The sequence below is a fragment of the Glycine soja genome, chromosome 16, assembly GCF_004193775.1.
Source record: "Glycine soja cultivar W05 chromosome 16, ASM419377v2, whole genome shotgun sequence".
Taxonomy (NCBI): Eukaryota; Viridiplantae; Streptophyta; class Magnoliopsida; order Fabales; family Fabaceae; genus Glycine; species Glycine soja.
The window spans coordinates 9,106,262-9,250,440 of record NC_041017.1 but is presented as its reverse complement, the minus strand read 5'-3'; the positions used below and the strand labels follow the sequence as shown (position 1 = coordinate 9,250,440).

The 144,179-nt window shown below is 37.8% G+C and overlaps 3 protein-coding genes and 1 pseudogene across 3 annotated transcripts; 2 read left to right on the top strand and 2 right to left on the bottom strand.

Annotated features, from left to right (window-relative positions):
- Window positions 1-3,028: 3,028 nt before the first annotated feature.
- LOC114389750 lies at window positions 3,029-4,200 on the bottom strand (annotated as a pseudogene).
- Window positions 4,201-18,552: 14,352 nt separating this feature from the next.
- Window positions 18,553-19,989, top strand: LOC114389749. Its single transcript, XM_028350493.1, has one exon. The coding sequence runs from the start codon at window positions 18,553-18,555 to the stop codon at window positions 19,987-19,989; it is 1,437 nt and encodes a 478-aa protein (XP_028206294.1).
- A 39,780-nt stretch (window positions 19,990-59,769) lies between these two features.
- On the top strand, window positions 59,770-70,032 carry LOC114390359 (probable linoleate 9S-lipoxygenase 5). Its single transcript, XM_028351078.1, has 9 exons — window positions 59,770-60,058; window positions 60,785-61,065; window positions 61,586-61,826; window positions 62,261-62,602; window positions 62,862-62,947; window positions 63,601-63,690; window positions 67,040-67,338; window positions 67,974-68,237; window positions 68,956-70,032. The coding sequence occupies exons 1-9, from the start codon at window positions 59,836-59,838 to the stop codon at window positions 69,728-69,730; spliced, it is 2,601 nt and encodes an 866-aa protein (XP_028206879.1). The 5' UTR covers window positions 59,770-59,835; the 3' UTR covers window positions 69,731-70,032.
- A 3,954-nt stretch (window positions 70,033-73,986) lies between these two features.
- Window positions 73,987-98,935, bottom strand: LOC114390888 (protein transport protein SEC23-like). The gene is made up of 12 exons (XM_028351805.1): window positions 98,036-98,935; window positions 97,085-97,258; window positions 95,246-95,407; window positions 93,780-93,922; window positions 92,695-92,770; window positions 92,441-92,616; window positions 92,262-92,343; window positions 79,876-79,953; window positions 76,375-76,536; window positions 76,009-76,272; window positions 75,301-75,405; window positions 73,987-74,377 (listed from the first exon to the last, which is right to left on the bottom strand). Exons 1-12 carry the CDS (start codon window positions 98,768-98,770, stop codon window positions 74,237-74,239), a joined length of 2,298 nt encoding a protein of 765 aa, XP_028207606.1. The 5' UTR covers window positions 98,771-98,935; the 3' UTR covers window positions 73,987-74,236.
- Between the last annotated feature and the right edge of the window lie 45,244 nt (window positions 98,936-144,179).

Sequence of the window (144,179 nt, the reverse complement as noted above, 5' to 3'; positions counted from 1 at the left end):
AAACTTGTCTCTGGCCAGGAGCTGAGTTAGAGGTGCTGCAATTGAAGCATACCCCTTAATGAATCTCCGATAGAAACCTGATAAACCGAGAAAGCCCCTTAAGGCTCTGGTCGAGGAAGGTACTGGCCATTGTTGGATTGCTTCCACCTTCGTCGAGACTGGTTGAACACCAAACTACGAGACCAAATGGCCTAGATACTCCACTTGCTTCTGCGCGAAGGTACACTTGGATAATTTGAGAAAGAATTTTCCGGCAAGTAGAATCTAAAAGGCTTGTTCCAAGTGACTCAAGTGCTCCTGAAAGGTTCTACTATATATTAAAATATCATCAAAGAATACGATGATAAATTTGCGTAGATATGGCCCAAAGATATTGTTCATAGTCGCCTGAAATGATGAGGGCGCGTTGCAGAGCCCAAATGGCATAACGCGAAACTCAAAGTAGCCGTTGTGAGTCCTGAAGGCGGTCTTTCCCACATCTTCCTCCTTCATTAGTATCTGATGATACCCATGCAATAAGTCTAACTTCGATAATCAACATGCGCCGCCTAATTCATCCAGCAATTCATCGATAGTTGGAATCGGAAACCGTTCCTTGACGGTGATAGCATTCAGAGCCCTATAATCAACACAAAAACGCCATGAACCATTGCGTTTCTTGACAAGCAGAACAGGGGAGGAGAAAGGGCTCGTGCTGAGTCTAATGATTCCCTATTGTAGCATGGTTTCGACTTGGGCCTCAATCTCGCATTTCTGGAAATATGGATATCTATAGGGTCGTACATTCACGGGTTCCGACTGAGGAAGCAAATGGATTGAATGATTGGTGGAATGTGAGGGGGTAAGGTGGTTGGTGTTTAAAAAATAGTGGAGAAGGTACCAAGCAAGGTATCAATTTCGGGGTAGGATGTTTGGGTTAAAGGAAGCTCAGGTGGAATTAAGCTAATATGGAAATAAACATTGGCACTAGCAGTTCGAATCATATAGTGGAGCTGTGGGGGTGTTATTGATTGCAGGGTATCATATGTATCGCCTTTTAGTTCCACCATGTGCCTATTCGAGACGGACTTCATGGTGAGATCATTATAGTCTGTCAAGATCGGACCTAGTGACTTGAGCCATTGAACGCCGAGGACAATGTCGGCACCGCATAATGGCAATGCGTGAAGGTCCATGGTGAAGTCCTGTTTCTTAATTGTAATCGTGACTCCTGCGCAAAGTTGCTGGCAGAGCACCTCGTTGCCATTTCCGACCACCACACGAAGTGGCTGAGTGGGCTGTGCCATGAGACCCAATGGATGGACAAGACGGGTTTGCACGAAATTGTGTGTGCTCCGACTGTCGATTAGCACGACCACAGGTTGATTGGCGACCTGGCCCACCATTCGCAGGGTCTCTAGGGCCAGATGACCCGATAAAGCATAAAAGCTTATTTGGGCCTGGAGCGGGTCAGGGTCAGTATTAGTAGCTTCGTCTTCAATAGGGTTCAAGCTTATGGCTACGTCGTCAGCTTCAGCGATGAAAAGGAAGAACTTGGAGGAGCATCTATGCCCTTGAGAGAACTTCTCTTCGCAATTGAAGCACAACCCCTTTTCCCGGCGTATTGCCATTTCTTCCGGGGAGAGGCGTTTGAGTGGAGGAGGTGGAGGTTTTGCTGAGGGTGGCAGAAGAGCAGGGACCATTGGTGGCGCGACAAACGTGGATGGCACGAGTGTCGACCGAGGTGGGGCTGGGGCATTGAACCTTCCGCGGTTAGAGTTGTGTTGGTCCGCCAATTTTTCCTCATAAAGATGAGCCAGGGCCGCGACATGCGTTAGGGTGAGGGGTTGTGAAACCTGCACCTCACGGCGTATCTCCGGTATCAATCCCGAGATAAAGCAGCTGAGCAGAAAGGAATTCGGAAGCCCTATGGTTCTGTTCGCCAGAGTCTCAAATTGAGATAAGTAGGCTGTGACCGTACCGGTTTGGGTGAGCTTGGAGAGGATCCCTGTGGGATCTTCATATTGTGAAGTAGCAAATCGTCCTTCGAGGGCTTGCAAGAACCCCAACCAAGAGGAAATTTGCCCGCTCCGCGACATCCATTGGAACCATGCGAGGGCGGGACCCTCCATGGCAAAGGCAACAATGGTGAGACGATCGGGCTCAGGGGTTGAATGGTAAGCGAAGAACTGGTTTATTTTGAACATCCATCCCGAGGGGTCAGACCCATTGAAGCGAGGGACATCCAATTTCATGCGTGGTAAGGGATTTGTGGTGTGAGAAGGGGTCGGGTTAGCTGAAGAAGATGAATGAGAAGGGGTGTTGTGTTGGTTGGCTTCAATGGCGGAAACCCGGTTAAGGAAATCGTCAAGCTTATTGGGATCGTGAAGGTGGTTGGAGGCTAATTTAGCAATGGCTTTCTCGATTCGTTCCATATTGGACTTGGATCGTGTGGATTCGGCCATGGACAACACTCTCAATGAAGGCACCAAAGTTGTTATGGCCGAAATCCCTAATCTGCAATTTCCTAGAATTCGAGAGCTAGGACTCTCCAGAAGCAAGATAGAGAAGATGAGTTTTATTCATTCTGCCCTCTTTCATTACATGGTAATTGCTTTATATAGTATTCTTGTGAATTGATACTAACTGAATTGAAAAATTCTGGTGCTAGGGCTTAACAGAAAAAAAGCTTTAAAAGATTCCATCCTAACAGAATTGTAAAGCTCGTGGGTAATTCCATAATGGGCCACTCTAAGCCATGTCAGCTTCATTTTCCCTTTACACAATAAAGTCCTTCAGGTACTGTGATTTGGTCACCCTTCTCCTCTGCCTCTGGTTCTCTGTTAATAGATGCTCTGTTGCCTGCTCTGTTTGTGTTTCTGTTAATGGTGATTGTAGAACTTCATTCGTAACAATAAGTATACTAAGGAATCAAATGACGCGAACCTAGAAAGAGAGATGACGTTCTCAAATTCTCAGCCACAAATAACCATCTCTCTTTGGAAAAGGATAGTAAACTAAATGTAACTGAGGAAAGAAAAAACAAACCTCAAACCACTCCATAAGCCTCCCTCTTGTATTCCTCCTGTTCATTGGCGTAAAAAATAGAAGCGTTGGAATTGATTACAGTTGGCCACCATTTGGGCAATTTCCTTTGGAACGGAACCACCTTATTCTTCACGGAGTGCTTCACGGAGTCCCGAACCAGCGCTGATAACGGATTCGTGTCACTTCTCTGACCCCACGCAACAACCACCTCTTTTCCGCCGAGACTTCGGTCCCTCCGCACCACAACAAGCTTATGGCTAGACGCGTTATGATGCCAAAACGAAAACCTAGAAATCAATTAAGCCAAAACCGTGAAAACAGAAAAGGCGAGGAAGGTCAAAGTCGCCGAAGTTCCAAGGAAATGCAAGGTGGAAGGGCGCATGAAACGACAAACCTCCGATTATGGTCGAGAGTGACCAAGGTTTGCAAATCTCGGTAAGTGTCTTTGTCGGAAGATAGGAACTGTCGAAGTTCATATTGGAAAGCGGTTAGGGGAGTGAGGTCGATAACGACTTCGAGCTTTGGTTCAAATGAGGAGGTGGAGGTGGTGGTGGGAAGAGATAATTTGTTGTGACGTCTGCAGCTTCGACTGCGGCGGTGGAAGGAGGAGCACACAATGGTGAGACAGCAATGGCGACAACATGGGGATGGTGGAGGGAACTGGGAGGGAAAGGTGTTGACAGAGAACCCCACAATCTTGTTCCTTAGCCTCTTGACGGTCACACACACTTATAGCTCTGCGAGGGAAGAGTGAACAACAATGAGAATCTCACAATCTTTTTTTTTATTGATCTAGGGTTGTCCAAGCTCTCGCCCAATTAAACGTGCCATGTCAGCAACAGAAAGTGGAAACACAATGTTTTCAAAGACGGTTTTGAAAAAATGATGTTGTAAAGCATATTTAAAGTCGTTTGTGAGGAAACTGCCTTTAAAAAGTTAGAATTATTTACAAAAATGTCACCGCTTTACTTACTACATCGGTCTTTGTATAACCGTTGTAAAACTAGTGTCGTAAAATGCCTTTTTTCTAGTAGTGCAACTTCCATTCCTCCATAAGTCCCTTACCCTAACTCCTACAATGGGGATGTCAATCCATGGGACATGCATCACCAAAGGTTTCTTTGTGAACCAAGAATCATACCAAAAGTCAGAATCACCATTGCCCAACTTCATTTTGAACCCATATTGGAGATGTTCATAGCTTTCATGATCGCATTCCACGTCTTGCCCTTAACATCAAGAACAAATTCCCATCAGGAAAGTATTTTGCCCTTAACATCAAGAACAAATTCCCATAATGAAACTATGTTGCATTGTTTGTTTTTGTGTGTGCATGCACAAGTTATTTAGAGAATGATGAAGGTACCTTTTTATGGGGTTTTCATGGTAAGCCGGGAAGAAATGGCATTTTATATGTGGAGATGATGGCCTTGTTCCGAGGGATGGAGCTTTGCTGGGAGAAAGGCCTAGGTGGATTTCGTGTCATTCGAACTCACTCCATCTAGTGCAGCTGGTGAATCATGAGGTTCAACTGTATCGTGCCTATAGCAATGAACTCATGATGATTAAGGCCCTGATGAAGAGAGATGGGGTGTGTTAGGTGAAGCATTTTCTTCACGAAGGGAATGCCTATGCTGATGTTTTAGCTAAGCTGGGAGCTACTTCTTCAAGCGATTGGGATCTTCTGCAGGTGCCTCCTTTGGAGTTAACAATGCACCTCCTAGCTAATATGGGAGGGGTGATGTTTAGTAGGATTTAGTTTTGTTTAGTCTTTTGGCCTTTATCTCTTTGTATTAAAAAAAATAATAATAATCACACTATGAAGAAAACAAAGTTATTGAGAGGGTTTGTGCCAACCTAATTTAGTCCAACCTAATTTCTTTATTTTATTAAAAATAATTAAGGTAAACATAAGATTTTTTATTTTTATTATAAGATTGAGAGTTTTCATTTTTCAATGTTATATTCATATTTTAAATAAAATTTATTTTAATTAAATGTAATTTATGGAATCAAATAACAAATTTACTTTTCTTAATAATTTAGATGCTTTAATTCCCAAAGCTTAGAATGATGTAAATAAAAGAGTATAGTTGATATTTTTTTTTTAGTTTTTTTTTAGGTCTAAAATTGATTTTGATCTCTCAAATTTGGGCCATTTTTTTTTGGTTATGCAAATTGAAAATATATGGTCTTTCCCACCATTCTGGGGTTCAGTTCATGACTTTTCCGGCCACTGAAGCCAACCAATTCCTTTTTACTAACTACCCTAATAAATGACAGGCGAGAAAAGGCAAAAGGAGGGGATGGTGTTGAAAGCCTTAACATGTTCAAGCAACTTTGTGCTTGCAGCTTCACCTAGGATTCAGTCTCTTTGGTAGTATACAATGGCTTTGCTTGATCCATGTAGCATTGTAGGAGAAATGATTTTGTTGTTGATTTTTTCTAAAATAAAAGTAAAGTATATATGAAAAGATTTATAGAATTTGACATGAATTTGAATCTAGGACTTGTATATAATTACTATACTACATCTAAATTACGAGAGCTGAAATCTAAATGATCTTAGAATGACTAAGAAAGTTAAACTGGTAGTCATGTTTGTGAGAGTAATAATTTCTGGGATATAATAAATAAATACTATATAGAAGCTGTTGTTATTCTCATTTTTTTGGGTTTAATTCTTGGTGCTATGTACTCATTTTGGTACAGAGGCATTTTGTCAACCATAAATGTCGTGGGTGACCATGTAGTGATTGGAGTAAGTATGCTTGTCCTAAACTATTTATTAATCCCACATGCTATTTAATTGTCATTTGTCACACGATCCATGTGACCATTTTAAGAAAAACCTTGTCCAATGAAATTTCTCTGCTTCCAAGGACACATCTTGTGCTTACCTTGGACTCTTTGATGAAATATTTGGCTTATAAAAAAAAGGAGTGATGTGGTTTGGCACAAAAATTGTGGTGGTGGACTGTCCATTTTAGAAGGAGGAGGTGACATATAATTGGATGGCTATCTATGAGCCTCACTAACATATAATCTATCTATAAATATGTTCGAGCTGAAAAATAATGAATAAGTATTTTATCTGTAGGAAAGACGCCGAAATTAATATTTGGGATTTGGACAACTTCACTAAGATTTGGAATTCCAAATCCGTGAGTCTTTATTTCAAAACCTCTTACATTTATTTCTTAGAGTTTGAAAACTATCATTTAAATTTATTTCTAGATTAATATTATGAGATTATAAGTAATGTGATATTGTAATGAAAATAATATTTTAAAATATTATAATTTAAAATTATATTTTTATAAATTGATTTTGGTTGATTTATTGTAAAAACAGACAAAATATTAAAACAAGTTATAAAAAACAACATTGGTTGGTCTAGAACTGATGTAGAAAATGCCCTTAGAACATCGGTTTTGTCAAAACCAATGTTGTAAAAATAATTTCTACATCGTTTTTTTCATAATCAATCTAGAAAGTGATTCAGAATACACAATTCAACATCAGTTTTTTAGAATCGATGTTGTTATTCACCTTACAACATCGGTTTTGATCAAAATCGATATTATTTTTGTAATTTTGTTTTTTTTTTTTATATTTCTTACTATAGGACATCGGTTATCTTAAAAACTGATGTTGTGTAGTATATGTTAACATCGATTTTTGAAAAATCGCTGATGTTAACATCGATAATGTTAACGTTAGCGGTCTCAACCTTAGTTAAAAACCAATGTTGAAACCATATTAAAAGTCTATTTTCCAATGCTTACCATTATTTCATAAGTAAGGGTGCATCTTTATTCCCTTCAAGATTCTCATAGCCACATCTATAGCTTAAGCGGTTGCACCCATTATAAACATCATGGGGTGGAATGTTAAGCCCATCACATGGGATGTTGGATGCATGTTAAGCCAACATGTTAGTTTTCACTCATTTTGTTCTTCTGGTACACACAAAGCTCTTATATAGAAAGAAAACCATGTTGATGACTCCCTCCCCCTGTTGAGAGGAAGAATGATCCAAAGATTTGAATTTGAATTTCAAATTTATATTTAAATTTACATTTCATATTTGAACTAGAATTTAAATTTTTGAGTTGAATTTAAATTTGATTAAATGGCATCTAGTGGTGGGAGAGCATTAGTTGGATGTCTAATAAAAGCTTCAGATACCTGGTTAATTTTTTATATTAGATTTAAAAGATTTGATTAGATTTTCTAAGATCTCATCTTTGGGTTTATTTCAAATTTGATTTAAAGGGTTGTATATATTGTAATTCAAATTTGAGAAGATAATTGACTTGATTATATATTTTAGGTTTTTATCTTTGATTTATTTCAATTTTGATTTAGAAATTCTATAATTGTAATTCCTTCTATATGAATAAAAAGTTTATGCTTTATTGATAAAATTGAGATTGGTTCTCTTTTATTCTTCGTGAATAATTCAACAGCGCCGAAGCGCGTTAGACAATTAAAGAAAAGGCCTAGTTCCTCATGCTCTATCTTCCAATTCGAAAGTAGAAAAGGCCTAGGAAATTGAAAAGATCCTAGTACAATACTTTGGTAGGAAGTAGTTTTATGAACTTTTATTGAGCAGGTATATAAACGAAGAACTCAATTATCTTTCATATGCCTAAACACTCTTATTAAATTCACTCTTTTTCACCATTTTCCCCTAATGTTGTGAGTATGTGGTGGTGTCTGTTTTTGAGAAGTGATCAAATACATAAGGAAATGGGGGATACTAAAGGAGCACATTGAAGAAATACGAACGAACAAGTTCTCCATTGCCAAGGATCCTAACCCTTTTGATTGAAGACTTGCATCAAGCTGTTAAGAATCTTAATTTCTATTGAACTTTATACCAAAGATGTCCATTTTCTTATGGAACTCATTCCGGTGCCCACTTTCCTTTTTCCATCATTTCATGTTTTCTCTTTCGGAAAGAGACTCACCGAATTAATGAGAGGTAAGATTAAATAGTATGGTTAGTAAAATTTACGAGAATTTTTCATCAAATAAAAAAGAGTAACAAAAAAAAATTGTTGCTGTTGTTATCATTTCTAGTTTTGTATTATTTATTTTCTTGGATACAATGTGTTGATTTTGTTTTATATTTTTTTATCATTATACCAATTTTTCGATCATATACAATGTGTTGATAGTTCATCCGTAGTGGATTTGATAGTGAAATTTGTTAAATAATTTGATTATAATAATATACTTTTTCAAATGCCCCATATGTGTAGTTTGGTGACGTGAAGTAGTCGGGATGTCGATGCTTCGTTTGGAAATAATTTTTTTTCATAACATTGACTTTGACTATTTTTCCCATTAAAGTGTATTTTTTTTTTCATTTGAAAGAGGGAACAGAAAAAAAAGGAAAACATATAGTGCCAGAAGCATCAGCTGTAAGAAGATGCCTCATGGACCCAACCCAAGGGGTTTTTAAACAAATTTTGAATACAATTTTTGGAGTTTTAGACTGTCACAACTTGTATTTTGACCACCACAAATGATGATGGTAGAAATGGAACTAACCCCGTTAGTACGCATGAAATAAATCCACTTATTTTTAAAGTATGGGGATAAAACATGGCGAATTCTAGGGTGCGTAAGTGAAACTCCTTATGCACCATGGGTAAGTTTCGGTGAAAAAAAAGAATGTGTCGTGTTCGTCCGATTTTAAAATTAGAAAATCAAACGGTTAAGATCGATTAAGATACGATGGAAATATTACACCGGATAAAATAAAAAAATATGAGATTTTTTTTCTCTCCTCCGAGCATGTTACCCCACTGGCAATGATGACGCCGGTGACGAGGGTGAGATAGGTGAGCCAGGCCTCGCGCTTGAATGTCATGATGTAAGCGAAGACAACGGTGAAGAAGGGGGTGCTGGCGTCAACGGCCTGGTTGAAAGACACCAGAAGTTAGCGGAGGGAGACATTGCCGAAAACGACGGAGACACAGAAGACGAGACTGAGGGCAGTGATCTTGAGGAACTGGAGGCGGTAGCAAATGGTCTGCATGGGGACCATCTTGAGCTAGGCGATGACAACATAGCTAAAGAGGGAGCAGGCGGTCATGTGGCACATGGAGGAAGATAGGATACTTGAAGCCATAGTTGCTGAGAAGGTACTTGTTGAGGAGTAGTACCTCAATGTTGGAGGAGTACCACGCCGATACCAATCCGATCGTGAAGGGACGACTTGAGGACTTCATTTTCGTCACGCTGCCACCGCGGACCTGAGAGGCTTTGGCTTAATAATATGAGCCTGCTCCATGGATTTGAGAATCCGCTCCATAGAAGAACAACATCATCGCTCCATGGATTTTTTCTTCTTTTTTCTCTCTCCTCTGAGCATGTTACCTCGTTGGCAATGACGATGCCGGTCACTTTGACGACCATGAAGGCGCTGGTGGAGTCGAGGCCGGAGGTTGGTTCATCGAGGAAGCGCATGATGGGGTAGTGGATGATGTCGGTGCCGATGGAGATGCGGCGGCGTTCGCCGCCGGAGATGCCGTGGTGGCCCTCGTAGCTGATGACCAAAGGAGGGAGAAGCTCGGAGGAGAGAGAAGGGTGGTTGGAGACCAAAGGAGGGAGAAGCTTGGAGGAGAGAGAAAAAAGATCTAGTGTAAACAATTTCATCATATCTTAATCGATCTTAACCGTTTAATTTTTTAATTTTAAAATTGGACGGACGTCATACATTTTTTTTTACCAAAACTTGCGCACGGTGCGTAAGGAGTTTCCCTTACACACCCTAGTCACCATCACACAATGGGTCATAAACATTTACCTTAAAGAGATCAAATAGAAAAACCAAGGAAATACGTAGTGTTTTCCTTTTTTTTTTTCGAGAAGCAAGTATACATCAGAATATATATATCTTTGGTGAGCTTTGAAATTTATATTGAGATTTTAATAATATATATAAGGATGAATGTTGAACTATTTGTTTAATTTAATTTATGGTGAGTTCATGAATTATATTGCCGTTTGCTACAACGAAGAGATAATGTAGCCTATGAGTTGAATTCTCATAGTAAAATTATATTACCGTTTACGAAGAGATAATGTAGCCTATGAGTCAATTACTCATAGTATATTTATATGTTCCGTTTGCTGCAACGAAGAGATAAATTTACCTTAACGAGCTAAATGCCGTAGTTATATAATTACCGTTCACCAAAACGGAGAAATAATGTGGTCTATGTGCACATAGTAGAATGATTGTTTGATTTTAAAGTAATTACTTTGGATACCAGGTTATGAGAAGTTTTGAAATTTATATTCTTTGCGTACATTGAATTCTAAAAGCAAGTGTATTTTTGTTCATTATTTATTTAATGTCATTATAACATTTCTTGGGATGGAAAGACTCGGGCTAAATGGTGCTCTCTTTCATGTCCGCTTTGTATATTATGCTTTCACTAAGTCCTTGTGACTTACACCCCATTTTATTTCTTTTTCTTAGATATACAATAGTGGAGTAACTAATTTCCTGGGATTTGCTGGCACACCCAGGAATTTGATTATCTTTTTGGTAGGTCCCCATTGCGTCTGGTGGATATTTATTTGTAACTCTAGTATAATGCAGCTATAGGGGCCAAGGTAGTAATAGTTAGAGAGAATTCCTTTATTTTGAAATTTAAATGATTCTCTCTTATAGACTCGATGAAGATGTACTGATGATATTTTGAGACACTTGATGATTAGTATTTATAATCAACTTTGTTATTAAATGGATGAGATGAGATATAGGCATATGGATTTGTCTAGATACATATATATATTGTGTTCTTTTACAGGTTATGTTGTATAGGGTAGGCTGGCCAGACTAGGGAAGTCATAGTCAGTGCGCCGGTCATGTCCCAAGAGTGGATCGTGACACTTACTATGCAACATGAAGGTATCTATTTGAAAGTCTGTGGACTAAGACCACGCTTGATCGAAAGTATAATGACCCCAAAATTATTTTTTCAAACAAATATTAAAAGTTTTGATTATGTCAATTGTACCTTTTATGAGTATATTTTTAATTGGTTAATAGTGTAAGATTAAGCATTATTAAAATTAAACTCTTTGTTTTTATTTTAATAAATTATTTTCCCTAAATTAACATACTAATATACGTTGAATCGTATGCTTGTTTATTATTTATCTATTTTAGCTGATGTTATCGTAATCATATTCGATGAGGGTAACAAATTACTTGTTTAGGGATCACGAGTTGCTAATTGATTTGATGACCCAATCTATATTAAAAATATAAATAATTAAGATTTAGAGTTTAATAAACTTCTAACATATTTAGAAGCATAGATATTAATTTGTCTAAAATTTTAAATATATAACATATTTTTCATAATTCAGTATAAACAATCTTAAGATATAATTTAAAATATATATCATTATTATACAATGACAGACATAATCTAATACACATAAATTCCAAGATGTGGTTATGTTTGGTAAAAAAAAGAAGCAAATCTATAAACAAAACAAGTGTAAGGTATAAATTGAATTTTCTAATATGAGTAATGTTGTTCAACTGTAAAATTAAAACATACCCCATGGCCTCTCGCCAATCTTTCACATTCATCCATGGTTAGTACTTGATCTGACCTCAGATGTGAGACCCCCCTCACAAACTTCCATCCTTGTCTAGCAGCTATGACAGACATAGACACAAACACTCTATAACAACTCCAAAACTGCATCGCGGAGATGGAGCGATGCCACAACGAAGAGTTGACAAAGCTAAAGGCTGACCATGAACAGCTAGAATAGGGGAATCACACCCCCGACGATGAGCAATTCGCCTACATCTTGCCTGAACGCACGCAAGGGGAATCACACCCCCGGCGCACAGACAACATTGCCGATGATTTGAGTCTCTCCCACATGCACCGCCCAACATGGATTATCCGTCGGCATCCTTTTGTTGACCGCATTATGGAGGCAGACATACCCTTGGGGTTCCACCACTTAACCTCGAGCCACGATGGGACAACAGATCCAGACAAGCATTTGGATGCCTTCCTGACACAGGCTGTCATACCCTAATTTCGTCCAGGGACACTGGCAGCCGGCTTGCGAACTTTGTGTGGTCTCTCCGAAAGTCGAAATAAGATTTGTTGCGTAATCCTTAAACTTCCACAACATTCTGGAAGTCAAAGCGAGCTTTGTTGCATAATCCGTAAAGTTTTGCAACACTCCAGAAGTCAAAGCAAGCATTGTTGCGTAATCTGTAAAGTTTCGCAACATTCTAGAAGTCCAAACAAGCTTTGTTGCATAATTCGTAAAGTTTCACAACATTCTGGAAAGGGAAGGAAAGCATTGTTGAGTAATCCATGAATTTTTGCAACATTTCGGAAGGAAAGAAAGTATCGTTGCATAATTCGTAAAGTTTTGCAACATTTCAGAAAGAATTCAGCCCAAAAACACGAAAATAGGGCATATTTAGTAAACTAGGGGGTGTAAATAGCAATCTGGTCCACTTGGGATTGCTTTAGGTGGAAGCAACCCAGCTTGCCTACCTGCGAGGTTCAAATCAAAAGAATGTTTAATGGTCCAACGCCTTAAACGACTTTTGTTGGGCTAAAATATATCTTTCAAAAAAAAATAAAAATAACTTAACCAACGTTTAGTTCTTAAAGAATTACGTAGGTCTGATTTCCTCATCGCAATTGAGGAATACGTAGGAGCAAGGGAAACACCCTTGTCGACCACAAAAAGATAAAAAATACAAAAAAGGCCCATAGAAAACCATAAAAACATAAAAAGGGAAAATAAAACAAATTCAAGACATGATATTGCACATTGATTAAAGGCTGTCGTCCCTTGTGACGGATGCGTGGGGTGCTAATATCTTCCCCGTGTGGAAAAGCAACTGCTAAACCTTTCACACTTAAAGTTCGTAGACCACACATTTGGTTTTTTCGATGTTTTCCTCGAATAAACGTTAGTGGCGACTCCGCGCGCCTTCCTCCGTTGGAAGACGCACCCGTGAGCCCTGCGTTGCCCTCCCGCCGAAGGGTAGGTTGCGACAGTTGGCGACTCCACTGGGGACTGTTTTAGAGAGTTAGACCTATTAATCTTTTGTGCAAAATTTTTGTTTTCCCTTTCATGGGTTTCCTTTTTTCCTTTATGTTCTTGTATAAACTTCTTCGATGCTGTAAGCGTGTTTTAATGTATGCATGAGATAAATATGTATTCATTTGATGCACATAACACCAACACCTTTTTGCACACACAGTGAGTTGAAAAGGGGCCCTATACCCAGGTCCATGGGAACATAAGGAGTGGAGATGAATCTGTGGTCATCCTGGGTCTCTGACTTGCTTGATAACAGTGAACCCTCATCTAGAGTTTTTCTCTTTGATGACATATTGTTGTTGGTAGTTCCTACTGTCGCAATATGTTTTTCGAAGGGGATGATACCTCTAGAAAACATCAAGAGAGATATGGCCACCTTGGGAATTATCACTAAAAGCCTTTTAGTTCCTCTAGTTTAGGTCCCTAAAATAGGGGCACGAAGCGAACACGTTGTGTGCCTTCTAGACACTGCCATGCATATAACCTAAATGTCATGTACGCCTTTTGCTGTATGATTATTTGTGGATATTGCCATACTGTGTACATCCCCTTGTTGTGCTTTCGCGCGTCTGCGTCGCGTCATCGCACTTGCATTGTATTTTGGTCCGTTCATTTATCACGAGAAGCCGGAAGGTTCGTGTCACCTTTTTAAGTACATGCGTGGGGCACTGTGCTGCCAAATGTTGTAATTAAGAAGAGATAATCTTCCAGGCTCTCATGTCTGTAAAATGCGTCTGTATCATGCATCGCATAAGCATTTCTTCATGCATTCATCCATTTCACCCATGGTAGATGTCGAAGTATTGATTCAAACAAGACTTTTTTTCCCACTCTAGTAAAACATGGGATCAAGTTAGATGCCTTTGCTTAAAAAGAGGTTCTATCAAGTCAAGATCAAGAGCCTATGAGTCGCCAGTCTGAGAGAATTAGGACAGTTGATGGGTCAACTCCAACGGCAAGCTTTCCGCAAAGCCTATGGTAAGATCTAGGACCTAACTACGGCGGAGGTCTTCATGGAGGTCATTGCCTCCCTCGCCCATTATTATGACCAGCCCTTGAGGTGCTTCACCTTTGGGGACTTCCTGTTAGTGCCCATAATAAAAGAATTTGAAGAGATCTTGGGATGCCCATTGGGAGGAAGGAAACCATATCTCTTCTCGGGGTTCTATCCCTTCTTGGATAGAATTGCCAAAATAGTCAAAATCTCGGCGCAGGAATTAGGGAACCAAATCGAAAATGGAGTGGTTGGAGTACCAAGGAAGTGTTTGGAAGAAAAGGCAAGAGCCTTGGCGAGTCAAGACGAATGGGCTCCTTTCATTGATGTCCTGGCACTCTTGATCTTCGGAGTTGTCCTCTTTCCAAACGTGGATGGATTAGTGGACCTAGCGGCGATTGACGCTTTCCTTGCCTTTTACAATAGCAGGGAAAGCCCGATCGTCACTATCTTAGCCGACTTATACAACACATTCGATCATAGATGTGAGAAGAGTAGCGCAAGGATTGCTTGCTACACACCGACCCTCTACGTGTGGTTGGTCTCACACCTTTTCCGCCAAGAGGGGAGACACGTTTGCCCTCTAAAAGGTCACCGCTCGTGCGTCGAGAAGAGAGAGGCAAGCTGGGACTGACTCTTAGCAAGCAAAGAAGGAGCGTCCGTCAATTGGTTCCCTCGATGGAAGGAAGGAAGAACCGAGATTCTTTTCTCATGCGGAGGATTTCCAAACGTTCCCTTGATGGGGATGAGAGGTTGCATTAATTATAATCCCGTCCTCGCCATAAGACAACTTGGCTACCCCATGAGGGGAGCATCGTTAGAGGAAGGCCTCACACCTTTTATTGCACGAGGTTTCAATAGCCCCAACGTGGAGGTGGTTAAAGGAGTTCACAGGGCATAGGAGATGGTGCAAAAGAAGGACAAAGAACTTAGGGTAAGTAGCAACGGGGCCATCAGCGACTACCATAGGTGGTTGAAAGCCTACGCACAAGGTCTGGATTGGCTCCCAAAGCTTAGAGCCGCTAAGGAAGAGGAGCCTGAAGCCCCGTAAGAAAGCGAAGAGGTGCAAGCCTTCAAAATGGAGCTTGAGAAAGCCCAAGCGGTCAAGGAAAAGTTCAAGTCAACAGCCGTTAGGATCCAAAAAGAGAACGTCGAGCTGAGAGACGTCAATATAGCCACCGCCAAGGCCTTGGAGCAAGAGACCAAAAGGACTCGCAAGGAAGAACACGACCGGAACAAGTTCCGAGGGGATCTGTGGGGCAGTAACAGCGAACTTAAACTCTAAAGAGAGGAAAGGGACCAGTCATGAATAGAAGACATGATTCTGAAGGATGAACTGAAGACTTGTCTGAGGTCCAAAATGAGCTTGTCTCAACGGCTGAGCAAGATCGAAGCAAACATGTTGGCCATCATCAGTAAGTACAAAGAAGAATTGGATTTGGCCACGACCCACGAGCACAAGGTGGCGGATGAGTACGCCCAAGTGTACACAAAAAATGAGGCAAGGGGAAGGGTGATTGACTCATTACACCGAGAAGCGATGATGTGGATGGACCGATTCGCCCTTACTTTGAACGGGAGTCAAGATCTTCCCCGATTATTGGCAAAGGCCAAAGCAATGATGGACGTATACTCTGCCCCCGAGGAAATCCATGGGCTCCTCATCTATTGTCAGCATATGATAGACTTGATGACCCATATAATTAGGAACCGTTAGGGAGTTTCTATTGTCACTTAGATCTTGACTAGTTATAACTTTTTGAATAAAATGAGTTTATCCCATGAGTTTGCTCCAAAAGGCCAGTGTGAATCAAATGCTTCGACATTTTATCTCTGGCATGCATTCATGTTTAAATTCCTTGTTACATACTCCTCACATTTTGTCTCTTTAGGGAAGGCATCATAATTAAGCGGGCCCCAAGGCATCCCTATCGCACCCGATCCAAGTCTAGAACGATGGGTGACTTAGAGGAGGTACAGGAAAAGATGAAAGCCGACATGTCGGCTTTAAAAGATCAAATGGCTTCTATTATGGAAGCCATGCTGGAAATGAAATGGCTAATGGAGAGTAACATGGCCACAGCTACCGCCGTCAGCACAGCCGCCGAAGCAGACCCAGTTCTCTCGACCGCGACACATCATCCCATTCTAGACATTTTGGGACAAGGGAGAAACACATTGGGGCATGCCAACAGCCCCCATTTGGGGTACAACCGAGGTGCTTACCCCTACGGTTTACCGCCCAACTACACACCACTGACCATGCACGATGACATGGGTCATGTTACTCCTCTCACCCTCGAAGGGCAGCCTCCTCGACATCCTGATGGTGCCCACGAGGATCCTCGAGAGCGCACTCATGGGGATGTCGACTCCTACCCCCCTTTTCCCACCGAGGGGCCAACGCCCAACGCTCTACCTCAACCCAACATCACGGGAGTACTTCAGCCTCACCCAATGCAGCCAATACTTCTATCCATGGGAGGGCCGCCTCCGGCAGCGGAGGGAAAGGAAAAACTCGATCTCATCGAAGAGAGATTGAGGGCCGTCGAAGGATTCTTCGATTATCCTTTTGCGGACATGACCGATTTGTGCCTGGTGCCGGACATCATCATTCCCCCGAAGTCCAAAGTACCTAATTTCGATAGGTACAAAGGGACGACTTGTCCTAAAAATCACTTAAAAATGTACTGTCGGAAGATTGGTGCATATTCCAGGGACGAGAAGTTATTAATGCACTTCTTTCAAGATAGTTTGGCTGGGGCAGCAGTCATCTGGTACACTAACCTAGAAGCTTCCCGCATCCACACTTGGAAGGATCTGATTACTGCCTTCATTAGGTAATATCAGTACAACACCGATATGGCTCCCAACCGAACCCAGCTGCATAACATGAGTAAGCGAGAGCATGAGTCTTTCAAAGAGTATGCTCAACGTTGGAGAGATCTAGCAGCACAAGTGGCCCCTCCCATGGTCGAGAGGGAAATGATTACAATGATAGTGGATACCCTACCGTGTTCTACTATGAGAAGTTAGTGGGTTACATGCCCTCCAGCTTCGCGGACTTGGTATTCGCTGGAGAAAAGGATCAAAGTGGGTTTGAAGAGGGGGAAATTTGATTACGTCTCCCCCGCCGGTACGAGCAATAGGAGGACTAGAGTAGCTGGAGCAAAGAAGAAGGAGGGAGATGCCCACGCCGCCACTTCAATGCCCACGTGGCCCAAGCCACAGCAAACCTCCCACAGTACCTACCAATATGCATAACATCACCCGAGCTTTTCGGCCTACGTCGGAGGTGATGTAAGCTCCATTGGAGCTTGTAGGCCTAGGATCTTCTTCATCAATGGATTCCTTTGCTTCTTGGAAGATGAATGGCAGCGGAATGGAGAAGGAAGAGAGAGAGGAGATGCCACTTCAAGGAGAAGATGAGTCTAGAAGAAGCTCACCACCATAGGAGGCCATGGATAAGAGCTTGGAGGAAGAAGGAGATGAATGAAGGGAGAGGAAGAGAAGAGCACGAAATTTTGTGCTCTAAATGAGCTTTGAAATATGAAGTTTAATATTCAAATGATCAATGTTGAAAAAAATGCAAATTCAAATTGGAGGGAAATTCAAATTTCACTTGAATTTGAAATTGAATTTGTGGAGCCAAACTTTGGAGCCAAGATTTCACTAATTATGATTAGTGAATTTTAGTTATGGTTCAGCCCACTAATCCAAGATCAATTCCAAGATTCTCCACTAAGTGTGCTTAGGTGTCATGAGGCATGAAAAGCATGAAGGACATGCACAAAGTGTGACTATATGATGTGGCAATGGGGTGTAGTAAGCAAATGCTCACCTCCCCCTCTAAAATTTAATTGGATTGGGATTCTACCAATTCAATTAAATTTATTTCCAACCACACACATCAAATATCCACTTAGTGCATGTGAAATTACAAAACTACCCCTAATACAAAAACTAGTCTAGGTGCCCTAAAATACAAGGGCTGAAAAATCCTATATTTCTAAGGTACCCTACCTACATTATGGAGTCCTAAATACAAGGCCCAAAAATAATGAAACCTTAATCTAATATTTACAAAGATAAGTGGGCTCGTACTTAGCCCATGGGCCCGAAATCTACCCTAAGGCTCATAAGAACCCTAGGGCCTTCTCTTGCATCTCTGGCCCAATATACTTGGAGTTTTCTATCCAATGTCCTTGCGGGGTAGGATTGCATCAGGAGGCTCTTCCAACACAGCGCCCGCCCAACCAAGGGCGCCCGCATCAACATAGAGGGGGCCTCCACAGGCTTCGGCTCCAGCTCAGCCTCGCCAGGCCGGAAATGCCCACCTTGGGATAGGCTCCGACACAGCAAGGAATCCTCCATCGAGGAAGGCTCTAGAATTCACCTCGATCCTAATGACGTATGGGGACCTCTTGCCGTCTCTCATTGCCAACCAATTGGTAGTAGTGACTCCAGTGAAGATCTACCAGTCCCCTTTCCCAAAATGGTATAACCCCAGTGCGACCTGTGCATACCATGGGGGAACCCCGGGGCACTCAGTCGAACAGTGCATGGCTTTGAAACACAAGGTCCAAAGTTTAATAAAGGCTAGATGGTTAACATTCCAAGAGGACGGACCCAATATAAAAACAAACCCACTCGCCAATCAAGGAAAGGCGGCAGTTAATGCCATTGAGATGTGTAGGTCACATAGGCCCAAACATTTGAATGATGTGATGACCCCTAGAAGGTTTATCTATGAAGCCTTACAAGATGCGGGCGTAATCCCTCGCGGTGGGCTTAAGAAGGATTCCTTTTTAATGCATCCATGCATGCCGCATGATATGGAAACATGTTCAGCGGTAGGGGATTTATTACAACAAATGATAGATCAAGGCCGGCTTGAAGTCAGCAACGAGGAGGAAAGGGAACAACATATCTGCATGCAGTCAGCAGATAAGGAAAGTCATAGGAAACCTAAACCCTTGGTGATACACTTTACCAGGGGCACTGCTCCCCAAAGGCCCCAAGGCCCCTCGGCGGTATCGGGCATTAGACCTTTTCCTTTCCCTTACAAAAATAGCCGCACAGTCCTATGGAGGTACGCCCCTCCAGGTGACAGGAAGGAGGAAACTACCGGCATCGGCTCACTATCGGCCAAAGTAACCAACATCACCGGCTTAAGCGGCATAACCCGCAGCGGTTGCGTGTTCGCACCCCCCGACCTGCCAGTGCAACCCATGAACTGTATAGGGAAAGCGAAGGTGATCAAAGGACAAAACATCAAAGTGATCCCCACACCGGACAGGGATGTTCCGACAGGGAGGTTCGTTGAGGGAAAAGAGGGCCTCAACAAGAAAGAGGTATTGTTGGAGGAGGCCAGCGAGTTCCTTCGCATTATCCAACAAAGCAAATTCAAGATCATTGAACAACTCAACAAGACCCTGGCTAGGGTCTCCCTTCTGGAGTTGCTTATGAGCTCTGAGCCTCATCGAGCATTATTGGTGAAGGTTTTGAATGAAGCTTACGTAGCCCAAGACATCTCCATGGAAGGCTTTGAGGGGATCATCAATAACATCACGACCAACAACTACCTCACCTTCACCAAGGAGGAAATTCCCACCGAGAGGAAAGGGCATAATAGGGCTCTGCATATGTCGGTCAAATGCATGGAACACATTATGGCTAAGGTACTCATCGAAAACTGCTCAAGCATGAATGTGATGCCCAAGAGCACGTTGGAGAAGTTTCCGTTCAACGCCACCCACATGAGGCCGAGTTCCATGGTGGTCTGGGCCTTCGATGGTAGCCGCCGAGAGGTAAGGGGTGAGACGACCTCCCAGTACAAATAGGGCCTCATACTTGTCGAGTTACTTTCCAAGTGATGGACATCAACCCGACCTATAGCTGCTTGCTGGGGCGTCCATGGATCCACTCAGGGGGAGTCATCCCCTCCACATTCCACCAAAAGTTGAAATTTATGGTGGAAGGGCATTTGGTCATTGTATCGGGCGAAGAGGATGTTCTGGTGAGTTGTTCTTCCTCTACGCCGTATGTGGAAGCTGCAAAAGAGTCTTTGGAAATGACTTTCCAATCCTTTGAGGTGGTAAGCAACGCCTCCATAGAATCCCTCCATGGCAGCCCCGCATGTCTAACGCGGCAATGATGGTGGCCCGAGTGATGTTGGGGCACGGCTATGAGCCCAGAATGGGTTTGGGCAAGAATAATGACGGTATGGCCGGCCTAGTAGACGTAAAAGGAAATCACGGGAAATTTGGGTTAGGCTATAAGCCTACACAGGCTGACGTAAGGAAAAACATCTCAGAAATGAGGAACAAAGGCCAAGGCCTGTGGCCAAGACCATAAGCCAAAGAGGTCCTATCATGCCACATCAGTAAAAGCTTCGTGAGTGTGGGTTTAAGGCACGAAGGGTAAGTCGCCGCGATAGGCGGCGAAGACTCCCCGAGGCGGTCAAACTTGGTGCAACCATGCCCTCCCGGTTTCTAGCTAGGGAACTGGCGGGTGGAGGAACGACCTGAAGTTTATATGGCAAGCACATTTAAATTTTTAGCTTTAAACCCTATGGTTGGGCCTAGGCTTTAGGGTTTCCTTTTGTTAATGCATTATGTCTTTTGTTCTTGAAGATTATAATATAAAGACTTTTCTTCATCTGTTCTTATGCCTCCAACCATTCTCATTCATTTGCATGTTTATTTGTTGTGTTTGAACGATGAAGATTCGACGACGAGTCCCATGAAGGTACTAATACCGGGGACCCGGCCATTGATTTTGAGCAAGAAACGAGCCAAATGGAGGATGAAGAAGACGAAGATATAGAGCTTCCCCTAGAGCTAGAGAGGATAATTGCTCAGGAAAACCGAGAGATGAAACCGCACCAAGAAGAGACATAGCTCGTAGACTTGGATGCTGACAATGAAAGGAAGGAAGTAAAGGTGGGAACGGGTATGACTACACCTATCCGTGAAGAATTAGTGGCTCTACTACGGGACTACTAAGACGTCTTCGCTTGGTCATACCAAGACATTCCTGGTTTAAGCCACGACATTGTGCAGCATAGGTTGCCTTTGAACTCTGGTTGTTCCCCGGTGAAACAAAAGCTAAGGAGAACGAGACCCGAAATGTCGTTGAAGATCAAAGAGGAAGTAAAAAAGCAGTTCGATGTCGGCTTCTTGGCAGTGGCTCGATACCCTGAGTGGGTGGCCAACATTGTGCCAGTCCCTAAGAAAGATGGGAAGGTACGAATGTGTGTCGACTATCGGGACCTAAACCGAGCTAGTCCCAAGGACAATTTCCCTCTGCCACACATCGATGTCCTTGTGGACAACACAATTAATTTCGCTTTGTTTTCCTTCATGGATGGGTTCTTGGGTTACAATCAAATAAAGATGGCACAAGAGAACATGGATAAGATCATGTTCATCACCCTGTGGGGGACGTTTTGCTATAAGGTGATGTCCTTTGGGCTCAAGAACGTCGGGGCAACCTATCAACGGGCTATGGTGGCTTTGTTCCATGACATGATGCACAGAGAAATCGAAGTCTATGTGAATGACATGATCGCCAAGTCTAAAACTGAGGAAGAACACCTTGTCAACTTGCAGAGGTTGTTCGAGAGTCTCAGGAAGTATCAATTGAGGATAAACCTCGCTAAGTGCACCTTCGGGGTCAAGTCGGGGAAACTGTTGGGCTTCGTCGTAAGTCAGAAAGGAATAGAGGTTGACACCGAAAAGGTAAAAGCCATCCTCGAGATGCCAGAGCCCCGTACCGAGAAGCAAGTCTGAGGTTTCCTGGGGCGTTTGAACTACATTGCAAGGTTCATATCGCAGCTCACAGCTACCTGTGAGTCGCTCTTCAAGCTCTTACGCAAAAACCGCTCTTCATATCACTGGAACTATGACTGCCAAGAGGCATTTGGAAGGATCAAACAGCGCCTTATGAACCCTCCAGTACTTATGCCCCCGGTGCCCGGGAGACCTCTCATCCTGTACATGACAGTTTTGGATGAGTCGATGGGGTGCATGCTGGGGCAGCATGACGAGTCTGAAAAAAGAGAGCGGGTCGTCTACTACTTAAGTAAGAAGTTCACGGCCTGTGAGATGAACTACTCCTTGCTGGAAAGGACATGCTGCGCCTTGGTGTGGGCGTCCCACTATTTAAGATAGTACATGCTGAGCCATATCACCTAGTTGGTATCCAAGATGGACCCAGTCAAGTACATCTTCGAGAAGCCCGCTCTCACAGGGCAGATCGCTCGGTGGTAGGTTTTACTATCCGAATTCTACATAGTCTACGTCACCCAAAAGGCGATAAAGGGAAGTGCCTTGACGAACTATTTGGCTGAGCAACCTCTCAATGATTATCAGCCCATGCATCCCGAGTTCCCAGATGAAGACATCATGACCTTATTTGAAGAAAAGCTAGACAAGGACAAGGACAAATGGCGTTGGGGCGGTGTTGGTCTCTCCGAACAATCAATGCATACCTTTCACGGCCAGAATTGGTTTCGACTGTACCAACAACATGGCTGGATACGAAGCGTGCGCCCTTGGTATCCAGGCAACAATTGACTTCAACGTCAAGTTGCTCAAGGTGTACGGAGACTCGACACTGGTTATTCACTAGTTGAGAGGAGAGTGGGAAACTAGGGACCATAAGTTGGTACCCTACCAGGCTTATATCAAGAAGTTGGTTGAGTTCTTTGATGAGGTCTCTTTCCACCATGTCCCCCGAGAGGAAAATCAAATGGCCGATGCACTTTCCACTTTAGCATACATGTTCCAGCTGACATCGCACAGAGACTTGCCGTACATTAAGTTTAGATGTCGCGGCAAGCCTGCACATTACTGTTTGATAGAAGAGGAGCAGGACGACAAGCCTTGGTATTTCGACATCAAGCGATACGTCGAATGCAAGGAATACCCACCGGAGGTTTCCAACAATGACGAGAACGTTAAGGAGATTGGCGGCCGGTTTCTTCTTAAGCGGAAGTATACTATACAAGAGAAACCATGACATGGTTTTACTCCGATGCGTGGATGCTAAGGAAGATGAAGGCATGCTGGTGGAGGTCCACGAGGGTTCCTTCGGGATGCATGCTAGCAGGCATGCCATGGCTAGGAAGATCCTGAGGGCGGGCTATTATTGGCTCACCATGGAGAACAATTGTTGCCTCCATGTAAGGAAGTGTCACAAATGTCAGACATTTGCAGACAATGTCAATGCTTCGCCCCTGCCATTGAACGTATTGGCAGCGCCATGGTCCTTCTCCATGTGGGGGATAAATGTGATCAGGGCCATTGAGCCCAAAGCTGCAAATGGACATCACTTCATCTTGGTTGTGATCGACTTCTTTACCAAGTGGGTCAAAGTTGCCTCATATGCTAGTGTCACGAGGAGTGTAGTGGTCAGGTTCATCAAAAGGGAGCTAATCTGCCGATATGGGTTCCTAAGGAAGATTATCACAGACAACGACACCAATTTGAATAACAAAATGATGGAGGAAATGCGCGAGGAATTCAAGATCTAACACCACAATTCCACGCCTTACAGACCCAAGATGAATGGAGCGGTAGAGGCAGCCAACAAAAATATCAAGAAGGTCATTTAGAAAATGACCGTGTCATACAAAGATTGGCATGAAGTGCTCCATTTTGCGCTGCATGGCTACCGAACCTCGGTGCGAACGTCAACTGGGGCAACACTGTTTTTGTTGGTTTATGGAATGGAGGTCGTGCTACCATTTGAGGTGGAAGTCCCTTCATTGAGAATCTTGGCGGAGTCTAGATTAAAAAAATCGGAGTGGGCCCAAGCGCGTTTCGATCAGCTCAATCTCATAGAAGACAAGCGTCTGGCCGCTATGAGCCAACAAGAAGGTATACCCGCGCAAATTCAGCGAAGTGGACCTGGTGCTGAAGAAAGTCTCCCAAGCCCTAAGAGACAATAGGGGAAAGTGGGCCCCAAACTATGAAGGGCCTTTCATCATAAAGAAAGCCTTCTCCGGAGGAGCCCTTGTGCTCACCAACATGGATGACGAGGAATTGCCTTCACCCGTAAACCCCAATGTCGTCAAGCGATACTATGCCTAAACACTTGGGGTATTTAGGAGAATTGCTACATATTTGTTTTCTTTTCCCCAGAGCTCACCAACCCATAGGGAACACAATTTTTTTTGCAAGGAATCTTGCAAAAAAAACAGGGGGGGGGGGGGTGGGTTAGCTCGCCTGGGCGAGCACCCCCTGCTCGAGAAAGGTTAAAAAAAGAGGGAAGGGGTGAGTTTTTCACCCAAAACTTCCTCCCCTCATTCAAAAAACGTAGGCTCACGGGATTCCTTGGATTTCCAGCCTTAGGTCACCATTTCTCCTCATTTTTTATTACATTTTGCATTATTATTCATCCCCAACAAGTAAGTACCCCATTCTTGGGCTCTCTAGCTTTCCATTGATGCTTTTTTGGTGCTCCAAGTTACATGTATTTGGTAAAAAATATGAGCAAGTTATCTTTGAATATTTGTTTGTTTTTGTTGAGTTGAAGGGTTATAGGCAATGGCCTTAGGCCTAAGATGTATTCTGAAATGATCGGGCATGCCACATTGCCCTTACCCCCCTGCTATTTGTGCCTAAACATGCGACCACCAAGTGCTCGGTGAAATGCCTCAATGGCATTTGCGCATGATTTGGTGAGAAATGGCCTATGAAACCACTTGGTACGTGAATGAGGGCCATGTTGGAGCATGTAGGTAGTTCCCATAACGACTAGAGTGATACACTTAGGCCTAAGGACCAAAGCTTGTTTTTGGACTCAAGAGAACGCAAAGTGGGTGCTCATTAGGAGAGGCTTAACGTTAGGCCAAAACAATTAGCCTTAGGCAGCACCATGGTGTTGGGCTTGCACCCAGAAGTTGGAAAATTTTGTCCGCCATGCACTCGTAGATGCAGGTTTAGGTAGCAAAAATGCCTCAAGGTACCTTAGGTAGCAAAAATGCCTCAAAGTACGTTAGGTAGCAAAGTGCCTCACTTAACTTAGGCAGCAAAAATGCCTTTGTTAATTCCCTAATTAATTTAGGTAGCAAATGCCTTTGTTAATTTACTAATTTATGTGGGTAGCCAAAAATACCTTCTTTGAAAATAATTGAATGTATATATATTGCTTGATAAGTAGGCAAAATGCCTCGTTGATTCAGTTAATGTAGGTGACAAAAATGCCTTTGTTAATCATGTGGATAGTAAAATATTTTCTTATAATTGAATGTGTATATATTGCTTGTTAGGTAGCGAGAAGGCCTCATGAGATGTATATATTGCATGTTAGGTAGCGAAAATACTTAAATAAGCAAAATACTTGAATAAGCACGTACGCATTTTTTAGGTAGCCAAGATGCTTAAATATGCAGGTGTGAGTTTGCCCAAATTTACATTGACGTTTGCATGTTCAGAGAAGTTGTATGCCATTCGTGCTTGGTCTTGCTTATAAGAGGGCAATTCTTTGTAAGCTAACTTCCCGAATGTTTGTTTTCTGCAGGAGATGGCTTCGAAGAAGCTTTCCCCGAAGAGGTCTAGGAGGGACGCCCCTGGAGAAGGCTCTAGCGCCATCATAGAGTTTGACAGTCGTCGATTCTGGAGTGTTGAGCACCAGCAGCGCTTTGAGGCCATCAAGGGATGGTCGTTCCATAGGGAGAGGCATTTCCAACTCAGGGAGGATGAGTACCCTGATTTCCAGGAAGAGATAGCTCGCAGGCGTTGGGCACCACTAGTGACCCATATGGCTAAATTCGACCCGAAGATAGTCATAGAATTCTATGCCAATGCCTGGCCCAATGAGGAGGGAGTTCGGGACATGCGTTCGTGGGTGAGTGGTCACTGGATTCCCTTTGATGCAGATGCCCTCAGCCAATTCTTGGGCAACCCACTGATTTTGGAGAAAGACCAGCAGTGTGAGTTCAGCCAGAGGAGGAACCAGGCAGATGACTTCGATGAGGAGGCCATCGCCTAGCTGCTGTGGATACCAGGGTAGGATTTCACCCGGACCGCTGCTGGGAGGCAGGTGAGGATCATGCGCACCAGCATGACTACCTTGACCCATATATGGATGATGCTGCTGCTCAACAACGTCTTGCCTAGCGACCACAACTCCGATATCCCTCTGCCTAAGTGCTAGTTGGTGTATGCCATCCTAAGACGGATGAGTGTTCACGTGGCCCAGGTAATTGCTGACGCCATTTATTTGTTTGCAGGGATGGCGCCTACTAGGCACCCTTTGGACCCGGAGAAGTTCAATAGGGCCCTGGGGTTTCAGGCTTTGATCACGGGCCTCTACCAGCTCTACGGAGTGCATGTCACCCCCAGCAAGGTAATCCAGCTGCCGATCACCTGAGCCTTCATCAAGAAGTACTGCACACCTAGGCAGGTGCAGGGTGACGCACAGCAGGCCACGGGCGCACCGCCACCACCTCGGCAGGCCGATTCGGCTGGACCACTGAGTATGGAGCAGTATCTACAACATGTGGTTCGCCAGCAGGCAGCCAACCACCATGGACAGGTGCAGTTACATGAGTGTCTCTACCGGTTCAGCCTCAGCCAACAAGGGCAGGGTTCCACCCCTTTTGTATGCCCTACCCCGGAGCAGTTCGGGACTGAGGTCGCATGGCCCGGAGATTGGCCCGATGCCCAGACAGGGGAGGGGCCTACAGGATCCTCGATGATGCAGATGAACCCCATATGGACGAGGATATGATCGACCTGCTCGATTTCCTAGGAGGGAGGAGAGCCACACGATTGAGGTCGCCAGATTTGTGATTTTTACTCATCTAACATTACTGCTTTCAGTTATTGTGTTTATTTCCATTGTGATCTGATATTGCTGTTGTCATTTGTTTTGTCATTTTTTCATTGTGACTTATCATTGCGGTTTTGTTTTTTTAGTTACTTTAACATTGTGATTTGACGTAGGTAGGCCTTGCGTACCCTTGTTCGCACGACTTTTCAAAAAAATGTGATTGCGAATATCAACTATGTCTGGGGTGCATGTTGTTTTTACTCTTTTGTTAAAAAAAATGGATAAAAAGAAAAATAAAATTGGTTAACTAAAAAGCCAACACGCTTTTAAAAGGAAGTAAACTTGCCATTTAGAACATGAGCAGATTTTGATGAAAAAAATGTGTACACCCGAAGGGTGGATACTGTGTGTTTTTCCTCAAAACCCAAAACGGACTTGGGTAAATGCATGAATTCATAATGGAGCATATTTTGGAGACAATGGGTTGAAGTGAATAGGAAATATGAATCATGAGCCCTAGTGTCACATGACCACAAAATTTGATGCTTGAGTGTCCACATGGGTGCATGCATGACCAGTTTTGCATGAAATTCTAAATCGTCATTGTTGCGTGCGTGTCATGGAGATGATATGGGACATCCCCTTATCCCTAAACCGCTGGCCAAGCCCATACCCTGACATACGTCATGTTCGGCTATTCCATAAAGCCAAAGTCCCAGAACCCGTCGACCAGCTTTGACCCGAGATGGGAACTTTTGCCCTGGCCCCCGGGGAGGAGGAATGAAAGGATGTCCCCAAGAGAGAAGATCCGTTCAATGTTAAGCTACCAGTGTGCTGCAAAAAAAAAGTTCTCGGTCAAAGATCAGAAGAAAAACAAAAGAAAATGTTCCCGATCAAAGATCGGAAGAAAAACAAAAGAAAAAAGGAAATCTCCGATCAAAGATCGAAATAAGAAAAAAGAGATATACATAAAGGTTTTCAAACCAGGCAATATTCGAACAATATGGAATTGTTACGAACAAATGACAAAAGAAAGGAAACCACGACTTAAAGTGGCCCTCTCCTTTTGATTGCCAACCCAAAATACTATGCACTGGCGACTTTCTCGCCCTGCGCTAAACAGAAACAGAAAAAAGAAAAGGCCAAAATGCTCAAAGCTAAGTTTCCCACTAAACACAGTTTCCCAACAAAGGTCCTATTATTCCATGATCACGCATGTAATCTTTGATTTGATAGGAAATGATTTGCAAAATCAATTCATGACATATCCATGGTTCGGAATTAGGATGAAACACTTGCCTGTGTGAGGTTTATGCACTTTGAGTGATTTTCTTCTATTTTTTGTTAGACCTAGTGTTTCCTCCAAATGATCACTTATGAGTGAAACACAAACACCCTAAATCTCATTTGCGGTTATGAGAAAATTCTATCAGTGTGCTTCCTTCCCCAATAGACACATTGTTTTTCTTCGAAATGTATGTTGCTCTGATCGGTTGGAAGTTTGTTCTCTTTGCTAAAGCATGTCCGCATTTTAGTGAAGGGACACCGAGACTAATTTAGTTTCACCTTTGTCATCCAGAGACGTCAAGTCTGTTGACATGCGGAGATACCTTATGGTTACCCGCACCTTTCGTCAGCTAAGGCCAAGAGAGCCAGATGGCACGCGGAGACCAATATGGTCATCTGCTTTCCTTCGTTGAAGGCTCAATGTCTATCGACCGAGACCGCCAAAAGGTCTTGCCTTAGCTATCCGAGGGCATTCAAGTTCGGTAGCACGCGGAGGCAACATACGGTTGTCCGTATTCGTCAACTAGAGGCAAGTGAGCCCGTTGACACGTAGAGAACAATGTGGTCATCTGCACCCTTCCCGAAAATGTCAGCGTCTTCTGGTCGAGACTGCAAAAAAGGTCTCACTTCTGCTATCACGACTCGAGGGTCCGATAGCATGCGGAGATACCTTATGGTTATTCACACCTTTCGTCAACTAGAGGCCAACGAGCCCGTTGACACGCAGAGACTAGTGTGGTCATTTGCACCCTTCCCGAAGATGTCAGCGTATTCCGGCCGAGACGGTGAAAAAGTCTCACTTCTGCTGTTGTGGCTTGAGGGTCTGATAGCATATGGAGATACCTCATGGTTATCTGCACCTTTGTCATCCAGAGACAACAAGTTCGATGGCACACGGAGGCAACATATGGTTGCTGTAACACCCTGATATATATATCTATATATTATTTGTAATTATGTTTGATGTTTGATTATTTGTTGCGTTATTTTTATCCGTAATTATTTTCAAGGAGGTTAATTTAGTTAATAGAGGGGTGTGGGTAGATAAGGATCTAGCTTCTCAAAGAAGCCTCTTGAGAAAGCTTCTCAAAGAAGCCACGAGGAAGCTTCTTGAGGAAGCCTCTTAATGAAGCTTCTTGAGGAAGCCTCTTATTGAAGCTTCTTGAGGAAGCTACATGAGCTTCCTCAGTAAAAACGTTGTACAGCCTTCTTTAACCGTTAGATCTTCTCGAAATTTGGTCTGCAGCTTCACAAGATACTTGTCCATGATCTGACCGTTGGGATCTTCGAGAAGATGTCTGGAGTGTGCGCGAAGCTTCCGTTCCCGAGAACATTTCTCATTTAAGCATTTCAGCCTTTGCTTTCGTGTAGTTTAGGAAAAATGCCATTTCTTCTCCTTTCTTTCTTCCAAAGTCATTTCTAACGTCCCAAGCACTTTCTCCATCACCCATAGCCACCATTAGCCACCACAAACCGCCATTGTTATCTGTTGAGACCCACACCGAGAGGAACCCTTCAACTGAAGCGAAATCTTCCAACTTGGTTTGCGGTTTCGGTAGAGAACGAAACCCTAATCTGACCTTTCATTTTCTTTCGAGGTAACCATGGTTCTACGCTTGTTTCTTGTTAGTTTCAGCTTGTCTTTGCATCTTTTCTGACTTTGGAACCACCATTGCATGTTTTACGTTTCCTCTAAAAAACCCTAGAGAAAGAGACTTTGTAAACGTTATTTTTTCATGAAATTCATGTTATTTTCGTAACCTACACTGAACCCTGGTCACATTGGCGTGGTCGGAATTTCCAAATGATGTTCCTTTGTAAAACTCGAAATGCTCTCAGCTCTTTCATGTAGTGATGTGGGTGTTTGACCCAGAGCACTGTTATTAGCTTTGTTTTCTAAAATCCATATTAAGTCTCCTTCGTTTTGGTATGGTAGAGGATTGCGTGGAATCGACGAGCGGAAAAGAAAAAGACATCTCCAAGTGATGTGACAAGGAAACTGCGGGTAGCTGACAATAGGTGAGGGGAGTTTATTATAAAATTTACCATTTTAACACCATAGTTAGGGTCAAGGAACCTAGCTATGAGGATAACTGCCTATCCCTGTGGCATGCTGATTTTTCTTTCAAGAAAATTATGTTTTTAACTAATGGGATGCGATAAAATTGTTATTGATATGCATGCTGGTTTGTTTGAATTGAGTTGTTTGAAGACCGTGAGTGTGAATCTTAGGCATGAAAGATATATATATATATATATATGTGTGTGTGTGTGTGTGTGTGTGTGTGTGTGTGTGTGTGTGTGTGTGTGTGTGTGCGAAATGTGATTTGTTGTTGATGTTGCTATTGAGGATTTTAATTGATATTTGATGATAATCATAATTATGATGATATTGATTTGAGATGACGTTGTTAATAAAGACCATGTCAACATGAATTGTTATTATTGATGAATATGTGAATATGAAATGAGGTTGTTGTTGTTGTTGTTGAGAACGTCGTTGAGACGAGATGATATTTATGTTGTGAATGACATGGAAATGGAATGTTGATTGATGTTGGAAATGCATTGGCATGTGCATGTTGTGTATGTTCGTGGGGGGCACTGTGCATTGACCTTCCAGGGTCTTTGGCCACGCTCATACATTGGATGTTGTGTATGTTCATGGGGGGCACTGTGCACTGACCTTCCAAGGTCTTTGGCACTAGCTTTTGGCCACGATCATACGTCGTATGGAGTGTATGTCATGGGGGGTAGAGTGCACTAACCTTTTCGGATGGCCCAGACGTGGGTAACTAGCGTGGTTAGAGAATCTAAGCATTTCATAGGGGATGCTTAGGTGCTTTAATTGGTCCATGGTCTTTGGCACTTACTTTTGGCTGTGATCATAGCTCATACGACACAGGAAATAGAGTAACTGTGGCCAAGTGTACTTTGTACTAGGGGGCTGTCACCTGGTAGGGAACACCTTTGGGCTCCCAGGCTGATCACCTATGGAAGGGGGGTTGCTACGTGCACAATCGGGTAGTCTCGACAAACTCAGCACAATTCCCTAAGTGAGAGTGCCATTTGGACTCGCTTAGGCTATTTCCTGAGATTTGGTTGTTGTTGGTACGTACTACATTGCATCTGAGTGTTGAGTCAGGTGCATGCATCATTCTGTGTAGTCTTGATTGGGTCCATGGATGGATGATGAGTAATTGTTGGATGTGGATGATGGATACTTGTTAGATATGAGTGTTGAATAATGATTGTTGTGTATGCTCATCATGTTTGCCTATGTTCCTTGCTAATTTTGGTTATTTGGAATTGGTATTGGTTCTTTTTATAATGAACTCACCCTTGCAATTTTGTATCGTGTGGTTGATACCTGTGATGATCACGAACCTTGTTCGTGGGAGCAGAATGACAGTGGCAGGGTGCAGGGAGTAAGATTCTGGTGAGGAGCCGCCGAGCCAACGTGATGACGTTGGCGTTATTTTGGGAGAGAGTTGTGTTTTGTAATCAACTCCTCCGTAGTTGGTTTTTAAGTTTTATTTTGTTGAGTTAAAGATGTAAAACTAGGGTTTTAATTATATCTATGAACCGATTTAAGTTTCGTTATGTGTATGACATGTACCGAATTATTGTTTCTATGTAATTATGCATATTCACTTAAGTAATGGCGTGTTGTTGGATGAATTTATGTTGTGACAAAATCACTTTTATTTTCATAAGCAAAAATTAAGGGAGTTCTTTTTATAAAAATTGAAATTATCGAATATTAGAGTGTGGATACCGTAGCGACGAGGTGGGTTGTTACAGTCGCTCGCACCCTTCCTGTCTAAAGACTGTCGAAGTCCCTTTTATCATCCGGAGACGAACAAGTCCGATGATATCTAGGATGATGATGGTTGCTCATTTCTAATCATTTTGAAGATTTTTGCAGATTTACCTTGGTCATCCAGAGACGTTCAGGTCCGATGACGTGCGAGGCTCTTCTCTGTTAACCAGAGATGATCAAGTTCGATAGCATGCGGGGACGTCTTGGCCATCCGATTTTACTGCTTCCACGACACTGAGGTTTGTACTAATGTTCCTGCTACCTTTTTGCTCTTTCTGATTGACAGGTTTCGCGGGTTGGGCTAGTGGTTGGTCAGGTGAGGTTCGGCTCGAACGAAATTAGTGTCTTATCTTTACTTCCCTTTTATCTCCAATAAAAGATAAGTAAAGAGGAACAACTGTCATACCCTAATTTCGTCCAGGGACACTGGCGGTCGGCTTGCGAACTTTGTGTGGTCTCTCTTGAAGTCGAAAGTAGATTTGTTGCGTAATCCATAAAGTTTCACAACACTCCGGAAGTCAAAGTGAGCTTTGTTTCATAATCCATAAAGTTTCGCAACACTCCGGAAGACAAAGCAAACATTGTTGCGTAATCCGTAAAGTTTCGCAACATTCTGGAAGTCCAAACAAGCTTTGTTGCGTAATCCATAAAGTTTTGCAACATTCCGGAAGGGGAAGGCAAGCATCGTTGAGTAATTCGTGAAGTTTCACAATGTTTCAAAAGGAAAGCAAGTATCATTGCGTAACCCAAAAACATGAAAATGGGGTGTATTTAGTAAATTGGGGGTGTAAATAGAAATATGGCCCACTTGGGCCCTTCTTGATTGTTCTGGAGAAAAGGGGATTGCTTCAGGTGGAAGCAACCCTGCTCGCCTGGGCGAGCTGGGCTTGCCTGGGCAAGTTGGGCGGCAACCACCTCCCTTTTTTCTCCAATAAATAGGGGAAGAGGGGTTGAGGAATTTCGTTCAGCATTTTTATGCATTGTAATTCACTTAAAATTAGTGAGAGAAGAGAGAGAAGGAGAAAAATCCAAGCCGAGGTGCTTCCGTAACGCTTTCGAGACGTTTCTGCGAGCCAATCCGTGAAGATTTTTCACCGTTCTTCATCCATTCTTCGTGTGTTCTTCGGTCTTCAACCGGTAAGTTTTCGAATCCAGAACTTTCAATTCATTTCTTGTTTTATTGGCTTTCATCTTCATTTCGTTCACTTTCGGTTTTCTTTTCTTCCATTTTTAACGAGCTTTAACCGATCGTTTAAGTCGTTATCTCGCCTAATAAATGATAAAATGAATTTCAACCGATCATTTGTGTTGTAATGTCATTTAATCATTGTTAAAGCAAAAACTAACTGATTGTTCACACTGTAACCTTGGTTAAATAAAAAAAGGAAAAATAATAATAAAATAATCAAAATATCTTGAAAAATAATAATAATAAAATAATCAAAAAAATCAATCAGACGTTTTTCTTAGATAGTTTCCTTGAATGAATTGATTAATAATCAAAGTGAAACTAAGACTAAAATCAACTCACAAACCAAGCTTTGTCCGCAAAAGTCACTCAAAAACGTTTTAAGGTCCAACACCTTAAAACGGACCTCTTTGCTTTTATTGGTTAAAATGGACCATTCAAAGCATAAAATTAACTTTACCGCTTTTGCAAGAGCTACGTAGGTTTGAGTTTCTCATCACAATTGAGGATACGTAGGAGCAAAAGCCCCGCTTTTGTCGACCACCCCGAGAGATCCTTAATAATCCAACGTCTTAACGTTTCTCTCCTTTCAAAAACCAAGAGATCGTTAATGGTTCAACGCCTTATATTTTTCTCCTTTCAAAAACCAAGAGATCGTTAATGGTCCAACGTCTTAACGTTTCTATCCTTTCCAAAAATCAAAAGATCATTTAATGGTCCAACGCCTTAAACGAATTTTGTTTGGTTAAAATATAAAAAGATCCATAGATCATTTTATGTAGGAGCAAGGGAAATACCCTTGTCGACCACAAAAAGATAAAAAATACAAAAAAGATCCATAGAAAACCATAAAAACATAAAAAGGGAAAATAAAACAAATTCAAGACATGATATTGCACATTGATTAAAGGTTGTCGTCCCTTGTGACGGACGCGTGGGGTACTGATACCTTCCCCGTGCATAAAAACAACTCACGAACCTTTCATACTTAAAGTTTGTAGACCACACATTTGGTTTTTTCCAACGTTTTCCTCAAATAAACGTTGGTGGCGACTCCGTGGGCCTTCCTCCCTTGGAAGACGCACCCGTGAGCCCCGCGTCGTCCTCCCGCCGAAGGGTAGGTTGCGACATAGGGGAACCTCTACACCAATAATGATGCGATCTTATGTCATGTCTTCCCTACATCCCTTAAGCGGGAAGCATTGACCTGGCATGATGGACTTTCACTTAGGTTCATAGACAGCTTTGACACCCTCGTCAAACAATTCAGTGCGCAGTACACCACTAGCAGGTCTCATCGCATGACCTCAGTTGCCTTAGCTAGTCTACGACAAGTAGACGACGAGACCCTTAGAAAATTCATGGATAGATTTGGGTGCACCATCATCCAGATCCAAAAACCACCCAATAGCATGGACGAGCTACGCGAGCAAGTTAAGGGCTATATCCAGATGGAAGAATGTCCCGATTCTGGAATGAAGTTTGTCAAGCTAGACAGAAGCGAGAAGCACACACCAAGGCCAACTTACGCATCTCGGATAAGAGGCACAAGCCTGATAATCGCCAACCTTGTTAAAGATAATGGAAGCACCAACTTGGAACAACCTAAGGCTAAAACTTGAAGCTCAAAGAAAAATTTGAAGAAGTTTTAGAAGAAGTTTTGGCTTTTACATGCCCAACTCCTTTGAGTGGCATTTGTATTGGTTGTTAACTTGATTGTTGCATTTTAGTACATTTGATATCTGTGTTGCATTGTGCATCCTCATAGTCTGAGTGAAGAAAATTTTCTATCTGAGAAAAATTTCTTTAGAGACAAAAATTCTCTGTTTTAATCGATTACAATGAGTTATTTGAAGCTTAAAGAGTTAAGTCTCATATCAGTTTAATCGATTATAGTGGTATTTTAATTGATTACATTTTTGTTTGAGACAATGACTAATTTTTCAGGAGTCTGTGCTTTAATCGATTACCAAGTAGATTAATTGATTACTTCTTTCTCGTTCAAGTGTTTAAAGGTGAATAAGAACACTTTAATCAATTACATTATTCTTGAGTATTTTTCTAGATGTTGGATGGACACTTTAATCGATTACTTGGATAATTTAATCGATTACCTTCTAGATTTAATTGATTGCAAGCGATTATAACTATTTTCTCTATAAATAACCAACTTGTGTTCGCATCTACAAATCAAGAGATCATTAGAGAATACTCAATACATCTTGAAAATTACTTAGCCTCAGAATGAGAAAGATTTCATGCTAGCATTAGTGAATAAGAGAAGAGACAAAAAAAGCTTTATAGTAAATCACAAATTCTTAATCTTTTGATTTGGAAGATCTTTTCTTGAAAGTGAGTTGTGCCTTTTGAGTAGAAGAAGATTAACTTCTTAATCCAACAAGGTTTTTGTGGAAAGATTGGTCAAGTTGTATCTCTCATACTTGATTTTTTCATGTGTATGGTTTTTACACGGTCTCGTGTTTATGCATGAATTGCTTACATTATGCTAGAATATGGTTTTGTAGTTTAGGCTAAGAGTAGGGTTCTCTTAGACTTATATTCACAGGTCCTAGTCTTGGATGCCTTAGTCTCTTTTTCTGGGGTGGGAATTGTAGATTGATTGTGATTGCTTGTAAGAATTCTTGATGCATAGTAGAAATCTAATTCAGGTTGTGGATTAGATAACTGGATTAACTTATCTAGAAATAGAGAGTGAATCAATATAAAAGATTGTGTCTTTTTCTCTTGCTCATATCTTTGTCTCTTTCAAGGTTTAATCAACTCATTCAAGTTTTAATCAAGGTTTAAAGATTCAAGTTTTATGATTGTGAAAGAAAAGAAGTTAATGAAGGATCATGTGTAAGATGGATTGATTAAGTATTGATTACGTTTGATTCATATTTGTTTTGTGATACGATCCACATAGAAAGGTTTTTTTTTTTTTGCTGCAACTCTATTTTTAAAAGTACATTGTGTTTTCGAAAACCAATTCACCCCCCTCTTGGTTTATTGAGTTCCATCATCTTTTTTCAAGCCTCTCTCCATAGAGTCTAGATATGAGCGTTACACACCTGTAACGACTAGTCGCACTATGATTCTCGAAGAAGCATTCAACCTAGAGGTATCCATCCGGCTACCCTAGACAAAACCTCCCAGGCCGGGGTCAGATGCAACCAAATATTGTACATATCACCGCGGTATTGGTCACAACATCGAAGACTGTTGGGTCCTAAAGGACAAGATAGAAGAACTTATACAGTTTGGGTACTTAGCCTAGTTTGTTAAGAGACTAGACAACCACCAAGCAGGACCAAGACCCAGAGGACATCAAGAGGAGCAACATAGGAACCAGTAAGCAGACAAAAGAAGAGCAGAAGACTGAGGCAGACAAAGACACCAACAACAATGGCATGAGCAACAACCTCCACCAGATCTGGAACCTGTCGAGCATATTAGAGGTGTAATAAACACCATCGTTGGCGGCTTTTCCTATGGAGGATAGTCCAGCTAGTCCCAAAAATGGCACCTACACGCCATCCGAGACATCAACATTAATTTTGTCGATGCACCCCAATAACGAAGTCTACCTCCTATCACCTTTACGGACAGGGACTTCAAGGGCATCAACCTCGTCAACCAAGATGACCTCGTGGTTTTCTCCATCAGCATAACGAACTTTAGGGTGTCCAAGGTCCTCATCTACCGGGGCAGTTCCACTGATGTCCTATACTGGAAAACCTTCCAGAGATTTAAGGTCTCACCCAATACAGTCCACCTCCATGCTGGTTCACTTCTCGACTTTGCAAGTGAGAGAGTAGAGACCAAAGGATATGTGGACTTGATGACCACCTTCGGTCAGGGCAAGCTCTCCAGGAGATTCACCATCAGATATCTATTGGTTAACGCAAACACATTATACTTTTCCTTAATCAGTAGGAAGATACTCAACGAGCTTGGAGCCATAGTCTCCACGTCCCATATAACAATGAAATTCCTTATACTGACAGGGGAGATTGTAACCGTTAAGGTTAACCAAAAGCAAGCACAATAGTGCTATGTGGAAAGTCTAAAGGTTGCACCACATTCTCCTATCCGGGAGCCTGCCATGCCTCACCCCACAACAGTTGAAGGCACTCAAGTCATGACAGAGGAAGAAGGGTCTCAAATCCAAACCCTGACCATCTATGAATCCAACCTGGGTAGTGAATTTGACATAGTTTCGTAAGATGATACCTCTGAAAGAGGCTCGAAACCTATCGAAGAGCTTGTCTAGATGCAACTCATACCTAAATCGGGGCAGTGCATGCGGCTTAGTAGGGACCTTACTAGTCATGAGCATCGGTGCATCGCCGACGTGCTACGCAGAAACACAGATTTATTTGCTTGGCAGCCATCTGACATGCCGGGGATCCTTCTTGGCATAATATGCATCTTCCTCCAGGCCAAACCTATATCACAGAAGAAAATGAAGATAGGAGAAGAGCGACGTAAAGCCGTCAAAGAAGAAGTTGACAAGCTTCTCCATGCAAACTTCATTAGAGAGGTCAGGTTTTGTACTTGGCTTGCCAATGCCGTCATGGTCAAAAAGGCCAACGGCAAATGGCGAATGTGCACCGACTACACTAATCTGAACAGGGCATACCCCAAAGACGTGTACCCTCTCCCCAGCATCAATAGGTTGGTCGATGAAGCGTCCGAATTCCAGGTGCTAACCTTCTTGGATGCCTACTTCGGATACAACTAGATTAGAATGCATCCTCTAGATGAGGAGAAAATGAAATTCATAACTAAAAATGTCAACTTTTGTTACAAGGTCATACCATTCGACCTAAAAAATGCAAGCGCGACATTCCAATGACCAATGGACCGAGTCTTCAAACAACAGATCGGACGAAATGTCAAGGTATATATGGATGACATAGTTGTTAAGTCTCAAAGCATACCCCAATTTGTGACAAACCTGAAAGAAGTATTCGGGGAACTACGCAAATACAACATGCGCCTCAACCCTAAAAATTGTACTTTAAGGGTAGGCGGCGACAAGTTCCTTGACTTCATGATCACACACCAGGGGATTGAAGCCAACCTCAACAAATGCACTGCTATACTGGAGATGCACAACCCCATCAACATTCGAGAAGTCTAGAAGCTCAATGGTAGGCTAGCATCCCTATCCAGGTTCTTTCTAAAGCTCGCCGAAAAAGCAAAGCCATTTCACAAACTGCTCAAGAAAATTGAGCCCTTTTCATGGGACGAGACTTATGAACAAGGCTTCTTGGCTTTCAAGAAAACCATAGTCACACCGCCAATTTTGAGTCGACCCAGGCCAGTAGCACCCCTGCTCCTATATCTCTTAGTAGCCGACGAAGCTATCAGCTTAGCCCTCGTACAAGAGGAAGGGAAGCACTAGCTTTATATCTACTTTACCAGTCACATGCTCCAGACACTGAGAAGCGCTAGCACTCATCACCTCGGCACGACGACTTAGGCCCTACTTCCAGAATCATCAAGTGGTAGTCAAGACGAACTACCCTATCAAGCAGGTCTTGAGAAAGCCTGAACTTGCAAGAAGGATGGTAGCCTGATCTGTCGAATTATCAGAGTTCGACATTCATTATGAACCACATGGCCTTACGAAGACCCAATTCATGGTTGACTTTCTGGAAGAATTTGCTGGAAATGATACAATCACCCTAGACTGGTGGACCCTTTACGTTGATGGTGTTTCTAATGTAAAAGGAAGCAAGGCAAGGATCATCCTCAAAGGCCCTAACAATATCACTATGGAGCAAGCCTTCAAGCTCAACTTCAGAGCCTCAAACAATCAGGCAAAGTACGAGGCGCTCATTGTAGGTCTGAAGCTAGCAAGGGAAGTTGGAGCCAAGAGACTACGATGCTACACAGACTCACAGCTTGTCCAAGGACAAGTTGCCAACACATACCAAACTAAGGAAACAGTGCTGCTCAAGTACTATCACATAGCAAAGTCTCTCATTGATAGTTTCAAATGTTTCAAAATGTACTATATCCCAAGGGAAAGCAATACCCAAGAAGACTTGCTCTCCAAGCTGGCTAGCACCAAGAAGGTCAGGCACCTCAAGACAATCATCCAGGAGATGCTCCAAACTCCCACCATAGATGCTGATGAAATTATGGCCGGAGAAGAGGAGGAACCAAACTAGATGACCCCCTACAAGAACTTCCTAATTCGGGGGGTCCTGCCACCAAACATATTAATATCACTTCATGTTGAATGCCAAATCCTTTGCAATAATCTTCAAACTCTTTAAAGGTATACTCAACTCAACTCCACCATCAGTCCTAAGTATCTTAATATGTTTTTTCAGATTGCTTTTCAACAAGTAACCTAAAATTCTTAAAGACTGAATTTTTTTTTGACTTGGACTTGATAAGAAAGATCCACAACATTCTGCTAAATTCATCTACAAAGGAAACAAAATATTGTTCCCACCAAGAGAAGGAACCATAAATGGTCCACACACATCTGAATGCACTACTCCAAACAAACCAGTAGCTCTCCTCGAAATATATGAACTAAATGAATTCTTAGGTTGTTTGTTAATTAAATAGTTGCTATATACCTTCTATGGAGTTTGAATCACAAAATGTCTAGTCACCATCTATTTAGACTTCAACAAGCTTAGGCTCTTAAAATTCAAGTGACCAAATCTCAAGTGCCATAGCCATGATTCATTAACCACTTTTGTAGATAAACACTGATTTTCAAAAACATTAATTTGAATAAGAAAGGTCTTATTTTTTGCCAAGGAAACCCTTAAGATCTTCCTTTGATTGGAGTCAAGTGCCTCCAAGAGATCATCCTGCATATGCATAGTAAAGCCTTTTTCTAGTAGCTGTCCCATGTTAAGCTGATTACTCTTCATATTTGGCACATATAGAACATTAGAAATCACTACAAATTTCTGATCTTCACTCCTTCAGCAGGTAATGTTCTGTTGTCTATGAATCTAACCTTGCTCTTCTTATTACCATCAAAGCCAGTTAACCATTCTCTATGACTAATCATATGGTTAGAGCAACTTGAGTCAAGGTACCAAGTTTCAGAATTCTCCCAAATCAGAATTTGTTGTCACCATAAGCACAACTGGATTTGAACCCAAATCATCATCCTATGCCAAGTGAGCCTCATTATCAAATTTTTTGTTGGTTATTTTTGCTATGACTCTGTCGCAACCTACCCTTTTGCGGGCGAGCGACGCGTGACTCGCGGGTGCGTGTTCCAAGAAAGGAATACGCGCGGAGTCGCCACCAACGTTTATTTAAGGAAAACGTCGGAAAAACCGGAAAAGACGTGATCTACGAACTTTAAGTGAAAGGTTCAGGAGTTGTATTTACACACGGGGAAGGTATTAGCACCCCACACGTCCGTCACAAGAGACGACAACCTTTAATCAAATGTGCAAATATGACTTCAATTTATGTTATTTTCCCTTTTTACGTACTTATGTCTTTTTTATGCCTTTTTATATTTTTATCTTTTTGTGGTCGACAAGGGTGTTTCCCTTTGCTCCTACGTATTCCTCAATTGTGATGAGGAAATCAGACCTACGTAGTTCTTTTGTGAACAAAGCATTTTGGTTATTTTTTATCCTTTTTTGCAAGATATGTTTTTTTTTTTAATGAAAGGTCATTTAAGGCGTTGGACCATTAGACAATCATTCGATTCTAAAAAGTGAGAAAACATTAAGGCATTGGATCATTAATGATTTCTTTTTTTTTTTTGAAAGAGGTAACAAAGTTACATATTGATTTTAGGCTTTTTAGAAATCTACACTTAACCAATAAAAGCGGAAAAGACCATATCAAGGCGTTGGACCTGTGAAAATGGCTTTTTTAGGCGATGACAAAAGTTTGGTTTATGAATTGATTTTAGCCTTAGTTTCACTTTGGTTATTAGTCGATTCGATAAAGAAAGAGAAATCCCAAAGAAAAACGTCCGATTGATTTTTTTGATTTATTTTACTAAAAGATACTTTTGATTATTATATTATTATTTTACCTCTTTTTGGTTTCCAACGTGGTTACGGCATGATCGAACGGTCGGATTTCATTTTAACAGAAATTAACGGATGTTACAATTCAAATGATCGGTGGAAATTTATTTTATTTTTGATTAGGGGAGAAAATGGCTTAAGTAAATGACTAAAGCACGTCAAAGGGGGTACGGAAAGTAAATGAAATGAAAATAAAAGCACGTGAAACAAATGAGGACCACTAAGGGCACATGGAATGAATTGAAAAGTTTGATTTCGGGAACCTACCGGTTGAAGACCGAAGAACGACGAAGAATGTCGAAGAACGGTTGAAAATCTTCACGAAATCACCCACGGAAACGTTACGGAAGCACCTCGGCTTGGATTTTCTTCACGGAAACAATTTTTCTCACTAATTTTAAGTGAATCTCAGATACCATGAGGGTTGAACATTTTTGTTCTTCCCTCCTTCCCCTATTTATAGGAAACGGAAGGAGATGCTTGCCACCCAACTCACCTAGGCGAGCTAGGTTGCTTCCTCTAGAAGCAACCGCCTTCTGGAGGAACATCCTGGATGGCCCAAGTGGGCCTGGTTGCTATTTGAACCCCCATTTTTACTAAATACACCCCCTGCCTTTTTTTTGGTGATTCTTTTTCCGTAAAGTTACGAAAAATTACGAATTTCGTAACGATACTTGTTTTCTTTCCGTAATGTTGCGGAACCTTACAGATTATGTAATCATCCCTTTTTGCCTTCCGGAATGTTACGGAACTTTACGGATTGCGCACTAACACTTCCTTTTAATTTTCGGCATGTCACGGAACTTCACGGATTGTGCTACAACACTTTTCTTTTGGCTTCCGGCATGTCTCGAAACTTCACAAATTGCCTAATGATGGGTGCCAAATATCTCGAAGTGGTCAAACGAGGGTCGCATCCCAAAAACGGATGGTCCCCAGACGAAATTAGGGTATGACAGTTGCCCATCTTTACTTGTCTTTTATTGGAGATAAAAGGGAAGTAAAGATAAGACACTAATTTCGTTCGAGCGAAACACCATTCGGCCAGTGAACCTCCCTGCAAGCAGAACCTGCAAAAATTTGAAAATGATCAGTACCGACACATCATCCTGATACTGTCGAATTTGTTCCTCTTGGTTGATAGAAGACGCAGAATGACCATAATTTGTCTCTGCATTTTGTTGGACACGATCGAGCCTGGGCGGCGAGACACAGAATGACCATAATTTGTCTCTGTGTGCCACTGGACACGATCGCCTCTGAATGGCAAAGGGCGCAGAATTCGTCTATGCGTGTTTGCCACTCGACTCGCTGCTCCTGAATGATAAAGGGCGCAGAATCTGTCTCTGCGTGTTTACCACCCAACTTGTTGTTCCTGAATGATAAAGGGCATAGAATTCGTCTATGCGCGTTTATCACCCAATTTGCAAAATCTGAATGGCAAAGGGCGCAGAATTCGTCTATGCGCGTTTACCACCCAATTTGTTGTTCCTGAATGATAAAGGGCGTAGAATTCGTCTATGCGTGTTTACCACTCGACTCGCTGCTCCTAAATGATAAAGGGTGCAAAATTTGTCCCTGCGCGTTTATCAGTCATCGAGCGTGCGGATAATCGCATGTCATCGGGCCCGCCGCCTCTGGATGAAAAAAGGCGCAGAAGATGACGTTAGTCTCTGCGTGCTATCATGCTTTGAGTCTTATAGATAGCAAAAGTATTTTTAAAAGTGCGGGACCAAATAGTTCCCGCATGTCATTGGGCCCGCCGCCTCTGGATGACAAAAGGCGCAGAAGACGATGTTAGTCTCTGCGTGCTATCATGCTTTGAGTCTTATAGATAGCAAAAGAAAGTGCGGGACCAAATGGTTCCCGCATGTCATCGGGCCCGCCGCCTCTGGATGACAAAAGGCGCAGAAGACAACGTTAGTCTCTGCGTGCTATCATGCTTTGAGTCTTATAGACAGCAAAAGAAGTGCGGGACCAAATGGTTCCCGCATGTCATCGAGCCCGTCGCCTCTGGATGACAAAAGGCGCAGAAGACGACGTTAGTCTCTGCGTGCTATCATGCTTTGAGTCTTATAGATAGCAAAAAGTTTATACGGATAACTGCTAGGGTATTTCTGCTTGTCGCATGACTCCAAGGTCAGTATGACAGAGATTGTGGGGCGGCCGACAAAAGCGAGGCTCTTGCTCCTACGTATCCTCAATGAGGAACTCAGACCTACGTAGTTGTGGATAACTTGTGAGACTAAAAATAGTCTCGGTGTTTTCTTCACTAAAATGTGAACATGCTTTAGTAAAGTGAGAAAACTTCCAACTAATCAAAGCAACATATGCTTTTCGGATGAAAAACAATGTGTCTACCGGGGAAGGGGAGTATGCTGATGAAATCTTCTCATAACCACAAATGAGATTTTGGATGTTAGCATTTCGTTTCTAAATGACCATTTAGAGGAAACACTGGGTTCAACAAAAATAGAAGAAAATCACTCAAAGTGTATTAATCTCACACAGGTAAGTGTTTCGTCCTAATTCCGAACCATAGATATGCCATGACTTGATCTTGCAAATCATTTCCTATCAAATGAAAGATTACACGCGTGATCATGGATCAATAGGACTTTTTCTTGGGAATGGTGTTTATTCGGTGGGAACTTTGGCTTTGAGTGTTTTTGACTTTTTCCTTTTTTGTTTTTGTTTAGTGTGAGGTGAACAAGTCACCGACGCACAGGATTTAGGTTGGCAATCAAAGGGAGAGGACCACTTTAGGTCATTGTTTCCTTTCTTTTACTTGGTGACAATTTTGTATTGTTCAGATATTGTCTGGTCCAAAGACCTTTCTGTATATTTCTTCTATTTTCTTCCGATCTTTGATCAGGAATTTTCTTTCCTTTTTTTTGTTTTCTCCCACTCTTTGATTGGGAATTTTCTCTTTTTGTTTTCTCCCGCTCTTCGATTGAGAATTTTCTCTTTTTGTTTTCTCCTGCTCTTTTGATTGGGAAGTTCCTTTCTTTTTTGTTTTCTTCTGAGGGCAAGGTTTATGGTAAATTGGGATTTTGGCTCAAGGCTTGTAGCACAGCTGGACATGATATATGTTAGGGTTTGGTTCGGTTCAAGGATAAAAGGGGATGTCCCACATTATCTCCATGACACAAATGCAACAATGATGATTTGGAAATCTTATGCAAAACTAGTCATGCATGCACCTATGTGGACACTCAAGTGTCGAAAAAATTTTGGTCATGTGATGCTAGGGCTCATAATTCATTTTCTCTATTTTAGTCAACTCAGTGTTTCCAAAATATGTTCTTTTATCAATTTGTGCATTCATCTGAGTCTTATTTTGGGTGTTCGAAAAAACTTTCACAGCATTTACCCTTCAAATGTGTACACACATTTTTTTTCAAAAACTGGTTATGATCAGCGAATTTTTCCTTCAAATAAAAGTTGGAAATTATCTCTTTTCACAAGCATGTTGTTTTTTAGCTAGACAACTTTTTATTCTTATTATTTTCTTTTTTTCCTTCCTTCTTTTTCTTTCCTTACTTGCTCTCTTTTCCTTTTCCTCTTTTTTCCTTTTTTAAGTTATTTGTTCATTTTTTTTCTTTTCCCTGAGGTATTTTGCTACCTAAACATGTGTATATTTTTGTGAGGTATTTTTGCTATATACATGCATGTCCAAGGTATATTGCTACCTAAACATATATATATATATATATATATATATATATATATATTGGTGAGGTATCTTTTTGCTACATACATGCATATCTAAGGTATCTTGCTACCTAAACATACATATATATCTTTTGTGAGGTGTTTTTTGCTACATACATGCATATCCAAGGTATCTTTCTACCTAAACATACATATATATATTTTGTGAAGTATTTTTTTGTTTACATACATGCATATCTAAGGTATCTTTCTACCTAAACATACATATATATGTTTTGTGAGATATTTTTGCTATATACATGCATATCCAAGGTATCTTGCTACCTAAACATACATATATATGTTTTGTGAGATATTTTTGCTATATACATGCATATCCAAGGTATCTTGCTACCTAAACATACATATATATGTTTTGTGAGGTATGTTTGTTATATACATGCATATCCAAGGTATCTTGCTACCTAAACATACATACACACACACACACACACACACACACACACACACACACACACACACACACACACACACACACACACATATATATATATATATATATATTGTGAGATATTTTTTTTGCTACATGCATGCATATCTAAGGTATCTTGCTACCTAAACACACATACATATATTTTGTGAGGTATGACTACCTTCTGAGCTTGTGCTTGTTTTATTTAAATTCCTAGGATCATGAGCAACTAGGTGTGTCCTACTATGACTTGCGAAACAAAAGGTGATCAAATAACAAGCAGAAATTTAAAAGTTACTAGGTTGCCTCCTAGTAGCGCTTCTTTAACGTCTTGAGCTGGACGCCTGATGACTTGTCGGTCACAGACCTAGTACTTTTGCTTACCTTTGACTTTGGACTTTGGTCGCCTATTGGTCGGCCATGTGTCATAGGCAACGCTCTAACCTTTTTGTGGATGAGCTGAGGTGAACTCTAGAGGTGGTGGCGGTGCGTCTATTGCCCACTACCGGCCATCCCAATGCTGCTGTGGTGTCTCGCCCTACGCCTGCCTGGGGGTGCAGTACTTCTTGATGAAACCCGGTTAATGCGGGGCCTAATGACCTTGTTGGGGGTGATGGGCACTCCGTAAAACTGACAGAGGCTCGTAATCAGAGCTGGAAACCCCAGGACCCTGTTGGACTTCTCCGGGTCCACTGGGTTTCTTGTGGGCGTGATCCCTGCAAACAATAGATGACATCAAATATCAATTGAGCGATGTGCATACTTACCTATGTCATGATGGCGTGACCTTGCTGGGGGGAACGTGCACCCTGTAGGACTGATAGAGGCCCGTAACTAGAGCTAGAAACCCCAGAGCCCTGTTGGACTTCTTTGGGTCCACTAGGTGTCTTGTGGGCGCGACCCTTGCAAATAGTAGATGGCATTAGAAATTAGTTGGAAATAATGCATACCTACCTATGTCGGGATGGCACAGACCAACTGATACTTCCGTAGGGGGAGATCGGTATTATGGTCGCTGGGCAGAATGTTGCTAAGTAGCAATGTCATTCATATCTGTGTAATAGTGGTCATGTTGGTGCGCATGATCCGCACTCGTTTCTTTGCAGCGGCACGGGTGAAATCTTGCCCCGGTATGCATAGGAGCTGCACGATAGCCTCCTCCTCTGGTTGTACTTGCATAGGTGGCCCTCCTCCAGGATCAGGGGGTGGTCCAAGAACTGATAAAAGGAAACTATTGGCCCCTTAACCAGGAATGCAAGTCTCGGTTAAGCATTTAAGGGTAGAGGACCTTAAATTCTCTTCAGGTGCGGATGTGGAGTCCTCTGAAGGCGAGAGTGTGTAGCCCTCTGAAGGCGAGGACGTGTAGTCCTCTCAAGTTGAGGATGTGTAGTCCTCTGAAGGTGAGGACGTATAGTCCTCTGATGGCGAGGACGTGTAGTCCTCTGAAGGCGAGGGCGTGCAGCCCTCTTAAGGCGAGGACGTGAAGCCCTCTGAAGGCGAGGGCATATTGCCCTTTAAAGGCGAGGACGTGAAGTCCACTGATGGGGAGGACGTGCAGTCCTCTGAATTTGAGGACGCCTAGTCCTTCGAAGGCGAAGGCATGCAGCCCTCTGAAAGTGAGGACGTGAAGTCCTCTGAAGGCGAGGACGTGTAGTCCTCCAACGGTGAGGGCGTGTACCCCTCTGAAGGCGAGGGCGTGCAACCCTCTTAAGGTGAGGACGTGTAGTCCTCTGAAGGCAAGGGCATATAGCCCTTTAAAGGCGAGGACGTGCAGTCCTCTGATAGCGAGAACGTGCATTCCTCTTATAGCGAGAACGTGCAGTCCTCTGAATTTTGAGGACGCCAAGTCCTACGAAGAAGAAGGCGTGTAACCCTCTGAAGGTGAGGATGTGAAGTCCTCTGAAGGCGAGGACGTGTAGCCCTCTTAAGGCGAGGGCGTGTAGCCCTCTGAAGGCAAGGACATATAGCCCTTTAAAGGCAAGGACGTGCAGTCCTCTGAATTTGAGGATGCCTAGTCCTACGAAGGCGAAGGCGTGTAGCCCTCTGAAGGTGAGGACATGAAGTCCTCTGAAGGCGAGGACGTGTAGTCCTCTGACGGTGAGGGCGTGTAGCCCTCTAAAGGCTAGGGCGTGCAACCCTCTTAAGGTGGGGACGTGTAGTCCTATGAAGGCGAGGGCATATAGTCCTTTAAAGGTGAGGACGTGCAGTCCTCTGATGGCGAGGACGTGCAGTCCTCTGAATTTGAGGACGCCTAGTCCTACAAAGGCGAAGGCGTGTAGCCCTCTGAAGGTGAGGATGTGAAGTCCTCTGAAGGCGAGGACGTGTAGTCCTCTGAGGGCGTGTAGCCCTCTGAAGGCGAGGGTGTGCACCCCTCTTAAGGTGAGGACGTGTAGTCCTCTGAAGGTTAGGACGTATAGTACTCTGACGGCGAGGACATGTAGTCCTCTGAAGGCAAGGGCGTGCAGCCCTCTTAAGGCAAGGGCGTGTAGCCCTATGAAGGTGAGGACGTGTAGTCCTCTAAAGATGAGGATGTTTGGTCCTCTGAAGGTGAGGGCGTGCTGCCCTCTGAAGGTGAGGACGTGTAGTCCTCAGAAGGTGAGGGCGTGCAGCCCTCTGAAGGCGAGGACGTGTAGTCCTCTGAAGGTGAGGGCGTGCAGCCCTCTGAAGGCGAGGACGTGTAGTCCTCTGAAGGTGATAGGAACTAGTACCCAAGGGTACCCTTATGAGAAAGCAAGAGATCGACTCATGGAGAGGGCCGGTCATCCCAAATTCAAAATTTTGGACATTAGATGTAGGAAATCTATGCAGTTAACATGATTTTTAGGGATGAGATGCATGCAACCTTTGTCATGTGATTTGGTACATGCGGACTTCATATGAAACAATGAAATGCAATGTAAAGTTGTACAATGTTCATGTCATTCTTTCCTTGTTTTGTGAAAAAAAAAATTTGGAAAACACAGATTGACTGTCCTTTTGAAAGAGGTGATAATTCATGCAACCTTATCCTATCTTTTGCAAATCTCTCCGGGAACTTTCTCAGAGTGTATGTTCTGTTTGATTTAGTCACTTGACCATTTTGGAGTGACGGTCATGGAGTCGTTTGATGTTTAATCAATCCATTGAAATTCCAGGGTTTGTCCCCCTTTTTTTTGTTTAAAAACATCGACGGGTGAGAACTTTTGATTTGCCCTTATGTTTACTTGAGGCTCATGCACGGTGTCCCTCATTGCCCCAGTGTAAGGCTTTGAGGTACCAATCATTATCTTTCGTCATGACCTTGTAGCTGGGAACCTATTGGGTGAGAACTTCTAATCTGCCCCTAGGTTTACTTGAGGTTGATGCACGGTGCCCCTCATTGTCCCAGTGTAAGGCTTTGAGGTACCAATCGTTGTCTTTCGTCATGACCTTGTAGCAAGGAACCTATTGGGTGAGAACTTCTAATCTGCCCCTAGGTTCGCTTGAGGTTTATGCATGGTGCCTTTCATTGCCCCAGTGTAGGGCTATGAGGTAACCATCGTTGTCTTGTCATGACCTTGTAGCAGGGAACCTATTGGGTGGAAACTTCTAATCTGCCCGTAGGTTTACTTGAGGCTCATGCACGGTGTCCCTCATTGCCCCAGTGTAAGGCTTTGAGGTACCAATCGTTATCTTTCGTCATGACCTTGTAGTTGGGAACCTATTAGGTGAGAACTTCTAATCTGCCCCTAGGTTTACTTAAGGCTCATGCATGGTGCCCCTCATTGCCCCAGTGTAAGGCTTTGAGGTACCAAACGTTGTCTTTTGTCATGACCTTGTAGCAGGGAACCTATTGGGTGGGAACTTCTAATCTGCCCCTAGGTTCACTTGAGGTTCATGCACGATGCCCCTCATTGCCCCAGTGTAGGGCTTTGAGGTATCAATCATTGTCGTGTTTTCACAACCTTGTAGCAAGGAAGAACGAAAGAAGCGATTGATTCTCGAGAAATAATTGAAGGATTTTTTTCAGTTGATGGATTAAGTCAAATGACTCCTATTCTTGATAACTCACTTCTCTCTAAAAAGACAAACTTTCCAGAATGATAAAATGAGGTCTCATGAACGTCTATATTTTTACTTGAAAACACAGTGAATCAAATGCCTTTTTTATTTTTATTTTGAAACTTATTTTTGCTTTACTTGTTGTTTTACGGCACCCTCACCAAATGTGTAGCACGAGTAATTTTTTATTGAACGGTCTTGGAAGTCCAAACTCAGGAGCGCAGGTCGCTTGAGCAAACAAACCAATGGCTTGCACCCACATTCCGGTGAAAGTTGAATAAGCAAAGATGCATTTGTGAGAGGATGAGGGAGACAAGGATGTCCAATTCATCCATTTTAGCATTGTAACTGTGGTTTACAATAATGGCATAAACTTGGAAATCCTGATGAGTCATTAGAGACACCTAACAACAGCTTTCAAAATTTCCCCATGTGTGGTGTCGCTTGTCAATGTCGGGACTTATACGCGATTCTCCTCAAATTTCTGCCAGCCCGCATCAATTAGACTTTGCACCTTACGCTTCAGGGTCATACAACGCTCAATGGAATGCCCCGGGGCTCCTCCATGATAAGCACACGTTGTGTTCGTGTCGTATCCTTAGAAAAATGGAGGTTGAGGAAACCTAGCAGGGGTTATGGCTACCATTGCATTATTAAGTAGATATGGGAGCAAGTCAGCATAGGACACCGGAATTGGGGTGAATTCTACAGGTTTTTTCGCTACAAAATTCATTTCTTGGTTGGTGTTTTGGTTTGTGCTAAAAGTGGTGTTCGTCATTGGAAGTGCGGTAGACAGGCTTTGTGGTTGATTTAGGGATGGCCTTTGTGGATAACTGGGTGGTGGGTAAAGAGAGGGTTTGTTATTGGCTGAGTAATGACATTGTTGGGTTGGTGGGAAACTTGGCCGTATAGGAATGACAGTCACAGCATGGGTTTCTCCTTCACTCTCACCCTCTTCATTCGCCCCAGTTTTCTCATTCGTCCAAGCAGGATGATTAAATTTGCCTCTTTTCAGACCCACTTCGATCCTTTCGTAAGTGAAAACTAAATCAACAAAGCTTGAAGGTGTGTAACCCACCATTTTTCATAGTAGACCACTGTTAATATGTCTACTACCATTGTGATAATCTCTTTCTCTGTTATTGGGAGCGCTACTTGAGCTGCCAGATCCCTCCACCTTTGGGCATATTCCTTGAAGGATTCATGCTCTTTTTTGCACATGTTCTATAGTTGCATCCTATCCGAAGCCATATCAGAATTGTACTGACACTGCCTAACGAAGGCAACCATTAGGTCCTTCCAAGAATGGACTCGGGAAGGTTCCAAGTTAGTGTACCAAGTAAAAGCTACCCCAGTAAGACTTTCTTGGAAGAAATGTATTAGCAGTTCCTCATCTTTTGTGTATGCCCCCATCTTCCGACAATACATCTTTAGATGGTTCTTGGGGCAAGTAGTCCCCTTGTACTTGTCAAAGTCTGGCACCTTGAACTTGGGAGGGATGACGATATTGGGTACTAGGAACAACTCTTCTAGGTTAGCAAAGGCATAATCTTCACCTTCTTCAATGGCCCCGAGCCTTTCCTCTAGATGATCCAACTTTCCCATTTCTGCCATAGCATGAGGGTTTTTACTTGTTGTGGAATGCAAGAGGTGTGGTTGTGGGTGATACTGAGGGCCCTCCAAAGTGTTTTGCAGGAGTATACCACCAACTGCTCACCCTTCAGTGGCATATCCGAGGCAAGGCTCGAAGTCGGCTAGATTATGGTGGGGCATTCCATGTGTCTCCTCCATGGGTTGAGAGACATGTGCATGATCAGCTTGAGGTTGTTGGCTTTCAATGAGTATGGGAGCGAAGTTATTGACATCCTCCTTGGGAGGCGAGCCATATGGCGGGAAGGCGTGCTTGTTTTGAATTTGCACATCATGGGGCCGTCCCTACTTCCTAAATCTTTGCCCACCATATCTGAGGTTGGATGATTCATTTGGTTGAGATCAGATGGGGGCATCGGGTTTACCTTAGCAACAGCGCTGGTAGCGGCAACTGCAACCGTATTGGCTTCCATTATCTTCTTCATGCTCATCATGGCCTCCATCATTGTGGTCATTTGCTCTTTTATGGCCTCCATGTCGGCCTTCCTCTACTCTTGCAACTCCTCTACTTCACTCATTACTCTAGCTCTAGCACAAGTTCGGTAAGGGCGTCGTAAAGTGTGTTCTTTTCTTTTTGATAACAATGATTAAGTTCGTTTTTTTTTTTCAAGGAAAGAATGCAATGAGCAATGCAACCAATGAAAAAGGATGGATGTATGCGAATGATGCATAGTTTGAAGTATTGCGAATTTTTACGCAGGACATAGGGTTGAATCAATTTAGATTTTCAACATGGTCCATGACATCTTTGTCAGGGTGAAACTGGAAGTAACAAGGACATGAACAGTCCTAAATGTGTTTGGCAGTAGATGAAGCAGCGATGTAACTCGATCCATCTTTTGCCCCAATTTTTGAAAGATGGTTACTTCCATGCTTCAACTTGACTTGATGAACATTTTCATAAAAGCATGAGCTTGGTTCAATCCCGTAATCCAAGGAATGGCAATTCCGATCGCCAATACTTCAACAATATTTCATAGAGATGAAAGACTTGGGAATACGTGTGCTATGCATGGAAAATGTAATTATGAAATTGAGATGCCCGAAGAAACATCTTTCCTTAGTTAGCCATGCATTAGGTACCATGTTCAATCATTTTGTTTTTAAGTGAAATGGGTTTATGATCCCAACATGGTTGGCTCATGGTACCGAATATATGCAACTAAGAATGCAGCGTGAATTTTCATGCTTTTTTTTTGTTTTAGTTTTGCAGAGGAAAATGCAAGGATCATGCATGAGCGAACATGAAAACAAAAGGTATGCAGTTTGTAGAACAAAAAGAATGTTGAACGCATATGCATGATGATGCAATGACTCATGCAAAATGTGATGTTGGAACATGATAACGGACAAACGCAGGAACGATATGTTCATTATGATGCCATGAAGAGATGCTTATGCGATGAATGCATGCTAGAGATAAAATGCAGGAGTGATTTGATTCGCACTGATCTTTGGAGTAAAAACACGGGATAAACTCATTTTATTCAGAAAGTTATAACTAGTCAAGATCTGAGTGACAATACAAACTTCCTAGCGGTTTCATATGGGCCATTAAGTCTATCATATGTTGACAATAGCTGAGAAGTCTGTGGATCTCCTCGGGGGCGGAGTAGGTGTCCGTCATTGCTTTGGCCTTGGCTAGCAATCGGGAAAGTTCTTGACTCCCGTTCAAGGTAAGAGCAAATCGGTCCATCCACATTGTTGCCTCTTGATGTAACAAGTCGATCACCCTTCCTTAGTGTGTCTATGAGATAAAAGATGTGAACTGTAGTATTTTGTGGAGGACCTTTAAAGTTACTTTTGAGTTCTGTTGCTTGAAGTAACTATGTTTAGTGAATTTAATCTATAATCTTTTTCTTTTAATGTATGACTATTTGGATAATAGTCTTGTGGTCGTGGAATTTCAGTGTGAAATTTCATTTGCATTATTCTACATGGACAAAGTACGTAGGTTAAAAAAAATATGAATATTTCACTTTTCTTTTTTTTACAAATTCGTTGCTTTCAATGAAAAATCCTTCTTTATAGAAATTAATCCTATATACAGTACAGTATATTTTTTTTAAAAAAATTGATGCCACTTGAACAATGAATATGTTTAAATATGTTTATAGCTCTTCAAAATATTTTAGTCGTTAAGAAAATCTTATTCATGTTAAATATGATTTTAATTTCCCATTACATAGTTTTCAGCTTCTTAGGCAGACTAAATCACATCATTTTGTTAATTATAGAGATTAAAAATGAATAAAATTTTAATAAGGAGAAAAATTTAAAATCTTGATATTTTGAGTTATAAAAGGTACAATTTGTTTTAGGATAAAAATTGTTTATGATAGTGTGGCACACATAAAAGAAAGTTAAATTGTAATTTTGATCCTATAATTTTGAATTTGTGATTTTATTCAATCTATTTCTAAATCAAGACATTTAATTTTTATATTTTTTAAAATAAATAATTTTTATCTTTTTGTCAATTGATCATTTAAAGTCAAATGTTAACTCAACTTTTTATTTAAGGACAAAGCAATAAATCAGTAAAACACTTGGTTTGTTTAATTATTTTTTATAAACTCTATTTTACACGTACCATAAGTTAAGAGTTATTAAGTTTTTGAATGATTAAAATTTACAAATTAAAAATAATATTTAATATTTAAATATATTTTATATTTAATTTTAGATGCATATATTTTTATTGCAAAATTTTATATTTAATATAAATTAATAAATTATTATACATAAAAAATTGTTCATAATTTATTAAAATTTTTTAAAAATTACATAAGCTAATAAATAGATTATTTAAAAAAATTATTTTATGTAATTTATACAAATTATGTAAATTTAAAATAATATTTAAATTATCTAAAAAATTAAAACTTTGTTACTTATTATAGTTAAAATAAATGTTTTTTAAAAATTTATTGTAATTTATTGTTCATTCAAGTAATAATGGTGGTGCAATATATATCTTTTGAAAAATAAATGTACATAAATAAAATTATTCAGTTTAAAGATTTTTAGTAGTGAAACAAATATATAAATATTATATTTTTCATGAGTACCATGTTCTCTTTAAACTTATTAAGTATGTTGAATTTTATTATAATTTATTTTTTCTCTAAGTAATAATATTAATGCAATACCAATATGAAACATAAAAGTTAAGGAATATATATATATATATATATATATATATATATATATATATATATATATATATATATATATATATATATATATATATATATATATAATATACAATATTTATTTAAATTTGAGTGTACATTTATGATAAAAAAAATTAAATATTTTTTAAAGTTGTACAATATAATAGAATTTCTTGATGTCTTGGTGAACAAATATAATGTTAAAGTAAAATTTCTAATACAATAGTTATAGAAGAAATATGAAATATATATAAAAAACTTAAACAATAATAATAATTAAAACTTATAATAACATAACACTAAAATGAAGAGGAAGAAAAAAAATAGAAGCGATTCTTGCAAAGAAAAAAGAAAAAATAATGAAAGACAAAGAGAAATATTATTCATATAAAAAATTTCTAATAAAAGCATCATATTGATTCAAATGTTTATTTAATTTCATAAAAATTATTTAAAGAAACAATTAGACCTAAAATCAAAATATAAATATTAAAAGCACTAAAAATAAAAATTCAAATAATTTTTTTTATCAATGATGAATATAGATCCATATTATACCTTATTAATTTAAAAGAGTTAAATTTTGATTTTTGACGATAATCGATGACACGTTCAAAGTTTCCTTTCATACATAAAAAATGAAGAATTAAAGAAATGACATTATATCAAAACATATAATAACATAACATTAAAACAGAGAAAAGAAAAATAATGAGAGTTATAATTGCAAAAAAAAATAATGATAGAAGATAAAGAGTAAGATGATATACCTGGTTAAATATGATCTCCAATTTCCATTTTTCATCCCTCACAAAATGTATTCAATAAATAATTCATATAAATAACTTTATAATAAAAATATGATATTGATTCAAATGTTTATTCAATCTCACAAAAGTCATTCAAAGAAACATTTAGACCTAAAGTCAAAATATAAATATAAATGATTGAAAATAAAAATTTAAACATGTGAATTTTTATCAATTATGAATATAGATCCACCTTATACCTTGCAAATCTAAAAGAGCTAAATTATCAATTTTGATGATAATCAATAACACATTCAAGTATCCTTTTATATGCATAAAAATAAAAATAAAAATAAAGAATGAAAGAAATGATATTATAATAATGAAAGAAGAAGAAGAAGAGGATATGAAGCACACAGGAAAGAAATTGGGTGGATATTTACAACCCTTTGAAGTAGAGTTTGTATAGAAAATAAAACCATCAATTTGATAATGAATGTTGAAAATGGAAATTCAATTTTAATTATAATCAATGACTATAAATATTATTAATTTTAAAAATAATTTCATTATTAAAAGATTTAAATAATAGTAAATTTTTTATAAAGAACCATGTGAAAAAAAGTAAGAAACAAATAATATATTATACTATTTTAATATATAATAATAATAATAATATCTACTATTTTATTATATATAATAATAATAATGTCTTAGACAATTTTAATATATATTATTTTACAGTATATAATATTATAAATATTTTTAGTTATTTTGTGAAATATATACTATAATGTACCTTATTTTTAAAAAAATAAAATTAAGCACAGTCAAATATTATTTAATTTACTATTAATTTGAAAATTATAATTTGAAAATTTACTATTATATTTCACAAATAAGTTAGCATAGAATTTAGATTTATTTATTTATTTATTTTACATAAAATTCAATCTTAAAACTCATTCATGTATATATAATTGTTTCCTATTAATCTTGTTTAATATGATTCAATAGTATTTTAATAAATGTAACCATTAAATTTTATTGGTATTCATTGTGTAACTTCAATATGATATTAAAATAATCTAAAATATAATTAACTTTTTTATTATTGAACAAAAATTTATTTTAGAAAACAGTATTTAAAATTGAAAAATATTGTTAACTTTATCGTATGATAAATTTTGCAACATATTTTTTTACATATAGCTATTTTTATATAAAAGTGAAGCCAATAATATTTATTATTTAATTATTACATTTATACCTTTTTAAAGAATTAGATTATAAAATAAAATTTACAATAAAAATAATGTAAAAAATCTTATATTTATATTAACTATTAGTCTTCTATCATTAACTTACATTTATCTAACTAGTTGTAATTTAAAGAATTAAAATTGAATATAACTATTAATAAATTTTTTTAATTATATATATATATATATATATATAATTATTTTTTTCATATTATATCATATTATTTTATACCTTTAAAGTCATAAATTTAATTTATTATTTTTCCAGAAATATATTTTACATTTAAATTAATATTAAAGAATAATATTAAATTTGTGCATTATAGTATATTAAATTTATGCATAAATAATAATATTAAATTAGTGTAAATTTTTGCATTTATTTTATTTAAGAATTTTCTCTTCATAATAATTCAATATATAAAATTAAATATTATAAATAATATAAATTATTATTAATGTGAAAAGTTATTGATTTTATTAAAAATATATCAATGTCTATTTATAATATATAAAAGCCGAACTCCATACTAATACGGTGTCATGTCAGCACAATTGATGACTTGGAGGAAAAAGAACATTTTTCTTGTGTTTATCACTTCTCTTTACCTTCACCCTTCTTTAATGTTACTCACAACTTCAATTTTACTCACAACATAACAAAATCCTATACCAAACTAGTAAATATATTATCCTTACTATATCATTAACTATAAATTTTGTTTAAATAATAAATTTTTATAATTCATTAATATATATTTCTTTACACAATAAAATGTAATATAAAATAATATATTTTGACATCTCCCTTTTTAATAGGTTATTTTCAGAAATGAAGTTGTTAAAGTTAATTTGCGGACAAACATAGCCTAAAAAAATGTATCTTTTCTTTTCTTACTATTCTTTTCTTTTCTTTATATAGATAGATAATTCAGCCAAAAAAATATGAATATTCTTTTCTTACTACTTTTTTCTTTTCTTTATATATACATATAATTCAGCGAAAAAATATGAATAACTAGATAAATGGATGGTTAAATTATACTTAATATTTATATTATACGGTTATCATATGTCATTTTACTTTAGAAATTGAAATTATTTTTCTAAATTTAATTTTTATATTAAGTTTTAAATATATATAATCTTTAAATAAAATTTAAATAAAAATTGATCCATAATTTCCTATCTCTTTATTTCTATATTAGCATGTTTATTTAATTTGATATTTATTTATTTATTTGAGATATTTTTTTACTATCATAAATATTGTTTTCAATTCAACTTATTTAATAAATAAATAATTTTAATTCAATTAAGTCTATATCAAATGAGTATTCAATCAACTTAACTTCAAGTACTAAGATCTATATCAACCTAAACAATCCTGATTTTGCAAAGTTCAAGATAGGGTATAATGAACTTCATTCTTTTATTTTATCTTATTTTACACATTTTGTAACATCCAACAAACAAAATCGTTAGTTTATTCTAATTCTTTGATTGATGTAGTTAAAAAATTATAAATTTTATTCTAAATAACTACTTTACAGAAAAAAAAAATGAAGCAACATCAAATAAAAGAACTATCTTCTTCAAGTTTTGCCAACATTGGTCTTGGCAAGAGAATGTCGAAGAATAAAAGATCTTTGCAATATATAATGTGTATGAAATGGGTATCAGAATCATCACATGTATGCTAACCCACCATAACCTTCATATTCATAATATTCAATAATACTTGATTTTTTCTTAGTTTTAACATATATAAGATAATAGGATAATGTATTCACAATTCATGTAAAAATCAATGAGATCGACGACACATTTGATTGAAATTATGTTGCATGTGAGAGATGCCAAAAGAAAGTTACAAAAGAGGAAAATCAATATACTGATAGAGAATGCAACCAGTCATCCAAGTATCCAACAACAAGGTTTAATATTTGTATATAATGAATTATTTTTTATAACATAATTAAATAAATATTACAATTTTTAAATTTTTTTTTTTAGGTTCAAGATACAATTGAAAGTCTCTGATGACACCGGTGTAACAACATTCACAATGTTCAATTGAGATGCATATCAAATTCTAAACACAACAGGATCTGAAACTCTTTCACACCCAAAATGCAAATAAGGCTGACATACCCCTAATATTGTATACCCTTTGCAAACACACTTTTAATTTTGAAATCAAGCTTACAATTGGAAGGAAGGATTTCAAACCTATACCATCACAAGGACTTTTATCACAAAAAATATCATTTAGCATGATTCTCTTCTCAAAGAAATTAAACAAGTAACCATATTTATAATTTATTTACATTTTTACTTGTACAAAATATTAATAGTTTTTTCCACTAATTAATATTTTTATTAAAAAAAGAGTCCACTTCACCACAACAAATATCATCAAATGAGTGAGATGAAGAACTAATCATAAGTCAAAGCACAAAGCTACAAGCATCCAATAAGTCAAAAGGTGCATCTTCATAATCTAATGAAGAAGTTTATCAAATCTCACAAAGTTCATTAAGAAAAAAGGCGAATAAAAAAACTGCCACAAGTCAAAATCAAAAGCTAAAATTATCCAAGAAATGCATCTTTATCATCAAAAGAAGAAGAAAGTCCATTAAAGAAAATTCTGAAATAACAATCTGTCATAAGTAAAAGCTTAAAGCTACTAGCATCCAAGAAGTCAAAAGATGCATCTTCATCATCAAATGAAGTTTATTCAATTTCAGGAAGTCAATTAAGGAGAAAGACGAATAAACAAATTTTTCTGACATCAAAATTTAAAAAGGAGCACACCAAAGAAAACAAAATTCAACATGTCACCAGCAAAAGAAAATAAATATAAAAATTCTATTTAAATGAATAATTTTTTGTGTTTATTCACATCATTTTTATATGTTTTACCATTATGATTGACTATTTTTCTTTCATTAAATATATTTTTTTATTGTTTTATTATGTCAATTTCACTTTATTCTTATATTGTTCTTATAAAATTTATACACAATGCTTACTTTTATCTTCACGTTAATCAATTTTAGTTGAGTGGTCAGACTATAATTTTGAAATATTTCCATATAAATATATTGATAAATAAAAGATATCTTAATTTATACATATTTTTTATCTCCTTTAACAGAAAATGACATAAAATATCATTGACAATTATATTTTTAAATTTGATTTATCAAATAAATAATTTATTTAAATATTTTTTTAATTATTTATAAACCCGCACATCGTGCGTGTAATGTTCTATTTTCTTCAAATCACTAATTTTAATGACGTGACAACATGATATTGAGAAACTCACTTTTATATATGATAAATAGATACATAGATTGGTTGGTGGCATTTTCTTGGACAAGAAAACCACATGGTCAAGACAAGCAACGTATCAGATGCTATTACTAACAAGAAGCTAAGTATTAGAACACAGCTAAACTAAGGGGCAAAATTTGATCACTATGGCTTATACAAATGCTTTCATTGCAGATTTTTGTTAGAGACAAAGAGAAACAAACACCAACAAAGTAAGGAAGAAATATGAATATCAATGGAATGCCAAAAAAGGCTTCAAGTAGTGTGCCCAAATGGCAGTACTCTTCTTCCGTCACAACCAAAATGTTGAATAACTTGAATCCTATATGCCAAGCTACCCAACAATTAACTCTCAAGGGGAAGTTTGTGATCACGCACAATCATAGCAAATCAATACCTGGAAAATTAATTTCTGTTCAGATTTATAGTGAGACAGAGGTGGATCCTGGTTAGTGCCCCTTTTACATTAGTTTAGGAATCTCTTTCATGAGAAATAATCACTTATTTTTGTTAACTTTAGGAAAGAGTTTTTTGAAAATAAGCCGTATTAATTTATCCAAAAAAGCTGAACCAGAGGTTTTATATTTTTTAATGTTATTGAAAAAATTTAATCTATCATTTTTATAAATTTGTAATTTAGTCTAGGTAATTTTTTCTTTTCATGTAATCTCTTTATTAATCCTTTGTTCTGTGTGATATATCCGGAAAACACACCAGCAATTAAAAAGGGAATGAACTTTGACATATATAATTATGTAAGTAAATTACAAAATTATAATTTTTTTTGTATAAAAAGTCAGTGTCTGTGCATAATTTAATTAAAAGAAAAATTGAGGAGGGGCTATGAAACACTGGTTCTTGAAAGTTAAACACTGAATGAGAAATTTTGTGACAATTAGAGGGAAGATATATGAAACTCATGCTATTTTTAGATAGCAAAAAAAGTAAGCACACTTCATAGATACACAAACGAAAGATGATGAGAGTGGCTATACGAAAAATATGAAGACTAGATACAACTTTATATTAAGAAATTAAATAAAAATGCACAATACTTAGAAGGACAAAAATATATTTAAACTGTTTTGCTTTTGAAGGACTAGTTTTAATTGCATGATTTACTATACTTTTATATGCTTATTATTATGTTCTCAACTTTGTGTTGCATTGACAGAGACTGGTAAAGGGAAGTTGAGTGAAAAAGCATGTTTCAAACAGTGTGAGAGCATGAAACATAGCCATGATGCACAAACCATGATATATAAAATCAAGATTCATATTGACTCACATTTTGGAACTCCAAGAGCTTTTCTGATTCAAAACAAGCACAAGAAGAAATTCTTCCTTCAATCTGCATCTATTGAGACTAATGACCACATCATTCACTTTGATTGCAATTCCTGGATATATCCAATCAAGAAGACCAAATCTGATAGACTCTTCTTCTCAAATAGAGTATGTTCCATATTCTTTTCCTATTAAACTAATCAGTTGATTCATATAGGTGACACTTATGTAGGAATTAGTCCCTATATGATAAAAAATTGAAGCTTTTGTCCATTGACGTGCTTTATTAGTACACATCAGTCCTACTATTACTATGGGTGTGTTTGATTTATATTTTCAAAAACTGTTTTTGGTTTTCAAAATGCAACTAAATGAGCTTGGTTTTTAAAACACTTGTGTTGGTAATTGATTGCCAAGTAGTGTACAATTGTTTTAGAAAAGTCTTTGAAACCAAAAAGTGAGAACAGAATCAAATAGGCGCTAAGTTTCTTAAGTTTTATCCTCCAAAAAAACTCAAGTTTTAGTCCTTATATGCCCTTATAGGAGCTAAAACTCAAGTTTCTTCATACAGGATTGATTCCGAAATGAGTTTCATCTATAGAGACCAAATGATTAGTTTAACCTTCTTTTCCTGTTTTACTGCCAATTTTATGTTACATTAAAGTGCATAACTGTGTGATCATGACAGTGCTGTCTTCCAAGTCACACACCAAGAGCACTAGTGGAACTAAGAAAGGAAGAGCTTGATAGATTGAGGGGAAATGGAATGGGAGAAAGAAAGGAATGGGATAGAATTTATGACTATGACTGCTATAATGACCTTGGTGATCCTGACAAAGGTCCAGAGCACCTTAGACCTGTCCTTGGTGGCTCAAGGTTATTTCCATATCCTCGTAGAGGAAGAACAGGTCGAAAACATAGTACAGCAGGTACTTAGTTTACTTTCTCCTTAAATTCAGTTCAAGGTAGAAATCTAAATTGACATGAACCATTGGAATTGTAGCCTATTAACACGCTTTAAAACACTTGGTTTAAGGTTGGTTGAGTTTACAAGGTATTTTTGAATGAAGGGTGGAGACACCCTTAGTTTCTTACCATATACAATCTTACTTTAAAGGAGTGAAATCCTTATAAAATATGTCTGTGTTACAGACTAAGCTTAACAATTCCAGTTTCATTATCTGCTTTGGTACTTTTTTCCTTGCATTTGTGATTGGAGAACCCCAGTGGAAAATGAACCTAAGTAAGAATATAGTCCTTAGAATTTAAGGGTATGTGTTACATCAAGTTTGCATTAATAGTCTAGCAGCTTTTTGAGTTGATTTTCATTCCTTTGCTCATGTATATCCATTGAAAATTTTAGGTCCATCGTGTGAGAGCCGACCACAACCAATGAACTTTGACATATATGTTCCATCAGATGAGAGATTTGGCCCCAATAAATTGAAGGAGTTGAAATCAAATTGTGTCCATGCTATGGTACATTTTTTATCACCAAAGGCAGAATTCTTACCACGACGAATTTCTGCTGACTTTCATTCATTCGAAGAGTTGCTTGACATGTTTTCTAGCAATAGGAACCAAACAATAGAGGGATGGATGAGAGACAACTTGAAGAAACTGATACCTGTTGAGCACTTAAAGGAAATCAATCATGCAATGAAAGAAAACCATGGGCAATTACCTATCCCTCAAATCATATCTGGTAAAAAAATCTTGATTCCATTTGTTTGTATATAAATATTTTAGTTAGTTGGTTACAATTTTAGTTCAGGAGATCAGTTGCATAGTAAATAACTCTTGGATGAAAAAGGTAACTCATAAGGAAATTGTACATTTGGTAAACTTAAATTTCCAGTTTACTCTCCTTAAATTAAAGAGAAGAGAATTTGTGTTCTATCAGAGCTACTAATTATGCTCAATTATTTTAATGACATTTTTTTCTGGGATCTATTGCTTTTCAGAAAATGAATGGGCTTGGAAAGATGATATGGAGTTTGGACGACAAATGATTGCAGGAACTCACCCCACCAGAATCCAGTGCTTAACGGTACTTCATACACTTATGACCTAGGTGTTAGAAATAATCTGTTATATATGTATAAAAGAGCCATTATGTTGCCTTTATGTCCCTGGGAGGAAAAAACGGTCGTGTATCGGAGTAGAAGCCATAGGGTAAACATCCACTATAGAAATAAAGAAAAGTAAAAGTAAAATTTCTTACACTGGAAACATGTAATATCTTGAATTCATTAGAATGCAGTGTCAATGTAAAAGTTTTTTACACTATTTTCCAATTTTGAATGATAAGATTATTGACTTCTATAATAATTACTTTAAAAGTTATATCTAGAATATTTTTTAATTGAGTGACAATGTAAATATTGTTACACTGTCAATGTATCAAAATCTCTAATATCATTTGAAATAGTTGTAAGCATTGCCCAACTTGCTTGAATCTCATGCAATGAATGTAAGTAATATGTCATTAGTTTTCTCACTGTCCTAAATTTTCTTTTGAATAAGTACATGGCTAGATAGTTTCAGTTCAGCTTTCACATGTTGGTCAATCCTGTTGGTCATACTTCATCACTTTAGCAACATATCCAGTCTAATAATTGTTAGTTCTATAGTTGTGTAATGAAAATGGTATTTAAACTCACATTTTGACCTAACTATTGTTGATTTCAATTTTCCTTTCAGACATTCCCGCCTCAAAACAAATTCGGAATACAGAGTTCGATAAAACAATCAATCATAGAACAGAGGCTAGAAGGATGGACACTTTCTCAAGTAAGTAACAAATCTCAGGAAACTGTGATATTTGGGAAGATCATTTTTTTTCATTTCTCTTAGGAGATAGTAAATAATTTTGAAGTTGTAACAACTCTCGTTTTAGTCACAATCGTTGTTTATTTAATTTTTTTTTACCTTTCACGAAACCTAAAATTAGAAAACTAAAATGCAAGTTGTAAAACATGAGCCCTTTTGGAACAGTAAGTATCATGGTTCAGAAATGCGCCTCAGGAATTTGAAGAGTAATTTATGAGATCGATGATTAGTTATATGTGACACCCTCTACCCCTCACATATATATTAATAAAGGAATAAAAATTCAAATATTAATTAAAAGTATTTTTAAAACATTTTTAAATACAAGCTTTTCAAATGGGTTAAAGGCTCACACTCACTTTTTTCTACATCATATTCAAACTTGTCCAAATAAATAATAAAGTCATCTCGACTCAAAGAAGGTCATCTAAGTCTCATACAATTAATATAGAACCTATATCTTAATGTCACATCCTATCAGAGTGTGGTGTTCTCGTGTCCTCTAGCATGAGGTTCTTCATAGTCATCCACCTATTCATCTGCTCCCCCGAACACAAAGTTCAAGATCATCACAGGATCCAAACACAAACAGCAAACCAGGAGTGAGTTATCACATTTCTAACTACTAGAGAGAAACAACACAACATATAGTAGCCAAATATAATTTACTTAGCATATTTCACATTATTTCATCACTTTGTCATTCATCAATCACACTTTTCATCCATCAATCACACCTTTCAATCATCAATCACTATACACAGGAATCACACACTCCGATCAAGACATAATAACACATCAATTTCATAATAAACAATTAGCAAGCGTATGCGACAGTTATGCTAAGACTCAAGCCTATATGCAATGTGGTACCATGTCACTGAAAAACCTCGTCGGGCGCTTAGGAGTACATGACAAGACAAACCACACAATAATAAGTCAAGTCACTCTCATTAGGTAATATCATAGGGAGACCAGTCAGGGTCACAGTGTTTTACGAGAATGCTCCAACCATATGGGATCAACATAGGCTTAAAGGAGCACTCAAACCGTGTGACCCCCAAGGCCTACACTCCGAAGAGTCCGTCAGGGCTTTTCCCTCCTGATTTAGGTCCAACCCAGAAAACATTTTAGCACACAGACTCTATCTATGAACTGTACAAAACACACGACTCCTCAATTGTTTTCAAAATAATTTTAACTCGTCGCCCTTTAAGGGTCTTATCATTAACTCGTCGCCCTTAAAGGGACTTAACATCAACTCGTCGCCCTAAAAGGGACTTAGCATCAACTCGTCGCCCTAAAAGGGACTTAGCATTAACTTGTCGCCCTTGAAGGGACTTATGATTGTGTGATTGTACAATTCATAGTTCACAACTCAATGCACACAACACTTCAATGCACATATATATCTCAATCATATACATACTCAATTTATCACATACACTTAATCCCAATCACAATGGTATAATCTCAATTTAACATGTTATCACACCTCATGAATCATATACACTTTATCTATGAACTATGCAATATACACATTTACTCAATTGTTTTCAAAATCATTTTAACTCGTCGGGTTCCCACAGTGATCCCATCACAATACTCGTCGCCCTTAAAGGGTTTTACAATTGTGTGATTGCACAGTTCATAGTTCACAACTCAATACACACATCTCATCTCAATACACATGTATTTCATTATCCGTCACATGTTCAATTTATCACATACTCACAGTTTGAATCATCATTTCATAACCTCAACATAACAATTTATACAAAAGATTTTATCACAACATGGGATGTCAAGCCTCTAAAATAGTTTCTCACAATTGTATCAAAATCAATTAATCAAAATTATGGGTTAAACACAAAGACATCAAGAGCACTCAAGTTTATCAATCAATTCTCATCAGGACATCAATTGGTACATAGAACACAATAATATTGCATTCATAATCATAAAGAAAAATTATAATTCAATAAATATCCTAAAATAAATCCAAATTTAATTCTCTAAGGATCCCTACACATGTTCTCACTAATCCCCAATTGTAAATAACTCATCCCTTACCTCTGAGCGGACTCACGTGTCTTCAGCCAGTGATAGTAACATCTTTAGCGGTTTCCTGAGATTCCTTTAGTTATTCCTTCGACTGCTCCGATAGAATTCCCAAACGTCGGAGAGACTGAGAAGAGATTGAAACCTCCACTTGTACTGTCTTCATGCGATTCCTTTTTATCCCTCCACAAATATTATCTCGAACATCCCAACGATTTAAGTGTGCGCAATTGAATTTAGAACAACATATCCAAATTTCATGAAAATCCAACGGTTAACGAAACCGAGATCGTAGTTTTACGGAGACAGTTCTGGGTTTCTGCGGGAAATTAAAATGCTACAATGCGAAGGTTTTTCCTCTAAGCTCAGATAAGATTTTGAAATTCCCAACGGTGAGAAAGTTCGAAATTTGGTTGCGAACGTGGTACTCAAATTTCACGACGATCCAACGGTGAAAGAGTCCGAGATCGTCATTTTTCTGAGACAGATTTGGTGGGTTGCGGGAAAAAGAAAGGGTTTTGAGAGAAGGGGAAAAACGAAAATGAGGCCAAAAGGAGACACTTGACTTAACATAACAATTTATACCTAAGATATTCAGCCTATTATTTGCTCTATATTTATTTATTTTTTTATTTTATAAAAACAAACTCTATTTTATTTTCTATCAAACAAATAAATGAAATACCTTTTTTATTTTATCTCAAATCATTATTTTAATTAATAATTATATCTCCTTATTTATTTATTTATAAAATCTCACCATTTTTCTAAAATTCTATTTATTTATAAATAACAATCTTTTTTAATCTAGATTAAAAAATTGGGATGTTACATTATATCTCATGTTCTGCATGTCCAACCTCAGCTTTAGGAGCAGGTGAACCTTAGAAGCTTTCGAATTTGTTTTTCTTCTTTTCATTAAGTTTGTCCTGTTGGGTCGAATTCCACCATGGAATAAGCCCAATGGTGTCCTTTTGAGCTTAGAGTTTATTTGTGATGTTATGTTTCAAGGGTATGCTATAAGGGAATAAAGTATGTGGTGAGTTCTTTATGCTATGTATTATTCCATTCCATCCCTTTTTATCTATCCAAAGAAAGCTTAAGACTTTCTGCGTGCATGCTATTATAATAGTTAATATAGCAAAATTTAATAAAGCACCTTTGCTTAATTGATGGGTAGTTTATGGCGGTTTTTGTTCAATGGTGGTGTTGTTTATATATTGTTCTCTTTCCTTTCAAAATTGTGTAGGCAATGGAACATGGAAGAATATTCATGCTGGACCACCATGACTATCTCATTCCATATTTGAACAGAATAAATGCAAATGGGGTATGTGCTTATGCATCCAGGACTCTTCTATTCTTAAGGAGTGATGGCATGCTTAAACCATTGACAATAGAACTTAGCTTGCCAGGCCAATATCCTCACCTTGAAATCCATAGAGTTTTTCTTCCAGCCAAGCAGGGAACACAAGCAGCACTTTGGCAGCTAGCTAAAGCTCATGTTTTAGCTAATGATGCTGTTTACCATCAACTAATTAGCCATTGGTGAGTTATAAATCCTTCCACAATCACAGTTAGTAACTCATTTTAACTCTACAAAGATTCTTGAACATAATTTGCTCCACATTATGTTTTATACACTTTCTTTTACACCACCGGCACCTCATGTAAAATGTCAAATCATGTGAGATAGAGAGAAAAGAGGAAAAAGACTTTCTTTTGATAGATGTAAAGCCAAGTATGTAAAAAAGTGAAGTGAATAATCATGTTTAATACTCTAGAATTCCTCAAAATTTGTTTTCTTTGTAGGAGGCAATAATTATCCTTTTACATATTATTAAAATTGTAAAAACGGTTATCCTTTTCCAATATTCATTTCTAACATTCTTGTTGGTTGCTAGTGGCCAATGAATCTTTCCTGACTTTGTCAATGAAAAATGAATTCTTGATTAAACAAAGGATCGTTTGTATGTGAAACATTGAGCCTTCAAAAGCTAAAGAAATATTGCTTTATTACCGAAAACAATTAATTAATTCACAAGCAAAAGTAAAGGTATAAGGTAATGGGGTAACGAGGGAAAAAGGGAGATAATTAGCGACTCTTTAGCAACTAACACTTTATCGATTACCACCACATTACTTACGGCTTTTTAAGTGTTCTGTAATGAAAACTTTTGTAGGTTATACACCCATGCAGTTATTGAACCATTTATCATTGCCACCAAAAGAAGGCTAAGTGTTATGCATCCAATCCATCGGTTGTTGAATCCACATTTCAAAGACACCATGCACATAAATGCATTGGCAAGACTGATACTTATAAACTCAGGAGGAATTTTCGAGAGAATATTATTTCCTGGTGAGATCTGTATGCAGATATCATGTGACCTCTATAAAGAGTGGAGATTTAAGGAACAAGGACTTCCTGCCGATCTACTCAAAAGGTATCAGAAACCACCACCTTCGTTTACAAGGTTTAAACTTTCAAAAAATATGTGATACATAAAAGAAAGGTTAAATTACTTATCTAATCTCTATAAGTGACACTCATTCAAGAATTGAACCCTAAACGAATGAGAAAACATAAATTTAACCCCTATGCACTCTTATTAGTATACATTGGTCTTTGTTGTTACTATGTTTTCTAAGTTTTAGTTCTTATAGTATACGTCCTTATAGGGACTAAAATTATTTTTTGTAGAGGGACTGATGCATAAATGTGTGACACACATAAGAACCATATTATTATTTAACCTAAAATAAAAATGCCAATGTGTAAAAGAGGTGTAGTAAAAGGTAGCAATAAGATTAATGTATTCACTTGGTCCCTATAGTTGTTTTGTCCCAAATTTATAATTTAGCCCCCCTATATGAGAAAATGATAGGTTTTAGTCCCTACATAGTTTTTTTTTTTTTTGCAATATGGTGTATCATCATTAGAAAGTTTGTAGCTGTTTACATCGCCAGAAAGTCTTCTTTGGTGTTAACAATTGGAATGATATATGTAGAGACTAAAGCTTACAGTTTTCTAGTATATGGACTTAAAATTGGAATTTGGAACTATAGGGATGAAGTGAATAGTTTAATCAAGTGAGAAAATATCATGGTTCTATTACTTTCTCCTTCACACATGTGCTAATCTAAAAACAACTAATATTGCAGGAGCATGGCTGTAAAAGATCCAGACATAAATAACCCCACTGGGATTCAACTTCTATTGCTGGACTATCCCTATGCCACTGATGGACTTGAAATATGGGTAGTCATCAAAGAATGGGTCAAAGACTTTTGCTCATTCTTCTACAAAGACAATGAGGCCATTGAGGGTGATGTTGAACTCCAAGCCTGGTGGTCAGAGATTAGAACAAATGGCCATGGTGACAAACACAACGACACATGGTGGTACCAACTGACAACACTCTCAAACCTTGTGGAGGCACTAACAACCCTCATATGGATTGCTTCTGCCAAGCATGCATCTCTAAACTATGGCCAACATGCATACAATGGTTACCCTCCAAACCGCCCCACGCTATGCCGGAAGTTTGTGCCTCTAGAAGGCAGAGTGGAGTTTGGTGAGTTCCTTAAGGACCCAGATAAGTTCTTCCTTGGGATGCTACCTGATAGGTTTGAGATGAGTCTTGCAGTGGCATTGGTGGATGTGCTCTCACGACACACTAGTGATGAGGTCTACTTGGGGTGCCAGCAATCACCAGGTTGGATAGACAATGAAGTGATTCAAAATAGGTTTGCTGAGTTCAAGCAAGAACTAAAGGAGATTCAGTCAAGGATCATGCAAAGGAATAGGGACCTTAAGCTTAAGAATAGACGTGGTCCTGCAAACATTGAGTACACTCTTTTGTACCCTGACACCTCTAGTTCTGCCTCAACAAGTGGAATCACTGGAAGGGGGATACCTAATAGCATATCAATTTGACTTGTTTTTAGTCTAATGTAACTTGCATTTCCTTTTAATAAGTGGAATCATTGGAAGGGGGATACCTAATAGCATATCAACAAGTGGAATCTCCTTTTAACATTTAAAGTAACATCTTGTATGGGAATACACCTTGTAATGTTTATAAACAATTAATGAGTTAGTCTAATGTATAAGTAGTGTGAGTAGAATTTTTTAAAGTGTTAGTTTAGGGATTAAAAAGAGGATCTTTGATTATTAGTGGAATGTGGTAGATGTAGATATCTTTTAAAGCTATGGTATGTTTATTAATTCCTAAAGTGTGACATTTCTTACTGAACAAATCACTTTGCCTTAACATTTCTAGTGTGGTAAATGTGCAATGAAGAAACTCTACCTAACTTCAGAACTCTGATTTTGGCATACAGAACTATAGAAATGAAATCCCACACAGTGAAAACCACTATTGCAGACAAAAGTAAAGACATAGGACGAGAATATGGACTAAGGTACTATTCAGTCATACAATGGAAACAAAGCATTGATCATCAAATGGAGTAACTAATGATTCTTCAAATCTTAACAGACAATACCATACTTTTCTTTAGGTCATTAATTAATCACACACCACTGATAGACAAGGTCACAAGAAACCTCAGAAACATAATTTATTAATAGGCATATGCATAGTATACAACAACAAGCAAGCCTAAATCAAAACATTTAAACATCTATGGAGAACTTAGTTAGATGGAAAGGCAGAACTAAGGAACTCCTCATCCTCACAGTGCAAGTTCTTCGACTCCATAAGAAATTCAATTGCCTAACTGTTGAATTTCAGCACAAAAGCCAGTGTGATAAGCTCGGAGAGTGCAGGAACATGATCATGATTCTCGCACAAAACACCCTCTAAGATGGCTTCCCAGAAATATGTAGCACATTTTATTAAACTTGCATTTCCACTTTGCCAGTGTGACACCCTCTATCCCGATACATATTTATATAATAGCATACATGAAAATACGGAATTACATAAAATGAGATTTTATTCAATGAACATAACAGAGTTCATGTGGATAAAAAGTTCACATTCACTTCACCATTACAAATAAAACTTGTTAGAAATATTTTCGACTTAAAACATCCTGCATTTAAAACAAAAGCTCATGCCCTAATGTCACATCCTATCAAAGCATTGCGTTCCATCGTCCTCTAGCATGAGGTTCTCCATAGTTATGCACTTAACCATTTGCTCCCACAAACACAAAGTTCGAGATCATCACAAGATCCAAACACAAACAACACAAAGGGAGTGAGTTATCACATTCCTAACTAATAGAGAGAAACAAAACAACATAAATATACATATCATATAAATAAAATACAACTTACTTAAACACAACTCACGTCATTCCACCACTTATCGCGTGACATCACATCTCAACACTACTCGTTTCACACATTTTTACATCATTCACATACTCAAGAATCAAAACGCAATATCACTCAACCAACCAATATTGATCAATACACATGTGTTATGCAACAAATGTACTAAGACTCAACCTTATATGCAATGTGGGACCATGTCAGTGAAAAACCTTGTCGGACGCCTAGGAGTACATGACAAGATAGACCATACACTAGTAAGTCAGGTCACTCTCACTAGGTAAAATCATAGGAAGACCAGTTAGAAAGAGAACCAAATAAATTTTTTTCTCCCATGAAAAGCTACCGTGTTATATCCTCTCTTTTAGAAGTGAATCCATTTCTTAGTAGTTTCAAAGGAGCCAAAATTTCAATTCGCTAATTTTGTAATTACTCGTAATCAAAAGTAAATTACTCAAAACAGCCTTGTCTTTGCTGGGTCTGCTAATTCTAGCCTGTACATTTTTTTCTTAATATATTATTTTCAGCACCAATTCCTTAACCTTGTGTTTGGATTAGAAATTTCAAAATTTCAAAGAATTTGAAATGCCTATAATTTGAATTGCTTTAATTTTAATTTCCTTCATTTTTCAAATGCTTTGTTTGGATAAATCAATTTAAATTTCTTCCATTTTAAATTCTTTGTTTAGATAGGGCAATTTAATTTCCTCCATATGTAAAATTTCAATTTTATATTTTAAATAGATGAAATTTTAATATTAAACTTTATAGAAAATAAACACAATCTAATTTTGAAATAATTAAAAAATATTTTCAATTTTTAATAATTTATAAATATAAAATATTGATAATTTTAACTAGGGTTGTTTTGCCTAACCACAACCAGTGATGTTTTTAAATCGACATCAACCAAGGCTATTTTTTGGTCGACATCAAATAGGGTTTTTTTTTGTCAAAGTATGCCGGAAATATTTGTCAACTGGGGTTATTTTTTTTGCTAACGTTGGTTGAGTCTATCTTTCAGCCGATGTTGGTTAGATTTTTTTTACTAACGTCGGTTAGGGTTTTTTTGGCCAACACCGGCTAGGGTCTTTTTGAACGACATTGACCAAGGCTATTTTGAGCCAACGTCGGCCTAAAAAATCCTAGCAGGCGTTGACAAAAAAATCTACCCAATATCAGCTAAAAAATAGCTTGGTCGATGCCGACCAATAGAACCTACCCAATGTCGGCCAAAAAACATCATTGGTCAACATTGGCTGAAAAATCTATAGTCGAAGTTGGCTAAAAAATAGCTTTGATCAATGTCGGATAAAAAATCCTACCCAACATCGACTATAAAATAGTATTGGCTAATGTTGGCTAAAAAATAGCTTTGATCGATGTTGACCGAAAAAACTCTAGTGGATGTCAACTGTAAGAACCTAGTCGATTTTGACTAAAAATAATCATGCCAGATGTTGGTCAAAAATACCTAGCTGGTGTTAGCAAAAAAAATCCTAGTCAACATCAACCAAAAAACCTAGCTAATGTGGTTAAGAAATAGCTCTGGCTAATGTCAGCCAGAAAACCCTAGTCGATGTCAGCAAAAAAATTCTAACCAACGTCGGCTAAGAAAATCTAGTTGACATCAGCCAAAACACCCTAGCTAACATCGGCTAAAAAATAACCTTAACCGATATTGGCTAAAAATAACTTTGGCTAATGTTGGCTGGAAAAACCTAGCTAATGTCAACTGAAAAACCCTAATAGGTGTTTGCTCAAAAGTTAGTCATGACCGATGTCAGTAGAAAAAATTTAGCCAACGTCGGCAAAAAAAATCATTGGTCAACATCAACTGAAAAAACCTGGATGACAACGGCCAAAAAAATCCTTGGTCAACATTAGCAAAAATTTCCCTGAATGACGCCAATGAGAAAATAACCCTAATCAATATCACCTAAAAAATCTTAGCCGATATCAGCAAAAAATAACTTTAGTTGACATCATACAAAAAAATTCTAACGGAAAAAACCTCGACTAACGTCAGTGAAAAACAACTTATGTCGATATTGGCTATAAAAACTTTGGTCACCCGTAATTGTGAGTGTTGAACAAAAAAGAGTTACGAACAAGAATGTGAGTTAAAGTGAGTATCTCCGGAAAAAAATTTAAATTCTATATTTTGAGAGAATTTGAAATTCCACTATTTTAGTCAATCAAAATTATTCATAAAAATACCATAAATTAAATCTCATTTCAAATATTCTATCCAAATAAGTTATTTTATCATGAATCATTTTAAATTCCTTGAAAAAAATGAATTCTCCTCCTATGCTTCATCTAAACACAAGATAAATGATTCAAGACACGATTCAATTATCATAGGTTTTGGACCCTGGCCTAACATAGCCAAGGCTGTTTTTTCCTTCACCCCCATAAATTTCATGTATGACCCTCTTTTAATTTCTGAAAGGATAATCCAGAATATAATTTTACATTCCAAATAATAAAAAATGGGGGTGGTGCTTGAGATTTACGAAGAAACAACCTATTGTGGAAGTAATCTTAATGAGTAGAGCCTTGTGTGATGGGTAGAGTCCAATCCATTTTCTTCCAACATCCCACTCCTTTCCTTCAACATGAGAAGACCACACCTTTTTTAATTTAAGAAACATGCCAACAACATATTTTTTAACACACCCTTTTAATTACAACCTCCCTTAGACTATTTGGTTGAAGGGAGAAGGAGAGAAATGCAGAAGAAATTGTGTTTCATGTAAGTCTCACACCTTACACCTTAATAATTAAAAAAAAAAAAAAAAAACTTCTATTTCCGTTCTCTAAACCAAGCATGACATTAATGATTGAAAATTGTTGGAGATTATACAAATTTGTGGATTCCGTGTCTTAATGACTCGTGATTTTATAATCAATAGTATTTATAAAACTGTGCAACCACCAAACAATATTCCACCTGTCACAAAACTAGACAATAGATTTAATACTCATGTCATCGATTTGAGAATGCATGATTCCAAATAATTACAACATTTTGCACAAAATTGGAAATTATAACAGCATACTAAAATGAAGGTAATGTACAAGCAGCAATCGAAGGAAAATTTTACATAAAAAGTCCAAGGTAAAACTGTAATTTTATTGAACTACTAATCTCTGTAAGTGATCCAGGAAGACCTCAAAGCTAACATCATCGGTAAAGATAATATCCCCTCCAGGATTATAAGATTCAGTGTTATAAGTAGCAGAAGGGTTTAACTTTGCTAGTAGAAATCGAGCCTGCACGTGATTAACATGGACATCAGTACAGGAACATCAGACATCTTAGATTAACAGAAAACAAATGGAGAAAGTCAAACTAGAAAAATACAAATATGCATAAAGCCAGTTCAAAGCATATGGGCCACATCTTAAATTACAGCCATATTCCAAGGAACAAAATAACTGAATTATTCTGAGCACGTATAAACAATTTGCTTAGTGAAGGCCTTCGATAAAAAAACTGATAGGTGAATTGTCTTTTTTTTCCTTGCTTTGGATCTTAAGGAAACCATTACCCACAGAAAACCAGGGCATGAAAAGTTCTTCCTCACCCATAAATTTTAATGCAAGCTAGTCAATCATTGGACCTCTGAGTGGCTAGGAAGGGTTTATACATCAGTTACTTAAAGCAAATGAACAAAGCTGCAATTCATTATAATGTTGTCAGTGTGTGAAAGAGGTCCAATGATTGACAAGCATGCTTAACCTTAAGAAAATTTTAATTTGTATGTAAGAGTCTATTATTGAAAGCAATCAATCCAAGCCATGGAGAACCTAGAAAGTACATAGCAAATTTAGAAATGCATATATTTAAACAGGTAGAAAATTCATAATATATCCTTTAAATTATAATTCTTATTATTACAACTGCATAAATTATTAAAAGAAATTATGATATTTCGGGGAGAAAGACAAGAAAAAATTGAGAATACTTGGAGTTCTTAGTGGGTGTACATGTACAGAAGTGCTGAGTGAAATACAAAAAGAGGAAAACGAAAAGAAAAAATTGAGAAAAATAATTCCGGGAAGATGTTTTATGAAAAAACAATGAAAAGGGTAATTAGTTAGTAGCAATGAATAAACAACAGTAGCAAGCAAGCCAACTCTATTGTATATTTGTATTACCAGATGATCAGTGGTAAGAAGGAATAGAGGGTAACCTGAGAGCCATGCTGATCACAAACAACCAGGCGAGGCACAGGAAATCTCTCCTTTATTATTAAATCTGAATCATCATGAGGAGCTAGTAGCAATTGAGCAAATGCCTGCAAAATATAGTGACTTAATAAAATATATTGTCAAAGTGAAGGTAAGAGCATTGGTGACGCAGTGCAAATTCCAGACATTATGACCTCAAGAAAACACTGATAGAAGCTTACAAAGAACTGGGAATGGTGTCCGAAGACCAACTCCAATTATCAAGTTGGTTTGACACAGGCCATAGCACGGATATTGGATTTTGCATTCAAGAGTTAAGACATGAATGACAAAAAATCAGAAAATAAAATAAGGCTCAAGTAGTATAAAACTGATTCCCAACTGCAGCCAAGGAGCTGCCATATTTATTAAAACCTTGCAATGCAGCAAACATAACCCTATACCTGAAAATATAAACTTAAGCCCAAGCACCTTACTGAATTTAATCTTAAACCAATATGATCAAGTAAAGCCCATAATCTACAATAATTTGTCCAGAACACTGAAATTAACAAAAATACTGAAACAATTTCACCAATGATTAATCTTACACTTTCTTGGTGATATATTGACCCTATTAGTTGGATACTGTAATTCTCCAACAAAAACCTCAGAACAAAACTAAATAGAATAACTATTCTGAGATTAGCTATAGCATTTTCAAAGAATACCTGATGTTCCGGTTCATTATGATATCCAGCCTTACGCCACTGAGCAATGGTTGAACCATGAAAAATGACAACAGTGAAAAATGAATCCAAAAGCAGGATCTTATCTGCCGCAATGGCCGCAACATCAAGAAGAGCTGGTTCAGGACCAGCATGGAATGAATAACAAATCAACGAAGGCTGAACCATGACAACAGAATTTGTAACATTTTCACGGTTCAGTATCATTCTAAAGTAAGCAGTCTCATCTGGGCTGTTGTTAAAGACCTGTGATAAATATAATTAAGGAAAATAAGTAAACATTGAAGTACCAAATATCACTGGCAAATATCACAAACTTATATAGCTCCGACAATACACAACACATACCTGAACAAATTGAGAGCGTCGTAAATGAAACATAAATTGAGGGAATATTGACAACCTGGGAGACAAACTGAAAGAAGATGGAGTGTCTTTTTGAAATTCCCCAAACCGAGAACACAAATTTATCAATGCCTTGTCCAACCATCTGATAGGATCGAATTCAGCCTGATTCCAGAATCACATCATTACAAAACATTACAACATTAAAAGAGCACAAAACCAAATCAAGCAGATAAGTGAGAAAGAGATAAGCAGGTTCTCAGTTCTCACCACTACAGGTGTGTGACTGTGTGTCATGTGTATCAAGTGGCAAAGAATACTTCTGAGACTCTTGATTCTTTATGTCAATGTACTTTTCAACTATACAAAAGTATAATGGGTTTCAATTCACTGTAGTTCTTGTTTCTTTTTATTAGAGTAATGTACAGAGAGTTGCAGTATTCAACTGCACTCTCGGTTAAAGTGAGTTAGTTTACTACTTGAGTTTGTTAGTTAGTTGTTATAACTAACTTTTCTAGCCTACATATACCAAACTGTACTACGGAGTTCAGTGGCTTAATATCATTTTACCCTTCTCTTTACTGACTTTCTCTCTCTCTCTCAAATATCTCTCTTATCTCTTTTATGATTCTGTTAGATATCTAATATGGTATCCAGAGCTTGGTGAGATCTTCCATGGCTTCTCAACAGAATGCGTTTCTCACTACCTCCTCCTTTCCTAACTCAATTTCACACAAACTCGATGATTCAACTCTTCTTCTCTGGCGTCAACAAGTTGAGCCGATTATTAAATCTCATTGCCTTCAGTGATTTGTAGTCAATCCTCAGATTCCGTTATGATTTCTTTCTCAAGATGATCGGAAGCAGGAATAGAAAATCCTGAGTATGAAATGTGGGAGCAACAGGATAAAGTTCTCCTAACGTGGCTTCAATCAATGCTCTCTATGCTGATTCTCTCTCGAGTGCTCGGATGCGCTCATTCATACAAAGTCTGGAAGCGGATTCACGATTATTTCCATAAGCAAACGTGAGCAACTGCACGTCAGCTTCAAACACAGCTCCGATCTATGACGCTTGGAGTCAAGTCGATGCATGAGTATCTGTCGCAGATCACAGCCATTTATGATTCCCTTGCTTCAGTAGGAAGTCCAATTATGCTTCAGGAGGATATCGATTCTATCCTTGAAGGTCTCTCTTCAGATTATCACTCGATCATTGTGATCATTGAGAGTAAGTTTGAACCTCAGCCTATCATACAGGTTGAAGTGCTTCTTCTCACTCATGAAACTTGTTTGAACAAGTTCAAACAATCTCTCTCTGAATCTCCCTCTATCAACTACACGCAAGCTCAAACAGTCCCAAACAAACAGGAACCTGAAAGTTTTTCTAATTTCCATGGAGGATCTAGTCACGGTGGTGGTTTTGGTGGCGGTTTCAACTCCAGTGGTGAAAAAAAAGGAAACCCCATGCCACTTTTCATGCGGTAATGTAGTTATTAGCTGGGTAAACTCAATGTTGTTGGATTTTTTTTCCTCTTGCACAATTTTATTTTAAAATTTCAATTAACAGAATAATTTCAAAATACTTCCATACATACTTTTTCTGAATGTGGTATCTATATCTATAACATGCAGTAATTAATTATAATGCATTTTTAGTTCTGTAAATTAAGTTGCACACACATGGAGGGGATCCACTTATTCAAGGAGAAAGCATTTTCAAACTTGAACATGATTTTCCTGGTTTGTGAGACACAGTCACTGTTATCAGAGACCAAGTGATAAGATCAATTCCTATCCAAGAGGGAGACAGTATTATTGAACTAAACTGAAAGTGTTCTTAAGAGGAAAATAAGAGCATAATCTCCCCGATATGGAGGAAATCCCATAGCCCAATACGTATATGGGCTTGGAAATCCCATTTCTCTTTCCTCTAATTGTTTCTCTGACTCGCCTCATTGGCGCCTCCTTTCACTTTGGACCTGTGGGAATAGAATTGTAGGTCTTTGGGCTTGGAAATGAGAATGGGAATGGGCTGCCCAGGTGACCCATAACCATAGCAGAAGAATCAACTGACCAGAGTCATGTTCACAATCACCAGTTGATTTGGCTGGTTCATCCAACAGGATGGACCAGATATACAGTTCAAAAGGGCACATACAAAGCCCACAGCATGAAAAAGACGCTGCCCATGCCACTTGGCAGGGGTATCAACAGGTAGCAGGAGTTCATTAAAGTCATGAAGTGCAATAGAATTTTGCCTAAATAATCAACCATAGGAATAAAGTCGTCAGGGGGCAATAATACTTATGAGGTTTTGGCAAACCCCATACAAACCTTATGACACTCCCCAATAATTCCACATGTCTCGTGAGCGTGAAGAATATGCATCCAAGAGGAATGAATAGTGAATTTGATTATGCTACAAAGTTCGTCATTGATCTTATTCCACTCGGGGAGATTAGCAACTACAACAAAATTGGGCTTCATGGTGAGGTGGTCAAAATAATCTTGTGATCCTGTCTGTTGAGCCAAAGCTTGAAGTCAAAACCCAGGTATAATGGATTGTCCAACTTGTCAATATACAACAGAACACTAACATAGTTGGTAAAAATAATCATCTCAGCCTTGGGAGGGCATCCAGATGTAGAAGTAAAACCCACCATGGGTCAGCATCAGCAAACCTAGGAGAAAATAAACCAACAGCCCCAAAAGTGAAGAGAAGAGTGGTGCAAGACCCCAAACAGACAAAGTAAACACAGATCAGACATGAGCAAGCAGAGATAAGTCTGGCCGCATTAGCAAAGGCCAGAAAAAAATGACCCACACAGCCACACATGGCTGACAATGCAGTGAGGAGGAAGTCACAGCCTAGATGCACATATAAGCATGTCACAGCCCAAATGGCCACGAAACTCCCAGGGACAACAATGTTGATCCTAGTGATGATGTCCAGAAAACACATTGAAAAAGTGGTCAGAGCAGGGAATAGTGCTAAACATCTGAACAGGAGAAAAAGGGCAGCTGGAATGAGGCACATGGCCAGGAACGAAGACTGAGACCAGAAACTGGAGAAGGAATACAGTTTCCAGAAGTAAAAAAATCACCAAGGACAAACCATGCAGAAAGAGACAAATACATGTGTCCAATATACTCACCGGAGGACTTTATTTATAATGGGAGACATAAATACAATGGATAACAGTTATCCTAATTACCGATTTGCCATAATTAGATAGGGCTCATAATATCACCAATTAAAATATTTACATAATCTCTAACACCCATGAATGTGTGATTTATCAAAAATTTAATATGCAGGGTCAAGATAATATTTCGTAATTCAACAATAAGGTATATTAAATTTTTATTCAACAAAAAATTATGAAGCAAAGTAAATGTTCATGACTTCAGCAATAAGTGGATCCCTTCCACACACACGCACACAGCAGGTTGATACATTTATCCAAATACAACATAAGTGAAGGAAACATCCAGCACTAACCTCTGTTTCCATTTTAAAAGAGACTTGGCGTGCCATGACTATAGCAGCTGCTTCTTGGTCAAATCCAGCAATCAAGTCCTACATTTTAGACATACATGATATAGAAACATTGAAAAATTTCAGAAAATAAACAATGAATGAATAAATTTTTATAATTTCAAGAAAGGAATAGAGTACTCAAGTTACTTGAAAATTCATCTCATGAAACAGCAAACCACCATAAGCACTGATTATCACACATAAAAGGCTTTGAAGACCCCACATCGTCTAGGTATATGGGCAAACTACTCTACAACTAGCTTTGAGGAACACCCCCACCTCATCTCAAGCTAGCTTTTAGTTAAACTCAGTTACTTATAACTTGGTATTGGACATGGTATCAAAACTTATCCAGCGTTAACAATGGGCCACCTGCAATGTCTAATCCAACAAACTACATGCTCCAAATATCCAATCCAAGCAGCAAAGGGTGTGTTAAGATCGCACATCATCTTAGCATATAGCCATAGTACTCCTTTTTTTTTTTTGGTCAGCAAAGATATATATATATATATATATCCAAGTACCAGAGGTACAATGATTACATAAAGATCCAGTCAATTGGTTCCATAAATCAGACTAACAACAGTCTCGATGGGAACCAAAATCTGGGAAGTAACAGTATTATAAAGCTACCAGAAACCTATGGCTTCTACCCTCGGCTAATACACAAAAGCATCTCTAAGATTAGATGACCAATGATTATAATGAATTACAAAATCTTTCTCGAAATTTCGAAGCCATGTCCACAATAAGAATATAGCATCCTCCATCAATTTATTGCCATTGAAGGTGTCATTGGAGAAAATGATCTTGTTCCTCAGCAGCCATATAGACCATGTAAAAGCCAACCACCAACACCTCCACCTATTAGCCCGAATTCCGTCAGCCACAGCAGTCACATGTTGGGAGAAATGTTGCCTTGGGTTCTGCAGAAAAGCACTAAGAATATTCACCCATGACATAGATTCCCACCATATAGGGAGAATTTTGCTGCAGTGAAGGAATAAGTGTGCTGCATTCTCCTCTATGCTCCTACAAAATGGGCATCTTGAATCATTAATTTCCACCTGTCACCTTCGCAAATTTACTTTAGTTGGCAGTCTATCTCTAAGTAATCTCCATGCAAAAACTAAAACTTTGGTTGGGATCCTTAGCTTCCATAGTTCTTCGAAAACTGCATCATCATTCCCCTTTGTTAGATCTCCCTTCAACACATCATAGGCACTTTTTGCTGAATATTGGCCACTTGGATCTGGTTTCCAAGCCCAATCATCCCTTCTATTAGGTTGAATTTGGCTGCCTACCACATCATTTAGGAAACTAGCAGCCATAGTTAATTCACTGTCAAACAAGTGTCTCCTCCATTTGAAATCCCACTCCCACCCTGTGTCTTTATGAGCTCCCATCTGCTGAATGAGCTGATTCTGTTGGCAGGAATTGAGGTATAACCTAGGGTATTTGGCTAGTAATGTTGCCTCACCATCAATCCACCTATCCTCCCATAACTTAATTCTATCACCACACCCCACCCTCCACACCATTCCATTATGAAAAGCATTTTCCTGTTGCGGATGGTGAAGAGCCATTTTTAAATCCCTCCACCATATGGAATCATTAGTATCTCGTGATGCTTCATCTAAGCTCCTACAACCACCATACTTTGACTCCAATACCCTAGCCCATAATTCTCTATGATTTTGGAATAAACTCCATTTCCATTTGCCAAGCAGTGCAAGGTTGAAGTTGTTGATGTCCTTGATTCCCAACCCCCCTTTTTCTTTTGGAAGACAAATTGTCTCCCATTTGACCCAAGCAATCTTGTTTTGGTCAAGTCCACCACCCCAAAGAAATCTGCGTTGTATGCACTCCAACCTTTCCACCACCCTTCTAGGAAGCCTGAAAAATGAGAAAAAATAAATGGGAATAGATGTTAAGACTGACTGTATAAGAGTAACTCTCCCCCAAAAGATGTCTTTGCTTCCAGTTTGCTAATTTCCTCTCACACTTATTGATGATGGGATCCCACAGTTGACACCGCCTTGGGTTTGCCCCAATGGGTATCCCCAAGTAAACAAAAGGAATGGACTGGCTACAATTCAAGAAATCAGCTGCATTTTGCTTCCACGATTCTGGCATACCAATTGCTCCAAAACTGCTTTTTGCAAAGTTAATTTTGAGACCTGATGCAAGGTCAAAGGTCCTCAAGAGGACTCCCATTCACCAGAATCGAAACAGCCGCAGATGATAAGCACCCCTCAATCCATTGGATCCATTTGGGGCAAAAACCCATCCTTCTCATCATGTATTTCAAAAACTCCCATGAAACTGAGTCATATGCCTTCTCATAATCAACTTTTGTTAGAGAGAAGTCTTAAATTCAGTTAGTTTTCAGTTAGTTGTAAAAACTGTTTGTGGTTACTATTAGCTGTCTCTTCTTAGTTAGTTAGTATGCTGTGATTCTATTAGTTACTAACAGAATCAGTTAGTAATTGTTAGAGTCAAAGTTAGGCCTCATTGTGAACTCTGCTCTATATATAGACCTTTGTTGTAATCATCAAATCAATAATGAAAACACAATTATGATTTCTATCAGTTCTCTATCTCTCTCTAAATGTAACATGGTATCAAGAGCCTTCTGATTCTTCCACAAGCGTGGCAAGATCCTCCTTTTCTTTCCTCTTTCCTCTTTCCTCTGAATCTTCCCTTCTTCAATGGATTCCCAACCTCACACACCTCGTACACCACCAATCTTGGCGACACCCAACTCAACAATCACACCTCTATCTTCTTTCAACTACAAGATTTCTGTCAAATTAGATGCAACAAACTATCTTGTATGGCTGCAACAGATTGAACCAGTCCTAAGGGCTCATCGCCTTCATCGTTTCTGTGTCACTCCTGAGATACCTCCTCAATACGCTTCGGAACACGATCGCCTTGCCAATATTGAAAACCCAGCTTTCAGCAATTGGGAATTACAGGACCAGCTCCTCTTAGCATGGCTGCAATCATCTCTTTCCCCTGCCATTCTTCCTTCTGTCATTGGTTGCAAGCACACATTCCAACTCTGGGAAAATATCCATCAATCCTTTCAATCGAAAACCAAGGCTCAGGCGCGACAATTGCGAACTCAGCTACGCACCACGAAGAAAGGATCATCTTCAATTTCTGAATTCTTGGCAAAAATCAAACACATTTCAGATTCGTTGACATCAATTGGTGAGTCTGTTTCCCTTCAAGATCAACTTGATGTGATTCTTGAAGGTCTTCCTAATGAATTTGAAAGTCTCGTAACCCTAATCAACTCAAAGATCGAATGGTTTGATTTAGAGGAAATTAGGGCCCTTCTTCTGGCTCATGAGCAGCGATTGGACAAGGCGCGTATCACTGAAGAAGCTGCATCCCTCAATTTTACTCAATCTCAGCCAAATTCAAAAACCCCCAATTCTGTGAACCCTAATTCTGCGACAGAAACCCAGATTGCTCCTCAAGCCAATTGGACAACTGGGAACTCAAATTCAGGCAATTACGACTCTCAAAACAACAATTTCAAGAACAACAATCAATCTAGAGGCCGTGGAGGAAGAAATGGCCGTGGCAATCGTGGTGGTCGTGGGGGTCGTTCCACTGTTCAGTGTCAAGTCTGTCATCGCACAGGCCATGATGCTTCCTACTGTTATCACAGGTTTAATGCTGCTTATGGAAGCAATCAACCTTATGTTCATGGCAACCCTTATCAGTATGTAAGGAACACTACACCAAATAACAACAATTGGGCTCAAAGTAACCCTCAGTGGCAGCACGCAGCACCTCAGGCCAACTTCACTGGATATGCACCTCAGACCAATTTCACTGGTTATGCCATGCACCCTACCATGAACAACAATCTTGACACAGCTGCTACTCAGCATGTTACTCTCATGCAACCTCCTCCAGGCTCTGCTCCTCCTCCTTCTCACCTTGAGCACATATTCCTTGGCAATGGTCAAGGTTTGCGTGTCACTGGAATTTCCTCTTATGCTTTTCCTTCACCTTCTCATCCTCATCATACATTGCATTTAAATAATGTTTTGCATGTTCCTAGCATCAACAAAAATCTGATCAGTGTTTCAAAATTTGCATCTGATAATAATGCATACATTCAATTTCATCCATCTCACTTTGTCATGAAATCTCAGGACAATGATCAAATCTTGCTTCAAGGAAAATTGGACAAGGCTGGACTTTATCCCATTCACTCTCAGTCATCAACTACTTCTAGTCTCTCTTCTAGACACCATTCTGTTCATTCTATTGTAACTAGTCACAATGACTTGTATTTTCAATGGCATCACAGGCTAGGCCATACAAATCTAGACACTATGAATAATGTCTTGAAATCATGTAATATGCCTACATTCAATAAAAACAAAACTGATTTTTGTATCTCTTGTTGTCTGGGCAAGTCACACAGATTGCCTTCCCAACTGTCTCAAAGCACTTATAATTCTCCTCTTGAGTTAATTTATTGTGATTTATGGGGTCCAGCCCCCATGCAGTCCTCTATGGGCTACAAATACTACATCTCATTCATTGATGCTTTTAGCAAATATATTTGGGTCTATTTTCTTCATGACAAATCAGAAACACTTACTATTTTCAAACAATTCAAAGCATTAGCTGAATTACAGCTTAACACTAAGATAAAAGCCATTCAATCTGACTGGGGGGGTGAATTTAGAAGTTTTACATCATATCTCAGTCAGTTAGGAATCATTCATCGCATTATCTGCCCTCACACCCACCATCAGAATGGTGTGGTCGAAAGAAAGCATAGGCACATTGTGGAGATGGGCCTCTCCTTACTCTCCCACTCCTCTCTCCCTTATCATTACTGGGACCATGCTTTTCATACTGCTGTGTACATCATAAACAGACTCCCTGCATCTCATAATCATTGCATTCCCCTCAAAGTTCTATTCAATAATGTTCCTGATTATAACTTCCTCAGAGCCTTTGGTTGTGCTTGTTATCCTCTTCTAACCCCTTACAACAATCCTAAGTTCCAATACAGGTCAAAAGAATGCATCTTTCTGGGCTATTCTACCAGGGGTTACAAGTGTCTTGACAATAAGTCTGGCCGCATCTATATCTCCAAGGATGTGTTGTTTAATGAGAAGCACTTCCCTTATCAAATCACTCCACCTACCACCTGCTCTCCTAACCAAACAGTCACATCAGCAGCTCCCCTTGGAGTTGTCAACCATATTCCCCAACAAACTCCTCACACACCAAACAATCTCACACCAAACACACCAACTACCTTTCCCAGCCACACATCTTCACCATACATCAGTGCCTCTGCCTCTCCAACTCCAACCTTACCCTCCACAGCTTCCTCCACCATTGATCCTAACTCCACTCCCACTTCCTCTCCTTCACCTACAACCAACACCCATCATATGCTTACAAGATCCAAAACTGGCCATCTCAAACCTAATCTCTTTCCCACAATCAATCTAACAACCACTGAACCAACCACTGTGCAGCAAGCTCTTTCATCTATCCACTGGACTGAAGCTATGCAACAAGAGTATCAAGCTCTTCAAGCTAACAAAACATGGAGCTTGGTACCTCTTCCTCCTCATAAAAGAGCCATCGGGTGCAAATGGATTTTCAGGATCAAAGAGAACCCGGATGGTACCATACACAAATATAAAGCACGCTTGGTCGCCAAAGGATTCAACCAGAAATATGGTCAAGATTACAGTGACACCTACTCTCCAGTGGTGAAACCAATCACAGTGAGAACTGTCCTCACCATTGCTCTTACCTCCAAATGGCCCCTTATTCAACTTGATGTCAACAATGCCTTTCTTAATGGGCAACTCCATGAAGATGTCTACATGCAACAGCCTCAAGGCTTTATTCAGGGTGAATCCACTCTTGTATGCAAACTTCACAAGGCAATATATGGTTTAAAACAAGCCCCAAGGGCTTGGTATGAGAGTTTGACAAATACTTTCATCTCCTTTGGTTTTCAACAATCCAAGTGTGATCCCTCTCTTCTCATATTCAACAAACATGGCTGCTGCCTGCTTATTCTCATTTATGTAGATGATATAATCATCACGGATTCCTCCAACACTGCTATTAACCTCATTGTGAACAAGTTGAATGCTACCTTTTCTCTTAAGCAGCTTGGCACTCTTGAGTACTTTCTGGGCATAGAATGCAAGCTTACTCCATCTGGTGCTCTTCATTTATCTCAAGCTAAATACATTAGAGATATACTTCACAGAGCAGGCATGGAAGACTGCAAAGGGATTTCCACTCCTTTACCTGCAAATCTTAAGTTGTCCAAAACTGGTGCTGACCCCTTTGACAACCCCACTCTGTACAGAAGCATTGTAGGAGCCCTGTAGTATGCTACAATTACCAGACCTGAACTTGGATACTCAGTCAGCAAGGTGTGTCAGTTTTTCGCTCAGCCACTGGTCTCTCATTGGAGTGCAGTCAAAAGGATCTTAAGATACTTAAAGGGCTCCATTGATCATGGTCTCACCCTTCTGCCTGCCACCACCAGTGCCCCTCTCAGCATTAATGCTTTCTGTGATGCAGATTGGGCCTCTGATATTGATGATAGGAGGTCCACTTCAGGTGCTTGTATCTTTTTTGGTCCTAATCTTGTGTCCTGGTGGTCTAAAAAGCAAACTCTGGTTGCTAAATCTAGTGCAGAGGCCGAATACAGGAGCCTAGCACATGCTGCATCTGAAGTTCTATGGCTCCAGTCTCTTCTCCATGAGCTCAAAGTTCCCATCCCTCCTCCAGTTATCTATTGTGACAACCAAAGTGCTGTTGCTATTAGTCACAACCCTGTGCTTCACTCCAGAACGAAACACATGGAATTAGACATTTTTTTTGTGAGGGAAAAGGTTCTGAACAAGTCTTTGGTTGTTTCCTACATTCCTGCACAACTCCAAGTTGCTGACATACTCACCAAATCACTCAGCAAGCATTTGTTCTACAACTTCCGCTCCAAACTCAGAGTACTTAGTACTCCTGAGCTTGTGGGGGGAGTGTTAGAGAGAAGTCTTAAATTCAGTTAGTTTTCAGTTAGTTGTAAAAACTGTTTGTGGTTACTATTAGTTGTCTCTTCTTAGTTAGTTAGTATGCTGTGATTCTGTTAGTTACTAACAGAATCAGTTAGTAATTGTTAGAGTCAGAGTTAGGCCTCATTGTGAACTCTGCTCTATATATAGACCTTTGTTGTAATCATCAAATCAATAATGAAAACACAATTATGATTTCTATCAGTTCTCTATCTCTCTCTAAATGTAACAACTTTGAACACAAGGCAAGGTTTTTGACTTCTCTTAGCTTCCTCCACCACTTCATTTGCTATTATGACACTATGCAACAAGTGCCTGCCTCCTATGAATGTAAATTGTCGTTCATCTGTCGAGCTTGCTTCTAGCAGATCCATTCGGTCAAAACCAAGTGAATTTTCTTCCCACCAAGGCGCATCCTCTACCTCCATTTCATCAATTCATTCATTAAACTCCTTAATGTTATTATCCCCCTCCCCACTCTGACAATGATCCAGCCTCTTTGATGGACTTCTTACATTGTTGAAATCACCCAAAATGCACCATAGTCCCCCATTGTGTGAATTTCTCAGCTGCTTGATATTTTCCCATAAGATTCTTTTATTCTGAATATCACATGGTGAGTAAATGCTAACAATATGGACTTGCTAGTCCTCCTTAAGCCATTGGCCTCTCAGCAAAATAAAACCTCCTCTAATGACTTTGCTTTGTAGTTTGAAAGTTTCTTCACTCCACATACATAAGATCCCTCCTGCTGTGTTAGATGCAGGCTGCACTTCCCAACTCACTTCAGCATCCCCCCACAATGCTTGGCATATGCTCTTGTCAATGTTCTCCTTCTTTGTCTCTTGGATACATATCATATCAATATGTTCTTCCTTGATCATTCTCCTAATTGCAGCCCATTTTATCCCCCTCCCTAAACCTCTGACATTGTAAGAGATAATATTCATGGGGTATGACTTCTATCTCCCAATCTCTCTGCCTCCTTCCTATCTCAATCCTCCATTGCCCTTATTTTATTGATTATCTCCCCATGTTCTATCTCACATGTTGCCCCCAACTCTTGAGCCATGTTCCATATAACTGCTACCTCCTCCAACTGATTCTTCCCATCCTTTTCATTCACCATTTCATGCTGTACTTGTGTGCATTCCTTTTGAACTTTGGGTCCACTGTATGGTCGTTATTTTTAATTGTGAGGTTGTGTCACAAAGTTCCTCATTTGAAGAGCCCGAATCTTCCAGTTGTTGCTGAGTGCATTCTTTTTTAGTTGTGGGCTGCTACTAATAAGGCCTTTTGGTTTAGTGGGGGTGTGGATAGGAAAGCCCAACTCACTATTACCCACTCCTTCATCCAGATGCAGATCTCGTGTCTCCTCCCCAGAAAAATCCTGCACCTCTGCCACGTCATCTTCTTTTCCATCTATTGTATTTCCTTTTTTGTGAAAAAAGTTTGCCTCCTCATTTGAATCCTCTCTGTTGCTGCTGAGTGCACTCTTTTTTAGTTGTGGGCTGCTACTAATATGGCCTTTTGCTTTAGTGGGGGTGTGGATAGGAAAGTCCAACCCACTATTACCCACTCCTTCATCCTGATGTAAGTCTCGTGTCTCCACCCCAGAAAACTCCTGCACCACTGCCATGTCACCTTCTTTTCCAGCTACTATATTTCCTTTTTTGTGAAAAAAGTTTGCCTCCTCATTTGAACCCACTCTCCCGACAGCCTGTGCTCCATACATTTTGCACCTTTCTTTGACTGGGCTCATCTCATTTGCCACCAACCCCTGACGTGCCACCTGGTCTTCGTCCTTATCTATGCATGTGACCGTTACCCTCGGGTTAAAGCAGTTACCCAGCGGACTAAGGTGTATGGTTAGACCATTGGGTATAGCCGCTGTCCCGAGGTCGTCTCTCCTGATACTGAAGTCGGAAAAGGTCCGTCGTCGGCCAGCCGTGTTTGGCGGCACCGTGATGGCTTGCGCCTCGTCGTCGTTGTATGGGGCACGTCTCATTCCTGATACCGACGTTCTGATACTGCTGTCGTCGGACTTGACCTCCTCCGACGACCACAGAACACTCCTTCGCCGGCAGTGGCATGTCTCGATGCTTTGATTGTATTTCTCCACTACCTGAACCTTGTACACCTCCCCACCTACGTATACAGTTATCGTGTGTTGTATTGCGGGGCTCCATGGAGTGCGAATGAGCACTCGTGCTCTGTCCACCCTTCGAGCTGCGTCGACATCGTCATCGACATCCACCAAATCCCCGATAGCAGCGACAATCTTTTGGATGTACGTCTTATCCCAAGCTAGCAAAGGAATTCCCCAACATTGGACCCAAGTTAGTCTTTGACCCATACGTAGGCTCGGATTCCATTTCTCCAACGAGTAGAACATGGACTCTTCTCCCTCTCGTGCCTCCTGCATCATTCTTTCGGCTTTAGCATCCGTAAGCCCAAGTAACAACACCATGTCATCCCCCATGTACTTCGGAGTTATGTCTGCTCCGAAATCCCACAATGGGTCGTCTTCAACTCTATCAAACCACGCACGGTTTTTCAGCCGCCCTACCCAAGCTTCACTGAACCATTTCTTGTCATTCAGTGATATGTCAAGGTGTATTGATGATAGGGAGGGGACACGGTTGTGATGCTGAATGTGTGTTTCCTTCGATTGCCCAACCCCTCGCTTGTTTCTGGCCACCACTGCCACGTACGAGGTCGAAGCTGGTGTTGCGTGAGGTTGTCTCCAATATGCTGCTGTATTTTGATGTTTCTCCTCATACCTCTGTGGTTTAGGTTGTGCCGCTACCATCCTCGCCATGTCTCTCCCATACTTGGGTATGTTAACGTACATCTTCAGTCCGTCGATGACCATTTGGTCCAGCTCCCTTGCTAGCTTGTGTGCGTCCTTCACTCCTTTGAATCTAGCAAAATCGTATCTCCTGCCGTTTTTGTTTTTTTGCTTAGAGATGAAAATCTCCCTCACATCACCCCACTTCTTGAAATGATACCACAGGTCCTTCTCTGTGATGTCCTCAGAAAATCACGTGAAATAAAATGATGATACGTCCTTCTTGTCCCGCCAATTTGCTCGATTGTAGCCTTGCTGTTGTTCATCCATGTTTCTGGCGTGTGTCCGTCGAGGATCCTCATGGAAGCTCACTCTACCCCTCACTCTTGCCTCACCTCTACTCCTAACTCTCTCCCACCCACTATTTCTCTCTCTGTTACTTCTCTCTCTACTCATGTTTCTCTAGTGATTCAGAGTAAATGATATACGAGAAAATGCAGACTTGTCCATAGTACTCCTTAAACTGAACTGGGTAAACTTGCTCCTTTTGGGGGTTAAATTAAGCTCAATTCATTCTCAATTATAAAGACAAAATAAAAACTGGACAAATAAAATTTACAACAATTTTGGTATAAGAAATAAGAATATCAAGCCTCATAAAACTCACACCCATAAGATCATCAGACATCTCAAACCTTGCACATCTCTTGAGCCACTAAAGCTAACTTAAAGCCCTTCTTCCCTCAAGGGTTCCCCAATGCAAATACACAAGCAACCTGTAGCAAACTCTCATTTTTTTGGATAAAATACCTTTAAATTCTTAGCAGATAAGAGGTCCTGGTCCTGGATCATCATACCTCAAAAATGACCTCAGCTTCCCAAATACACAACTAAATTAGTAATAACAATGGTCATCACTTCACAAATACAGTAACTCCATTGCTCCAAACATTAATTGAGAATTTACCATGTCCTCCCATAAAAAAACAACTCCAAATTGATGCTGATATAAATTATATTATACTATTATTAGAATTTGGGTAATTCAACCCAACAAAAACTAGCCTGTAAAGTGAGGATTGTCCAAGTCATACCTCTAGTTGATGTGAGATCTCAACACACACCCTCACACTAGGGACTGGACTGGATATCTAGTATGTGGACAAAAGCAGGTGGCCCAATAACAACACCCTCTCACACCTAGGTATAAGCATCTATAGCATAGACAAATACAAGTTCCACAATAAAGAATTTAGGATTAACTCTCATACCATCATAGAATTTGGGCTTCAAACCTAGCTCAACTCTACAAAACAAGCTTATAAGGTGGGAACTGTCCAGGCCTTATAAGGGCTGCTTATAAGGTGGGAACTGTCCAGGCCTTATAAGGGCTACACTTGCCGTACCTCTGGTCAATGTGGGATCCCAACAGCTACCATCACCTACTTGGAATCTTTTCTCCATTTTTCCATGAGTATAGGAAGCCAATGGGTACTAAATTTTACAGTCAGAACTCAGAAGATTATAGAGTTTGGGCCGCACCAGAGTCATTTTGACAATGAGGTGGGAAATAACCTGCTCACATGGCATGAGATCAGGATCATGCAGTAGGGGAATCATAAGAAAAGAAGATAAAAAGCAAGGCATGGAATTAGTGAGGAACTAAGAAGAACAGGCCACTCGGATTGCCAGGACTTTATGTATTTTCGTTCATTCCTGAGAATTCTAAATTTGTGAATATTTAATAGACCCATTGATCTGATATCACCTTCAGTCCTACCAGACATCTGTTCAGGAGAGGAGATACATAACTCGGTTTCTGTGTGCTGAGAGAATCTGATCCAGTTCTTTTACAATATAACCCAACACACTTTTTGCACCACTACAGGATTGATTATAACAACAATCCAACTTATTGCCATATGGTTGCCCTACTTCCTAAGAACTCTGCTCCAGTTAAATATTCCCAACCATCCACTACAAAAATGACTAGAAAACAAGAGAATCATGATGAGTCCATTTACAAACACAAAAAGAACAAATTACAAATACTTCATCCCAAAGGAGCAAAGCAGCCCATTTGCATATCATACAAGGAAGCAACCTACATTAAGAAAATAGTTCTTAAATATCAACCCATTCACCAGTTGTCTTAACTTCTCTTCAACTCCAACATCTAGACAAGGCACTTACCAATCAACTCAACCAATTTCCCCAAAACAACCAATGAGCTTCCAACCAACAAGAAGCTAACCAAGGGAAGAAACGGGTAGAAAAAGTAAATAAAAGAAAGGCTTTGATTTGCTTCTTAATCTATATATGTAATAAAAAATGTACAGTGCATCATTCCAAAACTATTATCACTTTTGCAATTTGAAAACTCCAAACAAATTGTTTTAGTGATGAATGCAGATCAAAAGAATCAGGTATAATGAATCAAAAGGTTGCAGATGAAACCTTACCTGTATACTTTCTGGTCCAGCAACCCATCTACGTGAAAGGGTCGTAACCCGTAATCTCATTTGCCCACTGTTATTCTGATAACTGAAGCAAAACATCTGTGATGAGTGAGAAATATTTTATGTACATTACCATAACAGGCAAAAGATTACTCAAAGCAGGATTAAGATGGTTTTCATACTACGTCAAAAATTGGAAGTAAAATTGATTGCTTGTGGACTGCATTGTTGCATCAGGAGTTTCCTTCCTCACAACGTCGAAAAATAGACACAATGATGTGGATTTGTCAAGGCCACACATCTTCCATGCACTTGTACCCCCTTGACCAATAACAACATCTGAGCATAATGGGCCTTTCTACAGATACAAAGAAACAGATAAGCATCTATGTTGGGGGGATAAGTAGCAGAAAGAGGTGAGATCTTCAAGACATACCTTTTCAAGAGATGCACAAGGGCCAATAATACCTTGGACTTTCAAGTCCTTAGAGCAGTTTATCTCAAATATTCCACTGCGAATAGAAGTTAGATAAGAAATAAAAGTCAATATATAAAGGAAAACATGACAATCAGGGCTATCTATACTAACTGTTAAAAGAGTTTAATATGTCTTAGAACTTGGAAATTGGAATAGTATACATTTGTCGTAAGGCTATGTCATGGTAGCATTTATGGTCTATTATCCAGCACTAACTAGGTGTCAGAGCTTGGTTCTTCTGATACGTAAAAGAATGGAGCTAATTAAGTCAGGCAGTTAGAAGCCAAAGGACATGCTGGTTAGCACCAAAATATATTGCTGGCTAGAACCAGAGTATACTTAGGGAACTGGTACAACTAAAAGTGCTGATTAACTCCTTCACATTCACTGTTTTTCTTTTGGTTAGAAAGCATGTTTCTACTAAACTTGTAACAAGCTTAAACTTAAGAGAGAGTATTAAAAGATATATGGATTAATAGTTTTATTGTTAGATTGCTTGGGGGCTAGTACTAGTAGTACTAGTGCTTGACCTAAGTATTAGTACAAATAGGAGTTTAAGGTTATGAACTTATGATATTTTATTACATCATCAATAATATATTCAATGTTAATATAGTCAGCGGTCTTTTTTCTCTGTTAGGATGTATAATGAGAGTGAATAGAGTTTAGTTGGTTGGTTAGAAGAAATTGGTTATAAATATGAGAAATAAGATTGAGATTTGGGAGATAGCATTCAATGAATTTGATAGATTGCGTAAAAGAAAGGAGAGATCCTTTGTGAAGGGAAAACCCTTGGGGAGAATTCTATTCTTTATCATTTGAACAAAAATCAACTTGTTTTCCAATTTTAAGCAATTATACACTGTACACTAATCACACAAATGTAACTATAATACTATTTAGTATTTAACTAACATAGTAGCTCAACTAGCAATAATAAATTTATGCATAGAGTTATCCTTATTACATCAACAAGAAACACAACTCAGGAATATTAGTATATCAGATAACAAAAATAAAAATGAAAATCTTTAAAGACTTACTTTGAAGATAGACCCAAATCATAATCACCCGATTGGAAAACACGCTTTAGTGAATCCTTGAACACTGAATGGCCAAAACTTTCAGCAAGTACAACAAGGCCTCCGGTTCTTTCAACAGCTGTTTTAAGTTCAGCAATTCCAACCTGGAGGATAAAGTAAAGAGCAGAAATTTAATATTTTTTAATAAATGAAAATTATGCAAAGTAAAACAACCACATGCAAAAATTTCTATGAACATTTATCGAAAATGAGTAATAATGCATTTGTCAGCCTATATAGACCACTTAAAACTATAAAGCTTAGCGTCACACAACTTCACCAGAAATGAAATCCGATAGCATAGTTAACAAAATGATCCACTTTTTTTTTTATTTTATCCATAAAATCAACCAGGGATTTCAGAATATGGGAATTATGAATTTGGACAATCTAATTATTAATGATAAGAGGCATTAAACTGATGGCTCAATGGCAGGATCGCCTCAAATATCAAACACCACTTAAGCTTCATTTAAAAATAATGAATAATGATTGAAACAATTCTTTTCTATAAAATTAAAATTTAACAAATAACAATAGAAGAGATTACAGGCCAGAAAGATCAGGAATCCTCCTAAAAAAAGAAAACAGGGGGAAGAAAAAATCAACTTGGCCAAAAGAAAATATGTTTGCAAAAAAAAAAATCATAATCAGTCTACTCAGAGACAGATGTTTCACATCATTTTGTTTACTAGTTCTAGTTCTAAACAATAATATAAAATAAGTGAACTGTTATAAAAGTCATCTCCACGGAATCTTTTCTTTTCATAGCATAGAATATAATAGATATCAGTATTTTTAAGGACTGGAGAATAGCAAGAGATGAAAAGATTGTAGCAGTAAAGGGCATGTTTCATAGCCATCTTCCTTACATTTTTTTGCTGCTACTTTATGTTTATGGAATACATTGTTCGCCCTTTTCATTGAGTGCTACATGTGCCCTAGGTCCCTTGACCAATTCTTGGTTACTAGCATTAATGATTTGGATAGAAGTACAAGTAAAGCGACTAAATTTATATGCAACATGCAATTCTTGCTACAATTTGAATCATTTGTTTAAGCACAACACTAATATTTAAAGTTCATTAAGGTCTTAACCCAACCATTATTATTGAACAAAAGATGCAAGGACGTTATAGCACCAAGGTTTGACATACAGCAGAAACTTCTGCATACCCCCCTTCAGAACATTAAATATATTCAAGAATGGGAAGAAGTAAATTACAAGTTAAACCATCATTACAAACTCTTGATTACACTGGATGTACCTGGAAGTTGGACAGTCATTTAAATATTATATGCTTGACAAAAACTTAACAGTGAAAAGTTCTTTAGGTGGAAAACAGACAAACATTAGTCAACTTATAAACAGGCAAATTGCTGTGTACCAACCAGAAAGGGTCAGTTGATAAAAGTGAGAACATTACCTGATCAAGAGCACAAGCAAAAAGATCTAGTACATGGCCTTGATGAACAAGCTGCTTCGAAAGTCCATCATAGAATTTCACACAGTTATGGTAATGTGGCACAGAATCTTTATCCAGATCCTTGTGAGAGCGAATCGGTTCAGAAAGTTGTTTGGATACAATCTGCAATATGCAATAGTTCATATAGAGAGAATCAGCTTAATGCCATCAACCAATCAAGTGAGACGGAAATCATTCTTGCCCATGGTATCAAGAGAAGGAAACAAATAAAAACCTGAAAGCATGATCCTACAACTCATATGAAAGTAAATGTTAATTCATACAATTATGTTTTTATTTTATATTTGTAGGCATTAAATATACAGAAGCTCTCTCGGACTACGTAGCACCAACATGTCTGAGTGTCCAAGATGTGTCACAGATGCAGACACTTGTGTGAAACACGTATGAAACATGTCAGTCACTTGGTCATAGAGACTATAATACCAAATCATGATTCATGAACCAACAATAACAAAAACTTAAGCTGTTAAGTGAAGGTGCATTAGTTTTATTCGTTCACAACGATTCTAGCAATAAATATAACATTACCCATAGGTGGATTTAGCATGCAGGTAATTTCTGTCCAGAAAGTTAGATATCTCTATATCAAATACCTACAATTCAAGATCTGATTTGGTATGTAAACTAAGCATCCATTTGGATTTCAGTTAAGCCAACAAAGCAAAATTAATGGCTCCTGTTGTCTATGGCACAAGATGTGAGACTAATTTTAATTGTAGAAAATTTTCTGCTGTGACCAAACTCCTTTTCACCACCTCAACAAATTGGACACCAAGTAGTTAAAGACATTCCCGAGGCATTTAAAAAAAGGGATTCATTGTACTTGCCAGTGAATGCCAACATAGCAAATGCATCCAAAACTACTAAAATATTTCTATCTAGATTAAGAGAAATTGCTAAAGAGAATCGGGGGAAAGTATAACAGAGGGTGTGATATACTCCAAAAGAAACCAAAAGGCTGAGAAGGGACAAAAAGGAAAAACCCACACAAGAAACCTCAGTTCAGACTACTCCAAAATCATAAGATGAACTGAAATGGAGCTACAACTGCCATCATAAAATAAAACTAGATAACTTCATCAAAAAAGAACTTCCAAATGTAAAGGAAGATTCTAAACTACAAGCCCAAAACAACTTTCCCTTACCCTCAACACAAAAGTCAAATTCAAAAGTTCAATAAAATCCTATTTAAAAGTTCATTTCCCATACACCCATCCACAACTCACTGTAATGACTAATCTTTGTAGTTCCTTCTCTGCTCCCTTCATCATATTCTAGCTCTATGGCAATAAAAACACCTCAACAACCTTACCAACAAATTAACCAGTCTTTACCCCCAATGAGTCAAGAAAATATCATTCATCACAGAATTAACTTGCAATGCCTACTCACATATTGGACACTTTTTTCCCCATGATCTTTTCACTTTGACTGAAAGACATCACATTTTGAGCAAATGGACAAGAGAGAATTCCTTCTATAATACAGACATGAATAGAAGGATCTAAGTCTAACGTATAATCTTGTCCTTAAATCTTGGAAGCCAAAACTAAAGTATAATTATTAACCATTACCTCAGCATTTTTTGCTTAAAAGGTTCCTTCACTACCAGCCTAAACACTCCATTGATCACTCCTTTGCTCATCATGGTTTACCCAGATAAAACCACAACAACTAATTTTAGAACTCATATATTGCCACATATATAACTACAACATTAAATAGCACATTGCCAAGCTTATACATAACTACACAAGCTTCATGAGTAGCTCTTACAGGAGCAGGTCCTTCAGTAGCTGGTCCTCCAATAAATGCCATTATTCTTGCAGCAGAGCCAGGGACACATGCCCCCAACAAACTCGCCGCAATACTCAGTGCCGTGCTGGTGCACCGAGCAGCCCGCTGATCCGCCGGCACCGCCCAAGGATCCTTCTGCAGCTCCTCCAATACCTGCCAACCAAACCACAAACAAACCACACACAAATTAACATGAAATACACTCAAAATTCATTTCATTCCACTACAAGTGACACTCAACACACAAATTAACACCAATACAGTCCAAATTCATTCCATTCCACTACAAGAGACTCTCAACAAACATTACCAAATTGAGAGTGGAGACAAATTAACACCCAATACAGTTATACACTCCAAATTCATTTCATTTCACTACAAGAGACTCAACAAACATTCCTGAATTGAAAGTGAAGTGCGCACACACAAATTGAAAACCAAATACCAAGGTTTCGAAAACAGTCTGTGGCCACGATTTTGACCACAACATCAAGGTTTTTGGAGTCTCTGCAGTCATATCGCATCTACAATGGAGACTGCATCAGCCACACTTGTCTTCAATTTCCTCACAACATCAAGCATTGTGATGAAACCAAATACAGTCCAAATTCATTCAATCCCACTACAATAGACACTCAACAAACATTACTGAATTAAAAGTGGAAAGCCAAGCACACACAAATTAACATCAAACATATACAGTCCAAGTCCATTCCATTCCACTGCTATACACACTCAACAAACATTACCGAATTGAGAGTGAAATGTAAGTGCAGACACACATGTTAACACCAAACAGATACAGTCCAAACCAAATCCATTCCATTCCACTGCTTTACACACTCAACTAACAATATCAAATTGAGAGCAGCAAACGTGCGCACACACAAATCCACACCAAACACACACACCAAAACCAACAGCCATTACCGAATTGAGAGTGAACTCGCACTCCGACGCCGGCACGAGGAACCGCGAAATACTCTCCGTAGAGAGCCCGTCCCTCGCGCCAGCGACCACGCCGACCGCCGGGCGCGGCTTCTTCGCGAAAAAACTCATCTGCTCGAGCAACTGGTCCTTGGTAACATCCTTAGATCCCTTGAAAACGTAAGTCTTCGGCACCGCACCGAACCCTAATTCGTGAACATGAGCAAACATCCCGAAGGTAATGAGTCCAACGAGCGAGTTCTCAGGCAAAAGCTCCACGGCCTGGGCTAACGCCGAGCGCAGGAACCCGATCTCCTCTTCGATGACGCACGTGTCGACGACGAAGAGGAAGACTGGGGGCACGGAGGGGGTATTGGTGGGGCCCACGGCGTCGGAGTTGTATTCGACGGTGGTGTACTGAGGGAAGAGCTCGGCGGGGAGGGAGTCGTCGGAGATGGATGCGTAGTGAGGGGGGAAGTGGTTGCGTTGGAAGCAGAAGGGGCAGATCCAGATCTTGGCGGCGAAGTCGACGATGCAGAAGGGGTTGAGGACGGAGCGGCAAGTGCGGCACCGGAGAGGGGAGTAGTTGAGGAGCGGCATCGAGGTGAAGTGCTTTATGGGAGTGTAGACGGCGGAGACGGGGACGACGGCGTTTTGGGCGTCCTGCTTCGTGCCAGGGATCACGTTCCACGGCATTCGCACGCCGTCTTGGGATTCGAGATCCAGAAATTCGGCCATGGTGAAAGGGAAGGGAAGAAAAGTTTCGATCTGCTGCACTGGAATGTGCAGTTCTTCTGCTTCTGCTTCTTCTTAGCGAATGCTTGATCAGTGTCGACTGAACAATAGTTTATCCTAAGGGTGATTTTGATTGGTTGGTTAATGCATAGCTTAACTAACAAGTGATTTTCGAAGAGGATGAAAGATTCACTTTATTATTAGTGAAAACATATACAGTGTATGTTTGCATTTTTATTTTAAAAATTTAGTTTATAATGCATTGGCTTGTATATACTAATATTAGTGTAATATGATTTTTTTATACTGTATGCATGGTATAAAGAAGTGAAATCATTATATTCACAAACTCAAAAAATATGATAGAATAGAAATAATTCTTAGGTGTTGTGTCTATGTGTTTCTATTGGATTAAAATTACAAATTTTTTTTACATAACTTATGTGTCCGTATTTTTATTTTATTATTATATTTTTTTAGTTAAAATTGATATTTGTTTTAATTTATCGTACTATGAATTGACATGTATAACAATAAAATAGAGAACTTTAATTATATAAACATGAATTTTAATTAATTTTTTTTGTCATTATTTGATATGTTTTGTTTTGAATCAAAATTGTTAATATGACGGATATCATTTGATATTATATTTTCAAGTCTCTTAATTTGACAAAAAACTATTAATATGAATTGATTAAATTTCAAAAAAAATTACATCTACATGTATGCGTGTATTAAATTAGCATAGATAATATTTTGAAGTAGTCTTATCATATTACATTTTTATCTTTTGAGATAATATTTTAGTTTTACCATTTTTTAAAGTTGAGTCTTATTCGCTATTAAAGTAGAATCCCACCCAATAAAATAGATTTTTAGATACTGAACCTATTTTAAAGAAAATTATAAATTGAGGTTGAAGGATTGAAAATGACATAACATGAAGATTGTTAGTAACAAATTTAATATAACTTTATTGTCAATTAGACAAATTGTTCCGAATTCCAAATATTCCATAACTTTTTTAATTTACCTTCCTAAAAAAGATAAGTAATTTTATTGAAAATTTGTAAAAAAAAAAAAAAAAAACTAAAAAATGAGTATATATTTTGCCACTTATTTGTTTGTCAAAGTACATGCCCAAATGCTTTGTTTTCAACTCTTTGTATGATTGAAAGATTTCCTTAAATCTTAAGTTGCCTTTAAAACCATCAAAAATATATATAATCAATGTAATTTTGTTTTTGTATATTAAAATGCTTCTTAATTTATTTTGATAATCGAACAAATAAATAAATAAATTCATCAATATCATTATGAAAAGGGATAATACTTAAGTTTGAGATAATAAAATCTCCTTAAAAACAACATTTTTTGTGAAGTTCCCATCTTCTCCTTCGAGTTTTCCTTCTCTAATAAGGATTTTTGTGGAAACTTGAGAAACACCTCTTGACAAAGCAACATTTAATTGACCATGGCTAAAAACATGTTGTGGAAGATAAATTCCAACATTGGGTATGGTTTGTCCTTGTGACTTATTGATGGTAATTGCAAAACTAAGTTTGACAAGAAACTACTTCCTAAGAAGAACATAGGGAAGTCTCACACCCTCTGTTGTCTTATGTTTAGTTCTAGGCAAGAAAGTTCTTCTTCCAGTGGTCTGATAAGATTTCAACATCCAACATGTGCATAAAAAAATCCATGACACAATAGTCTTGCCCTATTACACAAGTTGGATTTAGGGTTTATGTTTTGCAATAACATCAAAGATGCACTTTTTTTTAACCTTTAAAATATTTGGAGGCAGACCACCTAGAGGAATGGAGTGCAAGTACTCATGTTGATATAAGTTGTGTGTATCCCCTTCCACCTCATCATTTGTGATAGGTCATAAAGGAGACTTAACAATACATGCAGAAATCATTTGTGTCTTAGTACCTTTTTGAACAACAAGAAGTACTTGATGAAAATCCTCTCCTAATACCATCACTTTCCCCCCAAATGGAGCATCACAATCTAGAATATCCTTTAACAAACAATCTAATGCTTCCAAAGCATATCTATTTGTCACGGGTGCTTCATTCCAAATGATTGTTATTGTTTCTCTAATTAGCTTTGCAAGATTAGACTGTTTACTTATTGAGCAAAATGAATTTGTCTCTACATTGATAGGTATCTTAAATCGAGAATAACCACCAGGTAATAGTGTCCTACCTATCCCAAATGAGTTAGTTGCTAAGACAATTTGACCCCCCAAAAATTTGCAATTAAAGTGCAATACAAGAATGTTTTACCTGTTCTTCCTGGACCATCCACAAAAAAAAAACTTGACTTTGTTTACAGCGAATAACATCCATAATGACATTAAAACCAATTAATTGGTCGTTATTTAACTTTCATACTCATTCCACATCTTCATTGGGTACTTAGACCAATAACTCCTCTTGTATAACCCTTGGAATTGAATTATTTTCAATGTTCTCTAGTGATAATGCTGGCAAATTATAATTTGTGATTTGTTTTCCATGTTGAATAAAAAGGTCATTCAAATCCATCAATAACATATTAGTCAAGGTTGATCCATGTGGTCATGCTTGTTGAAGGATAATCTTCTACCATGTAGATGTAAAACTCATCCTAAAGGGTCCTAACATCAGTTGGTTCACAAAAAATTAATATAGTGAGAAACAACCTCCTTAAAACATAAGCCATTCATAGACTTGACGCTTCAACTAAGCATTCACAACTACTTTTTTGAATGTGGGAAAACATGTTTCATTGGATGAAAGTAATTAGGTATTCCCAACTGCTTGGACCTCTTAAATGAGATAACAAAATACGCAAGTAGAATTTCTCCCCTTCAGAAGGAGATATTTATAGATCCTACCAACAACTTTCTTATTTTACCTTCTTTAGTGTCATTCCTTATCCCCTTTGTGCCAACAATAATGCTCCATAATCTCTCTATACAAATAGTTCCTAGCTTGTGGATCTCTATAGTTTAGAGCAAAGAATTATATCAACATGATTTTGGAGTTACAATCATCGTTCAATACATTAGTGATTCTTTAATGTCTATAGAATTGCACTTGATGACGATGCAGTAAATGAATTTGTAATCTCTCAACACACATATATATTCTGTAAAGGGTAAATCTAAATATCTTCCACAAAACTTCTAGAGCAAAAATCCATCTTGCATCAATATATTGTTGAACCTCATCTACATGTGATGGAAACTTGCATGTGGAGCTTGCTTGTCGACCCTAAAAAAATAAAAAAAAAATATAAAAAAGGAAAATACACAATTTTCAAGTCATGTTGATGGAAGCTTGCTTGTGGAGCTTCTATGGAGGCTAGATCTTTGAGCTTCAATGATGATTTTCCACCATGGAGATGCAGCGGAAGGCAAAGGAGAAGAGGAGAGGGGAGGCACCATCCACTAGGGAATAAGCCATGGAAGAAGAAGCTTCACCACCAAGAACGTGCCTTGGATAAGAAGCTTAAAGAGGATGCTTTAATGGAGGAAAAGAAAGAGAGAAGGGGGGAGCACGAAATTAAAGGAATAAAAGAGGGAGAGAAGTGGAACTTTGAAGTGTGTCTCATAAGACTTTCATTCATCAAAGTTACAACAAGTGTTACACATGCTTCTATTTATAGACTAGGTAGCTTCCTTGAGAAACTTTCTTGAGAAAACTTCCTTGAGAAGCTTCTTTGAGAAAACTTCCTTGAGAAGCTAGAGCTTAGCTACACACACCCCTCTAATAACTAAGCTCACCTCCTTGAGAAGATTCCTAAAGAAGCTTGAGCTTAGCTACACACACCTCTCTAATAGCTAAACTCACCTCCTTGAGATGAGAAGCTAGAGCTTAGCTACACACCCCCTATAATAGCTAAGCTCACCCCCATTCCAAAAATACATTAAAAAAAAGTCCCTACTACAAAGACTACTCAAAATGCCCTGAAATACAAGGTTAAAACCCTATACTACTAGAATGGCCAAAATACAAGGCCCAAAAGAAGGAAAAACCTATTCTAATATTTACAAAGAAGAGTGGACCCAACCTTGGCCCATGGGCTAAAAAAATCTACCCTTAGGTTCATGAGAACCCCAGGGCTTTCTTTAGCAGCTCTAGCCCAATCCTTTTGAAGTCTTCTATCCAATACCCTTGGGGGGTAGGATTGCATCACATGTTTTGCACACTCGATCAAAGGTTGTTGTCCCTTATGACGGGTGCGTGGGGGTGCTAATACATTCCCCATGCGTAAACAACTCCCGAACCCTTATTTTCAATATTCGCAGACCCCTTTTTGGTTTTTCTAATGTTTTCCTCGAATAAACGTTGGTGGCGACTCCCGCACATTTTCCTTTTTGGACGACGCTCCTTTGGCTTTTTGCCTCACCCTCCCGTCGTAGGGTAGGTTGCGACAGATGGTGACTCCGCTGGGGAGTGTATGCCACATTCTTAGTTACATGTGTTGGGTACCATGATGACAACTATAAACAAACCATGTTGGGATTATACACTCATTTCTCTTAAAAAAATGATTGAAAATCATGTGAACATGGTACCTAATGCATTGTTAACCAGGAAATGATGGTTCTTTGGGCATCTCATGTCAATCTCATAATTATATTTGTCATGCATAACATAAGTATGCGCTAGTCATTCATCTCTATGATATATTGTTGAAGTATTGAAAATCAAAATTTCTATTCCTTGGATTTTGAGGTCAAACCAAGCACATGCTTTAAAGAAAAGGGTTTCATCAAGTCAAGGTCAAGTGTGGAAGTAACCAGCTTGCAAAAGTGGGGACAGAAGATGGATCGAGTTTACATAGCTTCTTTGGCTACTGCCAACACATGATTGAGCTAAATAATTTACAAAATTGAGGACTGTTGATGTCCATGTTTTATTTCCAGTTTCACTTTGACTCTGACAAGATGTGATGAACCATGTTGCTTTAATGAAAATCTGAATTGATTCGACCCTATGTTCTACTGAATGACCTGTGTAAAATTTGCAATACTTCAACAATGTATCATTCACATACATCCATGCTTATTTTTCTTTTCACATTGGTTGCATTGCCATTGCATTCTTTCCTTGAATTCAGAACTGTAATCATTGTAATCAAAAGGAAAGAACGAGCTTTACGGCACCCTTACTAAACGCGTGCCATAGCTAAAGTAATGAGTGAAATAAAGGAGGTGCAAGAGCAAATGAAGGCTGACATGGAGGCCATGAAAGAGCAAATGACCACAATGATGGAAGCCATGATGAGTATGAGAAGGATGATGGAGGTCAATGCAGCTACAATTGTTGCCTCAAGTACCGCCATAGAAGTGGACCCGACCCACCCACCTAGCTTCAATCAAGTAAATCATCCAGCCTTGGATGTGGTAGGTCAGGGAGGCAAAACGTTAGGAAGTGCAGGCGACCCCCATTTTGTACAGGTTCAGAACAAGCATTCCTTCCCACTATATGGCTTGCCTCCTAACTATACACCACCCAATGTTGCACACACTCCTGATGAGAATGTTGACAACCCGTACCCATACCCATTGAGAGCCAACAACCCCAATCTGATCATGCACATGTCTCTCAACCCATGGAGAGACACATGAAGCACCCTGAGACCACAATCTAGCCGACTTCGAACCTTACCCCGGATATGCCACTGAGGGGCAAGCAGTTAGTAGTGTACCCCTACCAAACACTTTAGGGGCCCTCAATATCGCCCGCAACCACAACCCTTGCATTTTGCGGTGGGAAGAGTCCCTCCTGCTATGATGGAAAGGGAGAAATTTGATCATATAGAGGAAAGGCTAAGGGTCATTGAAGAAGGTGGAAATTATGCCTTTGCTGACATGGCAGAGTTGTGCCTAGTGCCCAATGTGGTCATTCCTCTGAAGTTCAAGGTGTTGAGCTTTGATAAGTACAAGGGGACTACATGCCCCAAGAATCACTTGAAGATGTATTGCAGGAAAATGGGGGCATACGCAAAAGATGAAAAATTATTGATGCATTTCTTCCAGGAAAGTCTTATTGGGGCAGCCGTCACCTAGTACACCTATCTGAAGTCTTCCTGGGTCCGTTCCTAGAAAGACCTAATGGTTGCCTTCATTAGGTAGTATCAGTACAATTCTAATATGGCTTCGGATAGAATGCAGCTACAGAACATGTGTAAAAGGGAGCACAAATCTTTCAAAGAATATGCCCAAAGGTGGAGAGATCTGGCAGCTCAAGTAGTGCCCCTAATGATGGAAAAGGAGATGATAACAATGATAGTAGACACATTACTGGTGTTCTACTATGAGAAGATGGTGGGTTACATGCCTTCAAGCTTTGCCGATTTAGTGTTCATTAGTGAAAGGATCGGAGTGGGTTTGAGAAGAGGCAAATTTGATTATTCTGTTTTGATGAATAGGAAGCTTGGGGCAAATGGAGAGAATAAGAAGGAGGGAGGAACCCATGTTGTGACTGTCATTCCTACATGGCCAAATTTCCCACCAGCTTAACAATATCAATACCTAGCCAATATCAGCCTTTTTTCATTACCCACCACTCTATCAGCCAAGAACACCCAATCATCCATAAAGGTCACCCCTAAATCAGCCACAAAACCCACTTGTTGCACATCCGATACCAAACACCACTCTTAACATGAACCAAAACACCAACCAGGGAAGGAATTTTCCAGAAAAGAAGCCTGTAGAATTCACCCCAATTCTAGTGTCGTATGCTAACTTACTCCCATATCTACTCAATAATGCAATGGTAGCCATAATCCCGACAAAGGTTCCTCAACCTCTATTTTCCTGAGGATACAACTCAAATGCAACATGTGCTTATCATGGAGGAGTTCTAGGGCATTCTATTGAGCATTGTATGACCCTGAAACATAAGGTGCAAAGTCTAATTGATGTAGGGTGGCTAAAATTCGAGGAGGACAATTGCTTGTGAATTCTGACATTGTCAAGCAACACTATGCGTGGAGCAATTTGAAGGTTGTTGTTAGATGTCTCCAATGACTCATTAGGATTTTCAAGTTTATGCCATTACTGTAAACAACAATCACAATGCTAATAATATGGATAAATTTGATGTCCTTGTCCCTCATTCTCTCATAATTACATCTTTGCTTATTTAACTTTCACTAGAATGTGAATGTAAGCTGTTGGTTTGTTTGCTCAAGTGATCTACGCTCCTGAGTTGATCTCTAAGTCTATTCAATCAGAAATTGCTCGTGATCCATGTTTGGTGAGGGTGTCGTAAACGACGAGTAAAGTAAAAAGTAAAAAAAAAGTTTGATTGACTATGTTACAAATCAAAAATAAGAAATACAGACATTCATGTGACCTCATTTTTCTTAAAAGTTGCCTTTTTGAGAGAAAAGTGAGTTTGTCAAGAACAAGAGTCATTTGATTTAATCTGTCAATTGAAAATCCTTTAAATATTTATCGTCCTTGGAAATTCATTTTTGAGAACCTGCACGGTTTCTTTTATTTTTCCTTGCTAGAAGGTCATGACAAATGACATGAATAGATACCTCAAAGTCTTACACTGGGGCAATGAGAGGCACCATGCATGAGCCTCAACAAACCTAGGGACAAATCAGAAGTTCTCACCCGATAGGTTGAAAACCCGAAAGGGCGGCCTAAGCAAAAATTAGGGTTGATAAAAAATAAAAAATAGAAAGAATCAAAGACATGTTTATCAGGGGTTTGGTCCCAAAATCCAAACTACATAAGTATCTAGTCAAGATTTGAAATGACACATGGTCGTGTTTCAACATCCCAAACACTAATTTATCCCTTGCTACCCCCTCCGAGCCAAAGCATATTTGTTTTCTAGAAACAACACAAAAAAACAAAAATTAGGAACCCTGAGTAGGAACCACCGCTAAACTGGCGGGAAGAGCAATGCAAACAACACATGCATGAAGTTGGGCAACAATGAAAGGAAAAAGAAAATAAAATCAACCAAAGGTGAGTAAAGAAAAAGAGAGATAAAAGATCTCCCAATTTTACAAGGAAGGCACAAAAGTGCAATAAGGATTAATGTATAAGACAAAAAGAGTAGAGCCCGACCCAAGAGTTGAAAGGAACAAAAGTACACGCAAGACTCACAAGGTTTTTACTCTATATAACCCTCAAACACTCTTTGAGCCTCTCTAATCCTTTCTTTCATAGCCCTCTTACCCATGATCACGTTACAAGCTCAATAAAGCCCATGTGGATCAAGGAATGACTAATTTTGCTTTTAAGTTGGGGTTCTAGAATGAAACTTGCACACACTTGTTATTGTTGAAAAAATATATATAAACAAAAGAGAATCCTCAAGGTTTCGCACTTGCACATTCGAGAAGGAAACTCATTTGACTAGGAGCTCGTGGAAAATACCCAATACAATTATGATAGTAGGGTACATTTGATGTTAGTCACTCATGAAGACTCCTTAGGATTCCTTTTGAATCCAAGGGTGGCCTTTGTTGTATAAATTCTTTCGGGATCAACCCATGTCATCAAGTTTCAGCGGGATCGACAGACCCTTGGTATCACTCTACGATCTTAAATCGAGAAAGTTTCACTTGCTCACATACCAAAGTGTGACAATCCATTGCCATCCTTCAATGGGGCGCACACTTGATCCCAAAGCCTTAAGTTTTCTTGTTGTGCAGAATAATCAAAGTTTTTAAAAAAGGAAACGGGAAAACCCTAGGATCGATATTTTGGTTGATTGATTAAATGTCAAATGGCTCTATTGTCGTCACTCCAAAATTTTCAAGTGACTAAATCAAACAAAACATACACTTTGAGGGAGTCCCCGAAGAGATTTGCAAAAAGATAGGATAAGGTCTGATGAGTTATCATGTCTTTCAGAAAGAGAGTTAATCTGTGTTTTCCACAAAAAGAAAAAAGCAAAAAAAAAATCAAATCAAAATCACAAAAATAGGAAAGAATTTCATGAGCATTACACAATTTTCATGATTCAAAACCTTTTGCATTACTAGCATTTCAAGATGAAGGTTACATGCATCTGCATCCCAAAAATCATGTTCATATTAGGCTATAAGTGCATAGATTTCTCTTTATATACCAATTTCCCAAATCTAATGCCCTATCTTTGGAGTTTAGGATGAGAGGCTCTCTCAAAGAGTTAATCGCTTGCTTTCTCATAAGGTTGAGCCCTTTGGTACTAGTACCTATTGGCTTGTTTCATAGGACTCAACGTCCTTCGCCTTTATCTTTCGCAGGACTCAAAGTCCTCACTTTTATCTTTCATAGGACTCAAAGTCCTCGCTTTTATCTTTCACAATGTCTCAATGTCCTCGCTTTTATCTTTCATAGGACTCAAAGTCCTTGCCTCTATCTTTCATATGACTCAAAGTCCTCTGTCTTTATGCTTTCATAGGACTCAAAGTCCTCTATCATTTACATTTCAAATACTTCAATGTCTTCAGTCATTTACGCTTTCAAAAAACTACAATGTCTTCATTTACATTTCAAAGACTTCAATGTCTTCAGTCATTTACGCTTTCAAAAGACTACAATATCTTCATTTACATTTCAAAGACTTCAATGCCTTCAGTCATTTATGCTTTTAAAGACTACAATGTCTTCATTTACATTTCAAAGACTTCAATGTATTCAGTCATTTACGCTTTCAAAAGACTACAATGTCTTCATTTACATTTCAAAGACTTCAGTGTCTTCAGTCATTTACGCTTTCAAAAGACTATAATGTCTTTCAAAGACTTCAATGTCTTCAATCATTTATGCTTTTAAAAAACTACAATGTCTTCATTTACATTTCAAAGACTTCCATGTCTTTCGTCTTTTACACTTTTATAAGACTTCAAAGTCTTTGGTCTTTTTATAGGACTTAATGTCCTTGTCTTTGTGCTTCATAGGACTCAATATCCTCTGTTTCTATGCTTAGAAAAAAAAACTTCAAAAGTCTTCTACTCTATAGGACTTCAATGTCCTTTTGTTTACAGGTTTTTCTTCCTTGGTTTTCGCCAGTTGCCTAGTGAAATAACAAGGTCACTCGAACGAAACTAGTGTCCTTATCTTTACTTCCCTAATTTTGTCCAGGGACTATAATTGATGTTTTTGATTCTCGCTAGCCAAACTGCATCGTTCGATACCAGTCACCGCACAAAACGAAGGATCATTCAATGTTTTGATCAAGAATGGGAAATATGCCAAAAGGAGGGGCAAAATGGTCTTTTCATTGAGTTTCCTGGCCCCTCGCTCGCCCAGAATAGCCTCTAGCTCGCCTGGGCCACCAAAAGACTTCCATGTTAAGTAACCAGCTCGCCTGGGCGAGTCAATTGCTTCATGGCTAAGTCTCAGCTCGCCTGGGCGAGCTACCGTGGTCCCAAATGCTTGTTTTTCCTATAAATAGGCGTGAAGGAAGGCTGATCAAGGGGTTGGAAGGTCCAGAAGGTTAGGAATTGAGAGAAGAGAGAAAGAAGAAGAAGAAAGAAAAGGAAACAAGGCCGAAGCGCTACCAAATCGCGACCATGATCATTCCTTACTTTGTTTCTTGTTTGGCGTTCTTCATGCGACCGCCGGTTAGTTTTTATTTTTGAGGATTGAATGTGATCTATGTGGGGTCCCCCTTGTTAATTTGTGCTAATTCATCTTCTCCATCTATCATCGTCAATTTCAATTTCTTTGTAAAGTTCAATCTTAAACCGACCACTAAGTGTTGTAAAGTTGTCTTTGAAAAGATTTAAAGGTAATAAACAAAACCAAGATAAAACTAACGCATAACTAACTTTTTTTTATTTATCAAATATCACTTGAGAACATTTCAAGGTCCAACGCCTTAACGATTCTCTCCATTTTTGAAAATTTAAAACATTATTTCATGGTCCAACGCCTTAAATGACTTTTTGTTCGCAAATAAAATGAATCTTTTAAAAACATAAAAATCAATTTAACACACAAACATTTAGACTTAAAGAACTACATAGGTCTGAATTCCTCATCGCACCTGAGGATATGTAGGAGCAAGGGGCATCCCCCTTGTCGACCCCAAAAAAATAAAAAAATATAGAAAGGGAAAATACATAATTTTGAAGTCATGTTTTGCACACTCGATCAAAGGCTGCCGTCCCTTGTGACGAGCACGTGGGGTGCTAATACCTTCCTTATGTGTAAACAACTCCCGAACCCTTATTTTCAATATTCGTAGACCCCTTTTTGGTTTTTCTAATATTTTTCTTGAATAAACGTTGGTGGCGACTACCACGCGTTTTCCTTTTTGGAAGACACTCCTTTGGCTTTTGGCCTCGCCTTCCCGTCATAGGGTAGGTTGCGACAAAGGTATCTAGAACAATATCGGTTTCAAATATAACCGATGTTGACTGAGCACACACAACATTGGTTTTTAAAAAATTGACGTTAAATGAGTATTGAAAATATCAATTTTATAAAAACCAATGTTGAAAATCGATGTTAGTGATGACATTTTATTTACAAAAATGCCATTGCATTTTGTAAAATCGATTTTGACAAAAAATCGATTTTTGTCAAAATCGACATTAACTGGGTGATGTTAAATACTATTTTAGTAGTAGTGAAATTATCACTTAGAATTTTATATTATATTTTTGACAAATATATTGTTATAATATTGTACAAAACAATGTCATTTACCTGAAGCATGTAGCTATAATATTCATGACATGATATATTTTGTTTGTTATCATTTTTTGTGTTCAAGTCCCAACTATATGTCCCAAAAGGAAACAATAAAAGATATTGCAAAGGATCATAATACCCCACAGTTTCTTGAATCTTCATTAAATTTCGATCATGCCTTACCATGCTGATATCTCGGTCACTTGTCATTGATTCTGCATCTCCATCGATAATAACTGCGGCAACTTGTGGTGAAGTTGGGAGTTGATATTATGGTTGATTAGCAAGCCACTCTTTAACGAGTAAGCTACATTCTTGAACATTTGGACGTAGTGAAAGTTGTCTAAATACATGCACAAAAGGATTGTATCGATGGAGTATATATTGCAACTTATAAACCATAGGTTGGTGAAGTCGAGGGTTTTCCAACATTCTATTTTGTAACTCATGCTCTGTATCATAGATGTACAATTGCAAAAACGTGGCCTAGAAGCCTTGTGTGGATAAAATCCTCCTATGTTGTGATACATTGCCCCTTGAGCTTGAAAAGTATATATACCACGTCCAGTTCCAAAATGCTTTCATCAATATGAACACCAAATGAAATGAATGAAAGTACATGATTGTAACTTCTAATATGCTGCCTAAAATGTCCTCCTTCTAATGAAGTGTCTTAAAATATTTGAAGCAACTCTTGTGGAGAACTAACATATGAAAATGACACATTTCCACCAAAGAAACACATATCACGCGATTCATGATAAAACAATAGTGCATGACAACATCTACATGTACTTGGAGTAGGCAATTGAAATTTGAAATGACCATTCTTACAGTATTTTGAAAATTCCGGGCACTATTATGAGTTTGTCAAAATCTACATTGCAACTCTACATTATAAAAAAACCTTACACTTTATTTAAATTAGAAGAAATTTAATGGATTTCTTATTAACATAGGATTGTAAAATAGTTTGACTTTATCTACATTGATATGGACTAATATTTATTATTTTTATTTATAGTATTTGAAATTGAAGAAGAAGCAATTATTTAAAATGATCTAAAACACTATTAAAATTAAAATTGCTAACAAATATGGTCATCGATGCTTTTTTTTGTTGTTATATTAGTATATGTGCAACTATATTGGTATTGTAAAGAGTTTGTGTTATAACGTCTGAGATGGTAAGGTAATAATAAAAATAACATAAAATAGTATAAGACAAAAGCAATCACCAGACCTTGATTGTTAGTTGTGTTCTTAGTATGATCAGTTAACATGTCTACTTCCATAATATCTGAGTTGCTTTCTGGTTAAAAAAATGCATACACTTAATATGTGTAAGTTGACATAAATGTATCAAAGTATATGATAGTTTGTGATAAAAGTATTATAGTGACCTATGTCACTAACATGCCTATTGTTTGGTCCTGCTTTGTTGTAATTGTTTACCTAAAAACCTGTGTGTTCAAATAAAGAAAAAAAATATTAATAAGAAATAAAAAATAACTATACATGAATTATTATAAATCAATAATAATAATTAAATTTATAAATTCAAATGATAGAAATTTTTTTATTGGTATTAATAATGAAAATGATAAAATTTTAATTGACATTAAAACTTGTAAAAATATATACATGAATTTGAGAACTTTTATTGATTGACATAAAATATGATTTTAAAATAATTTGTTTAAATATAGTATAACATAAATACACATGCAATAAAAATAACTTTTAAAAGTTTTTTCAATGACATATATAGACCATAATAAAAGTGTTGTACTAAATTTATGGAATATTGACATTCCTATCTTTTGATCCTACTTCATCCTCATTGGTTCCTTGAAACCTTCTTGATTCAAGATTACATCCTATACGTTATGTAAACAAAGAAGAACTATTAATAGCCAAAAAATAACAACTTATATGTCTAATTAGTTATATTATTTTATAGTATTCCTTTATAAACAATAATTATTCTTTCTTTCTTCGTACCCCATTGCCCGGAGGCTCTTCGCTATGCGAAGGTATGGGGGAGGGATGTTGTACGCAGTCTTACCCTTGCATATGCAAGTTTTTATTTAATTCAAAGAGAGCACTGTTTTTCAAACATAAAATTTAAAAATGAAAACATTTTTATTATATTTTATGAGTTTGGCATGTATGTATTTTATAAATATGATTTTTAAAATTGGTTTACAAATTTAGAATATTTTTAAAAACATTGTTCCATTTAATTTTCTGTTCTTCATATTTTTAATCAATTTCATTTTAATTTAACAAATATGTGTGTGTGTTGTAAAATCAAAATGAGTTTTAAAAATAAAAAAAATATAGCATTCATTTTAAGTAGGCCAGACTAAGACTTAGAAAAAAAGCCTATAACAAGTAAATAGACCATTCTTCAGCTTAGTAAAAGTGAGGTAGACCAGGCTCAGACCCGCCAAAGTCTGGCCTAGCTTGTTTCCTCCTCTACTGTCAAGGCTACCCGACTTTGCAAGTACGCTCCAACACAAGAGATCAACAAGAGCTAACAAAGTTTCCACACTAAGTGTCTCAAACCCTTAAGGTCTAGGCTAAACTTGTCGTGAATCCCACGTCTTTGGTTCACATCTATTTAATATAACTCAAATATTATAATACATGTATAAAACATTCATGCACACAATGATTCCACTAAACCTCACATAACACATAGGTGAGCCCATCCTTGCTCCTCATAGACTTGTTCACTCATAGTCAAAATACAACTCGGGCCCATTCTCGCCATTCCATAGGCTAGGTCTCCCATCTCAATGGCATCCAATAAAATTTCCTACATTATACTTATACATTATGCATAAAAAATTCAGATCTACACTTATAGATATACATTATACATCTCATGGCATGTCAATCATGCAATTAAAATGAATAATTTGCATAAGAAAATTGAATACTATCATATTCAAATAAAAAATTGAATTCTAGACTCGAAGTTGACCAAATGCATCAAAGTTTACCAATGTTAATTGGACACACAAAGTTGAGTAGATGCATAACACTAGACACAAGCTACTTGATGTAACTCACTAGACACGAGTCATCAGATGCAAGGTCTGAAAAATTGAACATTGGGAAAAAATTTATAATGAACAAAATGTTGTAACAAAATTTTATGTTAAATTTAGAGCCTCCCAAAGGATCCCAAACACCCAGAAACATACTTTAAAGTTTTAGGGACAATTTCTAATACTTACAAGGTTGTTCCAAGGCAAAAACAACATATAATTGTCACAAATTGATATAATTTCATCAATGGCCTGTTGAGGTTGGACTTCCATAGGTGGATCCATTTTTCTTCTATCAAAAGTTAAGAGCGGGATATGATCCTGAGTGCTTTTCTTTTTGTCTCTTTTCTTCAACTTTGCTCTTTCTGATTCAGGTCCTTCTTCTGAAGTTGAATGCAAACATTATTATGTTCCAAGAGTCAACTAATGAGGTTGCATCCTAACCAGGTTTTTATATATTGGCCACATCTACATTGGTGTATCTAAGGCTACTATCACATTAGAAGGAAGAGCCTTGTAGGCTTTATAAGGAGTATGTGCAAAATCATACCTCGTCCATTCTGGTATAGCGACAGTGATAACCTTACATGGTTGGACGGGTCCATGAAGATTGATCTCTAACACTGGAAGCCTTTTGTAAGTATTCTACCTATTTTTAGAGAAGAAGGCAATAAAAAATCTTTCTAGTTCTATCAGAAGGGATTTTATTTTCTTGTTATGCTTGAACTTGTCCAAGTTGATAGGAGATGGGGGTGGACGCTGCCTAGGTGGTAAAGGTGGATGACATTGTTGTGGTGAGATGATATCATTAGAAGACATATCATCACTACTAGATCCTTGAGAAGGATAGGGTGGAGTCCACTCCTTGTCAAAGATGGCAGGATTTTCCCTTTTTGCCCTTGTCTTCATTTTTCTTGGCATAACAGATGCAAAGATGGGTTCTTTGCTAGATGCAGCTGCCTGGTCAACTTTTGCTTTCTTTGAAGCAGAAGGAGCTTGTTTTTGATCTACAACCTTCCTCTTTCGTTGAAGTTGAGGAACTTCTTCATCTTTTGTCTCATTGAGGTCTTTGTGTTTAATATAGGTGTTCTTTTCAACAAATTACTTCTTTGGACTTCTCTTTGTTGGAAGGAATGGATGCTTGTTGGAGAGAATAGATGCAAGGGTGGACTTATGCTTCTTCTTTGTCCTCTGCTCTTTCCTAAGAACTTTTTCCTCCTCCTTAGTTTTTTGTGCTTACCTTATGATTCACTTTTTGTTGGCTTGTTTAGACATGGCTCCAAACTGAGATAAAGCATTATCCTCAACAGCTAGCACAGTCTTGATACGCTTCTTCCTTCTCTTGTTTAGCTTTACCTCGTCCAACCTAGGAACCTTTCTTTGAGATATTTTTATATCCAAGGCAATCATGGACCCTTTAATCGTATTCTCATTCTTGCTTGCATCGCCTAGTGCATTGAAGACTTGGTAAAATCCTTGCTAGCACATGATTTTGTTGAGCATAGCAACATAATAGAAGTCTTCAAGGCTACCCATGGTCTTTGTGATGCACATAATATTGAGGTAGATGGTGTGAGACAAGTTTAATGGTATGCATTCCATTAGATGAAAAGCACGAACTTGTGCAGGTTTGATATGGAATCCTTGGACCCTATTTTTTGCAGTACACTTTTATTGCAAACATTTTGCCAAATCTTTGCTTGACCATTGAGCAGGTTATACACCACTTTCTTCTTGCCTTGGAGGAGTTTCCTTTGTATAAGGACTTTGGAACATATTCTTCATAGTTCTTTTCCTAATTGATGTTGTATTTGCTGCTTTCCCTCATGCAACCAGTGACTTGTGTAATGGACTCCATGGATAAAGTCACTGTCTTGCCAAGAATAGTGGAGACTATGGCATAGGTAGTTTTGAACTTAGCTTTGTGCCATCCAATCATTACTCTGTATTAGGTTCCATCCACTTTCTTAGATTCCTTATTTAGTCCAAGGTATGTGGTTGGATGCATTGGTGTCTTCATTTCCTTTGCATCGTCCAATGTTGAATTTCTTCAACAACTCTTTCACATACTTGGCTAATGAATACATATATGCCTTTGCTTGTTTGATTGATTTGTAGACCAAGGAAAAATTTCATCTCCCATCATGCTTATTTCAAACTCTGTTTGCATCATCTTAGAAAAATTTCATAGGTAGTTTCATTAATAGCCCAAAAAATAATGTCATCAACATAAACTTGAATTAAAATAAACTGAGTCATAGTTTTTTCAAAATAGAGTTGTATGCACTTTTCTTTTTTCAAAACCATTTTCTGTCAAAAGGTAACTAAGCTTTTCATAACAAGCTCAAGGAGCTTGTTTCAATCTGTATAAAGCTTTATTAAGTTTGAAAACATGATGAGGAAAAATATCACTCTCAAATAAAGGAAGTTGTTCCGCATAAACTTCCTTTTGGATGAGTTCATTCAGAATTGCGCTTTTTACATCCATTTGATATAGCTTCATATTTTTATAAGCAATAAATGACAATAGAATGTGTATTGCTTCAAGATGAGCAACATGAACATAGGTTTCAGTGTAATCAATGCATTCTTGTTGTGCATATCCTTTAACAACTAACCTTGCTTTGTTCGTCGCAACCTTATCGTCCTCATCCAACTTGTTTCCAAACACCCACTTAGCTCCAACAGCTTTTTTGTCCTTGGGTAGTGTTAGTCGTCTTATACGACTAACTTTTGTATAGAAAACTTTTACAAAATGCATATAAATCCCCAATTTAAAGTTCTTTTGTAGGATTGTAAATAAATTTTGCTTTGTTTTGATCTTTGTTCATTAGAAGCCTCTTTATATGGAATTAATGCTAAATTTTCTTCAATTTCAGGCAAAAAAGAAGCAAATTTGAAGAAGTTCCAAAGAGGATGTCGCGCTAAGCGAGCTTCGTGCGCTTAGCATGTATCAGCGACTAAGCCCAACACAAGAGCGCTTAGCGAGTCAAGGGAATCTGGAAGGGAATCTACCACGCAAGCTCGCGCTTACCGCGATATCAGCTTGCTAAGCGAGTCGTCTATCGCTTTCCAGGCTTAGCGTGAGATTGGCGCTAAGCTCATATTCACTTACTCGCACTAAGCACGAAAATGGCGCTAAGCGCGACGTCTAGATTTTTTGAGCTCTTTTTAAGCCTGATTTGCACAGAATTGGAAAAAAGGATTTTTTTGAAGAGAATAATCACCACAGTGAGCTCTTGGGTGTGAACTTCAGAGAATGAAGAAGCAGAGCAAGGAGCCAAGTTTCCAACTTTTAGAGAGATTAGGGAGCTTTTGAGTGATTGTGAGGTGCCAAGAGGTGGAGGAGACATTCCTCCTCCTGTGTAAGCAAGCAATTTCTCTTGATTCTCTTTCTTTATTGTAAAAGGAGCTTCCTTGCCATGGAAGGCTAAAACCCTCAGTTGGGGATTTCTATTGAACAATTGATGTAAAACCTTTTTCATATCTAATTAAGTGTGTTTTATGTGTTCATTACTTCTATCGGTGCTTGATTGTTGCATGCTTTTGGTATGATCACCCATTGGTGTGTGTTGTTAGGAACTTTAGCATTGGGAAATGTACTGTTTCCTTAGAACTTGATAGAGCAAGGCTAGATAACTAGATTGCTAGGGATAAGGTGCAGGGTTTTAGTTTTTATTATATTGTGATTATAGTGCTGTTTATATTAAGCCGAGTTCAACAAGAGGGATCTGAGAATGAAGTTTAGTTTAAATTAGTCTAAACTTGCGAGACATCGAGGTTTAGTACTTGAGCCTTCAGCATAGAACACAGGAACATCCTTAATTAGAGAAACATCTTTAATTGCATCAACTTGTTTAGTAGGAAGACCCAAGGCTTTTAGATCACTGTTTTCACACTTATTTGCTCATGTTTACTGCTTTTCAATTAGGATATATCATACTTTTACTTCAATTCACATTTATTAATTTCAGTTTACAAAATGCCTGATTATTGAACAAAACTTTGCTAAATAAACAAGTTCCCTGTGTTCGATACTCGGATTATTCCGTTTTAATTAAATACTTGACGACCCGGTGCACTTGCCGGTTAAACCACTTCCGCATAAAACGAGTAATTACAAATTTTGGAAAAAGGAACTGTGGAAGGGGGTCAACAGGTAGTTCCACTAGTTTCCATACATCATTCTTCTGAAACTGATCGAGCTCCTCTTACATGGTTTTCACCTAGTTCTCATCTTGCATTGCCTCATTTATGTGTTTGGTTTCAGTTGGCGAGATCAACGTCATATGACCCTGAAGTCTGAGGGATGCTCTGGTTTGGACATTTTTTGTTGGATCACCAATGATTTGGCTTTTTGGATGGTTCTTTCTCATATTGAGTCTAGTTGGTTCTCTTATCTCTTCTTGTGGGCTGTTTAGTGTTGGATTGGATACTGCATTTACTATATTGTGGATGGATGACACAAAGTTTTAGATTCCATCATCCAGTTTTAGACCCATAAAGGACTCATCCAGCTTTTATAATTCTTTATCAGGCTTGGTGTCATTAAACCTCACATGGATAACTTCTTCAACTACTAAGGTTCTAGATTTATATACTCTATATGCCTTTAATGTTTCAGAGTATGATGCAATCCTACCCCACAAAGGCATTGGATAGAAGACTCCAAATAGATTGGGCCAAAGATCCAAAGGAAGGCCCTAGGGTAGATTTCGAGCCCATAGGCTAAGTATGAGCCCGCTTATCTTTGTAAATATTAGAATATGTTTTTCCTTCGTTTGGGCCTTGTATTTTGGCCATTCTAGTAGTATAGGGTTTTAGCCTTGTATTTCGAGGCATTTTGAGTAGTCTTTGTAGTAGGGATTTTTTTGTATTTTCATGTATTTTGTCATGGGGGTGAGCTTAGTTATTATAGGGGGTGTGTAGCTAAGCTCCAGCTTCTCATCTCAAGGAGGTGAGCTTAGCTATTAGAGAGGTATGTGTAGCTAAGCTCTAGCTTCTTTAGGAATCTTCTTATGGAAGCTTCTCAAGGAGGTGAGCTTAGTTATGAGAGGGGTGTGTGTAGCTAAGCTCTAGCTTCTCAAGGAACTTTTCTCAAAGAAGCTTCTCAAGGAAGTTTTCTCAAGAAAGCTTATCAAGGAAGCTACCTAGTCTATAAATAGAAGCATGTGTAACACTTGTTGTAACTTTGATGAGTGAGAGTCTTGAGAGACACAACTCAAAGTTCAACTTCTCTCCCTTTTTCTTCCGTCAATTTTGTGCTCCCCCCTCTCTTTCTCTCCTTCTTTCTTTTCCTCCATTGAAGCATCCTTTCCAAGCTTCTTATCCAAGGCTCATCTTGGTGGTGAAGCTCTTTCTTTAATGGCTTATTCCCTAGTGGATGACGCCTCCTCTCACCTCTTCTCCTTTATCTTCCGCTGCATCTCCATGGTGGAAAATCACCTTTAAAGGACCTCATTGAAGCTCAAAGATCCAGCCTCCGTAGAAGCCCCACAAGCAAGCTTCCATCAAGTGGTAATCAGAGCACAAGAGCTTCAAGTAGGTGCTCCTTAAACCTCTATTAGTTTTTTGCTTTACCTTTTCTTCAATTGTTGTTTCTTCATTTTTCTCCATGTATCTCCTCACATGTCTTGTGCTAAATGTTGTTAACATGATTCTTTAGAGTTTCCACCAATTAAACTTCCTATAGAAGCTAGATTTGATTTTCTATGGTTCAAATTTCTTGTTCTTGTTCTTGAACCATGAATTGTGTTGAGTTTAGGTTCCTTTGAGTTTTGTCTTGTTATTTTTTGTGGCTGAAACCTAAACCATAAAATTCTTACAAAAATATTAAAGTAGAAGAAAACCTCAAAAATCTGGAGTGACTTGTTCACCTATTGTAGTTTTGTCATAGAAGTCATGTCTAGTCATGAAACTTGTCACATAAGATTTCTTATGTTGTGCTGAATTTTATTTTCTTGTTTCTTTGTCTAACTCATTTGTTCATGAGTGTATGGAATTCTTTTGGCCTATTATTTGATTTGAGTCAAATATTTCATGTTAATTAGTCCTTAACATGTTCATGCAAAATTCTTAGAGAGTCTTTGATTGTGAAACTTTTCTTGAACTTTTAGGTTTCCTTATGATTGTGTCTATTGTGAATTTGAGTTTTGGTGATTGAATTGCTGACTGAAATGTTGATCCTAAGTGAATATTGAACTCCTAAAACTGTGGTAAACAATACTAGTGAGTTCAACATACATAGGAAGGTTGAAAGTAAGCCCAAGGCAATCAATATACCATGCTTAAAAAAAAATCGCTGGTGCTGGCAGCTTGGACATACAAACTTGTAAAAATTACTGAGAATTGGTTACTTCGAATGTTGAGCTAAAATTTTTACTGAATTTTCTGGACATCTGGAAAAAAGTTATAAAAAAGAACCAAGTGATTTGGATAAAAGGAAAAAATACTAAAAATCACACAAGTTGGCAGAAAAATCAGTATCCAGGAAAAAAAAAGTGAAAGGGAAGTGTGCTTGTTGTTTTGGCTCAAAATTTATTCTATAATAGGTGCCTATGTTATACCAATCTTAGTTCCGAAATTTCAATTGAAAATTACTGTGAAAACAAGTGCCAAAGCTAGAGGTTTGTTGAGTCTTTTTTTTTTTTTATAGTTTTTTTACTCTACTCTAGAGCCATTCTAAGTTTCTCTTTGAGTCCTAGCTTGCTTCTATGTCCTTTTCATTGCTTTAATTGTTGAGTAATCCTTGAAAAATTGTCTTGTTAAAACTCCATTGGTTTAGCTTTCATTTCATTTTTTTTGGTCTTTGGTTATTGCTTGTCTCTTTGTTTCCTTGTTTGTGGGTTGCCATATAGGGAATTGGAAGGAGGATTGGTGCCATCCCTTGAAGAATTTGAGTCAAGAAGACAGGGGCCAACCACCTTAAGAGCTATTGGACTAAGAAGCACTCCAAATTGAGTGAATCACCAAAGAGAGAACAAACACCAAAATTGAGGACCGTTTTGTAATTTTGTAATTTGCAATTTACTTACCTTCATTGCTTTCAAGTTTTGTAACAAAAAGACCTTTCATTGGAAGTATGTTTAATAGGTTACCAAACTTCCATTTGTGTGTAATAATTTTAGGCAATTTTTCCTTAGGATAGTGAGTGTTTTTGTTGGGAACCTTGAATGTGGTCATCCAAACACTCTTAGGATTTGCCTAGTTTACATTTCTTGCTTACTTTCATAGCTTATTTCCTTTACCTTCCATTGTCAAACCGCCTAGATAGCTTTCCTTTTACCAATTAGTTTTTTACCTTATCTTTCACACCTCTTTTAGTGTTTATTTTGGCTAGTTTCAACCATAGTTTCTTTTACCTTTTTTTTTCAAACCTCCAACAAGAAAGAACCACAACTTAGGAACCAACATGAGTCATCATTCATCTAGTGTTAATGGCGAGGGTACTAGTCATAAAGACCCTTTATCTAGAATCTTAGATGAGTTGAGTTCCCTCAAGTTATGGAAAGAAAAACAAGAGAGAAAAGAAAAAGGAAAAAAAGAGTGGAAGAAATAAGTCAAGATGAAAGAAAGAAAATAAGAGAGGAAGAAAGAAGAAAAATAATGAAAGAAATGAAAAGAGAAAAACATGCCTCCTATAGTAGTCATAACTCTTGCAAGAGCCTAAGTGAAGAACTTTGTGACTATTACGAAGGAAGGCATAGGTCACATCTTAGACCTCACTCCCATATAAGAGAAAAGGAAAGAAAGCCTTAAGAGGCTAACATTAACCTCCCATACTTCCATGGGAAGGACAATGTAGAGGCTAACTTAGTTTGGGAAATAAGGGTAGAGCAACAACTTAAAAAGAAGTCTACATCAAAATCTTATGGCTCTCACTCTTATCCAAAGAAAGACCAAGGTCAAGGCATCTTAGGGGTGACACCTTCTAAGCCCAATGATGATAAGGGGAAGACAATAGAAAAGTAAGCCCCTTGTTGGATCGAGTGGCCTCAGAATAATTAAGAAGGGGGGGTGGTTGAGTTAATTATTCCTAAACCTTTACTAATTAAAAAATTACTCTTTTAAGGCTTTTACTAAATTGTTAAGAGAATGAGGAGTAGAAGAGAAACTTAACAGAAAGTAAAAGCGGAAATTAAATGCACAGCGGAAAGTAAAAGAGTAGGGAAGAAGGAAACAAACACACAAGAGTTTTTATACTGGTTCGGCAACAACCCGTGCCTACATCCAATCCCCAAGCGACCTACGGTCCTTAAGATTTCTTTCAACCTTGTAAAAATCCATTTACAAGCAAAGATCCACAAGGGATGTACCCTCCCTTGTTCTCTTTGAACCTAGTGGATGTACCCTCTACTTGTACCACAAAGGATGTACCATCCAATGTGTTAAGACAAAGATCTCAGGCTGTTAAACCTTTGATACTTTGTGAATGGGGATACAAAAGAATTCTCAGGCGGTTAGTCCTTCGAACACTTTTTGTATTAGGGAAAGGGAAGAATCAAAAGAATTCTCAGACTGTCATTTTGAATTCTTTGACAAGGGAGAAGGGAGACAAAAAAGAATTCAGGCGGTTAGTCCTTTATTCTTTTGGAAAAGGGAGAAGAGAGACACAAAAAGAATTCAGGCGGTTAGTCCTTGGCGAATTCTTTTTGGCAAAGGGAGAAGAGAATGAAAAGATGAATAGCACATGTTTTCAAGGTTTGGAAAACCAGAAAACTTCAGAAAGCTTTTGGTACAAAGAGGAAGAAGAAGTTCAAAGAGATTCAAGGCTTGTAAAGAATTGATTGGAAAAGTATTCAATATTTTTTAAATGCAAAACAAAGCCTTGCTTTTATAGACTCTCCATGTCTGGTCAAGAAGACCATTCAGAAGAGTTATAACTTTTAGAAAAACTTAAAACCCATTTGAAAAAGTCAAAACCTTTTTGAAGAGTTACACCTTTTGATTTTTTCAGAAATAGTCATTGGTAATCGATTACCAAATTAGTGTAATCGATTACACAAGGCTTTTAAGTGAAAGGATGTGACTCTTCATATTTGAATTTAAATTTCAACGTTCAAGGGCACTGGTAATCGATTACCAAAACATTGTAATCGATTACAGCCTTTTGAAAATAATTTGAACGTTGTAAATTCAGTTTGAAAACTTTTTCAAAATCATTTTGCTACTGGTAATCGATTACACCAATATGGTAATCGATTACCAGAGAGTAAAAACTCTTTGGTAAAGGTTCTGTCAAAAACTCATGTGCTATTCAAAGTTTTGAAAAAACTTTTTAATACTTATCTTGATTGAGTCTTTTCTTCATTCTTGAATCTTGAGTCTTGAATCTTGATCTTGATTCTTGAGATCTTGAACCTTGAATCTTGATTCTTGATTCTAGGCTTTCTTCTTGAGTCTTGAATTCTTCTTGATTCTTTTCTTGAACTCTTGACTTGTTCTTGATTCACTTGAGATGTTCTTTGATTTACTTGAGTTGTTCTTTGATCTTTGAGCTTTTTGTTCATCACCTTTGTCATCATCTTTTATTGTGACAATTGTTATCATCCAAACACCTTTGAATCACATTCACCATGAAGCTTTGCTTCTACACCCCTAAGGCTAGTATGCAAGAGAAAACTAGCTCTATAAAGTGCTTTAAATGTCTTGGAAGAGGACACATTACTTCTCAATGCCCCACCACAAAAACCATGATTATGAGGGGCCAAGACATTTATAGTAGCCAAGTTAAGGCTACTACTTCACCTTCCTCTAGTGAAAGTGAAAAAGCAAAAGGGGAAGAATCTAGTGAAGAAATCTACCCCCAAGAAGAAGGACAACCATTAGTGGTTAATGAGAAGTGTAATGAGGTAAGTGTATCCTCCATGAGGTTAGCTAAGAAGGAAACTCATTTTACAATAAAGACAAACATTAAAGAAACTTTACCTCTTAGACAACCTCTACATTTTCTTTTTTGTAAAAAGACACTTGCTAGCATTGCCACACCTCTTGGGCTTGAGTTTATTCCTCAAGTAAAGAAGTTGTTGGATGAGGGTTTGGTTTGCAAGAGCTTAAATCCTTGTGCTTTGTTGGTGCCTAAAATAGGTATTATTAGGCACCAAGTCCCTAAAATAGGTGGTATGATGAATGTTTTTGAGTGGTGCAACCCTCTTTTGTAAAATCGCTCGTGCACCTAACATCTTCATGGTGTGTGTACATAGGTACCCATTAGGTAGGTTTGTTCTTATTTTTAGTTTCAATACAAACTTAGGTACTCATATGGGACATCTTAGGTTTGTCATACTTTTTGGTAGGAATAATCAATATGAAAATACATAAAAAGGTATGTTTTATTGCGTTACTTTTCTTAATTTTTCAAATAGTGATCAAGGGGTTCCCATGAACCCTAAGAGAATAAAGGTCATTCCTGAGTGGCCCACTCCACCAAGTATAAGAAAAATTTGGGGCTTCCATGACTTAACAAACTTTTACAAAAGGTTTGTCCCATATTTTTCTATACTTGTAGCACCACTCATTGAGTTGGTGAGAAACCATGTTCCTTCATGGGAAGATGCCCAGGAAATGGGTTTTCAGACCTTACCTTACTTCAACATACCAAACACCACTAATACATATGTTTTTGTTCTTTTTACAAGTGTTGAGGGAAGGAGCCCAGAGTTAAAGAACCTCAAGATTTGAGGTCAAATCCTTTCCAAGGTGGAGGGAATGATGCAATCCTACCCTGCGAAGGCATTGGATAGAAGACTCCAAGTAGATTGGGCCAGAGATCCAAGGGAAGGCCCTAGGGTTCTCATGAGCCTTAGGATAGATTTCGAGCCCATGGGCTAAGTATGAACCCGCTTATCTTTGTAAATATTAGAATAGGTTTTTCCTTCATTTGGGCCTTGTATTTTGGCCATTCTAGTAGTATAGGGTTTTACCCTTGTATTTCGAGGCATTTTGAGTAGTCTTTGTAGTAGGGATTTTTTTTTTCTATTTCCATGTATTTTGTCATGGGGGTGAGCTTAGCTATTATAGGGGGTGTGTAGCTAAGCTCTAGCTTCTCATCTCAAGGAGGTGAACCTAGCTATTAGAGAGGTATGTGTAGCTAAGCTCTAGCTTCTTTAGGAATCTTCTTATGGAAGCTTCTCAAGGAGGTGAGCTTAGTTATGAGAGGGGTGTGTGTAGCTAAGCTCTAGCTTCTCAAGGAACTTTTCTCAAAGAAGCTTCTCAAGGAAGTTTTCTCAAGAAAGCTTCTCAAGGAAGCTACCTAGTCTATAAATAGAAGCATGTGTAACACTTGTTGTAACTTTGATGAATGAGAGTCTCGTGAGACACAACTCAAAGTTCAACTTCTCTCCCTTTTTCTTCCTTCAATTTCGTGCTCCCCCTTCTCTCTTTCTCTCCCTCTTTCTTTTCCTCCATTGAAGCATCCTCTCCAAGCTTCTTATCCAAGGCTTATCTTGGTGGTGAAGCTCATTCTTTCATGGCTTATTCCCTAGGGGATGGCGCCTCCTCTCACCTCTTCTCCTTTGTCTTCCGCTGCATCTCTATGGTGGAAAATCACCATTAAAGGATCTCATTGAAGCTCAAAGATCCAGCCTCCGTAGAAGCCCCACAAGCAAGCTTCCATCAGAGTATCCAAGCAATATTCCACTATCGCACTAAGAGTCAAGCTTTCCCAAGTTGTCCTTAGTGTTTAAAATGAAACATTGACATCTAAAGGGATGAAAGTATGATGTGTTGGGTTTTCAAACCCTCCCATAATTCATATGGAGCCTTTTTCAAAATGGGTCTTATGTAAATTTTATTTTGTAAATAATAGACAATATTCACTACTTTATCCCAGAAGTGCTTAAGAGTATAATTATCATTAAGCATGGTTCTAGCCATTTCCTGTAATGATTTGTTCTTCTTTTCAACCACATCATTCTGTTGAGGTGTTCTTGGGGTTGAAAAGTTGTGAAGGATACCATTTTCTTCATAGAAAAATTGAAAATTTTCATTTTCAAATTCTCTTCCATGGTCACTTCTGATTGAAGCAATGCATACTCCTTTTTCATTTTGAACTCTTTTACAAAATTTAAAGAAGACATTGAAGGACTCATCCTTGTAGGCTAGGTACATGACTAGTTTATACCTTTTTCCACTTACAAAGGCTATTTTAGATGGACTAAACAAATCAAGATGTAAAAGTTCTAAAGTTCTTTGAGGTGGAAACAATGTTTTTGCTAAAAAATGATTTTTTTAACTTGTTTCCCCTTTTGACAAGTTTCACAAAGTAAATCATCTTTGTATGACATACTGGGTAAACCTCTTACAAGGTTATGCTTTTGTAGCTTTGAGATTAACCTTAAGCTGGCATGACCAAGTTTTTTATGCCATACCTAATGATCATCTTTGATGGAAAACAAGCAAGATACATTTTTATCTGATAGCTCACCTAGTCTAATCTTATAAAGAATAACTTTCCTCTTAGTGGAAAATAGTAATGACCCATCATTGTTCTAGACGATACAATCATACTTGTTAAAAGAAACATCATATCCACTTTCACATAATTGGATTATGCTTAGTAGATTATGTTTTAACCCTTCAACAAACAAAACATTATCAATAGGTGAATATATAGGGGTCAGACATTGGATCATACACCTTTTCTCTTGTCATGTGCCATGAGCAACCATTGTTTAGGTACCATGATAAGTTTGTCTTTCCTGTTGTTAAAGAAATTTGCAACATGAATAATCTTGATCTTATGTTCCCAAATCTTCTTAGGTCCTTTCTTGTTAGTTCTGAATGTATTGGATGCACCTTTCTTAGGAAAATCTCTGCATCTAGACGTCATATGTCCTACTTTTCCACAAAAATAACAAACAATAGTATCCTTATCATGAACATATATTTCTCCCTCATACCCATGGCTAGATTTGTTTGTCGGACATCTGCTATGTCTTAACAATTTGTCAAGATTTTTAGTTCCTTCAACAAACTTGGCTAAGGTTGTATTTAACGTATCAATTTCCTCACTAGTTTTACAATATCTTAAGGTTGACCTTTTAAGTCTTCATTCTTTAAAAGCTTATCATTTAAGAATTTCATAGACTTTTTGTTATTCCACATTCTACACAAAGACCATGATTACTCATTTTCAAGTCCTCATAATCTTTATGAGCTTGTGCATACTCTTTCTAGAGACCATACCTTACTTCTAGAAGGTGATCTTGAAGTTCATTGAGTTCTTTTAACTTTTTTTTTTTGCAGAACTTCAATTTTACCTTCCAAAATATGGAATTCCTTCATCAAAGTATCTCGTTCTTTGAAAGCTTTCTCATTTTCTAGACAAAGCTCATTTTTCAAGTTTTCATAAGTATCAATGTTTTGAGTAGTTTCTGTCAAAGAACCGATATCTTTTGATTGATGGATTTTTTTTAGCTTAGTATGACCTTTGGAGAGTTTCTTAATCTGTTTTCTTGTAAGCTTTTGAAAGAATGGGTGAGTTTGAAAGTAGTTCATGATAAGGTAATCTTAAAGATTTAGAATCATCAAGATGTACCTCCTCTTGTTTTGATTCTGATTCTTCAAAAGTTGTATCAACCATCAAACATAGGTTGGCTTCCTCTTCACCTTATTCATCGGAGGTGTTGTTGTCCAGATTCTCCAAGAGCTTATGAGACTCTTCTTTTCCTTGGACCTGTAATGCTTATACTTGTCCTTGGATTTATCCAGTTTTGGAACTTTGACTTGATGTGTCCAAGCTTCTTGAATTCATAGCATATAATGGTGCTCTTTTCTTTGTCTTTCTTATCCTTGAACATCTTTTTGGTGGAGCTCCTCCATCTAGACCCACATCTTCTTGATATTTTTAGAGATGAAAGCTAACTCATCACCTTCATTAGTTTTTTCTTCAGATTCATCATCAGAAGAGTTTTCCATGCTCAATGCTTTGGATGTACTTTTGGATGATGACCTGGATAAGGACTTACACGATGGTGTTTTCCTTGCTTTCTGAGTGCTAAGAGCAAGAGATTTTCCTTCTTGACTCCATCATCTTGTTGAAGTTCTTGTTTATGGACCTTTAAGGTACCAACATGTTCATTCTTCAAGGGACATAAAATCAAGATTATTTAGCTCTCTTAAGGATGTAATGTGTGGTCTTCATTTGCTAGATAAACTTCTCAAATTTTTTGCAATGTGATCATAATTATCATAAGTTTGGCCTAAATATCTTAATTCATTTAATATGTTTTGGAAGTGTCCAAACATACATTGTATGTCTTCATCTTCTACCATAGTAAATAATTCATACTCACGTGTGAGTACACTTAGCTTGTTCCTCTTTACCCACGTCTGTTTGGCACTTCTGGAGTTGTGAACTTGGGTGTATTCTTCCTCAGAGAGAGCACACAACAGAGTGTTTCGGGCTTTGGAGTTGAGCAAACATCTTTGTTTTTTTTCTCTTCTATCCTTTGGCTTTCGGGGATCTTGTTCAACTCACCATTATATGGAATGTGATTTCCATTCTCTACAACATCCCCTATGTAATGCCCTGAAGTTTTGATAACTGAAAAATAGATGTTTGATGTATTTCTTGTATTATTTGATTATTTGATTAATTTGGATTAGTTGAAGTGTTGTGTGAATTATCTTTGTGCGATTGCTTGGTGTGGATGTTAGGTTATGTGAAGTTTGATTGATCTGTGTTAGAAATGTGTGATTTCAAGTTTGACCAAAAACCTATTTCAGTAAAACCATGATTCTGGACAAGTTAACCATGGGATCTCCTTCAAGCTTGGACTGTAGGTTTGTAACCCAAGCCTTCACATTTTGACCGTTGGGATTTGCAAAATAACATCTTTGTACAAATCGCTTTGCAAGACAAGCGCACTAAGCACAAATCCATGTAGAGGAGATAATTCGCTCATCGAGACTAGCTCGATAAGCGAGATCTACAGATTATAAATATGTCCATTAGTGCGAGAAAATGCGTTTTCCACATCTCTTTATATCTCTCTCCAATCTCTCACTCAAACCCTAGAAACCCTTCCTTCATTGGTGACTGCCATGAGCTGCTGTTGCTTGCCGCTGGACCACTGCACGGAGAAGAACACTTTAATCAGGGCAGAATCCTCAAAACTCAACTTGAGGATTCGGTAGAGAATGGAGCTTCCAATCCTCCCTTCGCGATTTCTTCAAGGTAATCGTGATTTCTATGCCTTCTCTTAGTTAATTTGAACCTATCTTTGCATCTCTTGTGATTTGGGTACCATTATTGGATGTTTTTACACTTCCTTTGAAAAACCCTTGAATATGAGATGTTGTAAAAGTTTCCTTTTTATAAAATAGACTTCGTTTTGGTAACCTTCACTAAACCCCATTCATAGCGGCGTGATTGGAATTTCAAAATGACGTCTCTTTGTTATAGATCTCAAAACACCCTTTTAGCCCCTTTTTAAATTGAACGGGTATTTGACCCCAAAAGTTGATATTAACATTGTCTTTGAAATCTATACTAAATGGTCTTCGATTTGGTATATAGAGCTTTGTGTTTGGACGAACGGACGTGAACATAAGAGATCTCAAAACAACACCGCGAGGAACTAATAGAGAGATATAGATAGGTGAGGGGAGTTTATTGTTTGTTTAAAGCTTTTGATACCATAGTTGGGGTTAGGGAACCCAATTATAGGGATGCATGTTTGTCCCTATGCATGTTCGCTTTTAAGAAAAATTGTGTTTTTAACTAATGGGATGTGATATGTTTGTTATTGATGAATGAAATGATGAATGATGTTGTTGTTATAATGATTGGAATTTTTGGGTAAAGTCTTAATTACAAAGGAGACTCTACACCAAATTTTATATTTGTTCTTCTATTTACTTCTTTATTAAGTTTCAAATAGGCATAAGAGTTTGTTTTGTATACCATAGTTCTCCTCTTTAATTTAGAATTTTCCCTAAAATATTAGTCTCGTGGTATTATGGATTGCTAATGTATGAGATTTGTGTTGTTTGAAGACCTGGGGAATGTAAATCCCAGGCATGAATTTATATGTATGTATGCAGAATGCGATTGCTTGTGATGTTTATGATACTGAGATGAGATGATGTTGATGTTGACAATGACATTAAGATGAGATGATGTTGATGTTGATGATGTCATCGTGATGGATGTATGCTATGTATGTATATGAGGGGTGCATTGACTTGCCAGATATCCCTGGAGAGGGAAGGGGATTGGTTTAAAAATTTCAAGCGTCCCTGGAGAGAGAAGGCAGTTGCTTAGAATTTTTAACTATCTATGATCAGTGCATTGATGGTGCCCATGTTTCATACTTCTTAATTGCATGAAAATAGTATAAACTTTTTTAGTAAGTACTTGTAGTTTTTCATGAGGCAAAAAATACTGGTACTTGGGGGCATGTCACTCAGTTTGAAACTTCCTTGAGACTTAAGTTGATCACCATGGGGAGGGGGGTTGCCTGTGCATGATAGGGTGACCTCGACACTTGTTGCCTAGTTTTCCTAAGTGAGAGTGTCATATGGACATGCTTAGGCTATTTCCTAACAAATGGTGATGTAGCTCCATGTGGAGCTTGTAGGCCTTGGATCTTCTTCATCAATGGAGTTCTTTGCTTCTTGAAGTTCAATGGCAGCAAAATGGAGAAGGAAGAAAGATGATTGGAGACGCCACTTCAAGGAGAAGATGAGTCAAGCCCAAGCTCACCACCATAGGAAGCCATGGATAAGAGCTTGAAGGAGGAAAATATGAGGGGAGGGAGAAGGAGAGAAGGAGCACAAAATTTTGTGCCTCAAATGAGGTCTGAACTTTGAAGTGTAATTCTCAAATGATCAAAGTTGAAAAAATCCACACACATGACCTCTTTTTATATTGTATCACATAAAATTGAAGGGAAAATTGAATTTCTATTCAAATTTCACTTGAATTTGAAATTGAATTTGTTGAGCCAAATTTTGGAGCCAAAATTTCACTAATTATGATTAGTGAATTTTAGTTATGGTTCAGGCCACTAATCCAAGATCAAGTCCAAGATTCTCCACTAAGTGTGCTTAGGTGTCATGAGACATGTAAAACATGAAGGACATGTACAAAGTGTGACTATATGATGTGGCAATGAGGTGTAGCAAGCAAATGCTCACCTCCCCCTCTAAAATTTAATTGAATTGGACTTCTCCCAATTCAATTACATTTATTTCCCAACACACACATCAAATATTCACTTAATGCATGTGAAATTACAAAACTACCCTTAATACAAAAACTAGTCTAGGTGCCCTAAAATACAAGGGCTGAAAATTCCTACATTTCTAGGGTACCCTACCTACATTATAGAGTCCTAAATACAAGGCCCAAAAATAATGAAACCTTAATCTAATATGTACAAAGATAAGTAAACTCATACTTAGCCCATGGGCCCGAAATCTATCCTAAGGCTAATGAGAACCCTAGGGTTTTCTCTTGCATCTCTGGCACAATCTTCTTGGAGTCTTCTATCCAATGCCCTTAGGGGGTAGGATTGCATCAAATGGTACCATATTGCATTTGAGAGTTGAGTCAGGTGCATGCATCATTTAGAGCATAATTAATTTGAATTGTGGAAAAAGTTAATGACTAGTTTGTTAAGTGTATTTTGAATTGATGAATTATTGAGAATGATTGTGGTTATTGTTATTGTTTTCTTGCTAATCATTGTCATCTGGTGTTTGTTGATATTTTATAATAAACACACCCTTTCAATTTTGTACCGTGTGGTTGGTGCCTGTGACGATCTCGAACTTTCATTCATGGGAACAAATGAGCAGCAGTAGGTGTCTTTGGTGAGAATTCTTTTGTTGGAGCCACCAAGCCAACATGATAACATTGGAGTTTTTTTTTGGGATAGAGTTGTGTTTTATGATCAACTCTTCCTTAGTTGGTTCCTTGATCCTTTTTTATTGGGTATGTACATCCCAGGTTTAGATACATGTAAAAACTGAATTATGATCTCATATATGAATGATGTATAGTGGTTTAATATGTGTGTGTGTGTGTGTGTGTGTGTGTGTGTGTGTGTGTGTTTATTCACGTATTTGTGCATTATTTGGTGGATGTATATCACGAAAAATTCACCACCATTTTCATAATCAAATTAATGGAGATTTCACTTAAAATTGAAATGTCGCATTTAGAGTTAGTGATATCATAGCGACGAGGCAGGTCGTTACACCCTAGGTCGATGCGTATGAATTTGAAATGTACAATCATCATTTCCTTCCAATAGTCATATTTGACTCCTCTGCAAAATGGTGACTTGTTGGTAGCATATCCTTCTTCTATTTCTTTCTTTGACTAGATCTTTTCCTTTGTATTGTTAAATACTCAACCCGAGAGGTTGAGCTCTAATGTCAATTGAAATATCATATATTACACTAGAAGGGAGGTTGAATAATGTATTAGATAAAAATGAAATCTTTTTGCATGATGTTTTTTTTCTCACAAACAAATATGCAAAAACCAAGTTACCGACAGTGTCGTCCAATGAACAAGACTAGTTTTAATAAAAGCAAAAACACTATCATTTAGTGATAGATAAAATAGTATTTTCACAAAGGTTTTTCAAGATAACACTTGTGTGATAAAGTGTGTCAATATAATAAGCTAAAAATAATACTAATTAAATAGCTTTAGAGATATGTAGAAACACTTATTTTATATTGGTTCACTCAAACAAAGCTACGTTTAGTTCTCCTTCATAAACCAGTGAAAGGTTCCACTAATCAAAGATTGATTACAAACAAGTATTTTGTCTTGTCACTCTTGGCTACACTAGTATTCTCTAGGCCATTACTGGCACACCCTTAGACTCTTCCTAAATTTAAGACACCCAAGTATTTTCTAACACTAAGTCACTTTTAGCTTTCACAAACAAATACTGTTTGATTGAATACACAGATTCAAATCACTCAACAGAGTGGATAAACAATTAAGCTCAAATACAAATGAACAACTTTTCTTTGCAAAGGATGAGCTAATTAAGCACTGTTGTGTATCATCCAATGACTTGATAAAATATCACTTCAGAATGCTCTTGTTTTTCACTTCAAATCCCGTTCTTTTCTTTCTTTCTATTGATAATAGAGCCTTGGTCGCTTTTTATAGACCTCATGAAAGTAATTGCTACAAGATTAGCACTTGTCTATGATTTGACCAATGTCTCATAGTTGGAGATAGTTATGAGTCACACTCTTTTGGAGAGAGAGAAAATAAATGTACAGACAACTGCATGTGTTCCTTTCTTCAGTGATAACGACGTCTGAGAAATATTCTTGGGAAATATTCTATTCCCTTATATGTTGTCCTTCCTTAAATTCAAAATAAGAGAGGCAAAAATGAATTTGCGAAAGTTGAGTTAGTACACTTCCCTTTGCAACTAACGTTGATTTTAGTATAATGTTGGACATCACTTATACTTGATATATGCAAAGTTTGAGTAAGTGATGAAGTCCATTGGACGCGAATAAAAACAATACAGTGTATGAACATTAGTTTTCACAAAGAATGGCCTCTAGTTTATAACAACATGTTGGACGTTGAATATTACACTTTAATAAAATAGTTTCCAATTGTGATTGGACACACACTAAGAAATAATACCAAGTGTGCTCATCTATATTAAGTTCTGATCACTTAAGAATAATAACTCAGTAGTCCATCAATAATTTATATATTTATAATCATTAAAATTGTAAGTAAGTATAGATAGTCTAGTTGTGATAGTGGACCATCCAGACTTAACAAAAAAAATTTTAAAAATAAGTTCAAGGGCCTTGACTAGTCAATGAAAATTTTAAAGACCTCAAACAAAATCCTACACGTTTAGGACTAAAAAATAGTAAATCCTCAGAAGAATCTTATTTTTAATAAAGAGAAGATAAAATGGGAGCCTAAAAAGAAAAGTGTTTGCACTAGCTTTTCCCTAGTTTATTAAAGGAAGGTCGTCTTTAATTCCAAACCATTATCAATTGCAATGGAAAGAATTCAATGTAAGGAATTCAAGCATTATTGCTTTAAGAATAAATTACTCGAATGTAATTTCTAACTAATGGATTATGTTTCTCTCAGTGATAATTTATACTGTAAAATCTCTCCTAGTGATATGTTTCTCTCGCAGTGAGATGTTCATATATTTTCCCATTGATTTCTCAGGCTTGTTATCATTTTCATCCAATCTTTCCCTGATTCCTAATTATTCCTTTTCCTCTTTATGATGATCTACTATTTTTGTGCTCTCTACCATGGAGGGCATAAACATTTACAACCTTGCTCTAGAAGGTGATGACATTGAACTTGAAATCCCCACTAAACCCAATGACAAAACAACAAATGATCTATCCCTATGCTTTGTGGCTAGATTTTTTACTGATAGAGCAATTATAGTACTTGTTATGATGGAGCACATGTCACTCATATGGAAGCCATTATAGGGAGTCACCATTACTAAAATCTAAACGGGTACATTCTTGTTCCAATTCTATCATCATGTGGATATCCAAAAAATGGTAAAGAGAGGCCCCTGGAGCTTTGACAAACACTTGCTTATCTTAGGAGTGAGCAAAGAAGGTGAAGCCCTAGAGAATGTACCACTCTTTTTAGTTTTGTTCTGGGTCCAAGTCCACGGATTACCTATGGGGTTTATGTTAGACAAGTGGCCTCAGATATCTTAAGAAGGGGGGGGGGGTTGAATAAAGATATTACAAACTATTTCCCCAATTAAAATTCTATTTCACTTTCTATTCAAGTTACAAATTCCCTTAACAATGAACCTCTTAAATAATGATTCAAATAGAACAATCTGAATATAAATATAAAGCAATAATAAATAAAAGAGTTTAAGGGAAGAGAAAGTGCAAACTCGGATTTATACTGATTCGGCCACACCCTTGTGCCTACGTCCAATCCCCAAGCAACCCGCTTGAGAGTTCCACTATCTTGTAAAATCCTTTTACAAGTTCTGAACACACAAGGACAACCCTTCCTTTGTGTTCAGAATTCTTTTACAACAGGAGACCCTCGGTCTCTTAATCCCCTAGAGAATTAGAAAGAAGAGAAGAATGAATCTCTCTTGAAAGAGATAGATTTTACAATCTGAGCACTCAAATGATTCCTTATTGAATTGCAAGTGTATTGGCCAAGGAATTCTTTAGAGGATAAAATGATTTTTCTCTTTGAGAGAATAAACACTTGTTGTTCTAAAAAACTCTGAGCAAATTCATGTTCTAAGTCACATATATATAGACCTTTGGTGGTCATGTAAAAACCATTTGAGAAGATGTGACTCTTAGAAATATTTTTCTGAAAATCTTCTCTGGTAATCGATTACAGGATTTGTGTAATCGATTACAGCTTTTAAAATTTGAATTAAAACGTTTATTAACTGCTGGTAATCAATTACCAATATGGTGTAATCGATTACACAGTCTAAAATTTGAATTCAAATATTTAGTAGCTGTTGTAAGTCATTTTTGGCCACTGGTAATCGATTATATCCTCTGGTAATCGATTACCAGAGAGTAAATCTCTTGAAAAACATTTTTTAACTTAAATTACTTGGCCAAACCTTTTGCTATATCAATTAGGAATTCCCTTCCTAAAATACTAGTGATCATCTTGATGTTGTGGCTTGTATTCTTGAATCATTGTCTTGAATTTAAACTTGAAAAGCCCATTTGCATCATTTGCATCAAATCATCATGATCATCATCAAAGCACCAAAGTAATTTTGCTTCTACAATCTCCCCCTTTTTGATGATGACAATATAAGTCCTGAAATCAAGATACAAGCAAACAATGTATATGTATAAAATTGGCATTCACTCCCCCTATGTTTTGGAATTGATGATCACTTGATTTCTAAGCTTTTTCTAAGCTTTTCTACACCCCATTTTTCTCCCCCTTTGGCAACATCAAAAAGCCAAAGTACTTGGGAATCAAAACAGATATTATAATGAAGTGGACAAAGATCAATGACAAAGTATAAGTCATAACCAACCAAAATCATAAATAAGACATAACCAAACTAGAATCCAATCAGTTCATAATTCAAAAACACATAGAGTTAAAGCATAAAAGTCTAAAACCCAAATACTAAAAGATAAATGAAGTACTGAAAACAATAATCTAAATATCATAGCCAAAATACACGGCTTATAAGAAACATAAAATTATAAACTAAATTCTAAGAAGGTGGAGGTGGTGGTGGAAGATCGAAACTCTGACGAATGTAACCCACATCTTCTTCAAGCTGTGTGAGGCGAATATCCATTCTGGCAAAACGAGTACCCAGTGAGTCGAAACGTTCACCAACATAAGAACGAAGACCCCGTAACTCAGAAAGAACTTCAGTCATGAGGGCTGAATCATCTCGCTGAGGAGGAGGTGAAGGAGTACGCTCATCTTGAGGAGGGAGTGCGTCTTTCTTCAGCCATTGACCATTCCGATCCTTACGGTATCCAAAGGAAGTTACTGCACCAACACCAATTGCAAAGGAACGCTTGACTTGAAAAAATGGTTCATCATCAAGCGGAATTTGAAAATGACGCAGAAACAAAGTTATCAATTGAGGGTAAGGGAGAGGTGCATTGGCCCGTAATGCCTTATGCATTCGGTACCGAACCAAGTGAGCCCAGTCGATCTGACGACTGGTAAGGAAAGCCCACATCAGAATCAAATCCTCCTCAGAGGCTTGTTCCAAATTTAAAGACCAGGGAAACAAAATTCTAACAATTATACAGTGCATGATGCGATTATCAAATGCCAATGACCCGGCCATAAATCTACCGGTCATTTCAGCCTGGTCATTGCAGACCATACGGCGAGCATCATGACTAGAATAATCAAATTTCTAGTCATCAACAATGGGGCCCTCAAAAGGTGCACCTTGACTGGGTAAATGAGTTAAAGAAAAGAACAATGACTGATCAATGATCATGGGAATACCATGCACCTCAGAAGAAATAATGCCATCCTGAATTTTTAAATTGCAGTAGAAGACCTTGACAAGTTCAGGATAATGTGGCAATTTTAAAGACATGAATTCAACCAAGCCAGAATTTTGAAACACTTGATAGCAATCAAACGTTTCATCATTAAAGAAATCTACATCTAGGTACTTAGGGTCTAAGATGATCCTAGAAGAAAATTGAGAAAGGTACCGTAGACGTTGATCATCGGATGAAAACAAAGTGGATGATCTTGGAGATGACAAAGAGGGATGAATAGGTGTTGTGGGTGCTTCGGATGGTTCGTTGCGGCGATGGGCAGCAGCAGCGGCGGTGGAGGATGATCCCTTTCTCTTGTGTAATCGATTACACTGGATGGTAATCGATTACCAGAGCATAAACTAGGCTAGTTTCTCAAAAAAAAATTACCTATGTCTATGCAAAAAAAACATCTAATATTGTTAATTATCACTACTAATGCACTTAATTCAATCATTCAAACATCAAACACACAGGGATTCATAAATCCTATCATAATAACAAGAATTTAAACAAAATCAATCAAAGTAACATTCTTAACATAAACAATCAATCATAAGAATAAATTAATCAATCAATTCTTATTTATCTAAATCACTAACATCTAAGAGGCCTAATTCCCTTCTAATAGAGAAGAATGTTTCTTTGGGGAGAGGTTTTGTGAAGATATCAACAAGTTGATTCTTAGTATCAACAAATTCTAATACACAATCTCCCTTTAGAACATGATCTCTTAGAAAATGGTGCCTAATTTCTATATGTTTAGTTCTAGAGTGTTGAACTGGATTCTTGGAGAGATTAATTGCACTTGTATTATCACATCTAATAGGTATATGGTCAAGAAGGATTCCGTAATCAGAAAGTTGTTGCTTCATCCATAAGATTTGTGCACAACAACTGCCGGCAGAAATATATTTCGCTTCTGCAGTGGATAAAGCAACACTATTTTGTTTCTTACTATGCCAAGAAACTAGAGCAGAACCAATGAACTGACAAGTTCCACTTGTTCTCTTTCTATCTGTTTTAGAATCGGCAAAGTCTGAATCAGAATATCCAATTAAGGTGCATGTGGAATTTCTAGGATACCATAAACCTATGTTCATAGTGCCTACTAAATATCTTATGATTCTTTTAACAACACTAAGATGTGATTGTTTAGGATTTGATTGAAATATTGCACACATACATACACTAAACATTATATCAAGTTTGCTAGCAGATAAATAAAGAAGTGATCCGATCATACCTCAATATTGCTTAACATCTATTGACTGACCGGTTTCATCTTTATCTAGATAGCAAGCAGTGCTCATTGGTGTAGCCATGTGCTTAGCATTTTCCATGTTGAATTTGTGGATTAACTCTTTGCAATACTTGGATTGATTGACAAAGATACCATCCTTAGTTTGTTTAATTTGCAATCCAAGAAAGAAGTTAAGTTCTCCCATCATTGACATTTCAAACTCACTTTGCATGTCATGGGAGAATTCCTTGCACAACAATTCATTAGTGGATCCAAAAATAATGTCATCAACATAAATTTGAACTAATAAAATATCATGTGATTTTCTCTTTATAAAAAGAGTAGTATCCACTTTTCCTCTAGAAAAGTCCTTTTCTAAAAGGAACTTACTTAGACGCTCGTACCAAGCCCTAAGGGCTTGTTTCAAGCCATATAAAGCCTTTTTCAATTTATAGACATGATTTGGCTTATCCAATATTTCAAAACCTGGTGGTTGTTCAACATATACTTCTTCTTGAATTAAGCCATTTAGAAAAGCACTTTTAACATCCATTTGATAAAGCTTAAAATTCATTATGGATGCATATGCTAAGAGCATTCTAATGGCTTCTAATCTAGCAACTGGAGCATATGTTTCTTCATAATCTATACCTTCTTCTTGATTATATCCTTTTGCAACTAATCTAGCCTTATTTCTAATGATTATTCCATGTTCATCTAACTTATTTCTAAATACCCATTTTGTTCCTATGATGGTATAATTTTTAGGTTTCTCTACAAGTTCCCACACATTGTTTCTTTCAAATTGATTCAGTTCTTCTTGCATGGCAATTATCCAATTATCATCTATTATGGCTTCTTTTATATTTTTAGGTTCAATCATAGATACAAAAGCCATATTATTGCATAATTCTTTAAGAGAATGTCTAGTTGTTACCCCTTTTGAGATATCACCAATAATGCTGTCGAGGGGATGATCTTTTGAGACTTTCCATTCTTTTGGGAGTTCATTATTTGATTTGGCTTCTTCTGGAGGATCTTCATTGCTTCCTTTCCCTTTTCCTTTAGAATCTTGTCCATGAATATGAATTTGTTCTAAAGATTCTGCAATATCATCTAGCATATTCTTTCTTGACAAGATAGCATTAGATTCATCAAAAGTAACATGAATGGATTCCTCAATATTCATAGTTCTTTTGTTATATATTCTATATGCTTTGCTTTGCAATGAATATCCAAGAAAGATGCCTTCATCAGATTTTGCATCAAATTTTCCTAGATTATCTTTACCATTATTAAGTACAAAACATTTGCAACCAAAAACATGTAGATGTGAGATGTTGGGTTTTCTACCATTATATAACTCATATGGGGTTTTCTTTAAAATGGGTCTTATTAAGGCCCTATTCATGATGTAACATGCAGTATTGATAGCTTCAACCCAAAAATATTTTGGAAGAAAAGTATCATTTAATAAAGTTTTAGCAATTTCTTCCAATGATCTATTTTTCCTCTCAACAACTCCATTTTGTTGAGGGGTTCTAGGTGCAGAAAAATTATGTTCAATACCATGTTCTTCACAAAATGATTCAAAATCTTTGTTTTCAAATTCACCCCCATGATCACTTCTAATGGATGCAATCTTAAGATTTTTCTTGTTTTGTATAACTTTAGTAAGTTTTCTAAATGCTTGGAATGCATCACTTTTATGAGTAATGAATAATCTCCAAGTATATCTAGAGAAATCATCAACTATAACAAGAGCATATAATTTCCTCCAAAACTCATGGTTCTAGATGGACCAAATAAATCCATATGCAATAATTGTAAGGGTTGAGTGGTTGAAACAATATTTTTAGGTTTGAATGAGACTCTAGTTTGTTTACCCTTTTGACATGCATCACATAGTTTATCTTTTACAAATTTCAATTTAGGCAAACCAACTACTAAATCTTTTGAAATTAATTTGTTTAAGTGATCCATGTTTATGTGAGCAATTCTTTTATGCCATAACCATGGATCATCATCTTTGCTAAGAAAACAATGATTGTTATCTAGTTTTAGGCTTAAGTCTATCATGTATACATTGTTGACTCTATGTCCTACATGATTTATGTTAATGTCATGCTTATGTTCTATTAGACATTTTTGAGAATCAAATGATACTGGATAGCCTTTGTCACATAATTGACTAACACTAAGCAGGCTGTGCTTAAGACCTTCAACAAGTAGAACATTTTCAATGGAGTTTGAAGAATTTGTACCTATTTTACCAACTCCAAGGATTCTACCTTTGTTGTTGTCACCATATGTTACATGCCCACTTTTCTTGGGAAAGATATGTGTAAACTTTGATGCATCTCCAGTCATATGTTTTGAACATCCACTATCTATGTACCACTCCTTCCTCAAAGACACATACATAATCAAGTTTTTAACTTAGGTACCCAAACTTTATTGGGTCCTTGTGTGTTAGTGTAAACTAAAGATCCTTTTGGGACCCATATCATTTTAATGTTGTTGTAGTTTTTCTTAAAGTAGCAAGTAGATATGTCATGCCCTTTTCTTCCACAGTAAAAACAAGTGATATAACTAGAATTATATTTTTGTGTGGAAGTAGAGAAGTTTTTATGAAATTTTTGTTGTTTTTCAGATTTATATCCTATTCCAGCCTTATTGGAGACACATCTTTGTTTTCCTAATATGACATCTAAATTATTTTTACTATAAGAAAATTTTGCAAGTGATTTTTTCAACTCTTTAATTTCTTTTTCATATTTTTCACAAGAACTACAAGAATCAGATATTTTCTTGTCAGAAATAGTAGAGAAATGAACTTTTTCATTTGATTTAGAAATTGAGACTTCATTTCTAAGATGATCTAATTCTTTGTTTAATTTTGAAATTTCATTTTCTAAATCTGAAATTGTTTTCTTAGAAGATGAAACTAACTTTGCAAGTTTAATTGACTCTTTATGCAAATCAGCAAATGCATCTTGTAATTCATCAAAAGAAATGGATAAGTTATTTGAAGATGTTACCTCTTCATCACTTTCATAACTTTTAGCCATTAGGCAGAGCTTTATCTCTTCATTTTCTAAATCTTCAGAAGATTCCATATCATTTTCATCCCATGTGATGTATGCTTTCTTCAATTTCTTTTCACTAAAATTTTTCTTTTCAGACTTCTCCATCTTTTTCTTGAAGATACGACAATCAACCCTCAGATGTCTAGGTTGATTTCACTCAAAGCACTTTGGAGTAGATGATGAAGTTTCTGTCCTTCTTTTAGATTTAAAATTGGGTCGCCTTTGATTTCCTCTTACTTTAAGAAACTCGTTGAACCTTTTTACAAAAAGGCTAAGATCATCATCTTCATCTAGATCAATTTCCTTATCACTTTCTTCTTGGATTGAAGATGAGGCTTTAAGAGCAATTCCCTTCTTTTTCTTGTCATTTTCTTCATGTTGACTTAATCTCAATAATTTCATTTCGTGTTCCTGTAACTTTCCAAATAGAGTAGCAAGAGTCATGTTAGATAAATCTCTTGATTCAGTAATGGCTGCTACTTTCGGTTGCCATTCTCTGCTTAAACATCTTAACACTTTGTTTATGAGATCTTCATTTTGAAACTCTTTCCCTAAGGCTGCAAGATGATTTACTATATGTGTAAACCTCTTTTGCATGTCTTGAATGCTTTCATTTGCATTCATCCTAAATTGTTCATATTCATGAGTTAATGTGTTTATCCTAGATCTTTTAACATCTGTTGTTCCTTCATGTGTTAATTGTAGAGTGTCCCACATTTCCTTAGCACTCTTACAATTTGAAACCCTGAAATATTCATCCATTCCCAGGGCAGATGTAATTATGTTTTTGGCTTTTAAATTGCATTGTACTCGTCTTCTATCCTCTTCAGACCATCTATCTCTAGGTTTTTCTATTGTTATGCTTTCACTTGATGTGCTTCCATCGATTGCAATTCTTTCTACTGTGGTGGGTATATAAGGCCCTATTTCTATGGCTTCCCAAATATTTAAGTCTATTGCCTCAATAAAAATTTGCATTCGGGTTTCCCAGTAGTGGTAACCCTCTTTATTAAAGATTGGAGGTCTATTGATTGAATTTCCTTCTGGAAATAAGAAGTTTGCTGAGGCCATTTTTCTTGAAGCTTCTAAACTTTATACAAGAATGAAGCTCTGATACCACTTGTTAGACAAGTGGCCTCAGATATCTTAAGAAGGGGAGGGGGGGGGGGTTGAATTAAGATATTACAAACTATTTCCCCAATTAAAATTCTATTTCACTTTCTATTCAAGTTACAAATTCCCTTAACAATGAACCTCTTAAATAATGATTCAAATAGAAAAATATGAATATAAATATAAAACAATAATAAATAAAAGAGTTTAAGGGAAGAGAAAGTGAAAACTCGGATTTATACTGGTTCGACCACACCCTTGTGCCTACGTCCAGTCCCCAAGCAACCCGCTTGAGAGTTCCACTATCTTGTAAAATCCTTTTACAAGTTCTGAACACACAAGGACAACCCTTCCTTTGTGTTCAGAATTCTTTTACAACAGGAGACCCTCGGTCTCTTAATCCCCTAGAGAATTAGAAAGAAGAGAAGAATGAATCTCTCTTGAAAGAGATAGATTTTACAATCTGAGCACTCAAATGATTCCTTATTGAATTGCAAGTGTATTGGCCAAGGAATTCTTTAGAGGATAAAATGATTTTTCTCTTTGAGAGAATAAACACTTGTTGTTCTGAAAAACTCTGAGCAAATTCATGTTCTAAGTCACATATATATAGACCTTTGGTGGTCATGTAAAAACCATTTGAGAAGATGTGACTCTTAGAAATATTTTTCTGAAAATCTTCTCTGGTAATCGATTACAGGATTTGTGTAATCGATTACAGCTTTTAAAATTTGAATTAAAACGTTTATTAACTGCTGGTAATCGATTACCAATATGGTGTAATCGATTACACAATCTAAAATTTGAATTCAAATATTTAGTAGCTGTTGTAAGTCATTTTTGGCCACTGGTAATCGATTACATCCTCTGGTAATCGATTACCAGAGAGTAAATCTCTTGAAAAACATTTTTTAACTTAAATTACTTGGCCAAACCTTTTGCTATATCAATTAGGAATTCCCTTCCTAAAATACTAGTGATCATCTTGATGTTGTGGCTTGTATTCTTGAATCATTGTCTTGGATTTAAACTTGAAAAGCCCATTTGCATCATTTGCATCAAATCATCATGATCATCATCAAAACACCAAAGTCATTTTGGTTCTACAGTTTATGTCACAAACAATTGGCCAAAGCATAGGCAACTGCCTAGGGGAATATCTTGAGTATGATGAGAAGAACAACAATCCATGGCATCCCTATTTGCGCATCAGAGTTTTCATTGATGTTAGGAAACCTCTTAAGAGGACGAAGAGGATAAAGAAGCAAGGCAATGAAGTGGTAGAAGTGAGCTTTAAGTTTGAACATCTTGGCACATTTTGTTACCTCTGTGGGCTGTTGGGACACTCTGATGACTATTGTGCTAAGCTTTTAACACTTGAAAATGATGATGGAACACGTATTTGGGTCCGTAATTGAGGGCTCTCATGCGACACAACGGAGTAACTGGCAACTCTCCATATCTCCTTCTAGACGATAATGGAGGCTCAAGCTCAAAGCCATCTCCAATGCCAGACCAAAAAGGAGGATAGGGACAAAGCATTAATTACGTCACAGACACAATAATTAATGTCATCAATGCAAATGAAATAGATATTTTGAAATATAATTAAATTAATGTGGATATATTCAAAAATTCAAATTTGATTACGTCCAACATTATTCCCTTACAATCAACTATCGCAATTGATTCAAATCACCCTACTAATGATCCTATGAACATTGGAAATGTTGACAATCAATTATTGATTGGTGGTGACAAGAAGAAATGACTTGAAGAAGAATTCACCCACACCAACCTTGGCCATAACCACTCATCCAACCCTATCAAAACCTTACCTCAAACACCATGACCATCCATGACCTAAACCTAAACCTAACTACTCAAATCACTCATTTCCACAACCTAAACCCAATCCTGACTACTGAACCCAATCCTTCCCTCATCAACACTAAAGACCAGAACCCAAACACGTCCACCCCTATCTCTTCCCACCTCAACCATCAAGTCCAAAAAACCATACAAGACCAAACCTCCATCTCCTCTCCCTACTCCCAATGATCATAACCCTAACACCGCCTTCCATCTTCTCTTCTCCTCACTCTAAACTTAACAAACCTTTTTTAATGGAAGGCCCTAGCAAATAGGCCTGCCAGGGAAGATGAGTCTGCTCATTTGGAATTATTGGGGCTTGGGAAACTTGAGTGCAATTGAAGCCCTTCGTGAC

Excerpts from the sequence above, each read along its gene's own strand:
- LOC114389749 (XM_028350493.1), top strand. The coding sequence starts at position 18,553 with ATGACGTATGGGGACCTCTTGCCGTCTCTCATTGCCAACCAATTGGTA.
- LOC114390359 (XM_028351078.1), top strand. The coding sequence starts at position 59,836 with ATGAATATCAATGGAATGCCAAAAAAGGCTTCAAGTAGTGTGCCCAAA. Across the intron at positions 60,059-60,784 it reads TGAGACAGAGGTGGATCCTG|AGACTGGTAAAGGGAAGTTG; the intron begins GTTAGTGCCCCT and ends TTGCATTGACAG. Across the intron at positions 62,948-63,600 it reads CCAGAATCCAGTGCTTAACG|ACATTCCCGCCTCAAAACAA; the intron begins GTACTTCATACA and ends TTTTCCTTTCAG.
- LOC114390888 (XM_028351805.1), bottom strand. The coding sequence starts at position 98,770 with ATGGCCGAATTTCTGGATCTCGAATCCCAAGACGGCGTGCGAATGCCG. Across the intron at positions 93,923-95,245 it reads TTGCTTGTGCTCTTGATCAG|GTTGGAATTGCTGAACTTAA; the intron begins GTAATGTTCTCA and ends TTTATCCTCCAG. Across the intron at positions 92,617-92,694 it reads CTTGTGCATCTCTTGAAAAG|AAAGGCCCATTATGCTCAGA; the intron begins GTATGTCTTGAA and ends TTGTATCTGTAG.